Source organism: Callithrix jacchus, chromosome X (genome assembly GCF_049354715.1).
Source record: "Callithrix jacchus isolate 240 chromosome X, calJac240_pri, whole genome shotgun sequence".
NCBI lineage: Eukaryota > Metazoa > Chordata > Mammalia > Primates > Cebidae > Callithrix > Callithrix jacchus.
The window spans coordinates 127,581,705-127,725,883 of NC_133524.1; the positions used below are offsets into that span (position 1 = coordinate 127,581,705).

Sequence of the window (144,179 nt, forward strand, 5' to 3'; positions counted from 1 at the left end):
TCTATCAAAATTATACAACTTGCTCATAAGTAGTTGTGAAGTTAAAGTAGCCGGAAAGAATTTTGGAGACTAAATAATGAAAGATGTAACACACAATAAGGTGAACAATTTAAATATTCAGTAAGAGCAATGCCTAAGGGTTTAACCTGACATCGATAAAACATATAGTGTGCATATTACACACCTAGTAACCTCAGTGAAGAATTCAATAGAATTTTATTCATTCATTCAAGAATTACTTATTGAGGGCCTACTATTTGCGATGCACCTAGTCTCTGGGGATACAGCAATGAACAAAACATAAAAAAAGCTTGCCCTCAGAGTCCTGCCATTCTACCTGAATAATTCTCATGTAAGAGAAGCTGGATTTCTGGCCTCAAGGACCTAATATGGGCAGAAAAAGCAAATGAAATATATGAAATATGAAGAAAGGACTACAGCGTGAGCGCTGCTCACATTGGAGGGATTTAAGGGAGGGCTTGGAGCAACTAGGAAGAGTCAATGGAGGTGAGACTTGAGACAGGTTTTAAATGATGAAGTTTGATTCAGATCCTTGCAACTCAAAAGTGTGATGTAGGCATCATGACCATGTGAGAGCTTGTTAGCATTGCAGAATCTTGGGCCCACTCCAGACTTGCAAGATCAAAATCTGTGCTTTTGAGGGATCAAAAGAACCCTCGGATTTCTAGGGTTCTTAGAAGTTTAGGTGGCGCTGCAGGTTTCTGGTCAGGCTGGCAATGCTGTGAGCTGGGTTGGTGGGAAATCAAGACTAGATTGGAGCCTACCATTAGGTTAGAAATAGTGAAAGGCTGGACTGGGGGAACTAGGAGTGAGGAAAATGCAGTTGTACCCTTTATCATTAAAAACAAAGAGGAACCACAGAGAAAGTAGTAAATTTATCACCAGGCAGAGGCACCTGCGTCTGAATTCCCAGCTGCACCACTTCTTGTGTGACATTTGGGTCAAATTATTTAACCTGGTTGAGCCTTTTTCTTCATCTGTAAAGTAGGGGGAAATCAATAAGACCGCAGAAGGCCCTTGTAAAGGTTCAGTAAGGTATTAATAACACACAGAAAGCACTTAGCAGTCTCTGGCACAAAGAAGATGACATCCATTAATGATAACGATATTGATAAGAATCATATATTATTCTCTGAAAAAGATGTAAAAGGAAGAAGAGAAACTACTATTTACCACTAGAGGCCCCCCACCGTGTGGTGGTTAGAGACCCAAAACAAACTTCAAAGTAAAGAACTTCATTTTAAACTGGCATTCGACTATTACGTTTTTAAAAAGTAATTAACCCCTTATGTGTTCCCAAAGGTGCCTTCATAATGAAATTCCTGTTGCTATTATTACCAGTGTTACTGTCGCTGTTAGAGTACTCTCAAAAGAGCCTGTCTCCCTCCCGCAGTGGAACTTAAAATGCGGCGGAGGCAGGGAGTTACCAAAATCGCTGCTGTGTATGCCGAATTCAACAACCTGTACTGCTGACGATCCAATCTCATTTCCCAAGCCTCTACTATCCTCATTAACTTTTCTGCTGATATAACATCTGCTTTCCATTTTCCCTCTGCCTTTACACGTGCAGAACTTGTGGTAGAGAGAAGCCCCAGTTTGGCCGTCCTGCAAGTGATAGCCAAAGAGGTAGGGGGAACCTTAGGTTAGAAGTCATCTGAACCATGTCTGGGGTCGGGGAACTCGTAAAGCTTGAGTGTGGCTACTGGTCTGCCCAGAGGAGCAGCCCCCAGCTGAGGAGGCCAGATGGCGGGAAAAAGCGGGGGCCGCCGACTCCGCGGCTGTGATCCCGCCCTAGGCCAGGCCGGGGAGCCAAGAAAGACTTCCAACACTCCCAAGTTTCAACTCAAGTCGTCTCCGAGGGTGCGTGTGCCCCAGCCTCGCACGCCCGCCTGCAACAAGGTCGCATCTAGGACGCCCTCATACCCTCAGGGTTTCCCAAACTCTTCCATTCTCTTCCCAGGCCCAGCCGTGTTCCAGGTCTCCCGTTCGCCGGGTTCTCCTCACCCCATGCCGGGAGAGTCTCCAGCTTCTCAGACTCCAGCAACCCCAGCCAAACCCCTTCGCTGCCTGGAGCCTTGGCTCCCGCGACACCGCCCGGCTGCGGGGCGGGGGCAGGGCCAACGGCGGAACCGCCCCCAGCCGCCTCCCGGGCCAGGCAAGCAGGCGGGTGGCTGGGACGCCTCCACCTCCTCTTCCTAAAGCGGCGAGGCGCAGAGGAGCGGCATCACTCGAGCCCAGGTCCCAGCCACCACCACTCACAGCGCTCGGCGTTCAGGAAGAGGAGCAGCAGCGGAGGCGGCTGCTTCAGTGGCGGGCGGGCGCCAGAAAGGTAGACTGAGTCCCAGGGAGCCCCGCCGCGAACAACCCACCTCCCAGCCCGGGCTACGCGCCTCCAGCCCAGTAACCCCACTTCTGTGTGTCCTTCCAGGCCCCTAACGACAAGCCTGGGAGGGCCGCCGAACTACCCCTGGAGGAGGAGCCAGTCCGAACTCAAGGCGCTACCGCCGCAGAAGCGGAGCGAGGCTACAGTCGCCTCCATGGCCCACTCACCAGTGGCTGTCCAAGTGCCTGGGATGCAGGTGAGGAAGCGCAGGCCGCCCCCCGCCGCCCACGTGACTGCTTGGGAGCCCGGAGCGCTCTCGGTGCTGGGCACCGACGACAAGGGACGGCCCCGGGACTCCCCTGAGGGCTGGGCCGGTCACTCTGGCCAGGTGACCTGGGAGTAGGGCTTGAGGTGTTTCCTGGTGTGTAGGCTAGGTGGTGCTCTTCGCTGGGAAGGCGAGGCGGGACTGGAGCGCGCAACTAGGTGGGGATTGAGGGCGGCTGTGGGGTATAAAAATAGGCCAGAGCCACAGACACCTGCGCCTGTGGAGCTTGGCACGGTTGGGGATGGGAGGGGGGGAGAACTTAACCTGCGAGACATGAAAGTGCCTTGGAAGTTGTGGGGTAAAACGCGAGTAGTGAGTGCCCTACAACCCCCACCCCAAACACGCACTCAAGCTGGGGCGGGGCAAGACCAGGGGTGTCGGCGGCAGCTTGAATTGGGCTCTTCCTGTGTGCGTAGGGCTGAGAGAGAGAGGTGACCTCTTTCTCCCTTTCGGTACTGCTGCTTAAGGGCAAAGTTGTATCTGGCTCCCCGACCTGGCCCAGCCCATAGCGTGGAGCGAGAAATGTTGGTCCTGTTCAGAGTCGCTGAAGTGATGAGTTCCCAGCCCCCCTCCGTGCCTTTCCCACGAGATGACTTACATGTGGTTAAAGTAAGCATATTGTCCTGGACAAGGGACTACTGCATGGGACCCAACTTCTTACTCAAAGTCTACCCAGCCCAACCCCCTCCCATTATATTTTCATTTTATTAAAGGTAAGCCATGTTGGAAAACTTCTCATGCTGTTATGTTTTTAAATCGGTGCACTTTAGGCTATCTGCTAAATGTTATCCAAATCTACCAACTTTTTAAAGTATTCACTTTTTTTCCCTTTGCTAGATAGCCCAAACAACCCATTTATGAATAGTTTAGAGGCTAAAAACAAGAAAGCCTCAGTCTCTCATGATCTAAAAATGTGAAAACAAACTTTTTTCAAGTTCAGAAATAAAATGTTTAGAGTAGCAAATAGCTTATATTTACTGTAGACTTGGGCCTCAATTTACTTATTAGCAGTGTTCTCATTTTATGCATGCCCACAAAAGTGATTTTAAAATTATTTCCCAGAAAGGGATCATTTGTGCACCTAGAACTCCTGGTGTGTCCTAAACATCAGACATTTCAGCTGCATTTAGGGCAAGTCTGGGTTGAGTCTCAGGAAGTTAGTGTATATTAAAGAGAGAGAAAGGGAAATAGGAAATAGTAGGGCTTAAGAAAAAAAAAAGATTAATCCATTCAAGCCTTGCAAAATGTCTCAGACTTTCTTCCTCTCAGGCGGCCTCCCCTCTCTTCCCCCCCCTTTTCCCCACACACCCTGTCCCACACCCCATTCATTCAGTTCTGCCTTTGATTGTATCAAGGGAATTCATAGTTTGCAATACTAAGTACAGTTTTGCCGTCGGATCTGGGAAAAAGTGACATTTTCCCACCGTGCTCTTCTTTCCGTTCTATGGAGAGTGGAACGATGCACACGTGAAGTTTGTCTCTGAGGGTCTCCATGCTTCTCGCTCCATTGTGTGCGTGAGCCTGCGTGTGTGCGTCAGCAGAGTGAGTGCCTCCCGTTCTCAAGTTTGTGATTCTGGGGAACTCTGTGTGCTAAGGAGAAAATAGTTTCCGATCTTTACTTTATTTGTCTTGACCTTATTGAATTTATATGGTTTAGGAACTGCTTACTGTTCAGTATTTCTAAGTGCTGTTCCCTGCTTTGTTTAAAGATCTGAGTTGCCTATCTCTTGAATATTTACATCTTAATTAATGTGGATTCGAATGTGAATCACATACTTTAAATTACAAACTCTGCCTTTCACTGCTGTCTGAATTCTGATTACTTTGTCCCATCTAATCTGAGTAGGGCAAACATCTCAATGTTAGCAGAGAAGAGAGGAATTATTATTATTTTTATTTTTTGGTCATTCTCTTCATCTTAATGAAATGGTAAATTCTTCTTATTTCCATTTTCTTTCTAAATGTACTTCTTAAGCACTTTGTGCAACACATAGTTTTTTCCATAGTTGAAATTGTACAATACCCTAATAATAAATGTGAGAGCACGCAGTGTGACTCTTGAACCTAGACTATTTCTGTTATTGTTATATAGCAAAATATTGCGGATGAGATGCAGAAATTCGTTGCAAGCTTGTAAAATGCTCCTAGAGTTTTATGAAAGCCTTAGGAGCAACTTTTAGATTTTTAGAAAACTTGAGTTAGCCATGTGTTCTTGAAATTACTGTATGGTGTTTCCACAAATCAGGGTGAGGTGACCGGCCAGCCTATAACTTTTTAACAGTTTATTTTAGAGAATTATGAAGATTGATGGGAAAAACGATTTTTCCAGAAATAAAAACAAAATTATCCACAATTTTTTTCTCCCTCTGAGGAGAGACGTGAAGCTACCTGTTCTATCACTTAAGACTTCCAGCATTCCTGACTTTCAAACAAAGAAATTTCTGTTGCCACTAGTTTAAAATAGAAAAGAAACTTGGAGTGAAGAAAGAAAACCCAGGATTTGGTCCAGTTCAAACTCTTCCTTATGAATTAGGTATTCAAACTCATATTGTTGATATTTCTTAATATTGTGGTAATGAACATTTTTGCCATATTACACCAAATGTTGAGGGTACTTATTTTGTGCTTGCTTCTTTAGTGTGTAACTAAAGGAATTTTCCATACCAGTAGCTGAACCCTTGAAAATATTGAAAGTACAACTTAAAAAAAAATAAGCCAATAAACCTTTTCTTTCAACTTAAATATGTACTCTTTCATGATTTGAAGAGTTTTGAACCTGTTTTCTTTGAAGTTTTCAGTTATAAATTATACTTAGTTTTAAGATATTTCCCCTTAGAACCTACAATAGTATTTTTGAGGACAAATTTTCATTTAGAATATTGTTAATAAATCTTTCATAAGATGTAGGTGGAAGAATAAAGTTAAATGTTGAATTAGAGTATTGAATGTTATGCTTTATGCTATGTCTCTTGTTAAAGAAGTTTTAAAGCTTCTGCTAAAGAACTTTAAAATTAGCCTTCACATATCTTTAAATATGAGCAAGGTGGTATAGTTTAAATATAGTTGTTATTTGAGATGAGAAGTAGAAATGGAGTTTAGGGATTAATGAACAGTATTGAAGACTTTTACCGAAGTGGTGGAAAACATTGCCCAGCATTGGTGAATATAGTAACTGGATTCTGGGAAGCATACTGAAGTGTATTACATGTTTTACACTTAAATATCTTAAAATCTTGTTGAGTTGTTAAAGCTAGCATATGAAATATCAAATAATGCAAAATCTGTGAACTCATTGTAAGTATAATAGAAGTGTCTGACTGGAAGAATTGAAGGCTTCCAGAAAGTAAGTCTTGTTAGGATGCAGTCTGGGCAGGGCATTTCCAAGCAAGGAAAAATCCCAAGCAAAGGTTGACAGACTAGGAGTTTTCGAGTTTACGGTGGTAGTCACACAACCATTCTGTTTTTCACTTTCCATACAGTATTCGGTAGATGACATGAGATAGTCATCACTTTGTTATAAACAGGCTTTGTGTTAGATGATGTTGCTTAACTGTAGGCTACTGTAAATGTTGTGAACGCATTTAAAGTAGGCTAAGCCATGATGTTCGGTAGGTTGGGTGTACTGTATTAAATGCCTTTTCAACTGACAATAGTTTCAATTTATGATAGGTTTATGGGGACATAACCACATTTTAAGTCAAGGAGTGTATGTATACAATATGGATAAGGAAGGGTATGCTGCATTTGTGAGCGCGCGTGCACACACACACATACACACACACACACAATCTTTGAGAACAGGATAAAGTCATTTGGGCTGTCATAGAGAATTCCTCTAGAAAAATAATATGAGATAACATCGGAAAAACTGGATTTAGTACAGATCATGGCTGTCCTTAAATGTCAGGGAAGGATTTTGGCCTTTGAACTAGCCATTAAACATTTCTGAGTAAGGGAAACTCAATGTACCAAGTTACATATAGGAAGAGAAATCTCAAAATTGGATGAATGAATCCAACTGGAGGATTGAGAGAGGAGGGGTAGTTTAATCCACAGAAGCTATTTCTTATTTTCTAATTTTTTTTTTTTTTGAGATAGGGTCTCACTCTGTCACCCAGGTTGTAGTGCAGTGGCGCGATTATGGCTGACTGCAGCCGCAACCTCCTGGGTTCTAGCAGTCCACCCATCTCAGCCTCCAGAGTAGCTGGAACTACAGGTGCACGCCACCATGCTGGGGTAATTTTTATGTTTTTTTGTAGAGACAATATTTTACAGTTGCCCAGGCTGGGCTCCAACTCTTGGACTCAGTGATCTGTCCACATTGGCCTCGCAAAGTGCTGGAATGACAGGAGTGAGCTACTGCGCCTGGCTACAGAGGCTATTTCAATGGGACAATCATAGTTATACAGGCACAATGGGCCTTCCACGGGCAGGTTCCCTTCCATATGTTTAATACTATGAAGAAAAAAATTAATTACCAGGCTTAATAATTAGCTAGTTTCAGAAGGAAAAGTTAAAGACTTTGTGGTGTTGAATATGGGGGAACTGGGAGAATTAGGATCCATCTGAAAGAGATTGGAATGTAATGGAGAAGTGCCAGATCTGGTAGGAAGTTAATGATTTCTGTTCTAGACTTGTGAATTTTGTGGTAACAATGGGATGACAAAGTAAACATGTCCAACACGTAGTTGAAGATGGAGCTTTGGTTATTCATCAGATATTTACTGAGCATCTACTCTATGCTAGGTACTTCACTTGAAAATGAAGGACTAGAGACACCACGGAGGGAGACGTTCATAATGCCAGAAAGAATATGTGGAAGTGAGGGCCCTCATGAGACAGGACACATAGGTCGTAAGAAGAGGAAGGATGGCTTTAAGATGTATGGGAGGATGAGAAAATGTGCCAAGTTAGAGAGAGAGTTAACTGGGTTGGGGTGGGGGAATTCTTTATTTAAAGTCATCTGGAAACCTACATTGGAGAAAAAATTCAGGTTTGTACCAGAGTCCAGGATATGGAGTTATTACCTCCCTTACACCTCCATAAGAGGATAATCAGATTTGCAATTTGAGGTGGAAAGCATTGCTTTGCGTTGATGAACCCAAATTATTGTCCTTGTTGTTGAGTATTGATGCAGAGATGTTGAATATGCTAATGCTAATGGCAGAAGACCAGCTAGAGCAAAATAATCAAAGACTGTTAGCTGAGAGAAGGCGGGAGTAGTTAGAACTTTTGACACCAGGGGAGTAGGGACTGTAGGGAGAATAAACAGGCATTGGGTATGGTAGGACATGTGCCTTCAACAGTAATGAGAGCTTAGAAATGGCACTTGAGTACAAAGGTCCATCATCATGTAACTTCCCTTGCTTGAGTCACAGAAAATGAGAGAATATAATTTAGCTGGTACTTAGGAACCATTGAACATTGTGATACTGTATTTTTTATTCTGCTTTACATTTATTCAGTGACCTTGAGCAAATCATCTACAAAATGGGGAATAATAAAAGCTGCATTTCCTTTGCCTCAATGAGAGGTTATTAGGATGAATTAACTATCATCTGTGGAGTTGGCGCTCCTTTGTAAAAGGTGTTATGATGTGTGCGGCAGTTCATCCTGCAAAACAATGCTTGGCTAATCATATGAAAACACTGTCATTATCTCATCTCTCCCCGGCTTGATAACCCACATTTTTCTTTTGAAACCCAATCACCACCTCGCACCACCCTCCATGAGACCCAAATCCTCTGCTCAGCTTTCCATGCTTTCTGTTATATGTCTCCTCTCTGTAGATCTCGACTTAGTTCCCACTACTTCCCAACAAGAAATCCCTTTAATTCTACCATGCCAGTCACAGTTCAGTAATCAATGATTGGCCAAATTCTACCTGATTTTCATGGTCCTCCATCTTACCTTCTTAGTGAACTTTGTCTCAATGTCTCAGGCTATAGAAATCTCTTCCATTTCCAAGCATCTAATATGTCTATTGTCAGTAGTAGACAGTTTAGTCCATGATGACTATACTGCCTTAGATTTTCTCTAATTATATATACTTGTCTCCCAAACAAGGTTGCATATTTCTTGAAGACAGGGACCATGAATGTCTCTTTTCTTTATACCATTAGGTATGAATTATATGTGAAAGTCTTGGCTAATCACTATACTATAGAGTGGACTTTTCTAACTGTTTAAAATTCTGTTTCCTTAAAAATATTGTACAATGCTTGAACTCTGTAGACCACAAAGACTAATTTATGTGTATACAATGTAGACTTTCTATACTTATTTTAATGATTTTCATGTAATATGTGTAATATGTCTAGCAACATATACTTGTAACTAATCATCTGTCTGCACACACTGATGCTCTCGTTCCCTTGCCTTCCACAGACTTGGAGAGAAAAATGAGCTTCATTGCTTTCTTAGTTACCATGGATGATTTCAGGCAAATTTGTGTGTCTCCTCATCTCTTCTCCTTTTCTCCTTCCTTCTACTTGTGCTTTCCCATGGCTCTTCAGGGTCCTCTCACTGGTGATTTGGACGTATCTATTTCTTGTCTCTTCCCTCTGCCCTCCCACTCCCCCCCCAAAAAACATATAAACAAAAAACTGTTTTACTTTCCTGTCTGAACTGTCACATTAGAAAGAATCTGATAATTTCATTCATACTGAGATGCTTTTGATTAATGGCTCAGTGCATTACTTCTCCATGGCTATTCACATTTTATATTTCCTTAAGAAGTGGAAATCCCATAGTAGAATTTCAGATACCTTGATAGCAGTTTTTAACTGAGTTCTGTGTTCTAAAAGAGTGGTGGTTTTACTGGTTTTATTTGTTGCTAGAAAAATGGTGTTAGGTGAGCAAAAAATAACAGTATTATTAGATATAATATAACAAATTCCTTTCATTTCTCACAATTAAGACTCAGAGAATTTCCACCACAGGTACATGTAAAACAATGTCTCTGAAAGAATGACAGAATATAACTCATTTTTAAACGAACAAAAATCAATAAAATACAGCAAACTAAAATTTTGACCCCTTCTTTTTTTCCTTTTATTTTAGTTGATATGTAATAGTTATATATATTTATGGGATACAGAGTAATATTTCCTTTTTTTTTTTTTTGAAGGCTCAGGCTGGAGTGCGGTGGCACACTCACAGCTCACTGCAGCCTCAACCTCCCAGGCTCAAGTGACCCTCCCACCTCAGCCTCCTGAGTAGCTGGGACTATGGGCGGTCGCCACCATGCCTGACTAATTTTCGTATTTTTTTGTAAATATGGGGTTTCACCATGTTGCCTAGGTTGGTCTCAAACTCCTGGGGCCAAGTGATCCAGCCCACTTGGCCTCCCAAAGTGCTGGATTACAGGCATAAGCCATTGTACCCAATGGAGAGTAATATTTCAATACACATATATGATGTCTGATGATCAAATAAGGGTAATCAACATATCCATCACCTCAAATATTTATAATTTTTTGTGCTGCGAACATTCCAAATCCTCCCTTCTAGCTTTCCGAAAATATACAATAAATTGTGATTAACTGTCTTCACCCTACAGTACTACAAAACAGTACTGCATAACAGAATTTACTCCCATCAAGCTGTAATTTTGTGACAGTTCACCAATCTTTCTACATCTTCCCCTCCTGCTTCCCTTCCCAGGCTCTAATACTCACAATTCTAGCATCTATTTTCACAGATGAGTGAGAATCTTTCTGTACCTGGCTTAACATAATGTCCTCCAGTTCTGTTCATGTTGCTGTGAACAACAGGATCTCATCCTCTTTTTACAGTTGAATAGTACTCCATTATATATACATACCACATGTTCTCTATCCATTCTTGACCCTATCTTCTGTGCATTTCTCGCTTGGTCATCTGCTATTTTAAAGTGTTAGATGGCAGGAACCACATCTTTGAATTAATGTTTGTAGAAATAAAATATTCATTGAGGAGATTAATTTCTCTCAACACTCCTATGACATAGAGTGATTCTGTAGGAAAATGCCTTCAAATTTGGATTTAAAAATAAAACTAAGGGCACATTGATGTCCAACTCTACCCATGATCCTCTTTGTTGTCCCTCCCCAAAACCACGTATGACAGGCAAATAACCTGACATGAACATTCAAAGAAACCAGAAAACCTAAATATGGAACAGACCCCGTCCTCCATTCCTGCCTGCCTCTCCCTACCACCCATCACTAGTGTATACCTTACTGGGGATAGAGCTACAGGATGCATCTGAGAACTCCTCTTCAGGCTTTTCTAGACTTGTTCCAGCCTTTCTCTGACAGCAGCCTGCTGGCCTTTCCTTTCCTCCATTTATCATAGCATCACGGGTTAGAATGATTTGTGTCTTAAAAAATCAGATTAACCACTGGTATGTCATAGCTTTGGATAGTCTGGCAAAATTAGAACAAAACTGTGGTTCATACTTCCTGGGCCCCAGAGTAAACAAAACTGTAGACAGCTTAGATGAAAGAGATGAAAACAGTCTATCTTTTTCATGTTAACTTTCTCTCTCTCTCTTTTTCTTTTTTTTTTTGGTCAAGCATCTTAAAAAAATATGCCATTGAGAAAATCAAAGGCATTGTGTTTTTGCATTGTTTCTCATTAAAAATGTTTACAGAAAAAGTTTTCAACATTTCTTTGTGATCTCATTTCATTTTATTGTTATATAATTTTAGAATATTGTTTATTTTATTATATTTATTTGTTTATTATTTGGTCTGGATAAGCCCCTTAGATGACAAATTCTATGTGATCCTTGTAACAGAGATTTTGTATTGTTAGCAGTGTTTTAAAATTTTCCCTCTCCTCCTTATACCTCTCAAGGAAAAAATGGGGAAAAGAAATCTGTATAAGTACAAACCTATTAACTTAAAATACAAATGACTGAAACGTGTTGAATTCAAATCAACCATCAATTTTTTTTCAATTTGTTTATTACAGAACAATAGGGTGTCTAGCCAAAGAATTAACAGTTGCTTTGAATTATAGAAAAAGCTTCCCGGTATCAACCTAATGAAGTTTTACTGAATTCGAAATATGCACCACACTACATGTGTTAGGAAATGTTTAGGCATGCCAGTGAATTACTCTACCAGGTTTCAATAGTGCCTGGTAACACGATCCTAGAAGTGGATTTTTGGCAGGTGGAGGAACTACTTCAAGAACATCTAGAAGCATCCAGATTTTTCTTTGCAAATACATTTTTGAGTTGCTCTGTTAGTCTCTTTTTAACCCTTCTCCCCACCCCCAGCTTTCCACTAAACCATTGGCTTTGGGACATATCACTTTACGGTATGTTGTATTAAGCTAGGCTTGACTGCTTGATGCACTATAGTATAAATAACAGGGCAGTGGGTGGTGGGGGAGAGATGGGCAATATACATCATCAAGTGGAGCATAACTTGTTGTTAATGTAACACAGTTTGGGGGAGCTGAGCTAATAGAAACCATAAAGTCAGAATTTCTTCCCAAAGCCTCTGCCTCATTGTTATTGCTGCCCACTAGAGCTGGGAAAGTTTCTAAACTCCCTGATCTCAATTTCCTGCTGCCTGCCTTAACTTTAAGCAGAAGCACAAAAGAAACCAATCAGCAAAGCATGCGCACATGCTACTAAGTATGATGACAGAAAATAGAATTTTGACCTGTTGTGGTTAAAGAGACTAAAGTCAATGTATCTGACAGCCTCAGGAAAGAGGCGTATTTCAAATGTATGCTGTTTAAGTGCTACTGACCCCAAGGGAAGAACACTTAGCAAAGTCATTAATTAGGATCCTGTTTGTGTCTCTAGTTTTAATTCAAATCCTTTGTTTGAACTTAGCAGCGAACCTTCTTATGTGCTTGTCAGTAAATGGTAATATATTGGATTTTCCCAGCTTAGACAGTGGTGACCCAGGTTTAATGTTTTGACACACTGAATTTACGTGGTTTATGCCAGAAAATTATTAGCAGCAAAGTTTGGGAGGCCTACTTTGGGTAGTACAGAGTGCTTGCTGCCTATCTTTGAAATACAAAAAAATGTTAGAGAGTCCTTGAGCTCAAGAAATTTATACTCTAACCAGAGTGACTAGACACCTACACATTTAGAAATCTAACAATGCAGAGCAATAGGAATAAATCCCAAATAAGACAGAATCTGATGTAGAAGTGTCCATCCCAAGGAAGACTGGAGTAAGAAAGGAAACTATCATTGATAGAATACCTTTCTGCTAGGCATTCCTGTTTTGGTACTCCACTACCTTACTTCTCGGCAGGATGGCCTTCAACAGATCTATGAAGAGAGTAGAAGGTAAACAGGAGAAAAGGCACAAGGGGGCACACACAGGCTCCTTGTATAAGAGAGAATTGAGATAGGTACCTATCGGTATAAATTGTTAGGGCTAGATAGTAAAAGGCCTCGATTGAGACCTGTATTCTTTACTCAGTCCGTAACAAAGAGGATCCCCCCCGTCCCCCGCCAGAGATAGTAGAATGATGGAATAACCTTATTTATTTGTTTTGGAACAGTACATTCCGCTGTTGGAACCTAACAGGCTAGGTTGGCGATAAGGGAAGGCTGGAGGCTTAATTGATAAGGGTTTAATCTAGGAGAGTGATGGTTAAACTGGAGCATGCATGAGAAGCACCTAGAGGGCTTGCAAAAACACAGACTACTACACCCCAGCCCCAGAGCTTCTGATTGAATAGATCTGGGGTGAAGTCTGTGAATTTGCATTTCTCATGAGTTCTCAGCTGCTCTGCTGGTTCTGGGGAGAACTTTAAACACCACTCAAGGATGACTTCAACAGACATTGGCGACCCCTTAAATAAGAGAACAGAAAAAACATGATGAGAGAGTAGAGTCAGATATAAGGCTGAGTTTGGAAGAAAATGGGTACATTTTGGGGAATGTTGAATTTGAAGTGCTGGTCACACATTCAAGCAGAGGCAATCAGTAACACGTTCGTTGAAGAGAGGAGATGAAGATTGGCAAATCTTTTTTTAAAAAATTATACTTTAAGTTCTGGGGTACATGTGCAGAATGTGCAGGTTTGTTAATAGGTATACAAGTGCCATGGAGGTTTGCTGCATCCATCTTCCCCCTATCTATATTAGATATTTCTTCTAATGCTATCCCTCCCCAATCCCCCACCCCCTGCTGTCCCTCCACAGCCCCCCATCCCCTGATAGGCCTCAGTGGGTGATGTTCCCCTCCCTGTGTCCATGTGTTCTCATTGTTCAACATCTCCTTATGAGTGAGAACATGCGGTGTTTGGTTTTCTGTTCTTGTGTCAGTCTGCTGAGAAGGATGGTTTCCAGCTTCATCCATGTCCCTGCAAAGGACATGAACTCATCCTTTTTTATGCCTGCATAGTATTCCATGGTGTATATGTACCACATTTTCTTTATCAAGTCTATCATTGATGGGCATTTGAGTTGGTTCCAAGTCTTTGCTATTGTAAACAGTGCTGAAGTAAACATGTATGCATGTGTCTTTATAATAAAATGATTTATAATCCTTTAGGTACATACCCAGAAATGGGATTTCTGGGTCAAATGGTATTGGCAAATCTTATGTGAAGAGAGTAGATGAAATTGTGAGAGATGAAAACAACAAGACTTCCAGTTATCTTTCCAAGAAGCTGAACTCAATTTTGTGTTAAGTTCTACAGCTTCCAAAATCTCATGGTCACCCATGACTTACGTTTTCCTTGATCCAGTTAGGTTTGCGGCTTATCAAACACCCGTCCTCATCATTATGTAGTTACTACTGGCCCATGTGTGCTGTTAAGTAACCTACTTCAGTTTCTATTATTGATTTCATTTTACTGTTATATAATTTTAGAATAATTTATTGTTTATTTTGATATATTTATTTGTTTATTTGGTCTAGATAAGCCCCTTAGATGACAAATTCTAACAAATAGAACATTTCTGTGGAATTATGTTACCATGCTCAGTATGGTTAAGTGTTTACAGTAGTAAACAGCTATTAATGCTTTTATCTTCAAATGCAGACCCTTATTAAGAACATGAGATCTGTTTATGCTTATAGTTGCTAAAATGCAACTTGGCTAAAGTGATATAAATAGCAGTATCTTAAATGCCATTAAGTAGCAATATTTCCCCCACAGGTAGAGATTTTTGGACCTATTATTACCCCCCCAAAAAAACACAAACAAACCAGACTTAATGGCTTTGACTGCGCGCGTGTGCGCGCGCACACGCACACATACACACACACACACACACACACACACACACACACACACATACACACATACACCCTCATTCACAATCCTGACATTTCAAAGCCAATTTGTGTTTACATATGTAAATTCCTGGAAGAGAGAGGAAGTTACTTCTGAATCACTAAAGAACTATCAAACCACTTCCTAATGGTCTTTCTGCTCTCTGAAATATTCTCTATACCTGTCAGATTCATATATTATCGTTTGCCAACAGGTACCCAGTAGGAAAGCTCTGAGTTTAGTTCAAACAGAGGATTAGAACTGAAAATAAGAGAAGCAAGTAGGACAACACCAAACAATGTGAGCAAACTTGATTTACCCACCTAATTCACCAACTTTGGACTTAAATCACTTTTCAATTTCCAAAATGAACACACAACCAACAAAAACAACTCCATCCTTCAGAATCAAAGATTTGCCACCAATGAGGATGTGCAAAAGCATGTGATGAAATATCCTCTTAAAATTTTTTGACCAGGCTCCCTGGCTCACCTCTGTAATCCCAGCACTTTGGGAGGCCAAGGTGGGCAGATCACTTTAGGTTAGGAGTTCAAGACCAGCCTGCCAACATGGTCTCCACCTCTACTCAAAATACAAAAAGTAGCCGGGCGTGGTGGCTCACACCTATAATCCTAGCTATTCAAGAGGCTGAGGCAGTAGAATCATTTGAACCCTGGAGGCGGAGGTTGCAGTGAGCCGAGATCGCGCCACTGCACTCCAGACTGGGTGACAGGGTGAACTCTATCTCAAAATAATAATAGTAATTTAAGCCATATTTAATTATCACTAGAATCCCTAAGTGACTTTCTTCCTGTTCACGGAATTAAATTTACTTGGATGTAAAAATGCTGATATGTTTACCTTATAACTCACACTTTATTACAAAGTTTTTGTTGGGGAAAATGATAGATAAATGGGTAGATGAATGAATGTATATATGCACTCTAGATGTGTATTGCCCATGAAGTATATTTTACGTTTGAAAATACTTTTAATCTATTTTTTTAAAAAATAAGGCTCAACATTTGCCTATAGAGTTTTTAATAAACTATGCTAATAGTAGATATAACTTTTTTAAAAGCAGAAAAATGCATTGTCAAAATAAAAATGAGTAACAGAATGATCAATAAGTTCAAGGCATGGAAAAATATCATTTGAAAGTGTCATTTAAGAAGGTCTGCAAACTAAAGGAAATCAGTGTAATTTATGTAAAAAATATGTATTCAGTAAAAATTGTGGTGTCCATGGACTTGCTAAGTATTTTTATTATATGGAAAATATATAAAATTCTTTACCTCATTTAAAACCTCATATACTGGAAGGTAAAAACGTGAATATGTATCGATGTCTAAATATATAATAGCATCATCAGGATTTTACATATGACGCATTTTTATTGTAACACATGTTGCACGTTTATTGTGGCTAGTTCTTTCTACCTTTGCTATTTAAACTTAGTATTTCTGAAGAAATTGAACGTACAGCAGTCTATAATATACAGAGTACAGATAATGGGAAATAGCTTTTAATGAAATTCAATACCAATGTTAAGCAGTTTTAGCTAATTAGGACTGAATTGAACATTATCTAGTAGTATATGAAGATTTTCAATTCTTTGCTGAATTTCTCCTGTACAATAGTCTTTCAGAGAATCACTGCATTAAAGGAACTGCTTTTGATAAATATTAATCTGTTTACGTGTTAGTAATATCAGAGATATGTGGGCAGTAAACAAATGACTGCTACTTCACAGAAACTTGTCATTATTGTCTAAGCTTTTATTTTGAAGCTCAAATTGTTGTAAGTACTTAACACTATAGATTCTAAAGGATAGAGAATGGAAGGGACCAGGCATTGAATTCTGTTTCTGTGACAAACAAAATCTTGTACCCGGAGAGCTGGTTTTTTTTTTTTTTAACTATTTATCTCTTCATGAAAAATGGTGACTGTCATTGAAAAATCTTTTTTATTCTGTCACAGGCTTCTTAAAGGGCACATAAAATGAAAACGTGGGATTCAACTAGTTAATGAATCAATTTTGAGGTTTTAGCATAGGTGACACCTCCATGGTCGTCTTTTTGGACTGTGATTTCTGGTAATAGCAAGTGAAAAAAAAAAAAAAAAAACTATTACCGCTGTTGCTATGGATCTTCTATCTGCTGAGGTTCAGGCATCGTTTTTTGGAGGCTGCGGTGTAAACCCTGCTTAGGGAAGGTAGAATTTCATAATAACAGAGGATTACTGCTGCCTCATGAGCAAACAGAAAATGTAGGTGAGGGAAAAGGTGGTGGACTCTGGAAGAACAGAAAAACAGTATTTCCAAGGAAGGGGAAAAGTAATTCTTTGCTTTAAAGATTCAGAATTCTTTCTGTATTTGTTTAGAATGGGAAATTTCTCTACTTTCTGCAGAGAGGAGAAAAAACTAACAGAAAAGGAAATTGGGGAGGTAATAGTAATTCATTTTTTCTTGTTGTGTGTGACTTTTGTGATAAAAGTGATGTTTATATAATTAATTTGTTACGGCAAGAAAATGTCTAAAGAGTCTTTTTGGTTGGCAGGAAGCTTGTAAATATCGGGGAAAATATCTGGCTTAATGGGAATGGTGATTTTAGCTGCTTTTCTATTTATGATGTGCAATTTTGTTAGAATCTGTATTGGGCCAAAAAATTGTTTCTAGACACTTAAAGTCATTTTAGGTGGCCTTTTTTTCCCCTTGGTAGCCAAAATGAATACCTTTCATTAATAAAGAAAGATGCCAGAATATCTGTCACTTGATTTTAGTTGGCTAATTTGAACTGCTATTTTGTGGGGAGCAGGGAGCTAAAGAGGAGACTTACTTTAAAATGACTAGACTTAATATCATTGTTATTATTTTTAGTAGGTTTTGGCATTAGAGGTCTCCTTTAGGGAATGATTAAAACAGTTATGTGGAACATTTCAAGGCTGTGTAGCATCTGATATATACTCTAAAATAAGTTTGCCTAATGACTTTTTAGCATTACTTGATTTATGTTTTGGCTGAGTTCTAAATAGTAGTAGTCCAATGACTTTTTTCTAGGAATATTTACAGGTACTAAATACTGCATTGTTTATATTATTCACTTTTAACTTTCCAGTGGTTTAAAAGATATATATGTTTTCATGCTTAAAAAAACTAAAACAACAACAGGAGCAACAAAACCACTCTTTTCTGCATCCTGTTCCAGGTTAGAGACAGTTCTCTCCTTTTGTCCACCTACATACCTGGGTTCTGGCTCAATCTTTATAACTAGAAGTATTTTATTTAATTTGATTACTCTGGTGTGTATTTTTGATAGTAATGCATCATGAAATTACTGTATAGGTATGATCTTGGTTGAAAGATAAAGCATATTTTAGATACTTTTTAAAAATTTCTTTAACTGAAAAGATTATCTGTTCATCGTAAAAGAATATTCTCATTTAATATGGCCAAGTGGTTCCCGTGCTTGATACTTCCAGAGCTTGATATTTTTTTTCCTGATAGCACACTAAATCATTTCCACCTAACTAGTAGAATGAATGAAGAATGTAGTGTGTGCTGTCCCACTATACTGTGAAATTCCCTATGTGCTTCTCTGCAAATGTAAAGGGATTGCATAGGTAATCCTTAAACTTTAAAACTGAGTTTTAGAGATTTTATTCAGGAATTGAGACTAAGTTATTATTTGTAAAAGACAGGGTACACACAACAATTTATATATCTAAGGGATCAGGTACTCATTCCAGGTAATTTTTTAATTTGATGTAAATAATTTTTAATTGAAGCATAAATGTGTAATTATGTTTTTACTGTGTGTAATTTGCTTTCTGCTAAGAGGTAGTAAGGCTATAATGTTTGGCTTATGCTTTGGACAAAAGGAAAGTTATTTGAAATTTTTGATTTTTAGGTTCTCCCTGGCAAATATTTTGATTGTCTGTATTTTTAGAAAATAATCAGCTACCATCTTCCAGTAGATGCTTTTGGAGCTTTGTTAATTGAATGCAGCCTTTCTCAACCAGAATTCTTCATCTGAACCATAAAACAGAAAATGATTTTGAGTTACTGTCTTCTCAATTCTCTCAAGAAGGACATATAAGGAAGCCCAATTCTAGATGTACCAGAGGGCAGTCAACTTTGTACATACAAGGACTCTTTAGGGTAGCAGCGGTCAAACTACAGCTAAGGGTCAAATACTGTCTGTAACCTAGTCATGTGAAGCCCGAAAGCTAAAGATATTTTTTACATTTTAAAAGAGTTGTTTAAAAAAGATGTGACAGAGACTTAGAGACTGCAAAGTGTACCTGACCCACAAAGCCTGAAATATTTAGTATCTGGCCCTTTACAGGAAAGGTTTGCCACCCCTGCCTTGGGGCATTGACGCCAACTGAGAATTGCTAATCTAAAGAAAGAAAGCATTTTGCAGTATTGTCACTGAGGTTGTGGATATAGTATGATAATAGAAAAGATTTTTGCTTTACTAAGGTAACTGACTTGTCTATTGGTTCCATTATTGTGATGCCTAATTCTAGGAAAGACCTCAGAGCAGAGTAAATAGACAGATATATTTTGTTTGCTTTTTAGAGATACATTTTAACCACAGAATTTCATAGAATGTTGTATTGGTACTGACAGTGAATGATAAATTACATTTATATGTTTGTGTGCAGATACATTTTAATATTTTTCTCAGTTTCTAGAGAAAGAAAATGAAAGTGAGTGAATTTTATAAAATAATATAAGGGAGGACAGGGGAGAGCCTTAATTGCTCTTATCAGTATTTAAAATTAGATGGCCACATCTATTAGAGAAGGAATGTGAATAAGGAGTGTTAAGTGTCAGATATAATCACATTTGTTTCCTCCTTGTACCGAGTAAGTGTCTTCACCCTACAATTAACATCTCAGGCACCTTGTCAGAAGTAAGGAGAATAATACTTAATCAAAAATGCATTGAAATTATTAGATCATAGCATATGAAATAATCAGCCTCTACCAATGCCACTTGACTACTTGATTTAGTAGGGGAGGTGCTATCCACCATAAAAATGTATTGTATGTTACAGAATTATCAAGGGAAAGAAAATGACCATCAGGCATTATTTGCAATTTGCTGCTGATTTCCTTCATCCCCATATTCAGTTAATCACGAAGTTCTATCAGTGTTTTTTTTTTTTTTTCTGGAAAATATCAGACATCATCCCTTCTCTTGTCACGCCATTCTTTTGTCATTAAGTAGACTCGAGGCTGTGTATAGACAGGATGCAGTTACCTAAAACATAACCTTTATTTTTTTACTCATCTGCTGAAAGCTTTCAGCGGCTCCCTACTAGCCTGACTAGAAATTCTGAGAAAAGATGAGTCAAGCCAGGCTTGCTGAGATGATCAGGAAAGGCAGTGCTTGATAGCTGAGCTGGCTTTCAGACTGGGGGTCAAGAAGAGAAAGAAAGGGGAGAAATTCAATTAGCCAAGGCAAGAAAGAACAAAGGGAATTCTAAGGTAGTGTTGTCCAAAATGTTTTATGAGTACTTTTGGGAAGAGCAGTGAGGATTTGTTTGATGAGTGGTACTTTTTCTCTGGTTGGGGTTGTCAGATGATAAGGTCCAAGCCACCTCAAGTTGCAGATCACTGGTCTTTTTGGGTAGGCACTGTTCAAAGCATTTTAATTACTTAGAATTGCTCATCACGCTGATTTTGGCTATGGCAATTTAGGATCTAATTAAAGAACTTTGTCATTTATCTCCATCCTGAGGTTACTTATTTGTCATTGCCTTCCCTACTCCACCCCCAGCTACAAATCACTCACTATAAAATAAAAATCCAAGTATTTTATAAGGGTGACTTCTGGTTCTAAAATCTGACTGCTTTTTAAAGTTCCTAAACAAATTACATAGCATTTTTTTTAAGGAAAATGATTAGCTTTTTACATGTATTCAGATTTAGTACTAGATGTTGATTATCCCAGTTGGAGAATTACAGTTTTGTTAAATTGATTGCTAAATAGACAAAGACTGTAAATTTCAGCTACTATGCTTTGTATTTGTATTAGCAAAATTATCTTAGTCATATTTTTGTGTGGAGAACATGGAAATTGCTTCATGTTTGAAATATTTGTTAAAATACTCAGCTCATTAGTAGATATCTCAATTTCAGTAGCATTTTCTTCTTTATTTGAACATTTAATTTGTCAAACATTTCATTTGTGCTTTAGTAATTTCAGCAGTGTCAGCACAGATCAATGAGTGTAAAAACAGGTGAATTTGTACCTCTGGAGATAGGAATTAGAATATTTACAATTGCTATGACAATGGGGACAACGGGATGAGATGGAGATAGGTTTCAGTAATTTTAGTTCAAAAAAATTAGGGAACCTTCAAGAGGAGATTAATCCACAAGTAGAAGAGTCTTCTAATCTGGAATTATTTGGGAAAGTGAAAATATGACAATATTTAGTGCCTTTTCCCCAAAATGAATGGTACTCCCTGTGCAATGGAAAGGGAATAGCAATAATAAAATTGTCAATGAGATTGCTGAAATCTCAGCCCTGTATGGTTAATGTAAGCCACTTTCTCATATATATTGACTGTATCGTGGTGCACAGTGCAGAGCTTTTATTCTCATTTGCAATAGTTCTTCTTAGGTTTTCAGGTACAACTATTTCACATACACACATGCACACTTACCATTTTAAATGTATTCTTATTTACTAATGCACTGTTCCAAATCTTTAAAGAATTAGATAGGGTAATAAAAACTAACAATAAGCGTTTGTTTAACCTTGTACACATATATACACACATAAACACACACTTTGATGATATTTTTCACTTTGGGGAAATTTAAAGGTGATTACTGAAAAATTAGAGACCATTCTTTTATTCAATAACTTCCTCTCTTTTTGCCAAGATTAAAATAATTTGCTATTGATGCCATCATGCCATCAGTATCATTTTCTTTTGATCATAAAATGTTAAAGCCAGCAGGACCCGAGAGATAATTTTCCCTAGATCTACAATTCCATTGGGTAACTCTTAATAAATACTGTTTGATTAAATTCGTTCAGAATATAGATTTGATTAAGAAGGAAAATGTTGGAGGGAAATTATTCTGCAGCCACTTTCTCATTAAGAATGAAAAGGTAAGTCTATGTAAAATTCCACTTTTTCAATCAGTGTTAATTTTCTAAAAGAACTCGTGGTGTTAATAATTTAGTGCTGTGCTTACAAGCTTCAAACCTATTGATTTTAATTGGAGTTCCGCATCTAGAAGAAAGATAGGCAGTGAACAAATCAATTTTGTTTTAATCCAATGCATTTTAATAAGTGTGCTAAAGATTCACCATAACATTACCCGTGATAGTTCGATATTTGCTATAAGGAACTGCTGCCTTAGATTCTAACCAAAGGCATTTATTTCTGAAAGTACTAGAATGACATCCTTTTATTTTGCCTCTAATATGGATAGCATAAAATGAGGCTCTCAGCGTCTATCACTTCAAAGTGCCCTATGTGGGTTTGATTAAATAATGGCCTGAATAAATTAGGATACCTGTTTTATCATTTATATATTAACAGAGTCTTTGTCTTTCTTTCATTGTATGGCCTTTTCCCCCTTTCCAAATGAATATTTTATAGTTAGAGCTTGTTATCAATCCCAGGCCATATTTATGTAACCTCCTGTCTAGTCAGTAATAATCCCTGTAATTTTAACATTAATGCTCATGGTTAAGCCTGATGCCTGGTTGAATTGTGTATTTCTATATGTATTTAGTGCAATGAAATTAAAAGAAATTCACAGCAGAGTGGTATGCAAACTGTGGCTCTTCAAGACCTCTAATCTTTGCATTAGAGTTTGAAATCATCCTGGATGCGCCAGGACACAGTAATCATGTGGTTCTGGTTAATGGTGATTGCAGATGTGCTTCTAGAATCAGATTTATATATACCACTGATATGCATCCTTGTGTGTGTGGCTAATACCAACTACTCTTTGAGTATAGCTACATATTCTTTCAAGAATTGCTGTTCTGCAACCCAGAGAGCTTTCTCCAGTTGAGAAAAGAAAATCTCCGTTATGTCTTTGGAAAGTTTTTATTATGTTACTCACATGAGAATAGGAATTGACTTAGAATTTCATACCTGTGTTAACGTTTGTCAGTTTATTGAATATAAGCTCCCTTTTGCCAAAAATCAGAAGTCAAATTGCAAATGAAAAGGTAATCACATGCCAAAGATTTCATTTTAGGAGTGCCCCCAGGTAAATACCCTGCAAACATCCAAGGGCCACAGTGTATAAAGGGCCGTATTGGATACTGTGAGCATCGCTGCCACTAAGTAAGGCAGAGCCCTATCCTTAATACGCCTACTGTTGAAAATAGAAAGTCATGGCAATGAAAGAGAATGCAAACATAGTAACACGTGTGCTCTAATGGAGACACAAGTAAAGGCCTGTGGGAGGGCAGAAGATGAAACAATGGATTGTTTGGTTAATCAGGTTCCCCTGGGGGATGGAAGGCTTGTTTTGTTTTGTTTCTAATTAAAGATGCTGCAATTTTCAGAGATGGAGAAGGAGAAGCAAGGTACTGTATACGCAGAAAACGGCATGAGTCAAAGGCTCAAAAATTTTAAAATAGAGTCATTTCCTAGTGGATCATTGTATTTAAGTTTGTATGTCTAAGATACTACCTGCTGAAGCATTGGGCTTGAATATGTTAAGATATCCCTGGAATTTTCCCTTTGGACACTTAGTTTCACTGGATGTTCAAGTTATCTCTCCATATATATATATATATATATATTTTTTTTTTTCAAATTCTCTCTCTCTCTCTCTATATATATATATATATATATACACACACACACACACACACATATAGATCTCTGTAACATCTAGAGAGAAATGTGTATACACACACACACGCACACGTATGTGTTACTTTCTGAGTACTAGTTTAAGTTCTGAGTGAATTTACTTCACAATTAAAGGAGAGAAAGGCAAATAGAACTTTAGGTCCTGTATGAGCTGAACGTATGGTTTCCCTTGACTTCCTCCAGGGCAGCCACTCGTATATAATGGGACATGGCCAGTGTGAAGGACGAGAAATCATTCTGGACAATGACTCATTCTGCTCTTTCTGTTCTTGGCGTTTAGGCCCACTTCATTACAGTATTATAGTGTTGGGCATGAATACAGTCTACTAGTGATTTTGAATTTCTTGCTGGAACAATGGAGTGGTATCAACTTTTCATTTGAGCTATTGTATGTTGCTACAGGGTTGGCCACATGGCCAGTACCAATGAATCCATTACCTTGTTTCAAAACTAGGGTTGGTGATTGCTAGTGATCAAGGAAGGGGAACAAAGGGACTTGGCTTCTAATGCTTCACAGATTCACACAGCTTCAGAACAGTAAGGGATTTAAAGATTGACTCTACCTCTCTCCCTCATTATATAGATGGTGAAACTGACATTTAATAATTGCTGATTTCTTGCAATTTTCAAGTTAAGTGAAATTAAGACAATTTTTCCTGACCTTTCCGCTCTCTTTACCTCTGTAGTACTTATGAGAAACCAGACCTCCTTTTTTCCTTTGGAATGGCTATCAGGTCAGAGAGGAATGAGCTAAATGATGCAATGGAATTTGCATCCAGCATTTGTTGTGATAATAGCTTTGACTTTTGGTTTATTGAGAGAAGAATGTGATTGTTTGCAGGATGTTTTCTTCCCTTTACCCATGAATATAATTAAGGGAACTTCAGATCCCAGAAAGTCAGTAAAAAAAAAAAAATAGTTACTACTTTTCGTTTAAAAGGGCTTATATCCAAAGATGATTTACCTGGCTGAACAAAATAATCAGACATTTCTACTTTTAATTAAAAAATAACAGGAATGTGAAGGCCTCCATATTTGGGAAATGGAGCTAATGAAAGTGCTGCCTATTATGACTTTGGTTCTTGCTCGAGTATTTTTAAGATAAGGGAATTTATTAAATTTATTCTCACTCTATATTTCATTTTTCTTTGGAAAAATGTGATATGTGGTTAAGTGACAATAGAATCAAGGAAATGTCTCATTCTCTTTTACCTCATTGTAAAATGAACTGTCTTACAAACATGTAAAGAACAGCATTCTTCACATCCCAGAATGTATCCTGCTTGCTTCCTTGTTCTTTTCCGCTGATATAAGCTGGTATAAAGAGGAATGCAAGTTAGGAGGCAGAGGAAGCTCTTCTCTTATCCTCTCATGAGTAGGAGGAATTAGAATGAAGGAATGTTATCAATTATTCTTTTGTTCTTAAAGACGAAGTAGACTCAAAATTATTAATTAGGAGAAACTCCTCAAACTGCTATGTTATTCATACCGTATGTCAAAATCTTTTGTAATAATTTTAATGAAGTTATCCTTTACTAAAATATCTCCATTCTAAGTATTTTTGCTAATGAGATACATTTAAAAGTAATGATAAAAGAGATGAAAAAGTACTTATACATTTAATTTTATTTCTGCCTTATGAACACATTTTTCTTGTTACTATGCACAAAATTGCTGAAAGTTTAAACAGTTGCCTTAATAGTATAAAATAATATTGTGTGAGACCTTTAGCGTTATGCTTCACCATTGAGACCAAGGTTGGAGTGCTGCTGCCTCATTAATCTCCAAACTGCCTTTTAAGTGGGTGGGTAAAGACAAGGAGTCAACTGTGAATTGATAAAATGCTGTCTGATGACCACAAGGAAGCCCAGGGTTGATGTAACGATATATCCTTCTACATTTGATGTATCTCATGTATCTGCATGTAAAATCTGGGAATTTCAGTGCTACTTTATGTTGCAAAGGCAAATTATAATAACCTTTGAGAAAGATGTAAAAATGTGAGTACACCATAAAAATATGTAAGAACATTTTCATTGTATAGTTAGTTAAAATGTTTTGAGCCCTTATAAATATGAAAATGCAAACTTAAATGACTGTCCACATAAGGAAATTTAACCTCAAGCCAAATTCTTCATGTTTAATTTGAAACATATACAGACATACTTAATTTTTATCTTAGTTCTTATTCTGTCATATGCAAAATAGAGTGAAGCTAAGTGTTTTACTTCAGAAATATAAATCACAGAGATCTCTTAAGAATTCCATAAAATTTTATCTGATAACTTGTAATATGAACCCAAAGTTGTGCAAAGTGAGGAATTACTCTGCTAACATCACATTCTTCAAAGGTTGAGAAAAGTTTGTAGGGAGTTTATTTTATCCTTCTAATTATTAAAGTAATCTGAGCATACATGGTCATTTAAACAATTCTAGGCCTGCATAAACCTAGCATAAAATTAACAATTGATGCTAAATATTATTTTTTATTCCTGGACAATTTCATCAATTTGTGGGTTTTTTCAATGACCAGAACTAGAAACCTTAATATTAAGGGTTACTGAAGTCTACAACAAATCACTGATAAAGGTGGAATTGGAGCTGTTGGCTTCTTGACATTGGATCCTATGGAAATCATGATATGGAATAGCACCACTGCTTTACCTCCGACACTCTAGAGGCGAGCCCATTCTAGTCTAGTTATTGACATGGAAAAAAATAGGCTGAGAAATGCCAGAAAGTCAAGATTACTTACAGATCATTTTTTAAAAAAACTAATATGAAATATTTGGTAGTTGTGTATACCTATAGGGGCCAATAAATTGCATAGTGGTTTAACAATTATAAAAAATTGTATCATTTCTACCAACATCTATCGCACCAACCCCCAACCACCACAGTCTGCCCCTGGTAGCCATTCTACTCTAGTTGTATGAGGTCAAGTTTTTTAGATTCCACATGTAAGCAAGATCATGCAGTACTTGTCTTTCTGTGCCTAGCTTGTTTTACTTAGCATACTGCCTTGCAGGCTTGTCCATGTTGTTGCAAATGATTGGGAAAAGGATACAAAATTTTAGATAGGAATAGGTTCAAAAGATTACTATATATACAACATGGTGATATAATTAATAATAATATATTGTATTCTTGAAAAATGCTAACAGAATGGATGTTAAGTGTTCTCACCACAAAGATAAATATAGCATGTAATGATATGTTAATTAGCTAGATTTAGTCATTCTACAATGTATATACTATTTCAAAACCTCTTGTTGTATATGAGAAATACATAAAATTTGGTCAATTTTAAAATATTAATAAAAAATTATATCAGTTGAAAAATAGAAAAGTCCTATTTTAAGTTCTTTCAATTCTTTTAAGTTTAAATTTTTTAAATTCTTTAAGCATTGGGATATTACAGAGTAGACACTGGACAATTGTGTGATCTCTTTACAATGGAAAATAATTTTGGTTTTATAGCAAAAGGGAGTATAGTTTAAATTATAAATAAATCCAAGATGTAGTGAAAGAACCTTAGACATAGCAGTCAGGAGATCTGGGATCAAATTTGGGCTTTGCCACTAGTTAACTGCCATATATCTTTGAAAAAAAATTTTTTTTGTATTTTTGATAGAGACGGGTTTCACTGTGTTATCCAAAATAGACTTGATCTCCTGACCTCATGGTCGGCCTGCCTCATTCTCCCAAAGGGCTGGGATTCCAAGTGTGAGCCACCGCACCCAGCCGTCTTTGAACCATTTGTAACCTCTCCAGGCTATAGTTTCCTCCCTGTAAAGATAGATTCTTGACAAGATGTTTGCTAAGTTCCTGTTCATCTCAAAGATTATCTAATTCTTTTATTTCAAGACTCTGTAACTCTTCTTAACTTCTCTAAGACTTACTGTCATTTTAACTTAAATGGCCTTAAATTACATAGCTGCTGGTTAGTGATCCTAGCCTAGGGCCCAATGAGTATACAATAAATGCTTGCTGTTGATGGTGATATTAAAGAGTTGAATTGAGTGACCGATATACATTTCCTTCCATTTCTAAAAGCCTGTGATTAAGAGAACAATCAATTGTATTTGGATTATATCTGGCACTTAAAAAAGATAGTGCCCTTTTTTCTTCAACTCAGCATTGGTAAGAGTTCTAAAACTGTTGACTTCAAAATTCTGTTTTCGTTTTTTGTTTTGAGAAAGGTTCTCACTGTGTTGCCCAGGCTGGAGTGCTGTGGTGCGAACATGGCTCACTGTAGCCTCAAGCTCCTGGGTTCAGGTGATCCTCCCACCTCAGCCTCTTGAGTATCTGGGACTACAGGCATGTGCCACCACGCACGACTAATTTTTTGTTTTTGTTTCTGTTTTTTTTAGTAGAGAGATGGTTTCACCAGGCTTGTCTCAGACTCAACTGGGATCAAACTATCCACCTGTCTCAGTCTCCCAAAGTCCTGGGATTATAGGCATTAGCCACCACACCTGGCCTAAATCTCCTTTTTTTTTTTTTTTTTTTGATGACACTTTGATTCGGAAACATTCAGCAAATATTTTAGGCAATGTTCATAAGGGCAAGTGAAAAATCTTAACGCAGGCTATCATAATAGAATAGTAATTTAATTTGAGGCTCAAAACCAACTAAAGAATGACTTTTATTTATGTGCATTCTGCTTGTTAGATGGCAGGAGACTATATAGACATGGTAATCCAGAAAAGCATTTCATCTCTACCCTGGGAGAACTGATTTGATCAATTTAATCAGGTAGCTAACTAAGTATATCTCTAGTTTAGTACATCGTTAGGCTGAGGTTTGTCGTTGCCCTCTCTGATCGTCAGAGTACTTTGTGTTTACTGCAAGTCACTCCTAGTTTTCCCACTTGAGGATTTCAAGGAAGTAAAAAATCTTCTTTAAAGCCTTGATACCATTAGCACATTCTTTGCTGATTATTTCCTGTAACATTCCTCCTCATCAGTGAGTCACCGATAGGCCTATACACAGGCCAATCTGTAAAGTGCAAAAAATTATTTTATAGCTGAGAGCATTCGTAGTATGGACTTTATTATGGTAGGAAGGCAAGTGCAAAACGCAATTTAACCTTAGCTTGGTTCTTAGTTCTGGAAGGTTCTTTTAGGATAGCCAAGTTGAACACTTCCTGGTCAAATCCTGTGAGATATCTGCCTCCTCTTCCTTACATCTGTTATGTTTTCACCATCAGTCTCAGAGTCTTACTGGGGGTCTTAGCGAGGTAGCTCAAATTCAAAGAACTAGATTCTTTACCTTAGTTCTTTACCACATTTTGCTCTCCAGGTCCCCATTCTGCAAGAACTCCAAGACTAATTCTAAGTCTGTCTTAAATTTTCTTGTTTCTCCTGGCCACCAATTCTTAATGTCCCCCTCCACAAGTTGACCCATTTTCTACTAACTAGATGTAAACATTTATCCTTCATCAGTGTTGGCTGTTATCCTCAAAACTCTGTCATCAATCACATCTTAACCCCTTATGCCCTATCAATGATACATAGACTATATTGGGTACAAAATATATTTAAGAATACGTGCATAAAGAGTATGGGATATGTTGCATGTGTTTCGGCAAACATTATGCTTCTAGTCTTGAGTCATCCCTCAAGGTTCCAGGATACCTTCTTCTCCTGTGTATACCAAAGTCTGTGCATACTCAAGTCATGCAGTCAGCCCTGCAGAACCCACATATGTAAAAAGCAGCCTTCATGTACCTGGGTTTCACATTCTGAAATACTGTATCTTTGATCTGTGCTTGGTTGAAAAAACTTTCATGTGTAAGTGAACCTGTACAGCTCAAATCTGTGTTGTTCAAGGGTCATCAGTGCTAATTTTAGAGACATGTCCTTAGAAGAAGCGTTGCAGACTTGATTTTTAAAATATAGGTATGCGTAGTAAATGCCGAAGTCCTCTTGGTTTTACTTTAATCTCCAAGTTGTTCACTTTTAGTGTACAGAATTAGATGAGACCCATATGCTTGCCTGTAAAAAATAAGGATAATGGGTTCCCTGTAATCAAGGATACAAATTTCACATCCATCTGCTTAGTGGTTCCCAAGTGCTGATGTGGAGACTTGTTTCCAAATGACTACACAGAAATCATTTGGGGTGCTTTTTCAGAAGTATTGGTTGCAAGGCCCCAATCTCAGATAAGCTGAATCAGTAGTTTTGGGGTAAGGCCTAGGTACCCACATTTTCAAAGTGATATAGGTAGTTTGAATGTATAGCCAGGCTTAGAGAGCACTTAGAGAACTTGTAAGAAGCATTCTTCCAGCTCTCTGTTTCTGTGGTTTAAGTATCCAAGAAGCCTTCTTCTATCTGCTCCTGACGTTCCACAGGAGACAAGCAAGATGTTCACCTAGCATTATTTCCTTTTGGACTTCTTCCAAGTATTTCCATACTAAATAGTTGTTGTTATTGTTGTTTTAGTGGTAATGATAACTTCTGAATTAGACTTAAGTTTGTAACAGTGTAGTTATAGCTGAAGAGTGCAAATTTAAGTTAAATAACAGCTAAAGCAGGGCCAAGGAAGAATCTGATTGTCTAGAGGAGGTGGATCTGTGAGGTTTTCATCTTTGCAGCCCTGTTTTGGTATGGCATGTGGAAATGGTCTACCATTAATAAGTCAATGTGAGTTTAATTTAGCAGTTCCTCCTATGTGATGCTACAGACGATAGAGCTCCTTTTGGGGGCAGCTTTGAGAAGGCAATACGAGTGCAGATAGAGTAACAAATTGGATTTTGCAGTATAAGCAAGGAGGATTTAGAAATTTCAGTATTCTTAAAAGAATATTTGATTTGGATGGAAAGGGAGCTGTCTTTTCTTAGAGGCTTCAAAGAATGATGGGAATGGTTAAGCAAACTAGATTCTTTATTTAGGTGGCTTTTAATTGTATTACTTGGGATGTTTGCTATTTATTTACTTGATCTTTGCCCTTGTGCTAAAAGCAGGAAGGAAACCTGTCTTAATAAAGACTTAGGATACTTTGGTTTAAAATGATGAAGGGGGATTAGAACTTTGGTATTATCTATCAGGGATTCAGGATTGGTAAATGGGGCAAGGGTCTCTATCCCTTAGATAAGTAAGTGCGGTTCTATTAGTGAAATCTTGTTTTCATGATTCCCTCCACTCTGAAAGTTGGTGTTTTGTAGGAGCAGTGTTAGACCCAAAATAAAAGAGTAGGAAGTGCAAACCTTGTGTAAATGGTGGATCTTTCTCATTTTCTGTGTCTAACTTGCTATCCCTCAATTTAAAATCTTAAACTGTATCCATAGATTAGGGTTTACTTCAGTGCTTCTTTAAAATGCAAAATGTGACCCGGTTTTAAAACTTGATTTACATATTTGCAAGAACCCATTTATTGTAGGAAGCAAAGAACAGCTGTATCCTCCCTGGGGTTGGTTGTTTCAATCAAATCCTTTTAAAACACTAATTAGGAAGATTAGGATTTCATTTTTTTCCTTAACAACAGAAGATTCTTGGTACAAAGTTAATAAATACATAAACTTCCCAGAGTGTCTTATCAGAAGATATATCCTATGTATCTTCAAATCAATGGTACATTTCCAAATTTTAGAATTGCTTTATAGCTGTATCAGGAAAAGGGAAAGACTGTTGTTCCAAAGGAAGTTATAAGGAGGAGAACCCATCACCAAGCTATATGGTGAGTATTTTTTTCCACAAGGTATTGTAAAGCCAAGAACCATCACCAAAAGTAGGAAGAGGTAACTGTGGGTTAGCCGCTCTGTATTAGTAGTCACCATGAAATGCAATGTCTTGGTAAAAGAGGACACCAAGGAAATCAATAATGATGGCACTCAAGTTTTTGAGAAGGTACTATAACAATATATGAGCATTAAAAATGCATTTGCATCCTACTGGAAGCCTAAATTATTTTAAAAAGCCCAGATGGAAAGCTCAAGGTGTGTTTGTTCCATGTGCGTACTGGAAGTGGGTGGGGATATACAAGTAGCTTGCAGTCTCAGAGACTTCTACATGGAAAGTACAACTTTTAGAAATGGGAAAAAATCCAATAAGAGAGAATGGGGAAGCTTATAAGGTAAACAGGTTATGTACAAACTGTTTTTTAGGCTGTGTAAAAAGAGAACTTGGTGAAATTCTTTAAAAGCAGTCATGAGTTTGTGAGTTACCTCAAAAGGAAGCGGTTTACTGGAGTAGTAGTGTGTCCATTTGGTGATCATGGTGCAAAGAACTTGGTAAGAGAAAAACAATATTTTCAATGGCCTCTTTGTCTAATAAAGGGAGATAAAAGGGACATACTATCTCCATAATTGTCTTCCGAAATTGATGATGAAGTGAAACTAGGTAAAACTGTAGTAAATGAACAGCTATTCAAGGTACAGTTGACAAATAGACATAGATAGCTCACCAAAACTAGATAAAATCCTCCTATATTTTGAAGGAACTCAAAGTTTTTGATTAATAAAGCACTTAATAATGTGCTTTTGGCAGGGTTGGCAATCTTGAGTTTCTACTTGATCAGCAGTATATTTTCAGCAATGTGATTTTAAGTAAGTATACAAAGTTTGTCTTGGGGTAAAATTTTAAATCAAAATTGTATAAGATACAGAATATTTCTGAATCAGGAAATGATAGTGAATTTATAAATCTAAGTCATGACTATACATTTGTTAACCTTAAAAGCCTATGCTTATTACAGATTTTATTGTAGTGAAGGTGTTAAATTATTCTGGATCTTCACTGTGAGATGAGTTGTGAAAGTTCAGTGTATTACTATGTTCTCATTAGTACTATCAATTATTACAAAGGTATAGAATCTTAGTTCAGCCATTGATTATAACATTACATATAGGTAGGATTCCAACTAAAGAAAAACAAAGACCTCTAAAGCCTGGAGTCTTCTGTGGTCTGTGTTATTTAGATGGTGATTTGGTAGTGTAGCTAAGATAATTGGGATATCTGAGTTGGAGAGAGAGGAGAGTCAAAAGGTAATATTGGCAGAATGTTAGAAACTTAAACAGTTCACCTTAGCTTAGGTTAGATGCTCTCCCACTATTGGTACATTTCCATTAATGTGTAAACTGTGTATAATCAGTGGCTTTATTCTAAAAAGTACCTGATCTTTTGACAGGCACCAGCTGTATTTGCTGTGTGAGACTGTGGTAGCAGGATCAGCTAAACTCAGTTAGTGTGTGTGACTCACTAGAATATGGACTAGCTGCCTGTTTGGGATTATAATTGTTCTAACAAAGCACATATGGAGAGTTAAAGGAGTTTGTATGCTTTTACAAAAATGTGTTATTGTCTTATGTGATTTATTTTCCTTCATTACAAAAATTTGATTCAAAACATTTGTATTCTTTCTCTCTCTCTCTCCCCACTCCCCTTAGAATAACATAGCTGATCCAGAAGAACTGTTCACAAAATTAGAGCGCATTGGGAAAGGCTCATTTGGAGAAGTTTTCAAAGGAATTGATAACCGTACCCAGCAAGTGGTTGCTATTAAAATCATAGACCTTGAGGAAGCCGAAGATGAAATAGAAGACATTCAGCAAGAAATAACTGTTTTGAGTCAGTGTGACAGCTCATATGTAACAAAATACTATGGGTCATATTTAAAGGTAATGTGTGTGTTGTAGTATTTAAGTCATAAGGTATTTTCATTTGAAGTTTTTTTTTTTTTTTTTCTGTTTTTTTGAAAGGCAATGTCTTAAATTAGGATTTGGCAATCTATGGCCTCTAGGCAGAGTCCAGCTCCATTTATACTGCCAAATAAACCATTGTTAGATTTAGCAGCTGTATCCTGAATGCATCCCAGTATTCACCTGCACTCCTTTTCCACACCTCAACTTTTGATTTGATGGAGGAACAGAAATGCATCTGGTTCTGGAGACATATCCTTTGTCAGGAAAGAGCTATCCCCCTGGGTTTCCAGACATTATTCTCAATGGTCTTGTCTGTCTCAACCTCAGAATTGATGGAATATGTAAGTATGTCACTTATTTCATTGAGTTATGGTGGTTATTTATGCATTTCTCTCTCCCATCGGGTTGTCAGCTCCTTCATGGCAGGGAGTTTAGCTTATCCAGTCCTGGTACTTACATCACATAGCACAGGGCTTGGCACATTTTAAGCACATGATAAATATTTGTTAAAATGGAATTAAGTGGAATAACATCTGCCTCCCCTTCTAAACAAAATTTGGATTTTCACTGGTTCCAGGATCATGGGATTAGCAGACACCTAATGTTCCAGCAGACGGAGATGCTACTATATAGCAGAAAGCTCGTTGATAAAACCCAATGTTCTTGAGTTCCAAAGTTAGAAGTCAGGATTCATGTCTGTTGAAATGTGAACAATAAATAGCTGAAAAAAAGGCCCCACAAACTCTAGCTTAGTTTAGAGTTAAAATCATTTTAAAATTAAAATTGTTTATCCTCGTATTTTTCAAATGAAGGCTATGCTACATCTTTGCCTTTCAGGGTTTAAAAGGAGGGAAGTGTTTGTTGATACTGGTTGATCCATAGGCCAAAAACAGTATATCTATAACTAATTAAGCTGTTGGCCTGCATAAAAATTAATGATAGTATTTTATGCTCTGCTGACCAAATAAAACTTTGGATATCCATCTATACCTTTTCCAAATAACCTGTCTTTGAGTTTACAGATTCTTTCTTCTGTTTGATCAGTTCTGCTATTGATACGTTACTGCGTTGTTTCATTTCATTCATTATATTTTTCAGCTCTAAAATTTCTGAGTTTTTAAAATGATTTAATCTCCTTGTTAAATTTATCATTTTGTTCATTTTTTGTTTTCCTGATTTCACTTGTTTCTTTGTATTTTCTTGAAGTTTTCTGAGCTTCCTTGATACAATTATTTTAAATTCTTTGTCAGGCAGTTTATGAATCTACATTTATTTGGAGTCAACTCCTGGGAAACTGTTGTGTTCTTTTGGTGGTGAGATGTCTCCTTGGTTTTTCGTTTTTATTATTGCCTTAGGTTGATGTCTCTGCAATTGATAGAGCAATTGCCTCTTCCAGACATTACAGGTTTCAATATGAAAAGACCTTCTTCCTCTGTAGGACAGTATGAGACCGATAGTTGGGTGGGTTGCAGTGGTTCTGGTCCCAATGAGGGCATAAGAGCATAGTCTGTGTGCAGCTCTGTCAATTGAGATTAGTGTTAATGAAGATTGCAGGGATCCTCAGTGGTCAATACCTTGGGTGTCTACAACAGTGGTGAGGGTTGCTTGAGGTCTTTGGTGGCGAGAGCTGCTAGGGTCCTCCCAATCTCTTTTTCTTCCACTAGAGAAATCATGGCTGACTAGATCCCTTTTGGCATTGGGTCTGGCTTGTGGGCCCACTTGAGGTGGTACTAGTGTCTAATGAGTGATGCCCATGGAGTGGCCAGAGCTAAGGCTTCAAGCATAAGCATGTCTGGAGGGACATGCTCTGAGGCTTAAGCCAGTAGTGGTACCAATTTCCTGGGTACAAATACCCTCTACCGCTGTACAGAGCTATAGTGGCAGTGAGGGTGGGGTGAGTCCTAGCTCTTTGTAGTACCTGAGTTGGTGTCTGGAGCAGAGGCATGCTCAGAGTGACCTTGGCTCCAGAGCCTGGGATGCGAGCTAGCTATGGCAGAATTGGTGTCATTGTCTGAGCTCAGTGCAACCACTTAGCTGGACTGGAGTCCAGAATACAGCCTAGCTTTCAGTGTTGGCTATGTGGGTGTCTTGAGCATAGGCACACTCAGAGAATCCTTGTTTCTGGGGCACTGGGGTATGAGCTAGCTCACTGTGGCAGTGACTGCAGTGTCTGAGATATGGTTGAGCTCAGCAAAGACACAGAATCTGGGTCTGGAGTGTGGGCACTCATGGAACAGCCATGACTCAGAGGTCAGGAGCCTGCACCAGTTTTGAGAGTGGTGGCTTCCTCCATGTGGCTCAGCAATGTCTTCTTGAGATGAGAGGGTTCTGTAGCCACGTCTCCCTCTCTGGGGTTCCTGAGAAGAAATGGCTGTTGGCTACCACAGTAGCAAGAGATGCTAGTGTCCTCTACAGAGCAGACCACTGGGGACCAAATGGCTTATACTGTATAGTGATACCAATAGCCTCCACCTTTCATCTTTTTGTTCCTAGACATCTCCTGGCCTCTCAGGTATGCTGATCTCATCAGTGAGAGATATTCTTTCTTTTTTGTTTCACTGTGTTGCTGCAGATTGTTAAATGGGTCCTTGAATCCTTCCAGGGTTACTTGGGTTTGTGGATAGCTGTCTGCATTTGGCTTTTTTTATGTGTATGTGGAGGGAGGGGGTGATGAAAACTGGTATCTCCTCTGCCATCTTGGTGACTTTCTCATCACTTTCTTGATCTATCTGTATCTATCTCTATCTGTATATTAGTTAATACTGATATAGAAATTCATCACAAATTTCACTGTTTACAAAACCTGACTTATTCTAATATTAGATGTATGTAGAATGAATCTATAATAGAATGAATCTTTAAGCAGCCAAACAGCCACTATACACTGTTTTAGGTGCTGAAGATATAAAAATGAACAGACTCACTACTGTTGTCAAGGCACTCACAGTCCAGTATTGCCTGGAAATGATGCAGATTTTATGATTAAAGTATGTCCCAGGTATAGATGATGCACAAATAAGTAGTCACTTCTGTCCTTTTCAGGAGTGGCATGAAAAGGCCTCCAAAAGGAGGTGGTAATGCTAGTAATTTCTATCCAGTTTCAGCATTTACTTCTAAGTATTAGCTGTTAGTGTATTTTACTACATACCTAATTATTTGGTCCTTTGTGTGATAATCTTGCTTTCATATTTGTTCCTAAAAAGCTAATTAAGCCCATCAGTTCCTTTTTAGCGATCTCATAAGTGATTACATAGTCTCAGTAGTTTTAGGTTCTCCTCCTAATTCCCATACAATTCCTTGGCATTAGACAGCCCCACAAATTTGTTGTTGAGTGAGAGTGTGTGTGTGTGAGCCCCGCGCGTATTATTTGCTCATTCTGGTTTACTCTTCCTGGATTGACTCCTGGTAATTCCAGACCCACTCTAGGGCAAACCTGAACCGTTGCTACTTTAGGCATCTGTGACAGTACACTAATTTTGGTTGCTGACTTAAAATATTAAATAATCCCTATTTAAAATGGCTATTCCATAATATATTGGAAATTGATACTAATATGCTTTGACCATTTTATTGGTTGCTTATAGCCCTTATTTATTCATATTCAATACTCTCATGGAAAATGATTTACAGCTCTATCTTATTTTCCTAAGAGTTCATATAGGGTGTTTTCTAAGTAGCACAGTAGTATACATGTATTAGTCACCCAGTGTTTACTTAATCTTTAAATAATTAAAACCTAATTTTTGTTTGTCCCAAATTTTTACTGTCAGATGTACTCAGACCAGCCAGTGCTATAAAACCATTGTCCAAGATAGCTTCTTAAAGATAAAATAGAATTATTTTTATCTCCTTCGCCCATCATTAATTAAACTCTATGATGTAAAACACTACTTTGAAGAATATGTTGCTTCGTGATAAAATTGTAGAAATGTGCAGCTGCCTTATGTTGATTCTTTGTGTTCTGAATCTATTTAAAGTAAATAAATGTGTGTGTATATATACATATGTCTCTCTACAAAACATGTATATATACACAGAAAAAATATTCTATAATCTTATAACATTTTCATACTATTTATTTAAATCGCTTTCTTAAATTGACCAACTCATTTATTTTCCATTTATATTACAACATAGTATGACTGTGTTGGTTTGTATCTTTTTTTCTAAACTAAAATCACATCAAATATAAGAGGATTCTGTTTCATGTAGTCGAAGTAAGTCGAGGCCACATCCTCTTAGTAGCATCAGGTACTAGGTCAACTTAGTATCAGTCAACTTACATACTTATTGTGGCCCATTGTTGCATTTCAGATGACATGGACGATTTTGTGAGTCAAATTAATTGAACAAGCTAGGAAATGGGTTGTTCTTACAGAGGATGTCATCCATAACTAAGACCTCGCTGTAAGCGGGAAGAAAAGGTTGTTACATTAGAGAGAAAATTACATGCTCTTGGAAACTGTATGCAGTTGTAGTGATTTCCGTGAGACATGCAAAAAATGTACTGCGTATTCATTTTGACTGAGCTCACTGTATAACTTCATTTTTAAAACCAGAAGTTAAAAACCAGACAAACACATCAGTATGACCACAGTGTTTTCCTTTAATTTCAGTTCACTGGGCAGATTTTCTTGACAAAGTTAGTCTTTATGAAGAGTGCTAAAATAAGCAAACCCTTCCCTTCTGATCTCATAATATTGGAATAATCTTTTATAATCTTTAAATATTTTTCTAGTTTAATGTAAATCTTAAAATGACACTCACTCAGGCATTGAATAGAATTTGAATCATGCCTTTATTTGCTGCTGAAAATTGCCTTTAGATTTCTGTGTATGTTAAGGAAATATTGCCTCTCATCTACCATCACCAATATTTATGGAAAAAAAATTGAGTGAAGTAAAATATTTCAGAATTGTCTGTACAGTTTTGTGGTCTTCTCATTATTTTTCACTGAAACTGTATGTGCTTACAGCCAGTGTATGTATGCTCAATGCCTCTGGAATATTCTTTTATCATTAACTTTTTTTTTTGTTTTGCGTTCTCTTACCAAACTTGAAGAAAATTGAGGATGGAAAGTTTGTTTCTTCTTAAAATGTTCTTTTCTCAAAATAGCATTAGCTTTAAACTTAATATAATGTACCTCTAAGAAGCCCCATACTAGATTCAAGGCAATAGACATTTATTTATTAAGTACCTACTATGTGTGTTGCTCTTCTTTGGCATATTGTGGTTAATCTCATCTATTTTGGTCTGACAGTTTCTAAATTGATGTCTCTCGTTTCATCCTCTCTGCTCAGCCCCAGATATGTGTTTATAACTTGCCTCATGTTAATAACCTGCTTATCTGTGAGTACATCAAGTCCAGTAACCCTCAAACTAGGGAGGTAGCGTTTCAACTAAGTCTTGAGTATGATTTTGGTAGGGGTTGAGAGGTGAGAGGAGGGTAGGGACACAGCATTCCAAGCTGGAAGAAAATGGCTCAGAGGTGGTAAATTTTCTAGCCATATTCTTGGCAAAATGATCTCTACTGTCACTTGCAGTTTTAGAAAATCTTACGTGCTGGTTTTTTTTCTAATTGGGTAAAATATACTTAACACTAAATTTGCCATTTTAAGTGTACGGCTCCGGGGTGATTTTTGGTTGGTTGGCTGGTTGGTTGATTGGTTCTTTTTTGCTCTTTTTGTGACAGGGTCTCACTCTGTCTCCCAAGCTGGAATACAATGGTGCAATCTCGGCTCACTGCAGCCTCCACCTCCCAGATTCAGTTGATCCTGCCACCTCAGCCTCCTGAGTAGCTGGGACTACAGGCATATGCCACCACATCCAGCTAATTATTTGTACTTTTTGTAGAGATGAGGTCTCACTATGTTACCCAGGCTGCTCTCAGACTCCTGGATTCAAATAATCCTCCCACCTCAGCCTTCTAAAATACTGTGAATACAGATGTGTTGTGCAACCCTCACCACCACTGATTTCCAGAACAAATAAGGATTCCTTATTTCAGATCTAGAAATTGATTAGTTATGATTTTAATGCTTAATGGTATGTACTACTTTGTAAAGACACATTTTAAGCTTTCTATGAACACTTCTTAGTGACAGACAGTTGGCAAGTTTCTGTTTTGAATTAGGACAAACAAAAAGGCGTGCATTGTTTTTAACTTGGAATACAGGTGCTTTCATTCATACACTACTGCAAAATAGGAAGGCATGTTTTATAAGATTTTTCTTTTAAATATCAGGTGAATGAGAAGCTCTCTGAATTAATATGATAGAGTATAGTACTTGTTAGAAGCAAACTGTGGCAAAAGAAACCATGTATAACCTATCCACCATTTTAAGAACCACTTTTTTCTTCTATTGAGAAAAGTATAAAGATACATCAGATTCCCAGTTCTCAGGATGCAAGTTTTATACACGAATACAAGTTATATGAACCTTTCCTGGAACTCCTCTTCCCTCACCGGTATTGTGGGAATTTATTTCCTCCATTTCCTAATGTATACTTCACTGCTAACCAAGACTCTCAGCTTTCTGCTTGCACTGCAAGCTGGCCATCTATGGCAGGACAGGATAGATGTCAAGATTAGTGGAGGAAGTGGTAGTGGAACACCGTTCCTCCTTCTCTTACAAATTCTACATGGTGTCAGCATCTGGAAAAAAGAATCATTTTGTTTTAATTAACTGAGCCCTCCCTTCGTGATCCCTAACCCTAGGCCACTTCCCATTCTCCACACTACACCATCAGTTCCACTCTGATTCTTCAACCTTCTCCCATCCCCTAAGCACTCATCATCATGTCACTGAAGTCCATTCTTTGCCTTGATAAAGTCACATCCTCATGGAGATGCTTGGAAATTTTAAATTGGACTCCTGATTACTTCCCAGGGATTTTTGAGTTTGAGGGCTACTGGCAGTAGCTTGAGAATCTTCACCCCGCAGCTGGGGCTGTAAAGGTGAGAAATGTGTTTCTGGCATCCCAAGTTGAAGCACAACACTGAATATATTTTTCCACTAGAAATATTGTTAAGATATAAATAGTAGTGAGTTTCTATGCTACTCTTCATTCTATACTACGAATGAATACATTTGTGTGAAATTATCTTTGGGGAGGACTACCCCAGGAACTTAGGCATTATTTTTATGGGAAAATGCTTGCTTTTAAAACTCCCAACATCTTACTTAAAAATCAACGTTTGAAGCACAGTCCAGTTACTACTTGGCTGCTGCCAGTATAGTAAAACCAACCATTCTACTTCCAGTCAGCTCTGTGGTCCCACAAAAATTCAGAGACTACCACTCATGAAATGGTGTGGAGAGAGAGGTGTCCCTTGTATTTCAAGCTATAGTTAAAAAGGGTTTAATGGTTTATTCCAGTGTTTAACTGATGGAACTGAATAATGTGTGTGTGTGTGTGTGTACATCTGTTTTAGAATTTGTGTACATATATTCCTCCCAGAAGCACCATTTCCTCTTGTTCAGCTCACAGAGAAGTTAATTCCACCTGGAGTAATCATATGTTTTTAAAGCTACACTCTCCCTTTTTCTTATCCATTTACATCAGAGGTATAATGAACGGTATTCTTTCTGAGTTCCATGTGTGTACCAAAAAAGCCCATTAACCATAGCTGATAAATGTTGTGAAGTACATTAAAACAAATGAAAGCCAACAACGCAAATAAGGGAAAATACCCGTTGTCCTTAAACTCAAACCTAAAATTTCTACAAGCCCTCATTTACCTCCTCATTCTTTAATGTAACTGTCTTTCCAATATCGTCATTCAAGATAATTATTTAAAGCTTGTTTTTTTCTGAGTTTTATAAAAATTACTAATAGTTCAACAATAACAAACAGTACTTTTATTTGTTTAGCTATATCACAGGCAAAAAGATATGGGGGTAGTCTAGGCTCAGAACTTTAATTTGGAATATTCTATGGAAAAAATATATTCTGGGTTCCCAAGCAACCAGTTTTAAATCTGCATTTTGGAATGTGTTCTTTATTTTTATTACTTTTTAAAATTTTTATTTTTTGTGGCTACAAAGAAGGTATACATATTTATGGGATACATGAGCTATTTTGATACAGGCATACAATGTTTAATGATCACACTGGGATACGTTTACTATTTGTGTTACAAACAGTCCAATAATACTTTTCTAGTTATTTTTAAAAGTGCAATTAAATTATTATTGACTATAGTCACCCTGTTGTGCTATCAAATACTGGATTATTTCTCTAACTGCTTTTTATACCCATTAACCGTCCCCAACTCACCCTCCCTACTGTCCTTCCCAGCCTCTGGTAACCATCCTTCTATTCTCTAGCTTGAAGGGTTCAATTGTTTTAATTTGTAGTTCCCACAAATAAGTGAGAACATGCAAATAAAATCTGTACTTTAGTAGGTGAGATTTAACATTTTTGCTAGTATGTTATTTTGGCTCAGGTTTGTAATTATTAAATTGTTTCATGGATTTACAGGAGTCTAAATTATGGATAATAATGGAATACCTGGGTGGAGGTTCAGCACTGGATCTTGTAAGTATTTTAAAATAATTACACACACATGCAAGTGTGTGCATATGCACATACCTTAATTTTTTTAATTGAAGAGCAATGGCTTTTGGGCATGTTAAGTGGTTGCTTTAGTTAATATGTTCAAATTAAATTCTTTTTTCATGACCACTACCTTATGTAGGTACAGATGTATTATAGGTTTGAGCATGTTGCTGGCATTCTAAGACTATATAAGAAATGCAAATAGCTTAATAAAATAAAGTCCCCCAAATTAGAAGTGGATGTGTGTGTCCATTGCTGTCAGTTTTAAGTTTGACTTTTGCAAGCTTATCCCTGAAAAAACTGTCTTTAGATTTTTAAAAAACAAATAGTTGAGATAACTGTCACTAAACGTGATTGTTATAAACTGAATGGTTGTGTCCCCCCAAAATTCATGTGTGGAAATCCTAACCCCCAATGTGATGGTATTAGGAGGTGGGGACTTTGGGATGTAATTAAGTCATGAAGGTGGAGTTCTCATGAATAAAATTAGTGCCCTTATAAAAGACACCCCAGAGAGCTCTCTGGCTTTCTTTCCACCATGGGAGGGTGCAGTGAGAAGAAGGCCTTCGGGAAACCAGGAAGAGTGCCTTTACCAGACACAAATCTGCCAGCACCTTGATCTTGGACTTATTTCCCAGTCTCCAGAACTATGAGAAATAAATACCATTTAAACCACTCAGTCTGTGGTTTTCTACTATAGCACCTGAATTGACTAAGATAGTGGTACTAGGGTTCTAACCAAGGTAGGCATGCAGATCCAGGTCTTTACAGAGTTCTCTCTGCCTCTCTATTGGTCATTTGGAAATGCAATGGCATGTTGGGTTGTTGCCATCACTTAAAAGTGCTCCTGTCATTTTAGTGGTCAAGGATCAGAATGTTAAAATCCTTCAGTGTGCAGGAAAATTCAACCCACTGAAGATGTGTTCACAGACAGAATGTCTTTGAGAAACAGTGGTTGTTCCCCAATTTAGTGTGATCCTATCAATGTTGAGTTTCTTTCCCTTCCTGAAAAATCTTTATTAATATGACACTATATTTAAAATTCAGTATGACTTATGAGAGGCAATTTAGTGTAGTAGAATGACCACTAAGCTGGCCTAGGGTGTTGGAGGTTATAGGTCTGGCTCTACGCACAACTAAATCTGTGCCTGTGAACCAGACGCAAACTTCCCGAACTTGGGTGTCTTATAAAACAAAGAAGTTGCACTAAGTTATTTCCAAGTCCCTTTCCTCTTTAATATTATGTGATTTTTTATTTGCACGCTTCTGCCTGTGAAATTATGTGTGCTGTTTCTAAGAAAGTGTTTTGATTAAAGTAATCAAGTAATGTTTTAATTCTTATTTTTTTAGGTGGAGATGAGTTTTCCTAACTGAAAGTGATTAAATGTTTTTAAATGACTTTAACCCTGACTGCCAGTGACTCAAAGTTTCAAATAATTTTGTGAACAGAAATGACCATAAGAGATTTTCTTTCCTTTAGTCAGAACCATATTTAAATGATTCTAAAGAAACGGTAATTAAACTTGATGGAGAGCCTCATCTAATTCTAGGAATTCATGTCAGTTTAATCAGTTCTGAATCTGGCAATCTTTTCCTTGTGTCTCATCTAATTGTTATATCTTAAAGCCTGAGTTCATTTTTTTCTCTCCTCTCTAGTGAGAGAACACCACTGATGTTTCTTTGTGTAATAATCCTTCATGCACGGAGTCAGGCTTCATTCTCCTCTTGAAGTTAAATGATCTCATTTCTATTTGTCTTGTCACAGAGCCATATTATTCAATAGTTTTTTCATGAACTCTACAAGAAGCCTCTCAATTGTTTCATGATCCTCTTTCCATTTTTTGAATATTAAGCTCCCTTTCCAAATGTATCAGTTGCCTTATCTGGTCCCTCAGGGTGCTCACAATGTCTCTTCCCTGTTTTGGAACTATTGGCAAAGCTAGGTCACTCTGTTCAGCAGTATCGCTGATAGCAATGTTAAGCAGTGAACACTGGCCTAACCCCAACTAACGACCCTAATCTGTGTCCCCTAGTAGCAGTTTAGTCAGTTTTATGAACTCTCCAAGTTAAATGATTATGATATCTTAATCTCATCCTGCTATTCTGATCTCTACTTAATAAAACGAATAGCCATTACTATCAATTTCAATGAATGAAAAATGTTGTTAGTACTGTATTGGCTAAGAATCAAAAGACCTAGGTCTTAAACCCAGCGCTAACACAGACTGCCTGGCAATTATTGGGCAACTCTTTAGCCTCTTTGTGTCTTAATTTCTTAGCATGTCAAATGAAGAAATTGAATCAGTAATCTCTAATTTTGTGTTTCTATCTCTAAAATTCAATATTACTGTGATTTAATTAGAAGTCTCATTTAATTAGACTTTATAGAGAGAGCAAATAATGAGAAAATGTGCTATTCCTTTTTAATGTATGTTCCTATACAAATAAATGCTATCATTTGGGGAAACTAAGGCAGGATTAGGTTTAGAGGAAGGCTCTGCTACTAAGAACAAGAGGAAATAAGAGGGATGTTTAGCGGAGAGTGTTTCTCACTTTAAACTGGTACCAGGTGCCTAACTAATGGAATAACATAAGATCACAACTTGTCATTTGTGTCAACCTTCTAGAGTGTCTACCTCAAGTCACTCCCATTTTGAAAAACGATTTATTGTATGTGAGCAGACTTTGAGTATATTGGGCATCATTTTATTGACTTTATTATGCTCCACTTCTTTCCAAAAAGAATTGTCGTGCCTTGCAACAAAAACGCATATAAGAAGATGACTAGAATTAAACATTAGCCCCCGGGAAAAGAAACAATATGCTAACCATAAGATAAGGCATAACATAGCAGACTGCATTAGGGACTGGCTGGAAGTCAAAGAAGCGTGGGGAAGATCCATGAGCCCACAAATGTACAGTCTTTGAAAGAGTCAAGGTCCCTTTTTGCATATTCTCACGTAACAACAGAGGCAAATCACACAAGGCAAGTACACTGCTCTGGGACAGAGGTATTATCTGCTAGCGACATGGCAAGGTCTTCAGTCATTGGAGAAAAGTTCAAATGGAGAAAAGTTTGCTTGCCACAGAGTCTTTCTTCCCATCTTCCTCCAACACCCAGTTAATTGAGATTTTACTTTTATTAAATTTTAACATGAACCTAAAATATAGCAGATAAACTCATGAATCTTTAGGATCCCCTTTTTGTTGTTTTTACTTAAATATTTTTTAAAAACTTCTGTAATAGATAATATGCTGGCTTATTTATGTTATGTTTAGATGTTCTTCAGGATGATAGCTAGTAGGCCATACATTAATCTTGCCCAATCACTTAAATAACCAAGGATATACCTCCTCTGGCCTTGCTAATGTCCTATGATCAGATGATACTAATTACCCATCTTAAGTGGTATGGTATTTGTCCTTCAGTTATTTTGTAGTACCTCAGAAGTTCACAGCCAGCCATCAATAAAATAGTACGCCATTTTCACCCTTTCTAGAAGACTTTAGAAACTAATCACTCCTGTTTAAATACAAACTTTGGGGTGGAAGTTGATAGATTTAAAAGTAAATAGATAATGTTACCTAGGAAAAGGACCTATTGAATTACAGACATCCGTGGAGTGTACTATATACCCAGACCACAGTTAATATTAGATGGTGAGACCAAAATATGAGTTCTATTTTTGGCTGTTAAATTTCAACATGAAAGTGCCCTTTATTCAGCATAAATATGGCATTCATGAAAGATGAAATACACAAGGTGCCAAAGAGCTGTGGATCCCTCCCAGTGTGAGGCAGAGTGGGCAATGTTTGATTTTCACCACCTCTTCCCTCGTTCCAGAAGCAAACAGAACTCTGCCTCGGCTCTGACTTTAGATTCCCACCCTTTCCTGTAATAATATTGTACAGTCCACTGTTTGTGCTTTATGAGGTACCAGAATTTTAAAATAACCATTTATTTTAAAGAGGGATTTTCAGATATTCCATTACAGGTTCTCCTGAAACCTAATCATTGCTTTCCTTGTATTCCAGTTGGAACTATTGGCTTTGGTACAAGGATGGGGAAATAAAGGGATATGTGTTACATTTATTTGAAAAACATTATCCCTCCATGATTTAAATTTTTTTACAATCTAAGTCTGAATAGTTTAATTATTATATTCTTGGCTAAATTTATAATTTGAGTCTCAAAAAGGCTCTGTTCCTTAAAATATTATTAAAATAAGTAAACACTGACTGATATGATCAAATAGTTGCTGTGGAAATCTTATAGATTGTCTGACCTAAAAATCAGTTTTGTGTCAATATGTAGTAACCTTTTCACAGCAAATGCCATAATTTAACTGATTTCTTTTTTTTCCACTTAAAGAAAAAATAAGTGGTTCTGTCATTGTGTAAGCAAATTTGTTTCATCTTTGATGTAAATATTCAGGAACCTCAGAATATGGAGCCTAGTATGTAGGTCAAAGGGCTTGTATTATCTTTCATTAAATCGAATCATCAAAAAACCTGTTCAGCCCATTGAACTCTTTTGCTTTCTTCTTTCACATTTTACATTTTTCCTCACTTGTTTAGATATTGATTTAATAAACAGAATGGCATCATGTGTCTAACTGATTCCTTCATTTCAAAGATACCAATTTTGAATTTTACATTTCCAAACTTTTATACATGTGTGTATGTGTGTGTGTGTGTTTTTCCCCTTAAGCTTCGAGCTGGTCCATTTGATGAGTTCCAGATTGCGACCATGCTAAAGGAAATTTTAAAAGGTCTGGACTATCTGCATTCAGAAAAGAAAATTCACCGAGACATAAAAGGTATACAAAAGTCTACTATGAACCTGAGAAAAATAGAAGCATTCTGAGCAAAGTGAGTTTTTTTCTTTTTTTTTTTTTCCTCCTAGCTGCCAATGTCTTGCTCTCAGAACAAGGAGATGTTAAACTTGCTGACTTTGGAGTTGCTGGCCAGCTGACAGATACACAGATTAAAAGAAATACCTTTGTCGGAACTCCATTTTGGATGGCTCCTGAAGTTATTCAACAGTCAGCTTATGACTCAAAAGTAAAGTATTACCTGCACAAACTGTTTTGGGTTTGTTAATACATTGTATATGGCACACAATCTTAGTTAATGCATTGCCTTATTTTTCCTTGTTTCGCAAGTGTTTCTTAGACTAGAATTACGTCTTATTTTGCTGCTTAATCATAAACTCCTTCACTGCTAACTAATATTTGGACCCTATTCACTTCAATGGCTTTTCATCCTATGTGGAATAAAATCCTAAGTCCTTTCTGTGACATGTAAAGCTGTACACAATCTGGCCATTATGTGCCCCTCCAATCTTATCTCCTACCACTCTCTTGTAGATTATTCTTCATCCACAGTGGCCTCATAGTTGTTCCTCAAACATAGCAAGTACACCTTGGCCTCAGGACTTTTGTACTTGCCCATCCCTCTGTCTGAAATAACCTTCCTCCCACAATCAGGTCTTTGCTTAAACATAACCTACACAGGGAAGTCTTCCCTAGCCATCCTATGTAAATTTCCAACACCCTTGGCCCCATGATTCAATATTCTCTTACTATGCTTTGTTATTTTCTTCACAGAACTTAGGACCATCTGGCACCATATTAACTGATTTGTCTCTGTTACTAGAATGTAATCCCATTAAGAGCAGGGATTTTTGTCTGGCTTATTCAACACTGAAATCCTCCATTCCTAGAATGGTACCTGGCATAAAGTATAGAATTCATTATTTTTAAAATATTAGCACCACATTTTCTTGAGAGAAAAATATTGTATGACCATTATGTTCCACAGGTTATTTTGTGGTAGTATATTGGAATGGAGTTTCAAGGTGAGACATACATATATATATATATATATCTCCACACACACACATATACACACTTTTTTTTTTCTCCTCCTACTTTAGGCTGACATTTGGTCATTGGGAATTACTGCTATTGAACTAGCCAAGGGAGAGCCACCTAACTCCGATATGCATCCAATGAGAGTTCTGTTTCTTATTCCCAAAAACAATCCTCCAACTCTTGTTGGAGACTTTACTAAGTCTTTTAAGGAGTTTGTTGATGCTTGCCTGAACAAAGATCCATCATTTGTGAGTATATATTGCTATTATTACTATTTGTTTTCTATTATTAGCTCTACCTATAGCAAAGGGAGCTTTTCCTGCAGTAGGGAATACAGTGCATATGAGAATTGGCTAAGATTCATCCAGGAACCTGGTTTGTCCCTCTGTATTGCTATTTCTATTCCATTCTTAATGAGATTCTTCATTCATTTTCTCCTTACCCGTCATTTTTTTCTTGGTCCTCAGCTTCCTCCATCTTCTATTGATAATTTTTTTATTTCAGGGGGAAATTTTTTTTTGAGACAAAGTCTTGCTCTGTTGTCCAGGTTGGAGTGCAGTGGTGCAATCTTGATTCTCCTGCCTCAGCCTCCTGAGAAGCTGGGATTACAGGCTCCTGCTACCACACCTAGGGCTAAGTTTTGTATTTTTGGTAGAGTTGGGGTTTACACCATGTTGGCCAGTCTGGTCTCGAACTCCTGACCTCTAATGATCTGCCCTCCTTGGCCTCCCAAAGTGCTGGGATTACAGGCATGAGCCACTGTGTCTGGCCAGGGTTAACTATTTTTATTTGGCATTTAGAAATTTCAGTGTGAAGTTGTATACTTTTCCTAGGCTAGTGAGCTCCATTCATTTACTTGGCGGATTTGATTACAGTTGTTTTACTGTTGTTGAAATAAAGCCGCCTTCTGACTTTTAGAGATGAGAAATACAAAAGAGCAGTCCAAACTTGATATAACTATTCTAAAGTTGATGTAAACATTCTGATATTAATAAAATGAAGGCGGGACATCCTCCACAGCACCTGTTGTTTGCATTTAGATGCAATAGAAATTGATGTCTGATGGAGAAGGGATTATAAGATATGTGTAGACAATAACAAAATTACAGCCTTGCAAGTTTTTATCAGTTTTTTTCAAATTTACAGTAAATGTGATTAAAGTATTTTCAAACACTATTTTGAAATGTTTTAAAATGTTCCTTTCTAAATACTGTCATGTGTGTCTCTGCTTTTGAGAAGGCCCTGCCTGACAGTTTGCTGGTGGGTAAGCCACCTGTTGCCCATTGGGCTTTAACAAATTGGGACACCAAAGTAGTAGATTCAATGTGGTTGCCTTGAGCCACTTCAATAATAGAATTACCTATTTTCCTACAGCATTTTAGTTGTCCTTATGTCTACAGACATACTTTTAGACCTTTCAGCTTAATAATTCAAATGATTTTATTTACCATTCCTTGTAATCATAAGAGTTCAGCAATTGTCACATGCATCCTTGATCTTTTTTCCTTAGCGTCCTACAGCAAAAGAACTTCTGAAACACAAATTCATTGTAAAAAATTCAAAGAAGACTTCTTATCTGACTGAACTGATAGATCGATTTAAGAGATGGAAGGCAGAAGGACACAGTGATGATGAATCTGATTCTGAGGGCTCTGATTCGTATGTACAAACTATTTAATTTTTATGTAGGTAGCCTATTTAAATATTGTATATCTTTTAGATATGATCCAGTGTGCTTGTTTTAGCATAAAATTTTGAAATTTCACCTTAGAAACTGTGAAAATATTTTTCAATCACAGTCTGTGGAATACAATGAAGTTGGAAACGTTTTTCTTGGAAATGAGTAGCTCTAGTTTTAAATGGTCTTGGTCTAACCCCTAGTGGATACTTGAGTATATTACAAAATTTTGGAACAAGATTCAATTAAAGGTGTTATATTAGTTTGCCTGAAGTAATAAGGAGCTGAGTTTTCTCATAGTTTGATGGCAACCTGCAAATCCCTCAAAAGAACTGACCTCCAGGCCTTTCCCACCTCTTGGCCATGTACTGAACCAACACATTTAAATGTTCATTTATGTATGATTTTTATTTCTCGAAAAAGTTGTAGTGTTTATAACAGCAGCATTTGCATTAAAAATTCAGCCTCATAGTCCTTAAATGAATTTAGACTAGGAAAGTGTATATGCTGTGCCAGAATTTAGTCCTCCACCAGCTGAACTGGCACAAAGGCAACTGCAAATTTCTTTAGGTACTACTCTGAGATTTTTTCATTTATGAGAAATTGCCCAACATTGGAAAGGGATAAAAAATATCAGGATAATCTATGCCCTATTCTAATGGGTGTTAGCCTTAGCTTCCCATAAGTCACCCATGGAACCTTAAAGCAATCACAAGTCATACTACTGGAGATCGTAATTCAATAGGTGGGGAGCAGTGAAGGATGGGTATTTATATATGGTAGGAGGTCTCAACAAAGCACATATGGAGTTGAGAATCACTCCACTACTACCATGTAGTAAAATGTAGCATTCACCTGAAGCTGAGATCAGATGCTTTTTTGTACCATGAGTTTTTAAACATTAGGACAATTATCCCTTTAAATTCTACCTGCATTTATTTGGTGTTTTTTTGCCAAGCTGAATCATTTGGGCACTTATAGAGGTATCTTTGGCAATCTCTTTAGGGAATCTACCAGCAGGGAAAACAATACTCATCCTGAATGGAGCTTTACCACCGTACGAAAGAAGCCTGATCCAAAGAAAGTACAGAACGGGGCAGTATGTATATGGAGACAATTACTTACTTTTGATGCAGTTTTTCAAACTATGTAGTTAGATTATAACAGCCAAAAATTGTTAGGATTGAATACCCTTAAATGCCTGTCTGCCTCACTGTGTATGTAGTATGCTTCATTTGTCACTAGTTTTGAACTAATTAAGAAAAGGTAATTGGAAGTTATTTGAGTATATTGGTTTTTTTTAAGTACATTTCACCTGGAGATACATAAGCCCAGGAATCATAGGTATCTATTGTAATCCCAGAAGTTAGAGGTCTTCTGGGACTTCCAGATGTTTAATGGGAATGAGTGATAGGAAGAAAGCTTAGAGACCTGCCTTACATAGAGTCTTTTGTTTTCAGTGGGGATTCAAATTGGTTCATATTTGTTAAAGAATAAGAAAATGAGGACAATTATTTTAAGTTCATGTGTATAATGTATATCATTTATTCAAAGGAGCAAGATCTTGTGCAAACCCTGAGCTGTTTGTCTATGATAATCACACCTGCATTTGCTGAAGTAAGTACAGATTAATTAGCCTTGGATATCTGTTTTAAGTAGTATAATATTTTAAACGTTTTAACTATTAATCATTCTCAGCTTAAACAGCAGGACGAGAATAATGCTAGCAGGAATCAGGCGATTGAAGAACTCGAGAAAAGTATTGCTGTGGCTGAAGCCGCCTGTCCCGGCATCACAGATAAAATGGTGAAGAAACTAATCGAAAAATTTCAAAAGTAAGTTGGAAATGTCATTTAGAAAGTTATTTTGCATTTTCTGTTGGGTGTTAATTTATGATGCAATGTAATTCCCTTGATTCAAACATTCCAATTAGTCATAACAAAGTCACCTTTTAATACACAGTCGTATTCTTAAAAACAGTTTTTGTTTGTTGCCTATATTAAACATTAGCTTTCAGAACTATTATCTTTAGGCATAACAAAATAGTTTTCCACTACATGAAATGGCCTGTTTTTCTTTCTTATCTAGTAGGAGTACAGACAAAAGGTCACTGAGCATATTCTCATTTGAGCTCTTATAAACGTTATTGGGGTATTATTTCGTTCTTGCCACGACCCTCAGAATTTAACAAAACACCACTAGTTGCATAGTTCCAGTGCTAAAGTTCCTGCATTTGACTACCATATGAAAAGTTAAGGAAAAGGTAGAGGGACTCAATCTAGACCAAGAAAAGGCTCTTATGTTCAACTTCAGATTCTGTGCTGTCTCTTGAAATACTTATTTGATTTTGTTCACACTGAACAAAAAGTTCTTACATTTAATTTTTTTTAAATTTTCCACCAGACTTTTGTATGCATGCATACACATACACACTCCTTAGCTCGAGCAAGCTATACGGTGATATTAATTTTAGCCTTAACCCTGTTATATCTCTTCTCAGTGCATCTTCATGTAGCTTTGTGTTTATGATGCCACTGGGATCGAGTTGGAACAAACTCTGTGACCTATGAAATGACACACTCTCAAAGATCTTTCTATCTGATAAGGCTCACTTGTACTTGCAAACCTAACCCCTTCTTAAAATCCCTTATATTTTAACGAAAACCTCTCATTTGTTTTCCAATTTGAAAACAAATCAATCGGAAGTTATGAAATCAGATGCAGAAGGGATTTTTGAATTTGTTTATATTTTAACATCTACATGATGAAATTCCATAGAAATAATATATCCCCTTTGTGGAATCAGTTTCTTCATTGCAGAGTTCACACAAAGGAGAAACATAAACATGCACAGTTGTACATTGGTTTACATTTTTTTTAATTTTACAGGTGTTCAGCAGACGAATCCCCCTAAGAAACTTATTATTGATGTCTGTTTCATACAGTACCAGAGAGACCCACCAAAACTACTTCAAGCTTAACAATGTTTAACTCGTGAGCTCCATGTGCCTTTTGGATCTTTGCAACACTGAAGATTTAGAAGAAGCTATTCAACTATTTTGCGATGGTGTTTATCATTTTATATTTTGAAAGGATTATTTTGTAAGGAATAACTTTTAATACTATAGTTTCACCTGTATTCTAGTAAATGTTGAGACACCGTTTGGCTTTGAGTATCACTATTTCTTAAGTTACTAGGATGAATACCTTTCACGTTTTGACCTTTAGTTAACTCTACACTCCTGAAACATACAGGTCTTTCAAAGTCATTCTAAATATTCAACTTTTGTAAATTATCAAGTTTCAGAAAGCTTATTTGAAAAAAAGCCTTGCATATTCTCAAAATGACTATTGGCGGGAGGTGTAAATAAGTCCTTCTTGAAACAAATGTTTAATAAAGTCTTAGAAATTCAACCTGTGAAATTATCTTCTTAAAACAAATTTTTAATAACGTCTTAGAAATGAAACCTGTAAAAGTATTGACTCTTCTACCAAGTTGGCATGATATTTCAAAGCTCAATGATAATCACATTTGAGACCCTGTGTTTGAAGCATTTACAGGCAACGTACAGCAACAGCGGTACCTCTTGGTGTGTAGTATTTACATTCTCTTTTAGGTAGAAGAGGCAATTTTAACCCTTATTTAACATGGTTAGAAATATAAAGCAAAATCATTTAGCCAAGGATAGGTGTTTGGTAATGTTGGAGGAGTTAGTCTGGCTTCATGTTTTACATCTTCAACTAAAATCCCGTACTATCTATTTGGATTTGGAGAGACTAAAAATAAAGCTGATTGTCATGTGATTAAATACCTGATCAACAGGTATGAATATAACTTATACCAGCATATTTTTGTCATGATAGTGAATTGTCCTATAAACTATTTATATATTTTTGTTCTTCATAATTATCAGTAATAAGCATAAGTTTTTTTTAAAAGGATATTTAAGTGAGCATTTTCTAGTTCATATGAAAATAACCGTATTACAGGATGATTTCTGTCCACACAAAGGCAAGTTAGATTGCACAGTTAATTTTCACTTGTATTTATGGTACTGTAAGTGGGTGATGACTTTTTCTTTTAAGCCCAGTACATATATTATGCCTGCCTAAGTTCTGAACTGGGGCTACATTTCAGTAGTTGTAGAATTATTGATATTAATTAGTTTTGATAGTTAATGTTTTGTTGTTTGGATCCGCACAATTTGGTTTTTGCACAAAAGTCATTTTTTTTAAATCTGAGTAATTGACAAATATTAGAAGAAAGCTATTCCTCCTGTAAGGTATAGTTTTTCGTCAAAGTGGCCATTGCATCCTCTTTTTACATAGCATAGATACTTGAGAAAGTTGTGGTGTTATGTGCCAAGGAAATTCTTTTCATTAGTACCTATACTGTAACAATTACTTTTAATGCATTGTATTTTGAAGTAATGGTTCAGTTAAAATTTTCACCTGCTGTGTAACTGAAACACAATTAGAGTTTATAATCTGTAGAAGTCTGGAAATCATTGTGCAAGTCATGTCATGGGTGAAATGAATATTTTTATAAAAGTAAAAGCAGCAAATCTATAAATTGATTATTTGAAACTTTACAACACAATTGCATCCCAAATACAAATTGTATTGCTTATTCATTATAGCTTTTAGTCCTGTAAACTGTTTCTAGGTGAAGCATACTCCAGTGTTTTGGGGGTTTGGAAAATAAATATTTAAATGTCACGGTCCTCCATATTTCTTTTCCTAGAGATGGGGGTGTGGTATGGGGCTTCAATGTTTCAAATTATTTCTCCTTTGTCCTTTATTGTGTGAACATTAAAATCGAAGTTTCTGTTGGAAACCAGAAGATACTCTTCACATTTCATTAAGCATTAATTATAGCTACAGTGAACATCTGTCCTGATTTCTGGGCCTCCTGTCTTGACCAAATTATTAATAAAGTACCCTTTCACTTGAAAGTGCCCTGGGTTGAACAATAAATTATATGGTCACCCTAATTATTATTTTATTAAGAGATCATATACAGATATAAACTTAGTGAAGATTTTTAGAAATTGATAAGAGAAATAGTATTAACGTAAAGGAGTTTGAGTTTTTCCTAGAGAAGAGGTTGAGAGTGTACTTAACATGGCATTAAGAATCTATGGTATTAATATGTCTTAATATATTAGTATATTATAATCTGATATTATACTATTAAGCCTAGGTGATTGGGTTTCAATATATTCTTATTATTAGATAGCTACTCTAGACTTGTGAGTTACTCAATATGAATCCAGAAGCGGACAAGAAAGTGCAAGGATGGAGGAAAGGGGTGGGATGAGGTAATATTAAGAGGGATTTTTCTGATGTAAAGACTAGGAGAGTAAGGAAACTATTCCATCAGTCTTTTCTCCATTAAGTTATGTATAAAAATAGCTTCCCTAGAGAATTGCATCCTTTCTTTGAAGTTAGTACTAATATTATCTTGTAAATATATTGGACTTAAAATCAAAAAACCAAAATGAACATATCAAATAGAATGCTATACCTTCCAGGAGGACCGTTAGAGAAATTCTGAATGGTTCAAAAATGGAATATTCGTTCATTAACTCACCCTGGTACTAGTACCATCCTTTTTCTCTTCAGCTACCCTTCAATTCTACTCTTCCTTTCCCTGGCCATACACTTTCACTTGCCTCCCTCCGTTTCCTGTTCTGTAACTGTCCCTTTTCTTAGTAATAGGCCAGAATGAATCACTTCTGAAATTGATTAAAACAAAAGGAAGAACATACTTATAATTTATTTTTTAATTACCTGAATTTTCCATCATGCTTTATTACAATAACATTTCTTGGTCTGCATACATGCAAGAAGCTATGACAAAAAATAAATTCTGGCAGAAAATATTAGATAAACAAACTGACCTGTTAATGTTTCTCTTTTACTAGCTACAGTACATAGTTTAGAGGTTACAACTAAAACATCATGATAGTCTTATCAGGTATATGTCTGGCTTTAGAAATTGATTTAATTCATGAATTTCCTAGGTTTAGAATTCAGCCAAGTCCTAGATTAATTCTAAATGTGTATTCTGTTGAGAGGATCTATGCAACCACCTTGTTCCTGAGGCTGTAGGAGGGCCATGCTCCCCTCATATATGTTATAAAAATGGAAGTCTTTAACATATAACAAGACCATTTCTACTGGGCCCTACGCAAATAGTAAAGACTGAAATATTCGTTCAGTGTTGTTTAAGAACATTAAGATCAATACAGTCATAACCTACTAAATCACTAAATGTCATTAGAAGCCAATTTCTTATGCCAAGCCATACTGTTACCATTCTTCAGCATTGAAGAGCCTGGCCTTCACTCACTATCTCTCTGAGGAAATGTGAAGTGGAAATGACAAATACCCACCTCACCTTGCCACAGTACTGGTGATGAGAGGGGATGTTCTAGAGACCCTTCAGAGGTAATAAAGAGTAAAACTCAAGGAATGAGGCAGCAGCTGGATCTTTCATAAAGTAGGTGTCCAAAATGAGATTTCCTTAATAACAATGAATATGTAGTAACCAAGGCAATGGTTTCTACAAGTTTCATTATTTTCTGCCTAAGTTGGTAACATGGAACTGGCTCAGAAATGTCCATAGGGTTCACACTTTTAAGCTAAAAAGTAATTACGTGCTTTTAGCAAGGTCCTGTCTTCAGGAGTTGGTGTGTTGAAAGAAGCATCTTCATCTTCATCTAACTGTAGACTACCAGAAGACAAGCGGATTCTGGCCATGGGTGACCTTATTCCTTTGCCATAGAAAGCATAGTAGTCTGGCTTAAGAATCTCTGATTCAGAATCACTGGATTCACTAGCTACATACCTTTCTGCTGTACTCTGATCCATTAGAACTGCTGGCAACTCCTGCTCTGCAAACATATAAGTAAACAAGTCTGCTTTACGACTGAGAGCAGGACAAGGCCCTAAAGGTCTAAATTCTGACCCAAAAGGAAAACGAATAGTTTTCATGTCTGATTGGCTCTGGGACCGTTTAGGGGTTTGCTCTTGAATGTTATATGCAAATACATCTTCCAAATTTGGGTCTTCCTCTTCTAGACCTACATTGATGTTGCTCCTACCACTGGTCCTGGCTATAGCTTCTTGGAGTCCTTGCAGGTCTTGCTGAAAGCTCTTCATTTTGATATTCCTTGGGCTTCTTTTGGCTGGCTTCATTGCAGTGGGCTCAAGATACCTATCTGGCCTTGTCCTTTCCTCTGCTATGATCGGGGACTGTCTGGGCACCTGGGGTGGTTTGTCCACATAAAAAAAGACCTGAGGAGGCATAATGCCAACCTGCTGACCTGTACAAGGAATATAGGGTACATCTGTGTAAGTTAGCCGCTGTGCTGCACTCACTTTGGTTGTGAGGCCGGAAGATGTGCTCATGTGATTATCAGCAAACTTACAGCTTGTTTGGAAGGAGGTTAGAGGACTCCTCTCTGAAAAGAAGTCTGTGGGATCAGGGTTAAGATCAGGCTCAGTGTTAAAGACAGGGTCTGTATAAATAAAAGGGAAAGAGGAACTGCTTTGGGACTGATGTAGCAATGTGGGATCCGCCTCTGGTCTGGAACGCTCCAGCTCAGCTGCAAATGTCACCTCCACTGCAGAGTTCCTCCTCTTACTGTCCAGCACTGGCTCAGATGCGTGCACTCCATTCACATTTTGATAGTACCCACCGCCATATGCTAGTCTCAAATCTTCCACCTTGAGAGAAAGGACACAATGGTGAAAGAAGAAGGCCATTTGGTTGGGGATGGGGGAGGGATCTAAATTAGCCTCAAAGTTTGAAAGGTCATTTGTGAATTTCATAAAGTAATTTAACAAGATCTATGTTCTATTCTAGGGCAGACAAATATATAAAGCAAGGGCAATAACTTGTACCACACCCCAGTGCATGTGTTAAAAAGCACATGTGACACTATTCTTTCTCAATGCCACCCTACCACCAGACTCTGAGTGTATACAGTACAAGCAATTTGGTTTAATAACTATATTAATGAACCAGGAATCCTGCCTGTTAGTACTGGCTCTGTCTCTGATTTGCTGTGTGACCTTAAACAAGTCTCCTAACCTTACTATTCCAGCCCCCTCCCTATTTTCTGTAAAATGGTGGGAGGAGGGCTATGACTGGCATAAGAGGTTCATATACTAAATGGCTCTTTTCATCATTATGCCTTTTGGGTAAACGATGGGTAACGATGCCTTTTGGATAAAAACTGCCAGTGACTTGAAGGCATGAGAGTTTATGAGACCTATAATTATTTTTTTGGGGAGAGTAAAAGAAAAATGCTTCACAATTTTCATACTAAAAATGTCAAAGGAAGCCATCGTCTCACAGTTCCAGGGAAACAACACTTCGTCCTTAAGTTACAAAATTACACAGCAAAAGTACTGTAAAACCTTAACTTGAGACCTTATACCTTCCTCTAAGCCTTAAGATGTTCATAGGTAAAAAGATGGAGCTTTCAGTTTTGAAAATTTAAAGCCATAAGATTCATTTGGATCTTAATTTTACAAGATGTTAGCAACACAGGTTGCAATTTGACGATGTGCCAGATCCCTGCAGTCTATAAGGTACACACCAGTGGTAGTTTACTAAATGGTCTATTGGCAGGAAAGACTGAGCTGACAGACCTGCCCAGGAAGCCAAACTACTTGAACAGAATAACCTTTTTACACACTGGGATTCTGGCAGAATCAATCCTTGGAAGCATTTGAAATTTGCACAAATTACATTTATCTAAAGAAGTAGAAATTTTCAGAAACCTTACTTGTTTTGAAACATCAGAGAGGAGGTCTGGTGAGGACCTGCACTGTCGTTCACGGTACTGAGATGGGTAACGTTTCCTGAAATCCCCAAGCAGAGAAGTCATTGAAATAGCCTTCATGTGAATACCAGGATACGTGGAAATCTCTAAATTTGACATAAAATCAACATGAACAAGAGAAACGAAAACATGTACCTTTCAAATGGCAAGCTCTTCAGCCTCCCTTTTTTCCCATATTCCAAAAGTTGCCTTTGGGTTCTTCCACTATCATAAGGGACAATAAAAATCCTTAGTTCTAGTCATAAACCAATAGGCTACTAAAACTTGAAAGCCTCATTTATTGTTGAAATCAAAAGACTTGGTATGAATGACATATGTCACGAATCTTTGACCATCACATTAATGATAATACCCACTTATTCAAGGACCAACCTCAACTACTCAGAACACAGATATTTTTTAAAGACCTCTGAACAGAGTTATATAACAGCTAAAAGTTCTGGGCTTTCAAAATAATATACTTGGTCTGGGCATGATGGCTCACACCTTTATCCCAGCACTTTGGGAGGCTGAGGAAGGAGGATGACTTGAGCCCAGGAGTTTGAGACCAGCCTGGGCAGGCAACAGGGAGACCTCATCTCTACAAAAATAACAAAAATTACCCAGGCATGGTAGTGCATGACTGTAGCCTCAACTTTCTGGGAGGCTGAGGTGGGAGGATTGCTTGAGCCCAGGAGGTCAAGGCTGCAGTGAGCTGAGATCATACTACTGCACTCCAGCCTGGGCAACACAGTGAGACCCTGTCTCAAATAATAATAATAACAACAATATATTTTCCTTTAAAGCTTTTTCCTCTACCTCTAAATCAGAGACAACTGACTGATATTCCATACGACTCTGAATGAGGTTACGATCTGATTTCTCAATCCACAGCAGAAGAAAAGCAGCTAACTAAACAGTTGAAGAGGGCTTTCTTTACACTAGCAAAGAAAGTCAGATCACGGCTGGGAGAAACATAAGAATCAAAAAAAATCACAAGAATAATAAGGACTAAAAAGTCTGGACCATTTATCACCTAAGTACAGGGCCTGACATGCCTCCCCTGCCCTGAGGCTATCATTGCACTACAGCTGCCTGCAAAAGATCATATGTGATGCTTATAATAAGTCAGGTCATTAAGAAAAGGGCAAAATATTTTCAGTATCATCTGTTTAAGAAGGCAGGGATTGGTAGAATCCAGACTGGAGAGATTCAATCAGAAATATGTAAGTTTTATAGATCTTAATTTTTACTGGGGTAGGATACCACTTTTTGAAAAAATCTTTTATGAGGAATCATTTAATCAGAATTGTGTCCCTTAGGTAAAAGTTTTGAAAACTTCCTCCAGTGGGTTCCTAGGCTGATGTGTTGAAGTAAAGACAAGATCTTAACCCAACATCGCTTCGACTCCTCCAAAGTATGACCCATAGTGAGGAACCTCCAGTGGCATATTGTTCAGTCTTCTAAATTTCTTATCCTCTCCAGTGCTTTCTCACTCTAGCTTTTATAACCCAAAGGATGTTGTTGAGCTTTTCTTTCCATGGTTTGCATATAAGTTAAATATAAGGGAAACAATGGGTTTACAGAACATGTATTCTCAAACTGCACACATCCTCCCATCCTTGCTGAGACTCTGATCCTACCCCTTTAGGTAGGGTGTCCCCCTCCTCCTGCCTCCTAGTTAGGAAATATTGACTTAATTTGTCACACAGAGAATGAGCAGGAAAGGGTATGATCTTTGATGTGACTGAAATGGAATCTTTGTTGCTTCTAGAATGTGAACTCCTCCTAAGCTTCCTGTGTTTTTAAAAAGAAACAGCGTGTGCAATTTGACTATGTGCAATGTTTAATTACCTATAGCGGAAACTGGAACCCTTGCTGCAGAGTAGGGTTTTGGGCTTTGATTTGGGCTCTTCCGAAAGCCTAAAGAAAGCATGGTACTCCACACAAGTCTTCCAGAAAGCCTTGCAGGCATCTCGGCTGGCCATGGTGAACTCCAAGGTATCCTTGCACAACACCTGTATAAAACAATTTCCATCCAGCAAAACATCCTTCACAAATATCAAAGACCTTCCAATCCCAATGCCTTCCAACCTATCCATCCATTGGCCCATGCAGCTTCTGATTTTCCACTTGGCTCTCTGTTGGTTTCACACCTACTGAAACCTAATGATTGGCAACCTTGCAAGGAAAAGACAGGGCCACCGCACACAAACAGAGCCTTCTCTAAGAAGTAAATCTTGCTTTGCATACTCCCCTCACCTTAAATACTTTTTAAACTCACTCTTCTCTGCCAGAAACATTTTTATGAAGTTGTAAATTAGATTAAAATGAGCATCAAATGGCATCTTTTCAAGGTGAGGAGAAGTTATAAATGACCAACAGGAAATGGGAGGGAGGAAGAGATTTCCTTATAGATGGAAGGATTTATAAGATGATTACATGTATGTAAGTCTTTTTATGTGTGTTCAGACAAGGTGTCACTCTGTTTCCAAGGCTGAAGTACAGTGGCATGATCATCACTCACTGTAACCTCGAACTCCTGGGCTCAAGCAATCCTCCTGACTCAGCCTCCTGAATAGCTAGAACTACAGGCATGTGCCATCACACCTGGATAATTTCTTTGTATTTTTTTAGTTGAGATGGGGTCTTGCTATGTTGCCCAGGCTTGTCTCAAACTCCTGAACTCAAGCAATCCTTCCACCTCAGCCTCTTAAAGCACTGGGGTTACGAATGCAAGCCACCACACCAAGCACATGAATCTTTTTAGTGTAACAGTTAGAAACACGTCTTCCTCTACAGGCTGTCTTGTTGTATAATGCTCTATATTGCTCATCCAGCATATTCTAACTTTGGTCTTCCAGACCTAAAGTTCAAGTTTTCCCCATGTCCTGACACTATATATCCCTCACATGGCATGCTTGCAGGCCTGTTTTCAGCAGCCCCATCAACCCACTGCACTGATCCCACTTCTCTCATTCCTTTTTAGGTTCCTGCATGCAGCCTCTGGTGCACTCCATGAACTTCACACTGAATCCAGTTTCTTGAACTGCTCAATGAACGCTTTTCTATAAGGTCAAGATACAGATAATCAAATCCAAACTGCTGGATCTTCAGTAGGCCAAAAATCAGTTGACGCATGTTTTTTATTTCCTTTATGGTCATAAAAGTTTCCTTTCTAGGCTCAGTGACTCATGCCTATAATGTCAGCACTTTGGGAGGCCAAGGTAGGAGATCACTTGAGGCTAGCAGTTTGACACTGGCCTGGGCAACATAGTGAGACCTTGTCTCTACAAAAAATGTTTTAAAACTTATTGAAGTGTGGCAGTGCACGCCTGTAGTCCTAGCGACTCAAAAGGCTGAGGCAGGAGAATCACTTGAGCCCAGGAGGTCGAGGCTGCTGTGAGCTATATGTCACCACTGCACTCCAGCCTGGGCAACAATGCGACCCCATTTCTAGAACAAAAACAGAAGAATATCTTTGTCTCACTCTTTGTTATGCAACCTGGCCCAGTAATTGTTTATTTTGCTTACAGGTGTATCTGACTCCCACATCCTGCTTGGTTTTGGCATATACTAGGTGTTCAATGATTTTTTGCTTAAGGAAAGTAAGCGAAGATACTTTATAAAATGGAACCAATAACATCAAATGAATATGTTCTTAGTCCTAGACCTGGTCACTCCCATGTGACTCATCAAATCTCTAAAAAACAATTTCCAGAGTGACTTGCCTTTCAGCCCAGTTGCCCCATTTTCCTATGACTTTGTTAATTCTGAACTGCCAATCAGATTTCTTAGTGTTTTACCTTTAGTGAAAAATGATTAAAACTCTGGTTGATTTCTTTAAAGGCGAAAGAGAAGATACATCACCACTCAGGGCCAACCGGCTTTCACCATTTACATCCAAACCATTTGCAGAAACAACCAAAAAAAAAAAAAAATTCCCAGTGAGCAGGAAGGAAAAGAATGTATTAGAAAGCTACTTACTAAGATATTGGCATGAAGTTTGATGAGAAAATGCTTTCTCTTAAAACTCAACTTGCGGATTTTAGCCCAGTTAAAAGTATTGATCTTTGTATTTCCCTACAATGAAAAATGTGGCAGATTTCAGAATGTATTAGCACGAGCTGGTTTGTAAGACAGTGCGAACCTGATAGAAAACGCACTTCATAAGAAGGACCACCCTTGACCCATCTCTTGCACAGATCGATCCTGTTACACTGGGTAGGAGCTGTGGCCAAAGAAGGCATTTCATGTGGGACACAAAGAAGCTCTGGAATGCAAGCAAGAAAGGGTTTGTAGCCAGCACAGGGAGATCACAAGACGAAAGGATTACTACAACGGCTGCTCTAATTTCACCACTTTCCCATGTTTCCAGATGCCTCTGCTAAAAACAATGTCCTCTTTCTCCTGATACCTCATTAGCTCAAACACCTTCAACAGCTCCTCACTGCCCACATCACATCTTGGCCGTATCTTGCCACCTCATCTATATTGAATACATAAACTTTGTTCCCACTAATTCCAAAACACCCTTTCATCCAACTCTACACCTCTCTCCTGCAGTCTCCTCATCCACAGTGCCTTCCACATAGTCAAGCCTTCTTGGCAGCTTTGATAGGCCCTTCTCTAGGCTATTCTGTTTAATTACTGCCTTCTCCACCCATTTCCAACTCCTCTAAATTCCCCTGACTTTCCTGGTCTGCCCAAACAGCTTTGCTTTTTTTTTTTTTTGCTAGTTTGTTGTTAGTTCAGCAGGTAATCTATTCACATGGTCTATAGAAAGAAGTTTCATTCCCACCGCTGTCACCCCTACTTCTGTCCCCATCTATCCATTCCCTACAGTTAATTATGTGTATTAGTTTGTCATGTATACTTTTCATGCAACTACAAGTAAACATGATTGACCATTTCCCTTTCTGGCTGGTGATAAGACTGTGGGGTGAGATCACCTTGGGAATGGACACCCAAGTTTGAGCCAAGATAACCATCCCCCTCCCCCACTAAATCTGAAGGGCTTGAAAGGAAAGAGATTTTACCCGTAACACCAGTACTCCCATGTGAGCAACAGCCAGGTGAATCTGCATCCCTTCACCATCACTGGCAGGGTGAGGCCTGATGCCATACATATCCAGTTTCCTTGCTATATCCAGTAGCAGAATGTCAGATTCAGCTGGGCTCCTGCCACTGAAAGGGGAAAGAATTTATGAGCCTACTAAATGCAGCAAGAATGAGATTTCTACCCTGGGACCTCCGTGGTGCAACTTCTCAGGTTTAAGGGCTTGTTGTTAAGAGTCTGTCCCCAGATTTAGTGTTTTCTACTGGGGGAAGCAGGTGCCAGTTGAAAGTACTTACATATGCTTCTGATGAAAGTGCATGATCTTGGTCTCTAAACAAGCTTGGTTTGGTAAGTACCGAGTTTGTGTCAGATGCTTCCTATCTGTTTCTTCATGAAAGTCTCCAAGTTCTGCTGCATGACAGAAAAAGTGACATTTTTCATATTACCTTTGAGGAGCTTAGCAATGGAGCATCCAGCATATTCTTGTCCTCCATCAAGGAGTCCTTTCCTTGCAGCCAATGCAGTCCCAAGCCTCCCACCCCATGCTTTATGTATGTTTATGTTTCTATAGGTGGCGGGGGGGGGGGTTGGGTGGCAACTGGCTCTTTTTCTATTTGGAAGCATTGAAGTCTTAGTATAAGAAGTCACAGACCCAGTATAGATCTTAAGGGCTCCAAGATCACAGTTGAACATTTTGAAAGTAGGAGAGATTATATACACAAATAACATGATATATGTATATATGTTATATGTATATATAATCTCTCCTACTTTCAATTAGCCACTGGTACAGGTGGAACTATGTCCCCACCCTCTGCAAAGTTCATATGTTGAAGTCCTAACTCCAGCAGCAGAGAATGTGACTATATTTGGAGACAGGGGTTTAAGGAGGAGATTGAAGTGAAATGATTCCATTAGGGAAGGCTGTAAATCAGTCCGCCTGGTATCCCTATAAGAAGAAGAAATTTGGTTACACAGAGAGACACTAGGGTTGTGAGCACACATAAAAAAGACAAAGTGATAACATAACAAGAAGGCAGCCATCTGCTAGCCAAGGAGAAAGGCCTCAGAAAAAAGCAAACCTGCTCACAGCTTGATCTTGGACATGAAACCTCCAGAACTGTGGGTCATACATTTTCGGTATTTAAGCCATCCAGTCTCTGGTATTTTGTTATGGCAGCCCTAGCAAACTAATATAGCCATCCAACCCCACTCCATCCTCATCATATATTATCAAGAAAGAGGAATATAAATGCCAACTACATTGCAAGCCAATTCATCACTCTGTACATTGGGAGTCTAGTCAATCCCCAGCTATCTGGAATCTCCAGTAGATGAATCATCCTAAAAGTCATTCTGGTTTTCCCAAATAGCTGGCAGTTTATCCATGATCATAACCTGCTGTTTCCTAGATGCCTCCAGTTTATTCTTATAAAACATCTATTATAGCACTATGTCTACAACGGTAATTAGGATTATCTGCCCTTAACCTAAATTGCCTCAGATTGTTTTGATTTGGGAATTTTTTTTTCTTTTTTATAATTTGTATGCCTTTTTCCTCTCTGTTGGATTTATATGAATCACTTCCTGGTCACTGACTTCCCCTGAAGTCAAACTTTAGAATACTTTGTTCTAAATGAGGCATCTAATCTAATATAAAATGAGAAGAGAAAGCAAATATTCAAACCTGTTAGCATTCTATGTACTGTAAATAGATGCTCCATAGAATCCTATGGTACTCTCCTAATGGATAAAATACATGAGCAATAGGATACCTATTTTAAGTACTGGAGGGCTGTTTTTTTTTCTCTTCTTTCTTGGTTTTCCATTTGTGTTTTAGACAGGTGGGTGTATGTCTGTATTTCAAAATCACAGTATAATGAAAATCTCTATATAATAAACATTTTTTAAAAAACCAAAGCAATGGCTCATTAATTCATTAATTTATTTTTACCAATACTGACAAATGTACAAATCTCATTAAATCTCAACAAGGCCCTGATGGTTTCACTGATTAATTCTACCAAATATTCAAAGAAAAAGTAAATACCAATTCTTCACAAACTCTTCCAGAAAATGGAGGAGGTGATATTTAGCAAGAAATTCTATGAGGTCAATATTACCCTGATACCAAAACAGGACAAAAACATCATAAGAAATGAAGGCTACAGGTCAACATTCCTCATGAATACAGAAGCAACAATCCTGAGCAAAACACTAGTAACCTGAATTCAGCACCATATGAAAAGGATTTTACACAATGAGTTGAATTTATCCCAGGATTGCAAGATCAGTTTGACATAGGAAAATCAATATACACCATGATAATAGAATAAAAGGCAAAAAAACCCACACACATTATCATCTCAAGAGTTGGAGAAGCATTGCACAAAGTCTAATACCCACTCACAGGAAATACAACACAACAAAACTAAACAAAATCCTTAACAAACAAGGAATGTACCAAACGGTGAACAACTAAATGCTTTCACTTAAGAACAGAAATAAGATAAAGGTATCAAGCTCCTGCCACATCTATTCAACATTGTATGGATGGTTCTAGTCAGTGCAATCAGGCAAGAAGAAGAAATATAAAGAATTGGCACTGAAGAGAAGGTGATAAAACTGTCTTTACTTGCAGCCAACATGATCCTGCATGTAGAAAATCCCGAGCCTAGGCATGATGGCCCATGCCTGTAATCCCAGTACTTTGGGAGGCCAAGGCAGAAGGATTGTTTGAGTCCAGGAGTTCACGACCAGCTTGGGCAACATGACAAGACCCCATCTCTACAAAAAAATGTAAAAATTTACTGGGTATGGTGGCAGGTGCCTGTGGTCCCAGGTCCCAGCTACTTGGGAGGCTGAGGTGGGAGCATTGTTTGAGCCCAGGAATTCGAGGCTACAGTAAGCCATGGTCATATCACTGCACTCCAGATTGGATGAATGAGGCCTTGTCTCAAAAAAGAAGGAAAGAAAGAAAGAGAAAATCCCAAGCAACCTATGAAAAACTAGTAGAACTAATAAATGAGTTCAGCAAGGTAGCATGATAAAAGATCAATATAGAAAAGTAATTGTATTTACATATACTAGCAATAAATAATCTAAAAATGATATTTAAAATGTTCAATTTGCAATAGCATCAAAAAATAAAATACTGAGGAATTAATTTAACAAAAGAAGTATAAGACTTATACACTGAAAACTACAAAATGCTGCCAAGAGAAATTTTTTAAAGATGTACATCAATGAAGAGATAGTTCATGTTCACAGACAAGAGGATTCAATATTATTATGCTGGCAACTTTTCCAAAAATCATCTATAAATTTGATGCAATCCCCATGAAAATCCCAGCAGGCTTTTAAAAATTGGCAAATGACCTTAAATTAGAAATTGGCAAATGACCTTAAAATTTACATGAAATTGGACAGATCTCAGAATAATCAAGCTATTTTGAAAAAGAACAAAGTTGGGCAACATATATACCTCCTTATTTCAAAGCTTACTACAAAGCGACAGTAATTAATACAGTATGGTAATGGCATAAGAATAGAAATATAGACCAATGGAACATAACTGAGAGTCCAGAAGTAACCCCTTACATTTATGGTCAATTCGTTTTTGACAAAGGTGCCAAGACAATTCAATGAAGAAAAATAATATTCTTTTCAACAAATGTTGCTGGGACAAATGGACATCCACATACAAAAATATGAAGTTGGACCCCTACCTCATACTATACTCCACACAAGCATACAAAAAAGTAACTCAAAATGGATCACAGATCTAACTATAAGAGGTAAATTTATAAAAGTTCTAGGAGGAAATCTTTTTGACCTTAAGTTAGGCAAAGAGCTTTTAGATATAACATCAAAAGAATGATCCACTAAAAACTATACAGAAAGTGAAATTCCATCAAATTTTAAAAGTGTCGTACTTCGAAAGATATTCTTATAAAATGAAAAGACAAGTCACAGATTAAAACAGAAACTTGCAAACTGTATATCTTACAAAGGACTTTTAGTCGGAATTTATAAAACCCTCTTAAAACTCAATAATAACATAAAAGCTCATTTTTAAAATGGGCAAAAGATTTGACTAGGCATTTTACCAAAGAAAACATTGGATTAAGCACATGAAATGGTACTCAACATCATTCATCATTAGGAAAATGCTAATTATAATTGCAGTGAGATACTTCATACTCATTAACATTGTCATAATCAAAAAGATATACAATACCAAGTGTTAGTGAAGGTGTGAAGAAATGAGAAACCTTGTACACTTCCAATGTTATTGTAGCAATTTGAAAAACAGTTTGGCAATTTCCTAAAACGTTCAGTATAAATATACCGTAAGACCCAGAAATTACACTCCTTGAAATGTACCCAAAAGAAATGAAGACTTGTAGCCACACGAACATTCGTGTGCCAATGCTTATAGTGTTATTCATAATAGCTAAACTGGAAAAAAAATCATTATTGTGAGTTTAAAAAGCTAGATGCAAAATACCTCATATTTTATCATTTCATTTCCATGATATGTCCAGGAAAGGCAAGTCTATAGAAACAGAAAGCAAATTAGTGATTGCTTGGGGCTGAGTGTGGGAACAGGGTGTGACTGCAAGTAGGCATGAGCGATCTCTTTTGGTGTGGTGGAAATGTTTTAAAACTGGATTGCGGTAATGGTTGCACAACTCTGTAAATTTGCTAAAAATCGTTGAGCTGTGCATTTAAAATGGGTGCATTTTATGATGGGTAAATTATAACCTCAATAGGTATAAAAAATAGGTTTTTAAAAAATAAATCACATACACCCCCATTTTCCAGTTTATTAACCACAAATCCCATGTTGGCCCTAAGAAAAACAAAAGCACATAAGACTGCACTTGTTTTTCTCTCCATACAAGACTATATCAATCTTAGAAGACAATTATGGCGTATGAATGAGATATCTCCAGTAACAGAAGGTGACAAATGTTTAAGTACCTTCACTGTTACCACACTCGTCTAAACTACCATTCATTCTCTCTCCCTCTCTCCTGTAATAGCCTCTTATCTAGTCTCCTCACTTCCACCATTTCCTCTTGAGGTCTATTGTCTCCACAGCAGCCAACATGATCCTGTCAAAACCTAATTCAGATTATTTCACTCCTCTGCTTAAATGGCTTCAATGGCTTATCAGCTCATTTCGAGTTATGCTATCAGTCTTGAATATGCTTTTTTTTTAAGAGACAGGGGTCTCACTATGTTGGCCAGTTGGACGTGAACTCCTGGCCTCAAGCTATCCTCCCACCACAGTCTCCCAAAGTGCTGGAATTACAGGCATGAGCCACCAGATCTGGCCCTTTAATATGCTTTCAAGGCCCTCTATCTTTATTCTCTCCCTCTCTTACTGAGCTTCAGCCAGCCACAAAAGCCTTTCTGATGTTTCTTGAACACTGCAGGCATGCTCTCACCTCAGGCCCTTTGCACTGGATGTTCTCTCTGCCAGGATTCTCTTTCACATGATTTTGCTGCATAGCATACCCTCCCACCTCCTTCAAGTCTTTGTCTAGCTGTCATCTTCCCAGTAAGCCTACCCGTCCACCTTATTTAAATATTTATGCTGGCCGGGCTTGGTGGCTTACGCCTGTAATTCCAGCACTTTGGGAGGCTGAGGTGGCGGGATCCCTTGAGGTCAGGAGCTCAAGACCAGCCTGGCCGACATGGTGAAACCCTTTCTCTACTAAAAATACAAAATTTAGCCAGGCATGGTGGCATGCGCCTGTAATCCCAGCTACTTGGAAGGTTGAGGCAGGAGAATCACTAGAATCTGGAAAGTGGAGGTCGCAGTGAGCCGAGATCACCCTACTGCACTCCAGCCTGGCTGACAGAGTGAAACTCTATCACAAAAAATAAATATTTATGCCAGTGTCAACTCTTGTCCATAAAAGAAGAAAAGAATCAAATTAAAAAATATAAATACTCAGTATCGACCCCCAGAATTCCACCATCTCCCTCCTATGCTTCATTTTTTTCCATTGCTCTTATCACCTGCTGCCATGCATTGTATAATTTATTTACTTACTTGGGTCATTGTCTGATTCTTCCCCGCTGCCAAAATGTGAGCTCCATGAGAGCAAGGATTTTTGTCTGTTTCATTTACTGCTGTGTTCCCAGTGCCTATGATAGTATCTGGCATGTGGTAGGTACATAATACATTTTTCTTGAATGAACGACCAAGAGTTACTCAGGGAGTTTATAAAAGAGGGAGGCTTCATTTGAAATGTACAACTTGTATTTGGGAGGGAGTATCTTGCTAGAATAGAGAAGTGTGTGAGACCACAGGAGACAAGAAGGTTGGAATGTGGAGGTTCTCGAACTCTTAAAATATAGCAGGTATCCAACAACTATTAGATGAATGTAAAATGAGACAAATAAATGAGCAATCTAGTTGTATTCTGCATAATATGTTAGAATTCATGAAACAGTCTCACTGGGATCAATTGTGAAGAGCTAACTAGTTGGAACTTAAGCTTTTTTCCATGGAAAGAGTTTCTTTTTTATTATTATACTTTAAGTTCTGGGGTACATGTGCAGGTTGTGTAGGATTGTTACATAGGTATATACATGTCATGATGGTTTGCTGCAGCCATCCCCCCCATCACCTATATTAGGTATTTCTCCTAATGTTATCCCTCCCCAGTCCCCCCACCCCTGCTTTCTTTCCCCTACCCCCTACTCCTCAACAAGCCCCAGTGTTTGATGATCCCCTCCCCGTGTCCACGTGTTCTCATTGTTCAACACCTACTCATGAGTGAGAATATGTGGTGTTTGGTTTTCTGTTCTACTGACAAACAACATCCTCTAGAAAAGTTCAAGTGCTCTGTGCTATGCCTCAAAACGCCACTAGGGAATGCTCAAATCCATAAGGTTGAACTGTTAAGAATGAAATTGGGTTCCCCCATCAGAGACTGCCTGGGAGCCCCAATCCTCTGACTGCTGCCTCAACAGGGAGCTAGCGGAGAAGGATGTCTTCCAGCACTGTTTTCTCTATCTGCTCTACCCTATGCGCCCACCCCAGTGCCAAAGTACAATACTGGACATGATGGTTAGTGTCCTTGGCATTCAATACCCTTCAAAATGGTGCATTTTCCATCACCTCTTCTAAACGGACCATACGTTTAGGCTATACTGGGTCAGTTTTCATCCTCTATAAATGCCGCTTCTTGTCCAACCACCATTTTTCTTCACGCTGTTTCTTCTTTTACTGACCAGTACTTATCTCCAATTCCTATGTGTCCCTTTAAGGCCCAGCACAAAAGTCACCTTCTCCAACAGCCTTCCATGTTTACCATTTCTCTTACTGCCCCCTGCCTTTCTGAGATTCTAGGGCTCCAATTGCTTGTCCCTGTCAGGAGTCGCTTGGTAAACACTTATTCAGACACTGTCCCTATCTAAGCACTGCATTCTGGGGGTCCTAGTGGAAACAGACATCTGCCATTTCTGGACTATCAGGAAGGCAAGATACAGAGGTCAAAAATGAACTTAAGATTCAAAAAATGAAGTTATGATCCCGTAGGACTAGTAAGGAACCGCCTATTCTTTGGAGGCCTCTCTAGAAGGGAGAAAAAGTTCAGCTGGCTTTAGAAGAAGAGATACTATTTCCAGCTGCCTACACCCTGCCCATGGAAGGCCCCTGCTATTCCCCAGACCACCTTCTACCTACCTTCGTTATTCAGCCTAGTCCAGCTACCTGTTGGCTGTTAGGATATAGGGAACTCTAATAGATGCCTGGGGCTTTTTTCCCTTTTAGCCTCTCTCCACCTGCTGTACTCTGTGCTTTGTTCTCTGAAACCATGATAAAGAGCAACACGGAAATCACAACGAACGTGACAATGTGCCACAGAGAGCATGTATCTGAGAAGTATCCTGGGGCAAACAGAGGGAGTGGGGACCTGTCTGGCAAAGCCCATGCCCAGATTAGCCAAAACCAGCTCCTGGACAGCAATCCCTGAGGCAGTAGGAGGGGAAGATTGGACTGGGATAGAAGAAAATCAGCATTTACTTTAAATCCACAGAAGCAAAGGTATTCTTGTCATTTTTTAAAGACAAGGAAACTCAGGCTCAGGCCGTGCTGTTTCGCTCCATCTTATCCAGGCTTTTTCTCCTCCTTAATCCTAACACAGTGATGGGCATGTTTGGGGAACTCAGCTACTTTGCTTGGTTCTCTAAACGGCTGATAGGTCCCAAAGCAGACAGACATTTGCTACTTACATTGTAAGATGTGAGATACCATCAGTGCTGTACAGTTGTCACTGCATGGAAGCCTTCCTAGAGCCAAATCCTTCTTTATTTGAAGAGTAAAAAGATACCTGTAAAGAAATTGGGAAGAATCTTTTGAGAAAGAAACAGGAATAAGAAAGAAATATTTCCCTTCTCCCAGATCCAAGATGATTCAAGAAAGGAATGGTGCCCCCAGTCAGTCAGATGCCTTTTTTCAGTTGGTGAGTAATGCATAGGCTTTGCTTCAGCCCCAAACCAGCCCTGGACCACAGCTCGGCTGATCGAACACTTTGGCAGGCTTCACAGTCATTAGGAATCACCCTGGCCAAATCCTCCCGCCAACTTGAGGGAGTTGGCCAATCATCCTCTCGTGGTTTCTGCCACGTAGCAAAGCCACATTCCCAGCTAGAAAGAATAGGAGATCCAGCAAGAGTAAATGCTGCACTCAGGAGGCCGGTAGTGTACTATTTACAAAATGCTATCAAGTACTCACTACCAGCTCAGTAGGTTGATGCAGCAAGAAATGGTCACCCCAGGTCACAATTATGGAAAGAAAGGGGCTAGGTGATTTTGACAAGGCTATATCACCCAAAGATAGTGAATCTGTGGCTAGAACTTAGGTCTGCCACTGAATTCAGGCTGCCTCCTATCCAAAAAGACTGTGTTTCATAAATTAAGAACTTGGGGCCACGCTTCTGCCTGCTATTCCCTTTGCCTGGACCATCTTCTCTGTATCACCCATGCCCAGCACATCATTTTACACAGTCAGTATAATTAATGTTTACTGAAAAGAACTAAACCAAACTGCCTTTTTGCCCACCAAAAGCTCATCAGGGACCTATAAAGTGCAGCTTGGCTCTGCTAAGCAGATAACATTTATCTCACACTTGTCAAAAAGTCCTTCTCAAAGGAGAATCAAATTTTGGAAAGTAATGTGTGTAATAAAGACTACCACTAATTACCTTCTTACACGGTTCAAACTTGGTTCCAATATTTTATTTATTTGCTTGTTTATTTATTTATTTATTTATTTTTTTTTTGAGATAGAGTCTCGCTCTGCTACCCAGGCTAGAGTGCAATGGTGCGATCTCAGCTCACTTCAGTCTCTGACTCTGGGGTTCAAGCGATCCTCCTGCCTCAGCCTCCCGAGTAGTTGGGACTATAGGATGCACCACCATGCCCAGCTCATTTTTGTATTTTTAGTAGAGACGCGGTTTCACCATATTGGCTAGGCTGGTCTCGAACTCCTGACCTCAGGTGATGCCTCCACCCTGACCTCCCAAAGTGCTGTGATTACAAGCATGAGCCACTGTGTCTGGCCCTAATATTTTGTTTTATAAAACACAGAGTTATCTACTGTGGCTATTTCCCTATAAAAGTGTGATTTTCTAAATAAAGTTCTATGTGGACTTCCTTTTTAACCAATTAAACCTTGAAGGCAATATGGTGAATCAAAATTAATTTCAAGTGATAGGTGAAAATCTAGATTGAAAAAGCAGGTAAATTAGTAGGTGATTATTCAGCTTACAAAAGTGTTCATCATTATAATCCTTCAAACTATGAGCTCCCCTGATGCATTAGAAATTGTTCAATTAGAAAAATTACATTTGCACACCACTCTCAGAAACCTACATATTAGCCTAGACAAGGCATTCTTGTAAACTCAACTCTAGTTAAGTATTATTTAAATGGACCAATGGAAAAAAAATAAAGGAAGCCTAACTTTGCCATTGCCTGTTTTCAAATATCATTGTAAATGTGAATAATCAGCTTTCGTTGCTAAAGCAAAGGTGAATTTCATTTTGCTACTAGCATGAAAGAAAGGAAACTTCTTGTCATTTGACATGGTCCTTGCCATTAAGAAGGCAGCTGCCAGCTACAAACACCAAATCCTTGCTCTGAACAGCTGATGAATCATTTATCATCACATTGATTTTCTCATTCGTTTTTTTGGGGGTGGGGCGGGAAGTTTATCTCCATAAATTTGAAATGCAACTGAAATGGGTTAGCAAATACAAATGCATATAGATACCAAGATATCAAGTTATTTGGGAAAGTGGCCTGCAGCTCACAAATGTGGAGAGAGAATTAGGAGAGAGAAAGAGGGAGAGAGAAGCTTGTAAAAAGTGACTTTTGCAAAGGGCCCTTAGAAAAGTCTTCCTTTATAAAAGGGGCAAAGATTGAATTGGCCATGAACTCTTTTGGGGGGAAGACACCAGGGAGAAAAACTGCCAGCTTCCTGTGATCTTGGACAAGTCATTTTAGCTCCTCTGACCGATCTTTTCATCTGTAAACTAAGAGGGCTCAATTAGATTCTCTCTCAGATTTCTTTCATGTATAAGAATCTAAATCTAAGCCAGGTGTGGTGGCTCACACCTGCAATCCCAGCACTTTGGGAGGCCAAGGGGACTGTTTGAGCTTAGGAGCTCAAGACCAGTCTGGGCAACATGACAAAGCTTTATCTCTACAAAAAAACCAAGAAACCCTAAAAATTAGGCTGGCATGGTGGCAAGTGCCTGTAGTCCTGACAGGAAGTAGGGCGTGGGGACTGAGGTGGGAGGATTGCTTGAACCAGGGAGGTTCCCACTGCACTCCAGCCTATCCAACTTAAGCCAGAGTGAGACCCTGTCTCAAAAAAAAAAAAAAAGTGTGACTCTAGAAGGCAGAGTAAGGTTTTGAGGAGTGTTTTGTTGACAATGTATTTTTGCAGAAGTAGGTTTACATTGTGATTCTGAAGGACACTTTTTCATAAGTATTTATCATCATTATGGAATATTTTGTCTTCTGTGAGATATTCACAACCTTCACATTTTCAGTTTCCATGGAAATTGGCTGGCATCATAACTGTGCTGTTAAGCTTCCCTATCTGACTGAAACTCCAATGCCATGAAGGAGCGCACACTCATTGTTGTAGCTAATGGCGTAACCGCAAAGTGGTCGCCCAGGCTTGAACTTCTAGAACAACCCTGTTTCTTCCTGTAGTCTCCACCCTTTGGAAGATTAACACCTGGGAACCAGCCAGGCCCACCCACTCCCCAGATCCTCACCTTCTCCCAGAGAGTGACTTAAAGCCAAGCTTTGTGAGATGGGCCAGAAGCACTTGTCCCCAATAAATGGAGAATAATGATTCTTAAGTAACATCATGCAGCAGACACAAAGGTAATCACTATACCTTGTAAGTTCTTCCCGCAGATGTCCAGGGTCCACTGGGAAAAATTTCACCATAAATTTGAAAACAATCTCCTTAGGACCTTAAAACACAATATCTCCATAAGTTTTATTTAAATGTCCATCACAACAGTTATAGGTCTAAACATACACACACACACACACACACACCCTCTCCTCTTCCCTCCCCTCCCCATCACGCCCTCCTACAGACTTCTAAGCTTCCATTTATCACATGTATAAAGGGTCACAATTTCTGGATTGTGTCTCTATGTGTACAGCGATTGGGAAAGTTCTCCCACCCCTCTTTCTACCCTCTCTCCCTTTGAGTTTACTTGTATAAATGTGCCCCTTTGGGGCTTACTGTGTCCTCTCCTAAGAAGTATCGCATTCAGAAAAATACAGCACTTGCTAGTTGGGATTCTGCATTCCTAACTGAGAGAAGGGCTCAACTTCAGCGGAGGCAGGTTTACATCACTGGGCCTAAGTATCTTATAAAGAGAATTCAAAGCACAATGGACTGATGCCTCTATCTATTTTATACATTAGGAAAACACATGTACTTATCTTCACATCTGCTTGCATTTGAAAGTTAACTTTTACACAAAACACAAATGCACACATGCAGCATTAACACCATTGATTCAGTAAATATTTGTTGGGTACCCATTATGTGCAAAGCAGTGTACTAGGCAAGTATTGGGAGTAAAAAGACAAGCAAGAGCTCACAATCTAGCAGAAGAGACAGACATCTAGACAATTACCACACCCTAGAATGCTTTAAGCACTGAGTACTGAGGAAGCACAGGAGGGAGAAAAGAGTTTAGAGGAGGTCAGAGATGTCCTCCTAGAGGACTTGAGACCTGAGTAGACCTGCCAGATTTAGCAAGTAAGAACTGCAGGACTCCCAGTTCAATTTGAATTTCAGATAAACAATTGCATGGGATGTGCTTATATAAGAAAATTATTATTTGTTTATCTAAAATTACAATTTAATAGGGCATTCTGTGTTTGATCTGCTAAGCCTCCACCTGAGATTAGTTTTGTCGAAGTCAGCAGAGGTAGGAATACAAAGTGGCTAGTGGCAGGGGCAAGGCTATGAAGAAAGCCCGAGTTCAGTGCTTTGTGTACCATCCTAAAGAGTTGGGGCGGGGCATGGTGGCTCAAGTCTGTAATCCCAGCACTCTGGGAGGCCGAGGCGGGTGGATCACGAGGTCAAGAGATCCAGACCATCCTGGTCAACATGGTGAAACACCGTCTCTATGAAAAATACAAAAAATTAGCTGGGCATAGTGGCGCGTGCCTGTAATCCCAGCTACTCAGGAGGCTGAGGCAGGAGAATTGCCCGAACCCAGGAGGCGGAGGTTACGGTGAGCCAATACTGCGCTATTGCACTCCAGCCTGGGTAACAAGAGCAAAACTCTGTCTCAAAAAAAAAAAAAAAAAAAAAAGAGTTGGGAGTTTATTGTTCCAAGGGTAGTCGGGAGCCATGGAAGCATTGTAAGAAGGAGAGTGACGTGATCAGGTTGATGTTTTCAATAGATTTCTTTGGGAGTAGTGTAGATGATGTATGGGGACAATCGGTCTAAAAGCTGCTGGAGTAATGTGACAGATGATCCTTATGCAGTGGGAAGACAACTGTGGGAAGCACTAACATGTAAAGAGCAGGCAGAGAAAGAGGAACCAGTAAAAGAGACACTAAAACCATGCATGCAAAGTGCTGATAGAAATCCGCCTGCCTCAGAAACATCTGTGGAATTTTGTAAACATGCAGGTTATTGGCAACCCAGGAATAAGGACCAGGAATTGGCATTTAACAAGAAACTCAAGTGATCCTAATGCACACTGAAATCTGAGAACCATCACACTAGATTGTAAAATATAGGGCAAAAATATTTCATACATAGTAGGCATTCAAATATGAACTGAAGCGAATGAATAATGCTTGTGACAGAATATAACTAAAGAATCTTCAGGCAGACGGTGAGTGGCATTGCACACTGACATCAAGGATGCTTGAAGATTTGCAGTGCCAGAAAATGAGATATTCCTCAAGCCAATCCACAGAGTACTGTAATTACCAGAGTTCTTCAGATTTACTCAAAGATCCAGCAGCATGATTTCTTTCATCTCAGGCAAAATTAAAACAATTTTCTAAATTGCTGAATTTACTGGATGTATGAAGGATTGAAATAATATCTAAAAGCCCTTTTCTCCCCTTATATTAAAATGAGAAATTGTGTGAAGTTGCTGAAACCTTTTTCGAGCTCTAACTGTGAACGCTATTCCTTAAATTATTTTCCATACTTACTTTTTACCTGCTTTGTTACAGGCTTCAAAAGTTCCAACCAAACCTGTAATAACATTAATGAAAAAATTGGTAGAGGATGGCACTAAGCAGAGCTTTTTTTTTCTTTTCAGTAAAAGATAAAGATTAACATGAAATAAACAAGTACCAGGACTATTTAGACTTCTAAAGGTAGAAATAAACAGCAATGTCAAGGAGATGGCATACTACATTTAATCTGCACCCTTATATTTTCCCAATGACAGTGAATATTGTTGATCTATAAACTTCCTTGTTGACATTTGAATCACTGCTCCACTGCCTTAGTAGGATGACAGAGGTGTCACATACATGGCTCATTAGTTGCTACAAAGACTAATGAAGGCATTTGGCTCGACATTTGAACCCTCCAGTCCCCAGATGTCAGTCTAGGAGACATAATGAGCCTTTCTGGGAAGGTGCCAGATCACAGATACGCCAAGGCAGGACACAACAGAAGAATATCATGAATGTTAGGATCTGAGAAAGGAGATTCCTCTGAATATTCATTGGTGAGGTTAAAACTCTTAGTACTGCAGGTTGAGGTCCAGGCTCTGGAAAGGCAAAATTGATAAAGCATGCATAGCTGTTCACAGAGTGACAAAACAGGAACGTGGGGTAAAAGAGTTTGTGTCTGGCAAACTGAGGTGACTTTGTTGTTGTTTTGAGACAGAGTCTCACTCTGTTGCCCAGGCTGGGATGCAGTGGCAAGATACTGATTCACAGCAATCTCTGCCTCCTGGGTTCAAGCAATTCTCTTGACTCGGCCTCCCAAGAAGCTGGGATTACAGGCATGCACCACCACACCCAGCTAATTTTTGTATTTTTAGAGATGGGGTTTCCCCATGTTGGCCAGGCTGGTCTTGAACTCCTGACCTCACGTAATCCACCTGTCTCAGCTTCCCAAAGTGTTGGGATTACAAGCGTGAGCCACCACACCTGGCCAAGGTGACTGCTAATAAACAAAGAGGGAGGAGAAAACTACTTATTAAATCTAATCATGTTGCAAGGGTTTTTTATTTTTCAGTCAGGGATCTGAACCCTACACACCTAGCGCAAACTGCATTTAGAAACAATGCTAGACACAAAGAACCCTATAATGAAACCAACTTACATTATTTCCAGAATGGCTGCAGAATTCTAATCCAAAATATTCCTTTTCGGCAAGATTTAGATGGCTGCAACTCAGGTTAAACAATGCCTTCCCGGATGACTTTTGCTAAACAAAACAAAAAGATGATAGCACAATTTGCGTTCCTAACCTGATACAGTTACTGCAGCACTGAATAAAGGGCAGAAGCCACACGACTCTCTGCAAGCCCTGTTCCCTTTAAGCACTGTTTAGAGGACTTGCATCCTTTTCAGAGATGTTGAGCTTTACAGACAGATCCACGTATCTATCTGTAGACACATATGTCATTTCAGCGGCATCCCTTAAAACGCCTCATGACAAACCATCTTGGAAAAAGAGAGCCTTGCACTTAACTATGGCTAGATCTGCAAATCTACCCTTTCAATGGAATTCTTTAATGAGTTCATCCCGTGGGCAATTTGAATTATTTTTTGCAAACTGACAGATAGTTTAGTCAAGATGTAAATCTGACCCTATTACTCCCCTGCTTGAAATCCTTCAGTGGCTCCCCTTCAGGATAAAGCCTGTATTCCTTAGCACAGGAGACCCAGTCTCTCTCCCTCCTGTGGCCATGCCTGACCATCCAGCCTCTTGCCCACCTCCTGCTGACACTGTCCTCTCTAATAAGTGCAGCCTGCTCACAGTTCCCCATACCTGTCCAGTCATTGTGTGCCTACATGCCTCTGCTCATTTCATCCTTCTCCACCTACCGCTCTTTCCACATTTCTTTGGTTTGGCTTACTCCTACTCAGCTCAGATGTCATCTCCCCAGGGAAGCTTTCTTTGATCTCTATCAGCCACAGGATGAGCCAAGGGCAAGCCCCCCTATACCTCCAAACACTCTCGCTTACCTCAAGCATAGCATTTCTTGCCCTGGATGTCTATCTTCCCCGTTAGACTGAATTCCTCCATAGCAGGGACTTTGCTTTATTTTTCTTGTTACTCACTAGTTCTAATTCAGAGCCTGGCACATAGTACTGGGCTCCTGAATGTTTGTTGATCCAACATGAAATTGACCATATGATTATATGAGCCCCTTGAGTAGATTTCATTTTGCAACTTTCCCCACCAAATCTGCATACAGCATACTCTGTTCACATAAGGCCACACATTTTTTTTTTCTTCGTAAAGCCCCCACACACTGTGAGCACAAAACAGTCCCTTTCTTCCGCTTCTCTGACAACAGGAGCTTTGAAGAGTTCACTGCGAAAAATCCCTTTGAGCTGAGTGTGGCTGGGGCTGATTTTTAGCTTCCACCATTGCTGAACCCAGGGGTTGCTGTTGCGAGGAGGACCGTGATGGGAAAATTGAGCCCTGGCTGATAGGCACAAAGACACGCTGCTGAAAACCTCTAGTTAAAGCCGAGTCACGCGGTGCCTACAGTACTGCAAAGGAAGCCAGGCGCTGGGAAGTGTAGTTGGAAATCACCGACCCATAGAATTAACAGCAACCTTGAGAGGTCAGAGAGTCCATCCACCATCGCCCACTCCCTCTCCCTCAAGGCAGCACCACACTGAACAGATCCCACATCTGGGATTTAATAGCTTTCAGAAAGGCGGCCTACTTCACCCCCTCCCCCCACCGACCAAAAATACGCCCCTCGCCCCATGGACGTCTCTCCACTTGGTTGTACTGCCCAGAGCTCCGCTGACTCAAGATTCGTTTGGGTTAACCTGGGTCCTAATTTTAAATGAAAATAGGCCGCAAAGGGTGAAACCTATTTCATCCCTTGCACCTGGAGACAGAGCTGCTCTACTGAGGGGAAGGGGGTTTGATTTGATGTGGGAGATTACAATGGAGCTATAGTCCAAGAAAAGGGGGTCAGTACCTCTGGGGGGGCACTAAGGGAATGGGGGTGCCAGGGAGGGCCTGTTTATCGAGGAGGGGGGTACATTTTTGCCTGTGTGGCAACCTTGCCTAGGGCAAGTGCTGACACAGACCATTGCAGACAGATGAAATCGCTCCTATTTTTAAAATCCTTCACAGACAAGGAGCTGCCACGGGATTTTTATTATGAAAAAAAAAAGAATTTCTAAAGAGAGAGAGATGACAGCAATACTTTTTCCAACACCAAAGAAGTATTTCAGTCACGAGGACCAAATTCCGTCATAAACTCCAGTTTTTTTTGCAAGCAATTTAAGACGCTCAAGATTTTCTTTCTCCTCTTCATATTTTATTCTTATTTTCCATCAGGGCACTTAGTCCTCCCTATCAAAACTGCCATGTCCCATGTGTTTGTATATTTACATATTTCTACAATCACAAAGAATCTGTAGCCATTCTTTTAAGGTTCCTAATTAAGGCTTTCTTTTTGCTTCCTTCTGTAAGATCCCATACTATGTTTATAAGAATAATTCCCTGATTCTTCCATCCCTGTAAGTGTTGCCAACTGGCTTTAAAAGCCTTTGGCATTTATACATTTGGAGGTCAGACACCCACGTGGCTAGGCTTTCCACCCCCATCTCTGCGAGAGGCATTTTCCTTCAGTACTCCATAGTGTACATTGAAATTGGCCAGCTTTGTGGAATGTGTTACGTAATAGGTAAGGTCTTGGTTCTGTCTCAACATGCAGCCTTTAATTTTTTCTATCATTATAATCCAATTTCTCAATTTTTATGTTATGATTATCTTTCTCATAATATTGCCTTACATTCAACTTTCCTGTTTTCTCTGGACTTCTGATTCTCTGTACAATTGCTTGCTCTTTTTTAAGCTGGTACTTTTCAACATTCTAATCAAGCTCCTTAGCAGATCTAAATTCTTTACCATCCGTCAGTCCTTCCACTCAAGGAATTGAAACTCCAATCCGGAGTCCTGTTTCATCCTAATATCTGCCTTTAAATATCTATCTATCTATCATTTCAAACAAATCTTTCATAACTCAGATTTATAATCTTTAATTTACTGGTTCATAACAATTAGACACTGATTTCTGAGGGCTCCAAACTCATCTTCTCATGGAAACAATAATATTCAAAGTGGCTAGCTCTATAAACAAATCTATTAAATTTTCTGTGCACCTAGAGCTGTTATATACCAATTTGTTAAAAATAAATCAGGATTGTAATCTTGCTCTATTCACTTATTATCTGGACGAATTGGGCCAAATCATTTAGCTAACAGATTGATCTACTGCTTCTAGATACCTGAAGATAGAAACCATGTCTGAATTCTTGGAATTAAGAACAGTGCTTGGCAGAGTGGACATTCAATAAATGGATAAACGAACCCAAACATTTAACTTGATTCATGTACATTAGTACATAAACTGTTTTAAAATTCCTATGTAACAAAAAAGAACCCGAATAGCCAAGGCGTTCCAAAGTAAAAATACCGTTAGTATGATAGTTCTCTTAAGAGGGAAACAAGTTAGTCATTATGTGACCTTAGGCAAATTACTGAACTCTTCTGAGCCTCAGTTTTCTCATCTGAGAAAATGAAGATAGTAATGATATTATTTCATAGAGTTGTTGTGTGGATTAATTCACATCAAGGTCTCAGTACAGTGCCTGGCACATCATATGCACATGCACATATGTATATGCACTTCAGCAATGCACATGTATAGATATATGCATAGTAATAAATCTGGAATATATACACCAAATTGTTACCAGCAATATTCCCAGAGAGGGGATAGAATAAGGCGGACTTTAACTTTTTACCCTGTACTCGTCTGAATTTGTTTTTAATAAGCAAGGATGGTAGAAACTTTCTTAACCAACTTCCACTTAATAATGCTCATATAATCCTTTCCATTCCCTCTTTAAAATATTGGCAGAGCCCACACTGTAATGAAAGCTTATGGCCAGTAGGGTACTCAAATATAATTGTACACTTTGACAGTGACCAGTTGAGTCCTGTGCTTACTAATATTTATGTTCTTGAAAATATTTTTGACAAGTTCTACTTGGTATTATAATTACACCATTTAATTAAATGGTATGTGTATCCAAAATTATTATGAGTGCTAATAGCAAGAGTTGTTTCTATGAAACTTCAATTGATATTTTTGTAAAAACTCAATCGGGAGAGTCCCCAAATATGTGCTGTCAAATTAGTTTTGGATATGACAGGAATAAAAGATTGAGGGGGGAAAGACATCAAAATCTGGAAAGATTCTGTACTCACTGCTTTGCAAGCATTTACATTCTTGTTCCACATTAAATAAACCAAGACTGGAAATCATTGATGATAGATTATGGATGTGGTTTATGGAAGAAAGCCAAAAGGGATAGCCAAGTCAATTCTAAGCAAAAAGAACACAGCGGGGGGCATCACACTACCGGATTTCAAACTATACTACAAGGCTACAGTAATCAAAACAGCATGGTACTGGTACCAAAACAGAGATATAGACCAATGGAACAAAACAGAGGCACCGGAGGCAACACAACATACATACAACTATACAATCTTTGATAAACCTGACAAAAACAAGCAATGGGGCAAGGATTCCATGTTTAACAAATGGTGTTGGGAAAACTGGCTAGCCATGTGCAGAAAGCAGAAACTGGACCCCTTCCTGACACCTTACACTAAAATTAACTCCAGATGGATTAAAGACTTAAACATAAGACCTGGCACCATAAAAACCCTAGAAGGAAATCTAGGCAAAACTATCCAGGACATAGGAGTAGGCAAGGACTTCATGAACAAAACACCAAAAGCATTGGCAACAAAAGCCAAAATAGACAAATGGGACCTAATGAAACTCCACAGCTTCTGCACGGCAAAAGAAACAGTCACTAGAGTGGATCGGCAACCAACAGAATGGGAAAAAATTTTCGCAGTCTACCCATCTGACAAAGGGCTGATATCCAGAATTTACAAACAACTCAAGCAGATTTACAGGAAAAAAACAAGCCCATTCAAAAGTGGGCAAAGGATATGAACAGATACTTTACGAAAGAAGACATATATGAGGCCAACAATCATATGAAAAAATGCTCATCGTCACTGGTCATCAGAGAGATGCAAATCAAAACCACATTGAGATACCATCTCACGCCAGTTAGAATGGCGATCATTAAAAAATCTGGAGACAACAGATGCTGGAGAGGATGTGGAGAAAAAGGAACACTTTTACACTGTTGGTGGGAGTGTAAATTAGTTCAACCATTGTGGAAGACAGTGTGGCGATTCCTCAAGGCCTTAGAAATAGAAATTCCATTCGACCCAGCAATCCCATTACTGGGTATATATCCAAAAGACTATAAATCGTTCTACTATAAGGACACATGTACACGAATGTTCATTGCAGCACTGTTTCCAATAGCAAAGACCTGGAATCAACCCAAATGCCCATTGATAATAGACTGGATTGGAAAAATGTGGCACATATACACCATGGAATATTATGCAGCAATCAGAAACGATGAGTTCGTGTCGTTTGTAGGGACATGGATGAATCTGGAAAACATCATCCTCAGCAAACTGACACAAGAACAGAAAATGAAACACCGCATATTCTCACTCATAGGTGGGTGATGAAAAATGAGAACACATGGACACAGAAAGGGGAGTACTAAACACTGGGGTCTATTGGGGGGAAAAGGGGAGGGCCAGTGGGAGGGGGAGGTGGGGAGGGATAGCCTGGGGAGAAATGCCAAATGTGGGTGAAGGGGAGAAGAAAAGCAAAGCACACTGCCATGTGTGTACCTACGCAACTGTCTTGCATGCTCTGCTCATGTACCCCAAAACCTATAATCCAATAAAAAATTAAAAAAAAAAAAAAAAAAAGAAAAGTCCTTGGCCCTATATCAAAAGATTGGGATATGAATATAAATATATACATTTTATGTTAAAATTAAAAATTGAGATGTCTGTATGTATATGTATATGATTTGTTATGAGCTTTTGCTTTAGCAAATTTTGTCAATTAACTGATCAACAACCACCTTTGACAACATTTGACAAAAAATATTCTCAGTATCACTAAAATGACCATACTGCCCAAAGCAATTTACAGATTCAGTGCAACTCCCATCAAACTACCAATGACATTCTTCACAGAACTAGAAAAAAACTGTTTAAAATTCATACAGAACAAAAAGGAGCCCGAATAGCCATGGCAATCCAAAGCAAAAAGAACAAACTGGAGGCATCATGTTACCTGACTTCAAACTATACTACAGGGTTACGGTAACCAAAACAGCAGGGTACTGGTACAAAAGCAGGCACATATGCCAATGGAACAGAATAGAGAGTCCAGAAATAAGGCTGCACACCTACAACCATCTAATCTTCAAAAAAGCTGATAAAAACAAGCAATAGGGAATATACTCCACATTCAATAAATGGTCCCTGGATAACTGGCTAGCCATTAGCAGAAGATTGAAGCTGGACCCCTTCCTTACATAAAATACAAGAATTAACTGAAAATGGATTAAAGACCTAAATGTAAAACCCAGAACTATAAAAACTCTGGAAGACAACCTAGGTAATATCATCCTGGACATAGGAACGGGCAAAGATTTCATGACAGAGATACCAAAAACAATCGCAACAAATGAGATGTAATTTAACTTAGGAGCTTCTGCATAACAAAAGAAACTGTCAACAGAGTAAACAGACAACCTACAGAATGGGAGATAATATTTGCAAGCTATGCATCTGACAAAAATTGTATCCAGAATCTATAAGGAACTTACACAAATTTACAAGAGAAAAAGAAAGAACTCCATTAAAAAGTGGTCAAAGAATATGAACAGACACTTTTTAAAAGAAGACATACATGCAGCCAACAAGCATATAAAAAAGCTCACTTATCACTAGAGAAATGCAAATCAAAACCACAATAAGATACCGTCTCACACCAGTCAGAATGGCTATTATTTTAAAGTAAAAAAATAATAGATGCCGGCGAGGTTGCAGAGAAAAGGGAACACTTATACACTGTTGGTGGGAGTGTAAATTAGTTCAACCATTATGGAAAGCAGTATGGCAATTCCTCAAAGAGTTAAAAGCAGAGCTACCATTGGACCCAGCAATCCCATTACTAGGTATCTACTCAGAGGAATATAAATTATTCTGCCATAAAGACACATGCATGCAAATGTTCATTGCAGCACTATTCACAATAGCAAAGACATGGAATCAACCTAAATGCTCATCAACAACAGATTGGATAAAGAAAATGTGGTACATATACATCATGAAATACTGTGCAGCCATAAAAAAGAATAGGAGCATGTGTTTTGCAGGAACATGGATGGAGCCGGAGGCCATTATCCTTAGCAAGCTTATGTAGGAACAAAAAACCAAATAATGCATGTTCTCACTTATAAGTGGGAGCTAAATGATGAGAAATTATGAACACAAAGAAGAAAACAACAGACACTGGGTTCTCCTTGAGTGTGGAAGGCAGGAGGAGGAAGGGAAGCAGAAAAGATAACTATTAGGTACTGGGCTTAGTACCTGTGTGATGAAATAATCTGTACAACAAACCCCTGTGATACAAATTTACCTATGTAACAAACCTTCACATGTACTCCCAAACCTAAAATTAAAAGATTCTTTAAAAGAGAAATTTTAATGTGTCTTACATATTAACTGTGTGCTTTGGAAAATTAGAGACTATACAATTAAGGTTTCAGGAAAAGATAGATTGCAAGGAAATAGAGCATATCATTAATAGTAGCATAATGGGTTATTTTTACTTTTTTCTCATACTTGTTGTATTTTCCAGAGAAATACAATAGATATTCTAAAAGTTAAAAGCATAGTGTCATACAAAATGTCTTATAGATGCTTCCCCTGTTTCTAATGCTAACTCTGGCATTCAAAATATTTCTTATGCCCCCTTCAGGAAATTATTCTCAAAGTCACAGATGATAATCACTCATTCTCCTGACTTTATGGCTATACCTCATTTTTTTTCTCTGCAAATATGACTGTCTTAGCCAGTTCAGGCTACCATAACAAAATACCATAGAATGGGTGGCTCAAACAATAGAAATTTATTTGCCGACATTCCTAGACTCTGGAGACCTGGGATGAGGGTGCCAGTATGAATGGGCTGTGGTAAGGGCTCTGTTCTTGGTTTGTAAATGGCTGCCTTCTTGTTACATTTTTACATGGTGGGGAGAGAGAAAGAGAGAGAGATCTTCCTCTTCTTATAAAGCTACCAATCTTACTGGATAAGGACCCATGCTTATGATCTTATTTAACCTTAATTACATCCTCAATGTCCTATCTAAATAAAGTCAGACTGAGCCTTAGAGCTTCAACATATAAATTTTGGGACGATACAAGTCAGTCTATAGCAATGACCCAGCTTGATGGTCTACTTTAGTTACCATATTTGCTCTTTATGACTTTTGGCTCTTCCCAAACACTAAATTCACTCTCAAATAATGAAGATTTGTGAGGCATTTTGGAAAGAATGTGCCCAGTTACAGAGGACCAAAGAGGAGTTCCAAGAATGTGCTGAGCCCTTGCAATAAATATGAGGTGACAGCACAGCATGGTGGCTAAGAATGTTTGCTTTGGAGCCAGACACACCTGGGTTTAGTTCTGTCTCCTCTACTCACTAGAAGGGTGATCGTAGACAAGCTACTTAATCTATCTGAGCCTCAGTTTCCTCAGTTGTAAAATAGGATTGTCAGAAGTCATAAAGTAAAGGTTACATATTGTATGACTCAATTTCTATGAAATATCCAGAATAGGCAAATCCCGAGAGACTGAAAATAAATTAGTGGTTTCCAGCAGCTGGGTAGGAGTGAGTAACAATGAGCATAGAGTTTCTTTTGGAGGTGATGAAAATATTCTGGGATTACATGGTTGTGACAGTTGCACAACATAATGAATATACAAAGAAAACCTCTGAATTATATACTTTAAAACAATGAATTTGATTAATTTAATGTTGTGTGAATTGTATGTCTATTTCAAAAGGGATCATAGTGAGCTTCTAGTGGGAATATTCGTGTAAAGTTCTTTACACAGTGTCTGACACATAGGAAGGACTCAATAAGTGTTGAGTACTAACAGGGGACACCATAATAAGGATACTGTCACAATAGGTATAAACCAGGCCTGTCTTGGACAAATCCTGGTGTGTGTTCACCTAGTGATATAGTTTGTCTCTGTGTCCCCACCCAAATCTCATCTTAAATTATAATAATCCCCATGTGTCAAGGGCGGGACCAGGTGAAGGTAATTGTATCATGGGTGAGGTTTCCCCCATACTGTTCTCATGGTAGTGAGTGAGTCTCACAAGATCTGATGGTTTTGTAAGTGTCCAACATTTCCTCTGCTTGCATTCATTCTCTCTCCTGCACCCCTGTGAAGAGGTGCCTTCCACCATGATTGTAAGTTTCCTGAAGCCTTTCCAGCCATGCAGAACTGTGAATCAATTAAAGCTTTTTATAAAAAAATATAAAATAAATCACCTGGTTTCAGGTATTTCTTCATAGCAATGTAAGAACGGACTAATACACATAGCTATTAGCATCTGCACCATCTGAGGGGTCTATTTTGACAAGGGAAACATTTATTTGAATATTCAAAATCTGAAATATTTACAATCACATACATAACTACTGGTTTTCTCTCAGAGAAACCATTATCAGCTGATCATCTCTCCCGGTGGCAAATGAATGAACTACCTTCCAGTCCTTTTAACCCTCTGATTCCACCTTTTCACGGGTTAGTCTCAGCCATAACAACCACACACAAAAACAGAGACAGAAAACCATTTTATCAGTCTTAACCTTCTCCTTAATCAACCTTTAAAAGCCACTGCCTCATCTCTCCTTTAGCATACTTTCTACTCTATTGTTTGTCTTTTTCAAACTCTTTTTGTTTTCCTGTTTGTAATTTTCATCTGCCCAAACTCTGGGCTTAATTTTTGTGTGCCTGCCCTTGCCTTTTTGTGTATGCCATTACCCTTTTGCGATCCTTTCCACTGTCCCTTCAATTCAACACAGATTATTGAGCACCTGCTCTGTGCCATATACTTTCCGAGGCTCCAGGGACACTGAGATGAGTAAGACACAGGCATTATCACCAAGGAATACATAGGCTGGCAGACAAGACGGGTACATCCATGGTTAATCACAGCAGTTTGAGCTAAGTGATTTTGTGGAGGGATGTATGCAGGGGGTAATGTGAGATCACCTAACCCATAAAGGTGGGTGAGGGTGTAGTATAAAGGATTCCTAACAGAGGGGCACCTAAGCTGAGGCGTGAAGCAAGAATTGGAGTTAGCCAGGGGAAAGAAGTAGAATGTCGAAACAGAAGAGATTAGAAAATCTGGTGTGAGCAATGAACCTCAAGCAGTTTGGTGTTGCTGAAGGAGACAGTGAGACCCTGGGGCTGGAAAAGTAGGCAGGAGTCATATCAAGGAGAGCTGTTTGTGACTTGTGAAGCCATGTGCCTTGAAGGTGAGGTACAGGGTTGAGTTAGGAGTAACTGGATGATATTCAGCAGGGACTTGACGTGGTCAGAGTTGTGTTAGAGACACCAGCCTAAAAGTAGTTAGAGCACTGCTGCCCAAGCTGTAAAGTGCATATGAATCACCTGGGGATCTTGTTAAACTGCAGGTTCAGATTCTCTAGATGTGTGGTGAGGCCTGTGAATCTACTTTTCTAACAAGCTCCCAGGTGAGACTGATGCTGCTGGTCTGTGGACTACACTTTGAGGAATGATGGTTTAAGGGACAGGTGGAGGAGGGGGTAAAATAACTGACAGGTAATCAAGTTGGGGCTGCTATAGTTCAGGTGAGAGAACATGGTAGCCTGAATTAAGGCGGCGGTAGTGAGACTAGAGAAAGATTGGAGAGATGGCTCTATAGTAGGTGCAGTTGGACTTGGGGAGGTTAAGAGAGAGGGAGTGTCCTAGAGATTCCTGGTATTCTCGTTGCAGGTCTTACAGGCTTGCTCCTTTTTTGCTGTCTGCCAGGGTAAGGGTTTGTGTGCATCATGGCTGAGTTTAGGCTTTATTTTTTCATCTTTCATTCACCTTTATGCATCACTTGGCTCATCCTTGATGTTTGTGTTTTACCAGTTGGCCCACAGACCACATGCACAAGGGGCTACGCAAGCAGCTTGCCTCACATACTCCCCATCTCTTGTTACTGAATTCTCCCCGCACCAACCTATTTGAGAGTGGGGATGCTCAGAACATTTCTCACCAATGTGTGTACATATGTGAACCACTCCTTCAACACTCCCTAGCCTTTGCACAGGTCTGGAAAGGAAATCATGGCTTCTCATTTCAAAAGCTTTCTGCTGGCATTAACTTATAAAATCTCCCGACAACCAATTGTGTTCACCATTTCCTTTTAAAATCACCCACCTATCCCAGGCACAGTGGCTCATGCCTGTGATCTGAGAGCTTTGGAAGACCAAGGCAAGAGAATTTCTTGAGGCCAGGACTTCAAGACCAGCCTGGGAAACATAGTGAAACCTCATCTCTATAAAAATTAAACAATTAGCTGTGTGTGGTGGTACATGCCTGTAGTCCCGCGATTCAGGAGGCTGAGGTGGGAGCCCAGGAGTTCAACTGCAGTGAGGTATGATCACATCACTGCACTCCAGCCTGGCTGACAGAGCAAGACTGTCTCAAAAAGAAAAATAAATACAAAATATTAAGTCCACCACCTGGCATTTTCTTTTCTTAATCTTTTTTATTTTGTTTTAAAATGCTTATTTATTTATTAATTTATTTAGAGACTGGGTTATAAGACTGCCTAATTTTTGTATTTTTAGTAGAAATGGGGTTTCACCATGTTGCCCAGGCTGGTCTTGAACTCCTGAGTTCAAGCGATCCACCCGCCACAGCCTCCCAAAGTGCTGGGACTATAGGCGTGAACCAGTGTGTCTGGCCAACCACTTGGCATTTTCCTTCTGGTTTTCGTGAACCTCAGAGCTTCCCCATGTATTATCCCTTTTGTAACTTACCCCAATCACCCACTCTGGCACTGGCCCAGAACCAGTTCCATCTATAATAGTATAAGCACATTGTCATTCAGCATATTTGTGAGGACCACTGCGAATGAGCTCCTTTTGGTTAATTTCCATCCATCCTTTACTCTTCAAATCCTAAACTCCGAATAGCATTTTGGAAGCCAGAACCAAGCAGAACACTGCAGTGAGAGGATTGGACTTCGTTAATTAGAACAGGAAGTCTGGAGATAGTTCTGAATTTTGGTACCATTTAGTGTAATTCTAGGCTAAGCAAGTTTTCAGTGATGCTGATTTAATTTCAGCCATCTGGTGAAATCTTGGTCTGCACTTCATCACCTCAATTGAGCTCTGTTTGTAAACTTCAATAAGGTGCAGACCTTATTTACAGAGAGTTTAGACCCCTCTGAAGGTAAGCTTTTTCTGCAGGCTGCATCCAAGAATCTCAGAACTTCTTGAGGAATAAACCCTAGGAGGGATTCTTTTTAAAGACTGTTTTACTTTTCAGTAAAAATGCAAATATAGTGACATTTTTTAAAAAAATACTCATATTTTACACATTTACCAATATAGTCAGCTGCAACAAGTTTTCTAGGAAATAAGCTGAATATAATTTGAAATTTTGCACTCAGTCACCCAGGGAACTAGAAAAGGGAGCTCCTTCAGGGCAGAGGCGGAAGAAATTCATTGACCAAGCTGTAACCCTTCCTGGGGTTTTAACTCCTGGTAAAAGGAGAACTGCTAAGAGTGGTGAAAGGCTAATTACCAGGTAGCAGCAGTTCCTTCTAAAATGGAGCTCTCTCTGCAGGCAGTCTAATCTTTGAGCATCTGTTGGAGAGCAAGGTGCAGTTAGACACATCAAAGAACAAAGAATAAGTAGGAAGTGAACCGAGGCCCTTTCCCCACAGCCCACAGGACTCAGCAATAAACCCTGGAGGGAAGCACAGTTTGACTGGGTACTTAAGGTTTCCTGATGGGGGTAAGTAGAGAGAACAAGCCTTTTAGTTGCTTGTGCACGTGTGAAATTCACACCAAATTACAACTGGTTTTTATTTTATTTCTGAAAACATAAAGCAGTTCAAAGTGCTGCATGTGTGAAAGATGGAAGGCTTAACGTTGCTTAGGATTAACTGCCCAGAAAGATTTCCGGCCCACGTGACTATCCTGGGGGGTCCTGGAGAATCAAGATGAACAGCTGCCTGACCACCACCCCCTATACCCACAGCCATATTGACGACAACCAAACCAATTTACGAAGAGAACTCTGGAATCAGATAGCTAGTCCAGTACCTGATAGACGATACTTTCTGTCAGACACCTTTTCAAAGTTACAAGGAAGTGATTATGTATAATTGTCTGCGGCCTTATGCAGGCCTGACAATGACCTGGACAGGTTGCATCTGATTCACATTCTTTGCTGGAGTAACTTGATGGAGTCTAGAGACTCCCACTGTTCAGAGTTAAGCTTCATATTAAGGGGGGTGGGGGGAGAGAAAGATTACCAGCAAGATTACCAGCCTAATACCAATCTTGTCCCCACTCCTGGGACATTGAAATTATCATGCCTAAATTGGAAAGACCGTTGAAAAGTGACAGTGTAATAATAGTGTTTTTAAGATAGTGCTCCCAAGTCTTATAGAAATTACTAGCTACTCTGGGTAATTAAAACAATTATAATTGTTTGTTTCCACATAACGCTTCAGCATTAAATCCATGTGGTGGGCATGATGCACAACCAAATTCTAAATGTTACTTGCAATTATATTTTAAAGTTGAAATTGATTCTGTATATATCTAGCAATATGAGACATCCAGGACAAAACAGACCATTAGATATCATTTACTCCAAGCCCGTCATTTTATAAGTGGGGAGATTTTCACCCAAAGCACATAAAAGACTTGCCTAAGATCTTTCAGCAGGTTAATGGCAGACCTGGGAGTGGAACCCAAGACTTCTGGCCTCCAGTAATGGGCTCATTTCATTGTATCAGGCTCTCCTTCAGTGTAAAGAGAAAACTAATATCTAGGTGTATGAAGGATAAGAAAGAGATAGACAGCTAGAATTTGTTTTTCTAAAAAATGCATTTCTTCCTTTCATAATCACTCTGTTTACCTGACTTCACATTTTTAATTTTTGTGGGTACACAGTAGGTATATATATTTATGGGGTACATGAGATGTTTTGATACAGGCGTGCGATGTAGAGTAAGCACATCATGGACAACGGGGTATTCATCCCCTTAAGCATTTATCCTTTGAGTTACAAACAATTCAGTTACACTCTTTATTTTAAAATGTACAATTAAGTTATTATTGACCACAGCCACCTTGTTGTACTATCAAACAGCAGGTCTTATTCATTCTATTTTTTTTCTACTGATTAAAAGTCCCCACCTCCCCTAAGTCTCCAACCCCCCACTACTCTTCCCAGTCGCCGGTAACCATGTTACCTGACTTTATTATCTTTTCTCACCTTTGGACTGTATCGTTGGCTCACTTTTCCCACTTTCTGCTTATGACTTCAATATTTCATCTTCTCTTTTAGCCTCCCTTTCCTCACTTGCTCCCCGAGTCTGTCTCTTTTTTCCTAGAATCAGCTTTACTCCATTTAGAAAGAGGGCTCTCTATGTTGCTGGGCAACATCTACTTACTAAGAGGCCACAAAATCCAGCATATTAGGGATACTGTGGAGAATCTGTGTTGACCGAACAGAAAATCTTTTTGAATATATTCAGGAAACTATTCCAAACTAAATGAAATGGGGAGGCACGTGTGGAATTTAGGAGTCCATTCAAAAAGCAGGATTTCAATGTATAAAATGCACACCAAAATGTTAAAATCTTGGTGGTAGGATTATACTTGAAACTTATTTTCTTCATTTGCTTACCAGAATTTTCTCATCTATTTATAATGAACTTAGGTTCTATTGTTTTTGAAGCTGGATATAAAATTTTAAATTAAAAATATACAACCTCTACAGGATGCAAACTGTTTAGCAAAAATGAGAGGTCATGCGAGCTATCACTCAAGCTAATATCCCTGTCCAGAAGTGACTCATTCCCCACCCTTTCCACATCTCCACGTTAGCCAGATGTGCTTGTTTGTTGACACCTGTGGACTATACTAAACCAGTTCCGCCCTGGAGCGGGAAACCTAAAAGAGGCCCCTGCCTCGGTCTTGACTTGGCTTCTTTCCAAGCTCCACCCTTGTAGCAGTCACTTAGGATCTGTTGTTTCACTCTTCTACCTGAGTTTCTAACCCTGATGTTCACCTAGTCTCTTCACTTAGGGTCCTACTGCTTGGTAGTGACTTGGACCTACAATAGCAGCCAGCTAGATTCCACTTATGTCTACTCTCCTCTTGACTGATCGCCATATATGTTGTGCACACAGTAGGTGATTCACAAAGATTTGTCGAACTTAACTCCTGGGGCTGCTTACAGCTCAGCAGTGTAACTTAAATCTGGGGCCTGCTTACAGCTCTCTGCCCCTTTTGTTTTAGCCTACACCAGCCTGTAGTCATCCCAGTCCTAAGTGCTAACTCACACTTGTGAGCTTTGGAGTGACTTGAACTTGCAAGTCAAGTGATTACAGATTCTTCTCAGTCTGGATTAGTCTGGGGCTATCCCCATATTTAAGGACCTCTGCCATCCTTTCTCCTCAAGGCTACTTAAATATGGTGGCTCTATTTTTAGGGTATGCAGCATAACTCAAAACAGTTGCGTGGAATTCTCTAATTGTACCCAGGTACAAGTACAGCCAAATCCAGAACATTCTTAATTCGTGTGTTTCTTTTAAATACTACACATCTAAAAGACTAATGTACAAGAGAGAAAGGGAAAGCACAGTTTAACTTTCTGAATGTAGAATTGTGGGAAACCTGAGAAGAGAGTAGTGGTAGGATTTGTAACTTATTAGCAACCTTTAATGGGAAACTACATCCCAAGGGATACTAACCTTTGTGTCTTAAAATTAGTTGTACACTCCCAATGCAAGCTCTTCCAATACTTTTCTCCATTAATTGCTTAGGTGGAATTATTTGTACAGAAGGATCTGGTTAAGCTGACTCATTGCTATTTAAAAATCAAAACCAAGGATATTCTTCCCTTCTGAATGTTGAATTTGACATTTGCTTTTCTCAGCTTAGGAGAATCTAGTCCACATTTTTCCAAATGCAGAAATGAACAAACAGGTTCACAGTAGCTTCCACAGAGAGACCTTAGGAGTCTTTGTAGATTCTTAGGAGTAGAGATGGCTCCTTGTTTGTTATACTTTGGGGAAATCTGAGGCAGGGCGTTTCTCATTTCTTCTGGCAACCCCATTTTGAATAGTCAGTGAGGGCGTACTGTGACCACACAGTTTCACATATGTGCAGCACTGGTACAGGAAAAAAATTATTACTGTAATACATGAAATGTTTGTACTACACCTCTTCTGACTTAACACTTAACTTCCTAGAAAGTTTCATCAATGAACTGACATCCTATCAGCTAACTCACTAGAGCAAGGATTAGCTGTCTGGCAGCTGAGAGCAAGAACAGAATCCACTCTTACATTGACTTCACAGATATTTACTAAGCATCTATTATGCTTCAGAGCAAGCAGTAGCTATTCAACAGCCATTGCTTGCCTTCTCAAAATTGAAGAAATTTACTGCATCCTTTTGGCCTCATAACCCCACCTACTGAGTTCCAAAGAATGACCTTTCTTTCTGGCCTCATATGATTCTCAGATGCCACGTTATTTTTCTAACCTTGTCCATTTCTCTGAACCGTTTCCATTTTCCATCTGCCCCATGAAAGCTCTCTCAGAGCTCTTGCAGGGCCTACTTTGCCAGCAACTGCTGACCCTGTTTTCTACTCCTAACACCCAACGCAAATAAGAGTCGTTTAAGATATAACATACTGAAATACAGCAAACTAACACAGGAACAGAAAACCAAACACTGCATGTTCTTGTTCATAAGTGGGAGCTGAACAATGAGAACACATGGACACAGGGAGAAGAAAAACACACACCAGGGCCCATTGGGGTCGGGGCAGGGGGAGGGAGAGCATCAGGATCAATAGCTAATGCATGTGGGGCTTAATGCCCAGGTGATGGGTTGATAGGTGCAGCAAAACACCATGCCACACGTTTACCTATGTAACAAACCTGCATGTTCTGCACGTGTCTCCCGGAGCTTAAAATAAAATAAAATTTAAAAATAAAATAAAATAAATAAAATGCTGAGATAACTCCAATATGGTGGTTCTTGAAGGGCTACCTTCAAAGAGTGGATAGAATCATCAAATGCATGGGCTGTTAATCCAGCTTGCCCCTTGTTCAAATCCTGTTTGCACCACTTACTATTCTGTGACTGGGAAAGTTACTTCACCCCTTTCCAGTTAGCTCATCTGTCAACTTGGAATATTGGTAGCACCTACTTCATTGAGGATTTCAATGAGCTGATACTTGTAAAATACTTAGACCAGTGTCCAGCACATAATAAACATTCTCTTGATATATGTTAGCTATTACCATTACTATTTAGTTTGGAAAAGAGTAATCATTGTAGGCTAGTGGGGAATGGGGTTGATATTTTGGGGCAAGTGCCTAGAACCTATACATATCACATAATGAGGCTAGAAGCAGCTGGGAAACTCTGGCCCTTCTATTATGAGAGGAACCCCCTCTTTTGACTGCTTATGCAGGAAGTGGACCTAATATAGCAACTGTTTTTATTTTTATTTATGATTTTAATGAAGAAAATTATATGTATTTATTGTGTACAACATGATGTTTGAAAATATGTAGAATGCGGAAGGGCTAAATAGAGCTAATTAACGTATGCTTTACCTCACATACTCATCACTGGAAGATTCTTTTATTGTTTTCTCTTTTTTTGTTTTTGGCCTCATTCCAAAAGCAGTATATGCTTATTTAAAAAACAGGGAACAAAAGAAACAGAAAAGCAAAAGAAATGAAGTATTCCTAATTCTACCTATCAAAAGACAGGTCATCTAAGGATCATAGAGTAAAGCTCAATGCTTGCGATATAATAATACCTTTTGCTGACCAACTTCTTGAAAAACTTTAGTGTTATATTATGAATATCATCATTAGTTACTGTTATAAGGAACTACCTTGCTGAATATGTAAGTTGTTTTCTCCCTTGAGCTATTGCAAACAACCCTTAGGTAAACATCTTAGTACACAAAGATGTACATGCGTCTTTACATACAACCTTATTTCCTTAGGATACATTTTTTTCAGATACTGAATTTTCCCAGCTTATTAGGGGTGCATTTTTGGTTGTCTTGGTTTTGCTTGAGACTTTGAATTAAATACTAAAATGTCTAATTAATTTTTTGTGTAAAATTTGAATTAAACACCTAAATGTGAATACAAATTATGGGAAGGTATCATGGCAGTGGTAGTTCTTGCTCAGTAAAGCATCAAAAGAATTATATGAACACAAGTTCTGTATTAGAATTCTGGAGGCAGCAGCAAATCATAGGGGAAAGAGTTAGGAATTGGAATTAACGCATCTACTTTTAATTCCTGACTCAAGTTCTTACTTGCAGTTGTATGACCTTGAGCTCATATTTAACCTTGCTGAACCTTGATTTCTTTATATGAAAAATCTTTTTTATGCCTTGTGTTGTAGAATTTTGCTCCTTACTTCAGCTAAAACTGGGTTCTTGTCACACGATCAGGAGAATTTAGGCATGAGGACACACTGAAAGGTGAGTAGGGCAGGATTTTATTGGGTGAAAAGGGAGAAAAAGAAAAAGAACTCAGCAAAGTGAGATGGAGCTCCTGCTGATAGATCCCTTACCTCACAGACTGAATCCCAGGCCACCACACAGAAACTTAAGAGGCCAGGCTCCTCCCCTTGCCCGTGGCTCCGCCCTGTTCCCCCAGTGCGCATGTGGGCATGCTCAGACAAGGCCCTGGCCAGGTTCCCTCATCAGCACAAAAGCATCTGATGTAAATATTTGTGAGTCAGTGGGCAGAGATTCTCTGGGGACCCCTTTTTATCTGCCTAGGCATTTAGCTGTCTCATCAGTTCTGGCTTGTCTTTCCTGTCTCAGCTCTCAGTCTCTCACCACTCTCAGCTCCCTCTGCCCTCAAGTTTAAGATTCAATCAGATTAATCTACTCCACAGGCCTTTTCTTGCTTCTCCCTTTGTCTGGACCAACCTTCATCTCTGCTCCCCCACAGCACCCCAACTCCCCAACACATACCTAAATAACTAGTACTGGCCAATTGGGGCTCAGGTTAGACATCACCTTCCTTAGAAAACCCTGCCTGTCTGTCCCCTCCACATACACACTTCAGTGTAGGTTAGATGCCCCTCTTCTTCTGTGCTAGAAAAGAAATATACTCCCACTGTCATTTGTACACATCACGCCATAATATACATACCTGCTTATATCTCTGATTCTTCTTCTAGCCCATGAGCTCCTTGAGATTAGGTGCTATTTCTTATTCAGCTCTGCATCCTCAATAGCCAACACAGTGCATGGATTCAGTGACGGCTCATTAGAACTTGTTAAATGATTGAGGAATGAATGAAGGAGCATAATCACACCTATTTCACAGACATATTAAGTAATGATTGTATGAAATAATGTAAGTGGAAATTCCTGGCATGCAGCTAGGTGAGGAAATGATATCTCATAGAATTAAAGGCAATTCACAGTAACTTTGTGACAGATCTCTTACAATCACTTAAAATGTTCTGAGTGTGAAGTTCTGGAGAATCTTTGTCTATTTAAAAGTTTGTTGAAAGGTGAATTTCGTCATCATAGCAAGAGCCTCAGAGGACAAAGGACCTCTTGTTTAAAACAACTAAGCCCAGTGATTAGTGGTGAGGCGCCATGCCTAAGTGCTTCTAGGGCTTGGGGTCAGCTCACCCAGACAAACCGCCCCTTTCTGGCCCTACACCTTGGACCCAGAAGGAAAGGAAGTGGGTAAAGGGGATGAGAGTGAATAAAGAAAAAGGGGCTGGAATTAGATGATGTGGGGGTAATAATTGTAGCTTTTGCACAGCAACTGTGTTTAGAACCCGACAAGCTATACATCAGAGAGTTCCACAGCCCCCGGAGAAATGTTCCGTGGAACGCCTGTCACCTTTCATTCTTCTTGAGCTTTGCAGCCTTCAGCAGGTCTTCTCAGTGGTGCCTTGCCCTGGCACCTCATTGGCCAGCTTGGCACTACTTCCTGGGGTACAAATGAACTGTTAAGGGTGGTTCTCTCAGCAGTAGAACTGGTCTCACGGAATGTTTTTCCAGTTCTGACAGTCTGGCACAGATCTGCTAAGAGACACCTAGTATCACAAAAGCTAGGCGCTGCTCCGTGCTGCTGGGCTGGCAATCTCCAGGCTCTTTTAGGAAATGACTGGGCCAGTCCAGCCACCTCCCAGATGATTTTCCCCCTCAGGCCATGCCCTTTTGACCCCAAGACAATTTGGACTCAGCTCAGTCAGTTTGAAGAATTTCTCCTTCTGGAAGTTGCAACTGACAGCTTCATTGTCTTAAGGTACAAATTAAAGTTAAGGCTTTATTAGAGTAAAACGTTAGTGTTCGTGACAGGTCAAAACAATGATGCAAATGCAGGGTATTTGAGAGAGAGAGAGAGAGAGAAAAAGAAACTATAGAATTCAGAGGAATCTTCTCCTCTGGCAAGTCTAATTCAGAAGAAAGATCTACAGAGTGTTCTGGCTGCAGGGCAGTGAACCAAACTCTCCTCCTCTTCCCCAGCACCAGGGAGCAGGCGGGCCTGCCCTACGAAGAAAGGTGAAGGGGCGGCAAGGTCCCGAATAACTGATATTTTTCACAGAGATTCCCACAAGTGCAGACTTGAAGAGACACCCAACGGCCACCCACCTATAGCTCCTAAGTCAGTTCCCCAATCTCCTCCGCCCAGGCCTCAAATGTTCTTGCATTCGGGTTCCCTCCTCCTTTCAGTTGTGGGGATGGGAAGCCAAGGGGCAGGTAGGAGTGGGAGTGGGAAGGCTGGAGGCCCTGAGTTTTCTCTGAACTGGAGCAGGAAAGCAGCCTGGAATCCACATGACAGCAGATGTGGGGCTCCCAGAGGGTGGAGCAGGCGGCACCCAAACCATGCTTGGCCCACTCCTCAGCCCGGCCTAGGGCCAGAGGAAGCACAAGCACTCTTTTCTTTTTCAGTCAATTTATTCTCCAAATCAACAAACCTCAGGATATGAATGACAGAGGAAGCTCAGTTTAAACAAAGGCATTCATCAGGCAGTATGGGTCCCCGTCAATGACAAATGAATCCCTGCAAAGAGACAGCCAACATTGGGTAGGTTGGAACGTTATGATTCTAGGATAATCTTTCTGACCTGGATTTAGAAGCTCCTTCATTTGGCTTCCTTTGTACAGGCACAGGGTGGTACTGAGCTGATCTGGTCAGTCTCTTGGTCAGTCTATTAACAAACATCTATTGATCCCCCCTAACATGGGGCAGACTGCTTAGGACTAGAGGATACATCACAAAGTCCTAGAAAACTAGGAAGTTTCACTGCACATTACAGCAATACGCTGGAGTCAGAAGCCTGCCATCTAACCAATGTCCAGACAGGATTTTGAAGCTAGACAAACTGGGGTTTGAATCCCAGCTTGAATCTCCTGCTAACTTTAATAGTCATATGACTTTGGGTAAGCCAATCTCTGTGTACCTCAGTTCCCATTCCTGTAAAATAGAGATGAACATAATATTTTAGGCCTAGTCAGCTCGGCATATTACTGCTTGGACATAAGAAGCAGGATGTGTGTTCACCATCTACAGTTGGAGCCAATTCCATGAGGCATGAGTGTAGCAAACACTTATATAGCACTTACTAGTACTGGTCTGAGTGTTTTACATATATTAATTCATTTAAGATTTGTTAGGATGCTATAGAGCACATATTAATATTATCCCTATTTTACAGATGAAAAAAAAACCCAAGGCACAGAGAAGTTATGTAACAACCATAGACAGTGACACTTATTTGATGTGCATCAGACTTATGTAAGGTAGTGCATGGGAAATACATCTAGAAAATTGTTGACAAATGCTATTTGTGATTATTATTCAGTAATATTGTTGTTAACATTATTATTAACTGTGTTTCCCTTACTATGAGTATTGACCATGGAGCAGTTTAGAATGTAGTCAAATGCAAAGATTTTGGCTATTTCCATCTGCTTCCTTAAAGGAAGCCCTAGATTATTTTAGGTAATCCTAGGCAGTTCTTATGGATTCTTCCAGGATTAATGACTCCAAGGGGAAGAGCAAATCCTCTGGGGCTGCTGACTAAACAGAGGCCAAAGCATGCAAAAAGGCAGGATAAATTAACCCTACAGGAAGCGCAGAAATAGGGGAGCACAGCTCTATTGCCTGGAGGTGGGTTGCAAAATCAAGCATTAACAAAATAAACTCCAAGTTGAAATTGAAAGACTGTTCTGTGTTGGTTTGCAAAGTGTAGAAATAAAGAGGTCTGTAAGCAGGGAGAGGGGAATGAACAAGTTTGAACACCACTTTGTGTCAGGAACCTTATCCCTGCTGTCTCATTTATCATGACAATGACCTCACGAGGCAGGTGCCAGGATTATCTCCACTTTAGTGATAAGGGCACTTGCTCAGAAAGCTGAAGTGACCCACTTGATGTCTCACACCTTGAAATTGTTGGGGTTAGGTTTAGAATCCAGGTCTGCCCTACTCCAGATGTGTTTTTCCTTCCATAATGCCATCTATAAATCTCAAGGAAACCAATCATTATCCCGTCTAAACTTGCTCCTCCTAGTCTGTTCTCCATCTTGGTGAATGAGGCCATCATCCCTCCAGCCACTTAAGCCAGAAACTTGAAGATCATTTAAATCCTTTCTCACATATCTCCCATATCCAAAAGGGTGGCATCAAATGGTTCTAGAAATTTTACCTCATTCGCATGTCTTTTATTCATCTTTCCTGTCTGGCTTCACCATTGACTAAGTTCAGATCCGTAGTAGGCTGCAGTGTTGATGTTTGGGCATATGTGTTTGCATATAGTTTGACCATTTAAAATTGGATCCACTAAACTTGGTGGTAACATTCAGATTCTACCTGTCATCTCTTAACACTTAGAACATATATTTCATTAAATATAAGCTGAATGAATAAATGCAGAAATTAATAAATGATGAGCAAATGCTAACATGCCCACTTTTAAACCATTTAGTTGTCTATACCACCTTCAGGATAAAGACCACACTTCTTCATATGTAGAATACATTGCCTGAATGGTCTAGATGCCAACTTCCTCAACCTTAACTTCCAGCCACTCCCATCTTCCTTTCAATACTCCATTCTTCACTCAGATTGACCCTTTTTGTCCTGTGAAAGGACCATGTTCTCTTTTGCATATTGGCCTTTGCTCTTTCCTTTGCGTAGATCACCATACTTCCCCCCGCATCCCAGCTCTCAATCTTCACCTTCTTAACTCCTACTCAGCAACTTAAATGGTTTGTTCTTCTGGAAGCTTTTCCTGATACCCCCAGTCTGCGATTTAGAGTTGTGGCCTTTATCTATGGACTCGCAAGGGAACCAGGTGAGCTAACTTACTATACTCTTTTACTGGGTACCCACTGAGTGGCCAGTACTTAACAATCACTTAACAATCGGGTAAATGTGAAAGTAGAGATGTTTTAACATCTTGTTTTGACTTTAGGCTCCAGAAACCATCAAAGTTAAACATCATTTTGGAAATTCAGAAATAACAGCTTTTACAAAGACAGAAATGCAGCAGGCAAAAAGGGATATCAGATAGAACTGTGTCAAATACGGTGAAGAGATGACCATTTTGTACAACTCTCTATGTAACCTGAGATGAGCAAACCGGAGGTTGCTCTCCAAAGGCACTCATCACTACTACTAAATGTGTGTGTATGCGTGCATGTGCACGTGTGTATATTGAAGAGATTCATAGTCAAGCTAGAAACTTGATCCTCTATTGTTTCTAATATCTCACAAAGTTTTAACTTTGGTCGTGTCTTCCTTTTTTCCATGAAGAAAAGTTCTAGTCTCCACGTTGAAGAAGCAAAAGTAAATATACGATAAAACCTGCAATTAATTTGTAAATCACGACCTTCTTCAATTTTTTCTTTAGTTCACCCACTCCCATCAGCATTCTAGAGAGCCTTCCTTGACCGTCTAAAGATAAGCTGTTCATGGTAAGAGCAGCCCTACGAATAATGCTAATATTTGACAATGATCAGTTTTATGAAATAAATATGAAGGCTTGAAAAGTAATATGAGATTTTCACTAAATCTTCATCGGATTGTAATTCAGTAGGCACATTCTAGCAATTCTGAAGTCCCATAACCTATCCTGCACCCCTAAACACTATTGGAAGTTCATGAAAGAAAAGGTTGACTAATATTTTCAGAGAATTCATCTATAAAATCAGCACAGAGTGATTAGAGCACAAATATGCAAACAAACCTCAGGAAAACAAGATGTCTTTGGGAGCAGCCGCTCTTTCTAATAAAATAATTGAACAAATTAACAAGTTAAAAACAGTAGAATGATCAGAAAGTGGAGTTGTCAATCATGCAATGAGAGAAAAAGGAATAACCAAGGCCAAAGTTGGTAGCGTCCAGGCAGTATTGCTCAGACCAGAGTGTGTTCTTGCTTACGAACTTTACCTACCAATACAGCAGAGTCTACTGTTCCCAGGACAGGGCCTGGGATATATTAGGTCCTCAATAATAATTTTTTTTGAGACACAATATTGCTTTGTTGCTGGAGTGCAGGGGTGCGATCTCGGCTCAGTGCAACCTCTGACTTCCTAGTTAGAGTGGTTCTCTTGCCTTAGCCTTTCGAGCAGCTGGGATTACAGGCACGTACCACCATGCCCGGCTAATATTTGTATTTTTAGTAGAGACAGGGTTTCACCACATTGGCCGGGCTGGTCTCGATCTCTTAACCTTGTACCCAGCCACCTCAGCCTCCACAAAGTGCTGGGATTACAGGCATGAGCCACCGCATCCGGCTGGCCTCAGTAATAATTTTTTAAGTAAATGGCTTAATTAATGAATACGTGGCTAAAAGGTCTCAATGCCATGCCACGGCCTCTGTGGTTATGGATGCATTACCATGCCATCGAGTATTAGGATCATATATCTAATTCCTCCAGATCTGGCTCTTCTGACATAATTTAGCATATAAATGACGAGAGGACCCCAGTGTCCCCAATACTGCTGTAAATGGTGACACCGGCTGTCTAATTTTAAATGTCAGTCTCTGACTCCAGTTCTTGTGGAGTAATGACAAAACATGCTTCTTAATCTGTAGTCCTGAGTTAGATCTCAGACACTGGCAAATTCAGCGAGATAATACTACTGGGGGTGGAGGAAGAGTTCTGGATGTCAATGAGCTTTCTCCAGGTGACATTCTTTTATCTGATCGTGTGTCCTTTTTATGTTTCTACCACTGCACTTTCTGTAAAATCAGCACCAGTGCCCAAGAGTCCACTATTTTCCCTTATGCAACCAATTATTTTCTTGAATCTTATCTTGAAGAACAATTTTCCCTGGGTATGATCCATGCCACTTGACACTTCAGTTTAGTATCAAAAGGACCTCCATGTAGCCTTCCTCAGTTATTAATGGGTTCTCTTCATTATGGTTCTGAGGATTTTTAAAATCCAATTTGGAATGTTAGTATTAATAAAATAGAGCATTCTTTAGGTTGCTTTTTAAGTGTTTTAATAGATGAAAAAATTCACACCATTGTCTCCCTGACCTTGAGGGAGCACTGTCCCACATAATTCTTCAACCATGGTTAAGAAAAGAAGGATCTAATAACTGGTTCACAATAGTCATCAAAAGTTCACTGTGTGCCAAGTTCTATGACTTTTGAGGGGATCAGAAAATAAATAATGTGCATGGGCAATACTGAAGGCTACTGACAGATGAGTCTTCTGGTTACAATTGTAACCGGGAGAGTTCTGGATTGGAAGGCCCAGCTCTGCAATTATATGCTGTGTGATCATGCACACGTCACTTAAGTTCCTTGAGCCCCCATCTTTTAACTTACTAAATGGGAAAAGATCTTTTTTTCTATCTTCACTCACAAGGTGGAATGGAGGATCAAATGAGCTAATGGATGTGAAAGAGCTTTGTAAATTTCAAAGTGCTATCCACAGATGATTCATTACTGCTATCATCATCATCATCACTATCATCATCATCGTCATCAATCTACTATTGTTAAGCAGAGAAGGTACCATTAGATGACTGAATGCTAACTTAAGCTTCTAACTCCTCAGGACAAAGCCACTCACAGTACTGCAGCCAGTCCTATTGCCACTCTGGGTAACACCACAATTGCTACTTGCAAAACAGTCTTCCACAGAGCAAAACGGATCAGATGCTTTGACACCCGAATTGCTGGGTATCAAATCTCTCCCATTATCTTTGCAAGGAACACAATGTGTTGCAGCTGGAAAAAGACAATTTGACTTGAAGCCAAATCATGCTGGTTTCAAGTTGCCGGAGCTAGCTCTTCCATAGGTGAATTTTGTGAAGATATGGTACTGTGCTCTGCATACATCCCCCACCCCATTTAACTGGATCTAAATTAGACTACACATTCAAAAAACTCTTCTGTCACTTTTTGTCAAAGATTTCTCTTTGAGTTCCTTGAAATATCTATTAAAAACTTAGCCTAAAGCAATATCTTTTGAATACCCAGCTCACTAATACACCACCAGCCTGCAAATGGATAAACTACTCAGAAGATATTTTCCACCCCTTAAATGTAGTTCCAAGAAAGAATAGGAAATGCCTCATACTTCTAATGGAAGCTATTTGCTACAAAAACAAATCATTCAGGTCCGTGGACCTAGAAATGCCTTTTGCACATAAAACTGAAAGGAAGAGACAGCAAAACAGCCAAAGACATGAAGTCATCACTCCCAAGCACATGATTCAAATAAAATTAAAATACTCATTGGAAAAATTGGCTACCCACACACCCAACATCATGGCTGAGCTACTGCAGTTGTCAGTTTACGTATAAAAGAAAACAACCAACATTTTGTATGAATTTCAAAGATAATGAACTATTTGTCTCTTGTTGGTAGCTAATGTAAATATCAGAGCAAATAGCATTTTGGTTCCAATAAAAACATAGAACTTTTCAAAATGCTCATACATAAATCCTGACATCAAAATGTACGTATCTTAAGATGTTGGAGCATGAGCACCAAATGATGTGCTTAATACATTTGTTCTTTCTTAAAGAGATGAGACATAATCGTATGCAATCATCTCGTAGCTAGGAATTATATTAAGAACTCTGAACTATAAGTACTAAATCAAACTAAATAGTCTCTTATCCTATTTTTCTCTCTCATACATGTCATTACTTCCTGAAGTTCTCATTATAACTACATAATTCTACCCCTCATAACCCATAGGTTTTCTTCAGAAAAGGAAGATAGCTTCCCCCACTCCTTTTTCCCTCAGAACAACAGTTTTCTCCCCACAAATGCTCATGGGGTAAGACCCACAGACATAATTTCAATGAACAATAATACCTTACTGGGTAAAAGAACTAGCTTTATTGCTGCCTTACTTTTTGCAAATAGTTATTCTGTCTTTAAAATTTGCTATTGTTATCCCTTGAGAAAAGACAACTTGTTCTAAGAGAAATGTTAATGGGAAAATATGAGCTACATTGTGATGTTAAATACTATTTTTCCAAAGCTAAAAAACCACAGTTCTTCTTCATTCGGTCCTAAAGAAGACATAACATCGCTGGCTAATGGGCTGTCACCAAATGACCGTTATTGAATGAATAATAAAGGAATAATAGCAATGTGATTTCCACTTACATCAACCACAAAAATCTTCTGGGAATCATCCAAAAACTGCACTTTTAAATGTAGCATTCTCAGCGAGGCTGTTGGGCTGCAAGCAGGCTCAGAGTGCTGTGGGTGCTTTCTCCAGGAATTTCACTCGCAGCTGGATGTGGTGCACTCGAGTCCCCCCACCCCCAGCCAGGCATCCCCACTCTCAGCGGGGCACACTTCCGTTTGCTTGAAGTAATGCGCACCCAAGGGCGTTTGTGCTGCCGAGTGCAGGGGATCAATAACATCTGGGCAGACTCCTGTTTGGTCAATATCAAATCCACCTGGACTTCCTCTAGCCCTCTTAAACTCAGTTCCTTTCTTCGAAGAAAAATATTTAAAAAGCAAGCATTTGCAGTCCCTGGGGATTTTCTTTATTTCACAAGGGCACAATTTGAAAACCCTAGATGAAGCTTTAACACACTGAGAAGAGCCATTCCCAAAAGTAAAAGGATTAGAGTTAATTTCAAATTGTACTAGAAATTTCATGGCTGAATTAGGAAGCATATATACATATATATATAATTATATATGTAATATATAATTGCATATTATAAACATATGTAATATAAAATTATATATATATAATTTTAGTTATCTGAATTTACGTGATTTAGAAATAAAAACTATATAAAAATGTATATGGAAAACTTCACTTCCACTCCTGTTCCCTCTTTTCTGTGTCCCCAGTACATCCCTATTGGTAACCAATTTTTTTTTCTTTCTATTCCCATAGAATTTATGTGCTTATATCTATAAAGAAATGAAACAAGGAATACAACTGAGGTTGAACCCCATCTCAGCTGAACAAGAATAACATTCATGTATTCTTGGATAAATGAACTAATTAAGATAAAGAACATTCTAATAAAACAATTTTTAATCATCAAAGAATTATATTAATATCATTTTCATTGTATACCAATAACTATGATATCATTTGTTCTGGACTGAGAAAACACTTAAAGCAAGAACTAAAAAACTTACTTCCATGTATATTTTTTTGTTGACTAGAAGATAATGGGGTGAGTGATTAAAAGATGTCAGGCACAATAGATTACATTAGATTATATCATGGTAGGATTCTTGGCTGAAAGTGGTGTGAAAATACAGAAGGAGAAAAGCCAATTTAAAATGTTCAACTCCTAAAGAACTAGCTTGTTTATTTTTATAAATGAATAAAGGGTATGCAATTGTTATGATATTTAAATTGTGCTGGATATGTTTAACATAGTGATGTAACAGTTTTTATTTTAAAATACCAGTATTTACATGACACCAGCAAATACATACTTTGTCAACTATTTAACTTCTCATGAAAAATTTTAGACGTCAACTTAGATGGCTGAGGGGATACATGATTTTTCAAAATACTTGTAGGGAGCGCATAAGCAGAATATTTTGTGGACTACTGCTTAAAAACACTATTTCTCCAAGTACAGTTGAGGGACAACTTACAGAATCAGCTGGGAAGGGTGGCCAACATTTTAAAAATGCAGATTCCTGGGCCCCATCCCCAAATCGGGTTATAAGGTTTGGAGTGGACCCCAAATAAATCAGTTTTCAACATGCACCCCAGTTGACTCTCATGCAATCCATTTAGGAAGCACAACTTAAAAAAATAAAAACTAGCATTTTATAGCATTGTAGCCATGGCTGAAGAGGGAAAAAAAACCTCACACACATTTCTGAACTGAGGATAGAACTGAAATAAAAGCTAATCAGGAGCCAGAGCTCACAAAATAGCAGCACCCTTGGAGGAGCCTAGAAATAGGAAAAGGTCACCGGGGAAGGAAGGCACTTTCCTCAGAATTCCTAGCACGGTCAAAGAACAGAACGGAAATGGAAGGGCTTAGGCAGGCTAAGCCCACTGCGGGCTCTCCACTGTGGTTGCACTTTTGGAGAAAACAGAAGAAAGCCCTTTTCCATCTTGAACCAGCCTGAGGAAAGCTCCTGTTTAGGAGGGTCGACCGTCACACCAAAATAAAACATGCGCTAACAGAAGCTGATTGCAAAGCAGGTGACAGAGCACATTTTGGGAAGCACTACTGGAGGGGGGCAGAGACATACTTGCCATGAAAATGCCCTTGGGACCCTCTGTCAACACTGTTGGGATGGTTGAGGCATCTGTTCTGTTATGGTCCCACCAGTAGCCTTAAATGTGGTCTCGGAGCACTTGCCTTCTGCCTGCTCACTGGGTGGGGCGTGCCAGCATCTGCTCTCATTTACTAGGATCACAGAAGAACTGCAACTTCCTGGGGAGCAGTTTCACTCCATAGGCATCGCTTCATACTCCTCACTGTCAATGCTAAAAAAGCCCCGCTCCCTCTGGGACAAGCAAAGTGCCGTGGTTGGCTTGGAGACACCCTGTGCCCTTGGCGTGCAGCTTGGGGTTTCGCTGATGGTGTCAGGTTCAATGCAGATATTCATAAAATCCTCTTTGTTTGTTGTGTCAAGTTGATTGTTCCGTGTTGTGATGAACAGTTCAACAATGGACAGCTGCACATCTTTCCAGACCTCTGGGCTCACCTCTTGGGAAAGGGCATCCTGTGGTTGTGCCCAGTAGGATGCAAGCATTTGTAATATTCTCCTCTATAAAGAAGGTCTTTGGACAGGGGTGTCCTCTGTTTCACGGGGAGATCTCTCTGTAGATCCCGTGTATGAGATAGAGGCTTAATGAGTCTGAGGCCACTCCATAAGACTGCTGAAAAAGTGGGCTACTTTGATTTTTAGAGGCCCAAAATACGAATATTTGCTAGCTTTGATGCTAGTATCTCTGAAGGATTCCCGTTGAAGGCTGATCGTTGCAAACCCAGGCTGTTCCTTTTCACCCTTGAGCTGCAAGACATCAAGTGGAACTGTCCTTTCACAATGGCAAGTGTAGCATCAGTAATATGTTGGACTTTGTTTCCACTTTTGGCAAAGAGGGTATGACTCAAACTACTGGTCTCTCCCAGTGGGATAAATCCAACGGGAATCTTACTGAAGGCAGCTTCATCTATGCATCCAAGAACTCCAGTAACAACCTCCTGCAGTGTCCCATCTCCTCCTGCAGCAATGATCACATCTGTGTTTTCCATCAGTTCCAGGAGTTTCTTGGCTTGTCCGTCACAATCTATCTTAACAATAGTCACATCCATGCCAGATAAATATAAAATTAGGGCAGCATTTTTTTTTTTTTTCAAATAGAGTCCTGGCTTTGCCTTTGCAAGCTGCGGGATTGAAAAAAACAGTTGCCTTCTTCACTTGTGCATTGGGAAGAATGTGTTGATTGCCAAACACCTGAGCTTCTTGACCAGCTGCTCTCCTTAGTAGGTTTTCACAGTGTTTTCCATAGAGCCAATGGTCTCTCCAGGTCAACAGGCAGAGCCCAGGTACAGTTTTCTTCCAATGATTTTGCAGTGTTTTGAAGAACACTGTCATCTTCCAGAGTTTTGCACAGCTGATCCCGCTTGGTAACTTAACTTTATTCGCGTTTTGTTGTAGTTGTTCAGCCTTCAGTGTTTTCTTATGCAAATTTTATAGAAGCAAATACAAATGTTTATATCCTATGTAACTAGCACACTATTATTACACTGTTTTGTGCATTCTTTTTCCTCATATATCATGGAGATCCCCCTTTACCTGTGCATGGAGAACTTCCTCATTTCTTTTCACAGATGCATAATTTTGTACTGTGTAGATGAACCAAAGTTCACTCAACCAGTCTGAAATTAATATTTCAGCCTCAAAAAGACTGAAATGAGTATCTTCATACATATGTCAATTTATATGTGCGCAGGTATATCTGTAGGACAGATTTCCAAAAGTACAGTTGCTGGGCAAAGATAATGAATTGGTCGTCATGATAGCTATGTCTAGGTTTCCTTCCATAAGGGTTATTATGGGTTGAATTGTGACCCATAAAATTCTTATGCTGAAGTCCTAAGCCCTAGTAACTCAGAACGTGGCTGCATTTGGAGATAGGGTCTTTAAAGAAGTAATTAAGTTGAAATAAGGTCATTAGGGTAGGTCGTAATCCAATTTAACTGTTGTCCTTGTAAAAAGAGATTAGGACGCAGACACGTAAACAGGGAAGACTACGTGAAGACACATAGAGGAGACGTCCATCTATAAGCCACGGAGAAAGGCATCAGAAGAAACCAGTCTTGCCAACACCTTGATCTCAGACGTCTAGCCGGCAGAATGGTGAGAAAATAACTTTCTGTTGTTTAAGCTGCTCCGTCTGTGATATTTTGTTGTGGCAGCCCCTACCAAACTAATAAGGGTTGTACCAATTTGCAGTTCCATTAGTAATGTATGAGAGTGACTCTTTTCTCTACAGGCTTGACAATGGAGTGTGGTATTAAACTTCCAGATATTTGCCAAACTGATAGGTGGGAAAAAAATCCTGGTGTAGTTTTAAGTTCAAACTTTTCATATTATGAGAGAAGTCAAGTGGTGTCTTTTCATATGTTTAAAGGCCATTGCATTTTTTTTTTCTTTTGAGACGGAGTCTTGCTCTCTCTCCCAGACTGGAGTGCAAGGGCATGATCTTGGCTCACTGCAACCTCCACCTCCTGGGTTCAAGTGATTCTCCTGCCTCCACCTCCTGAGTAGCCGGGAATACACGTGTATGCCACAGCACCCGGCTAATGTTTTTCTATTTTTAGTAGAGACAGGGTTTCACCATTTTGGCCAGGCTGGTCTGGAACACCTGACCTCAGGTGATCCACCGTCCTCAGCCTCCCAAAGTTCTGAGATTACAGGCATGAGCCACCACACCTCGCCCCAGTGCCATTATATTTCTATTAATTTCTTTTTTGTGGATTTCTTTTCTTGTGAAAGATGTGTTCATTTACTTCAACATCCCCATTTTATTTTTCTTATTTAAAACATTTGTATAAAGTTTAAGGAGTAAAAGTGCAATTTTGTTATCTAGATATATATTGAATACTGGAGAAGTCTATGCTTTTATTGTGTCCATCACCCAAATAATGTACTGGTTAAGTAATTATAGTGGTTAAGTGACTTGTCACTATCCATCCCCTTCCCATCCTCTCACCTTTCTGACTGTCTAGTGTCTATCATTCCACCCTCTGTGTCTGTATGCACACATTATTGAGTTTATAAGTGAGAACATGTGGCATTTGACTTTCTGTTTCTGGGTTGTTTCACTTAAGATAGTGGCTTCCATTTCCATCCATGTTGCCGCAAGAGTCACATTTCATTCTATTTTGTGGCTGAATAGTACTCCACCGTGTATACATACCACATTTTCTTTATCCAATCATCTGTTGATGAACATTTAGGTTGATTCCATATCTTTGCTTTGTGAATAGTGCTGCCATAAACAGATGAGTGCAGGTATCTTTTTAAAATATAATGATTTCAATTCCTTGGGATAGATACTCAGTAGTGGGATTGCTGGATTGAAGGGTAGTTCTTTTTTTAGTTTTTTGAAAAATGTTCATACTGTTTTCCATAGTGGTTGTACTAGTTTACATTCCCTCCAACAGTGGACAAGCACTCCCTTTTCTCTGCATCCTCACTGACAACTATGTTTTTTGACTTTTTAATGATAGTTATTCTGATTACTGTAAGATGATATCTCACTGTGGTTTTAACGTGCATTTCTCTGATGATTAGTGTTGCTGAGCATTTTTTCATATGCTAGTTGGCCATTTATGTTTTCTTTTAGAAAATGTCTATTCACATCCTTTCCCCACTTTTTAATGTTTTTTTGGTGTGTGGAATTGTTTGAGTTCCTTGCAAATTCTAAATATTAATCCCCTGTTGGATGCATAGTTTGCAAATATTTTCTCCCATTCTGTAGGTTGTCTGTTCATGCTGACAATTGTTTCTTTTTAGGTCTCTCTTCAAAAATATTGGTTTATTGTCTTTTCTCAAGGATTTCTAGAAACTCTTTAAAAATTAGGGAAATTAGTATAGTCCTTTGGCTGTGATATGAGTTACAAATACTTTCCCTTTTTGTCCTTTGTCTTTGGACATTGCTTATGGTCTTATGAGGTGTGTGTGTGTGTGTGTGTGTGTGTGTGTGTGTGTTTGCCATGAGTTTTTCTTCTTTGTGTAGCACAATTTGTCAATCATTTTCTAAAATGGTCTCTGGATTTTGAGTCATAATTAGGAAGGCATTCACTTCAAAGCTTTTCTTAGTGCTTTTTTAAAAATTTAAATCTTTTATCTATTTGGATTTTATTCTGATGTGTGGTGTGAGGTATAGATTCCATTTAATCTTTTTTGAAATGGTTTCCCACTTGTCCTAATATTGATCAGAAAGTTTATTTCTACCTCCATTGATTTGAGAAGTTGCTTTTATCATATATTAAATTGTCTTATGCACTTGGGTCTATTTTGGGATTTTTATTCTCTTCCAGTTATGCACAAATATCACATTGTTTTAATTTGTGAGGCTCTAGAGTATGTTTTAATATCCAGTAAGACTGCTCCACATCCCGTTACTCTTTTTTTTACAGAATTTTCCTGACTACTCTTGTTTACTTATTTTTCTATATATGCTTATTCAGTTCCAGGAAATAAATGTTGGCATATTTGTTGAGATATGTTAAAATTATAAATTTGCTTAGTGATAACTGATATCTCCCTGATGGTGCCTATTTATGGGACATGCTGTGTATGTTTATCTGTTCAGGTGCACTTTTATGTCCTCCTCTGAAATGTTGCTGTATTTAATACACATTTTTATACATTCACAAAATCAAAGGGTATAGATAGTACAATAAACTCACATACACTCATTATTCAAAATTTTTATGTCAAAGCCCTAACACCCAGTACATCAAAACATGACTGTATTTGGAGGTAGGCTTTTTAAAAAGGCAATTATGTTAAAATGAGGCAATTAGGATGGGCTTTAATCTAATCTGGCTTGTCTTCTTGTAAGAAGAGGCTAGTAGGACAGAGAAACCTGTGCACAGAGGGAAGACCACTGAGGACTCAGCAAGAAGGCGGCCTTCCATAAACCAAAGAGAGAGTCTTCAGGAGAAACCAAACTTGCTGACATCTTGATCTCAGATTTCCAGCCTCCAAGACTGTGAGAAATAGATTTCTGTTGTTTAAGCCACCCAGGCTGTGATATTTTGTTACAGCACCTGGCTATAATTTAGATATGGTTTGTTTGCCCCTATGCAAACTGATGTTGAAATTTGATCCCCAACCTGGCAATATTGAGAGGTGGGGCCTACTGGGTTGTGTTTGGGTTTGGGGGGCAGATCCTTCATGAATGGGTTGGTGCTGTATTCGGAGTAATGGGTGCCTGTTGTCATGATACTGGATTAGTTCTTGTGGGAATGTGTTATTTCCAGAGAGAGCGGGTTGTTATAAAGCCAGGATGCCCTTCAGGATTTCCCCTCTCTTTGTATGTGCCCACTCCCCCTTTGACCTTCTCTGCCACATTGTAACATACATGAAAGACCTTGGCAGAAGCCAGAGTCATGCCCTTGAACTTCTCAGCCTGCAGAACATGAGCTAAGTGTATCTCTTTTCTTTATAAATTGCCCAGAGATATTATTTTATAGCAACACAAAATGAACTAATACACACCCCTAGCAAGCTAATACAAATAATATTAAGATTTTTCTATTTCATTCTCTATCGTTTCCTCTCTCTCTACCTCCCGCAAATGATTTTAAAGCAACTTCCAAGCATTATTTCATTTCACTCCCTAAATATCTTTAGTATGTGTTTCATTAAAATGTGGAAATTTTCTTGTATAACTCCAAAGCCATTATCCCATATAACAAAATTATTAAACACTCTTATTGTAATATACAGTTGACCCTTAAACAACATGGGTTTGAACTGCATGAGTTCAGTTACACATGATTGTTACACATGGGTGCCTTTGCCACCCCTGAGACAGCAAGACTGCTTCTCCCTCCTTCTCAGCCTATTCAACCTCAAGACAATGAGGATAAAGACCTTTATGATGATCCACTTCCACTTAATGAATAGTAAATATACTTTCTTTCTTATGATTTTCTTATAACATTTTTCTCTAGCTTACTTAATTGTGAGAATATAATACATATAACATACAAAATATGTGTTAATCGACCATTTATGTTATTGCTAAAGCTTCCAGTCAACAGTAGGCTATTAGAAGTTAAGTTTTGGAGGAGTTAATGTTATATGCTAGTTTTCAACTGTGCGAGGGTCGGCACCCCTAACCCTTGCATTGCTCAGGAGTCAAGTGTAATACATACTCAAAATTTCCCAAGTGTCTCAAAATTTTTTTTTCTTAACTGTTAATTAGTTTGAATCAGGATCCAAACAAGGTCCACACATTACATTTGGTTGTTACATCCATTGATTCTTTTTGAATCTATAGCAATATCACTTCCCCCCTTTTTATGCCCTAAGTAAATCAATTGAAGAAACTGGGTCAATTGTTCTCTGGAATGTTTCATGTTCTACATTTGTCTGCTTGCTTCATTGTGTCATTTAATTTGTTCTTCTATTCCTCATATTTCTTGATAAGATTCACTTATTTGTTAAAGGTATGTCATGGTTGATGCTGGGTACTTCATATTGAATCAGAGGCACATGTCTGGTTCTTTCATTTTTTTGTGATTCTAAGATTGATCAGTGTGTTTAGGTGAGGAATATCAAAGTGTTTGAAATTATTCCTCATAAAAGTTTGTAAATTTCTTATATATTCGCTCCTATGTATGTAATCTTTTTGGTTGCTTTTTAAAGTGAGATCTTCCCTGCCATTGTATCTTCTAATTGACAGTTGTTTGCATATGTGAAAGGAATTTATTTTTAGACATTAATTTTATATTTTACTAACCATACTAAATTTTGTTAAATGTTTGCAGTAGTTCTTTACTTGATTCTTTGGTTTTCAGGTAGAAGACAATTCTATTATATGTGAGTAAAAATGTTTTTATTGCTTCCTTTCCAATTCTAATAATAATAATTTTTTTCCTATTGTCTAGTTGGGGTAGCTAATACCTTCCATGCAATGTTACATCATAGTGGCAAGAATGAGCATCCTTTTTTCCCTCTTGACTATAGTGGGAAAACTCCCAGTACTTCCACATTAAGTAAAACAGTGGCTTTTGAAGAAAACCTTTAAAAAACCACATTTAAACTTGATTAGGCAAAAAGCCCAAACACCACCATTTGTCTATATTGAGCCAACTTATTCTATATCACTAAATAAACAGGCTGGTAAAATTAGACTTATGAAATGTTGTCAACTGAGGGACAAAGGCGCATACCTTTGCTAATGTTTTGACTGCTTACATTACAGTTTCTACAACTTCAACTGGAGAGGCAACTGCAAGGCTGGTAGAAAAAGCAGTAGCTCTGGGGACCAAAGAGTCTATTTGGAATCTAACCAGCATCGTGACCTGGGGCGGGTCCCTTCAGCTCTCTGTGCTTCAGTTCTTGACCTGTAAAGTAAGGTGACAATTCTTTTTTGTTTTTTTTTTTGAGCTTGGGTTGCTCAGTCACCTCTGTCACCCACACTAGAGGTCAGTGGCAAAGTCATAGCTCACTGCAACCTCAAACTCCTAAGTGCAAGTGATCCTCCTGCCTTGACCTCCCAAAGTGCTTGGAGTACAGGCAGAATCCACCACATCTGGCCGACGATTCTACTTACTAGGGTTGTTGTGAGAAGCAAGAGGTACATTGGTGAAATCATATATTTCAGTGCCTGGCACACAGTAGACACTCAACAAATGTTTGCTGAATAAGTGAATATTAAGAAAATACACACATATAAATCATATTTTTGTAAAAGTTTAAAATAGTAAATAAGTAAATGAAGAATGGATTATCTCTTTCCTCTCTCTTTTTCCATCTAGACTTTATTCCTTCAGATTTACTGGCCAAATTTTTACTAAATGGACTGTGATCCAAAACAGGAAACTGTCCTAAAGGGAATTTTTATATTCTACTTTAAAGTAAAAATCCAAAGTGGAGCTAACCCTTGGAAAAATTAGCCTGGCCAGTCTGTCTTCAGTTAGTCTCTCCACATACAGGGAAGTAGAGTGGGAGAGATGGGCAGGAGGCCAGAATAGCGGCACACAGAGATTGGGAAACGGATTCCAGGGTTTGTGAGCTGGATACAAATAGAAGAGGGAGGCTACAGAGATTTTACCATTATCCTTTAAAAATAAATAAAGTTAACAAAAACTAAAAAGCACCACACAACTGGTTTTACCTAAGATTCAAAGAGTGGTCTGTGGTGCAACTTGAAAGATGTAAGTTAAAAATCTTGAGAGAAATTGTGGCCCAAGTTCCTGGCATCTCTTCATTAGTGTCTTACTCCTTTCAGGGTTAGTCTGTTCATTTATAGGCTCCCTTATTAAACTGCCAACACTCTTGGATGTTAGTCAACCTTATTATTTAACAGTGAATTTAATATAATGTCAGAGCTTAAAGGGCCTTTCTTATGTGTATTGTTTTTTCATTTCCTGTACCCCCATGAAAATAAATTTTTTACTGATTATGTGCAAAATAGGCCAGATGCAGTGGCTCACACCTATAATCCCTTTGGAAGACTGAAGCAGGAGGATCGCTTAAGCCCAGGAGTTTGAGACAGTCTGGGAAACATAGTGAGATCCCATCTCTACAAAGAATGAAAAAACTTAGCTATGTGTGGTGGCACATGCATGTGACCGACCCTAGCTACTTGGTAGGCTGAGGTAATAAGGATCCCTTGAGCTGGGAAGTCAAGGTTGCAGAGTGCTGTGATTGCACCACTGTACCCCAGCGGCGTGGGTGACGCAGCAAGACCCTGTCTCAAAAAAAGAAAAAGAAAATAAAGTCAATTTTTAAAAACTTTCATAACCGCAAAACACAAAGAAGAAATTAAGGTCACCTGAAATTAATTACACCACCTAATATAACCACCGTTAACATCGTGGTAACATATATATATATATTTTACTAATGTACTAAATTTCGTTAAATGTTTATATTTAACACACACACACACACACACACATATATATATAACCATTATACACAGTCATGCACCACATAATGATGTCTCAATGACAGACCACATATACAACAATGGTCCCATAAGATTATGATATGGTATTTTTACTGTGCCGATGTTTTGATATGTTTAGATGCACAAATATTTACCATTGTGTTACAGTTACCTACAGGATTCAGTACAGTAACATGCTGTACAGGTTTGTCGCCTAGGAAAACTAAGCTATACTGTATAGCCTGCGTGTGTAGTAGGTTATATCATCTAGGTTTGTGTAAGTATATTCTATGATATTTGCACAATGGCAAAATTGCCTAACTTCACATTTCTCAGAATGTATCCCCATTGTTAACTGACACTTGACTATATGTGTATATTTATTACATGTATACTGTTGTATACATGTAACTATTGGTAACCATCATACATATGTATGTGTGTAATATTATATTTATATAATGGTAACCATTATATATATATATTATGTATTATATGCTGTTTTATTAAGAATGCCTCCTATGCCCCTTACACATCTATAAGTCATGTTAATAATGTTACGTGTCTCCTTTCAAGCTCCATTTCATTCACAGGACCCTATGGCTTCTGTGGCAGTGCCACCCATTATAAAGGGACAGACAGAGAGCATGAGTAACTTGGGATCCAGTACTACCACCCCTACTTCTACTGGACCAGATTAGATTTTATTTAGTTCTTTTTAAATATTAGAAATTCATGGAAAATACTTTTAAGAAAGGAATTTATTTTTTTAAAGTTTGAAAACCACTGATCACCTGTGGTCAGTTCAACCTTCTGCATTTTAGAGATGAAGAAGCTGAGGGGGAGAGACTTGCTCAAGATCATTTAGCTAGATAATAGAAGATTTTGTCTTTTTGCCGCAGTTTACTATCTTCTTAAAATTCATCATCTTTTTTTACTTATCCAAGGATTATGTGTGTTTCTCAAAACATTGCTGGTCTGTACAAAATGTAAAGATAACATAATAATTAATGGTAAAAGACTGATTATTTCTCTGTGAGATCAGCAAAAAAGACAGGTTGTTTGATCTCACCCCTCCTATGCAATTTATATCGGAGGTCCCAGCTCGTGCAGTAAGGCAAGAAAAAAAATGAAAGCATACAGATCGGAAAGGAGTAAGTAAAATTACCCAATTTGCCAATGGCACGATTGTATACATAAACATGCTAAGGAATATTTTGAAAAAGCTGTGAAAAGTAATAATTGAGTTTAGCAAAGCCAAAAGATGAAAGTCCTTATAAAATATTTATTATAGGACAGGACTTCTGGCATGACAGGAGGTTGAGAAATTCTCTCCTCAAAAAGCAACTATAAAGCTATACAAGATAGTGAAAAACAACCATTTCAACATTCTGGAATTCAAACAAAGGTACAAAAAAAAAATCCTGAGAAGTATTTATTTGTGAAAACGACTGAACTTTGCACAAGAGCAGCATGCTTCTGGTATTTTTGCCTGGGGATAGTTCTAGATACCATCTCCCAGCTCTGTATGTGGTGTAATGAAACCAAGGTGAGGAAGGCTATGCAAACCAGCAGTTTGGATGCCTCAGTGGGAGGGGCTCACTTGATTGGCAGCATTCATACTGAAAGTGGCAAACTAGGTGACAAGTGAATGGGAAGAGCTAAGGGCTCCATTAGCCTGAGGTTGTGTGCCTATTTTGGGCAAGTAAAAGACCAGTGGACTAGCTAGGAATGTAACAAGGTGTTTGGGGAGGTGACAAACATAGGGTGCTGATATGTTTTTCACAGATCTTGGCTTAGTAAGATGTGCACATGTGCAGCGGAGATTGGATTAGAATTAAGCCACCCACACATACCTGGTTGATGGAGACAGCAAACACTCCCAGAGGAGTGATGAAAAAGCCTGGCAAAAAGCAAAAACTTTGGAAGACTTCAAAACAGTCTGAAGTTTAAATGTTTTCCCAGCACACACACAGATCCATCAGCAAAGAGAGAAAGTCTTTCTTGCATAAGATGTTTGAACGCAGCTACTGACTAATATTAGGCCTATCAGAAGCTATGAAGGTCCAGTGATCATCCTTAAAAATCCAGATTTTAAAATAAAAACAAGGGGGAAAAGCTAAATAAAGACATCAGTGGCTGCACATCACTGAGGCAACAGATGGTACAGATTTAGCCCGGTCAACAAAGAAACAAAACAGAACAACAATAACCTGGGGCTGGTCAGAATTCAGAAGTGCTAGATTACATTGCCCAAAATATCCAATATTCAACAACAGAATTATAAGACATGCATAAAAAGAAAAAACCGTGACCTATACTTGATGAGGGAGGAATCCATTAATAGAAACTGTTTATGAATATTCCCAGGTATTAAATTTAGCAGAGAAGACTTAGGCGGTCATCATGAATATGTTTAAAGAACTAAAGCAAATAACTTAAGTTTAAAAAATTAAAGGAAAATATAATGGTGATGACACATAGAATAGAGATAATTTATACAAAGGAACCACATGCAAAATTTGGGAAAATGAAAAGTAAAATAACTGCAATGAAAAGTTTACGTTACAGGTTCAATAGTAGATTTGAGCTGGCAGAAGAAAGAATCAGAAGACGGAACAATAGAGAAGATACAATCTGAAGAACAGAAATAAAAAGAATAAAGAAAAATGAACAGAGCCTCAGAGGCTTGTGAAAAACCATAAACTCTACTAACATATGTGTAATGGAAGTCCTAGAGGAGAGGATAAAGGAACATAAAACATATTTTAAGAAATAATGGCTGAAATTTTCCCAAATTTGATTTAAAAATTAATCTATACATCCAAGAAACTCAGTGAATACCTCCAACCACCAGCAAAATAAACACAGAAATCCATACCTAAAAATATCCTGAGCAAACTATCAAAAACCATAAAAATATAAAATTTTGAAATAAAAGTAGCAAGAAAAACATCAGGTGCATAAGAGCAGTATGATCAATGGTTGACTTCATATCAGAAATGATATAGACAAGGAGGTAATGAGATGACATATTCAAAATGAGTGAACATGGGGGGAAGAGAGAGAGAGAGAGAGAGAGAGAGAGAGAGAGAGAGAGAGAGAGAGAGAGAGAGAGAGAGAGAGAGACTCTTAACCAACTATTCTACATCCAAGAAAACTATCCTTAGAAAATGAAGGTAGCAAGGGCATTCTCAAATAAACAAAGACTGGGAGAATTTGTTGATCACTAGCCTACCTAAAAAGAAATTCTAAAGGAAATCTTCAGGCTGAAAGAAAATGACAGCAGATGAGAACTTGAATTTCCAGGGAAAAATAAAGAGTTATGGAAATGGTATACCTGTAGGTAAATACCAAAGTTTCTGTAAATATATTACTTCTGATTTCCTCTCAACTTTTTAAAAAGACATGCAATTGTATAAACTAATAAATGCAACACTATATCATTGGGCTTATAACATATGTTGATATACTATATAACAGTAGTAGTAAAAGGTAGGAGGAAGAAAAAGAGACATATTTGAGTAAAATTTTATACTTTACTAAAATTAAGTTAGCATTATTCTGAAGTCAACTGTAATAAGCTAAGATGTATATTGTAAATTCAAGAGCATTAAACGAAAATAATTAAAAATAATATGATAACGAAGCAATATATAAATTAAAATTATACACTAAAATATTTATTTCACCTAGAAAAGGCAAATGAAGGGCAGCATATGCATAAATAAAATGAAACAGATGAAAAACATATGACATAATTGCAGACATAAGTCCAACCATATCAATGTTTATTAAATGTGCATGAAATAAACATCCCTTTCAAAAGTCAGAGATTATCAGCCAAGATAAACAAAAGCAAGCTCCAATTATATCCTGTCTAGAAGAGACACAACTTAGAGCCAAATAAATACATAGGTTGAAAGTTTGTAAAATGATGGAAAAAAATTATCCCACATAAATAGAAGCCATAAAAATGAAATTGGCTTTATTAATGTCATAAAAAGACTTTAAGACAAGAAATGTTACTAGAAACAAAGAGAGATCATTAATATGATTAAAAGGCAGATCCATTTGGAAGATGCTATGAGTATAAACATATATGCACTTAGCAACAGGACCTCAAAATATATGAGGCAAAATCTGACAGAATTAAAAGCAGGAACAGGCAAACAGCAATCACAGGTATTTCAATATCCCACTGCCCATAACTTATAGAAAATAAGCAAAGATACACAGACATGTACATGTACTGTTGTTTTTTTTTTTTTGAGACAGAGTCTTGCTTTGTCGCCAGGCACCAGGCTGGAATGCAGTGGCGCAATCCCGGCTCACTGCAACCTCCACCTCCTGGGTTCAAGCAATTCTCCTCCCAGCCTCCTGAGTAGCTGGGACTACAAGCGAGCGCCACTATGCCCAGCTAATTTTTGTATTTTTTTTAGTAGAGACAGGGTTTCACCATGCTGGCCAGGATGCTCTCGATCTCTTGACATTGTGATCCGCCCACCTTGACCTCAACCAACTTGCCCTAATTACCATTTTTGGAATGTTCCACCCAATGACTATTGAATACACATTCTTTTAAGTGCATATAGAACATATTCTAGGATATAGCATGCACTGGGTCAGAAAAAAAGTCTCAGTAAGGTGGAAAATATTGCAATTATTTAAATATGTTCTATGAGTGCAAAAGAATTAATTTAGAGATCCACATCAGAAAGGAACCTGGGAAAATCCCATATATTTGAAAATTAGATAAAACACTTCGATGAATCAAAGGGAAAAATTAAGTCTCAATAAAATTGGAAAGATTGTAATTATTTAAATATGTTATATTAGCACAGTATAATTATTCTAGAGATCCACATCAGAAAGTAACCTGGGAAAAGCCCAAATATTTGACTATTAATAAAACACTTCAATGGATCAAAGGGAGAAATCAAAAGAGCAATTAAAAATATTTTGATTTTAGAGACAACACCAGGAGTTGATTGAAGCGAGAAGACTGACAAAGCAGGACTAGAAAAGAGGACCACTGAGAGGAGGGGGTCAGAGGACCTGACCACTGATTGCTAATCCAAGGCTACATGCCCAGGAAAGAGGAAGGGTGTGGAAGAGGCTCCTTCGAAGACTTTTTCTAATTTGTCCGAGCTCTATTTGTTTAATGGAGTAAATCCCTATGACAAACATAGGAGATACAGAAGGTTTTTGAGAATTTTATACAAGCAAAACGGCTGCCAGCTTGTACTGAAAAGATCAAAGAATGTATTAAGTGAAAAAAACAGCTGACAGAGCCCCCAAATTCTACATGCAAGAAACAGGCTAACAAAAGTACCAACCTGCAAACGTGCTGCACTTCATGAAAATGAAAGGATGATTCAGAATGTGGAAGCATGAACCCAGACTGCAGAACTGCTTGCCCACTGGGTGAAACCACTGGCTACAGAGAATTATTTTCAGGTCTTGAAAATAAATCAAGTTTGCCTTCATTGATTTTGAAATGCTTGAGACAAGTGACTCCTTTTTAACTTTATTTTTCTCTTTTTGAACAGGAATGTATATGACGACTATCCCATACCATCATAATATTTTGGCAGCCAGTATTTTTACAGGTCCACAGATTGAAGAGGAATTGTGTCCTAGGATGGATTATACCCAGAGCCTCATCTATACTTGATGTACATTGTTAAGGTGATGAGATTTGGGACTTTTGAGCTGATAAAATTTAGATGTTCTTTAACTCTGAGTTAATAGTGCAATGGAATAAGACATTTGAAGACTTTGGTATGGAGTGAATGTATTTTACATGTAAGATAAACATTTACCTTTCAGGGGGTCAGATGGCATGTTGTGGTAGGCAGAATAACGGTTCCCCCCAAAATCCATATTTTAATTTCCAAAACCTGTGATTATGTTACATCACATGTCAAAGCGAAATTGAGGTTGCAGATATAATTAAGGTTACTACTCAAGTCAGAATAAAATCAAAGGATTTTGCCGGATTATCCAGGAAGGTCCAATATAATCAAAAACATCCTTAAAAATGGAAGAGGAAGACAAAAGAGAGAGGAATCAGAATGATGCCATATGAGATGGATTGGGCCTGCCTTTGCTGGCTTTGAAAGATGGAGGATGAAGAACTTGGACAGGAAATGCAGGCAGCCTCTGGAAGGCATGAAAGGCAAGGAAATAGATTCTCCCATAAAGCCTTGAGAAAGGAATCCAGCTTTACTAACATCTTAATTTTCGTCCATTGAAACCTATGTTGGACTTCTAATATATAGAACTGTAAAATAATAGATTTGTGCTGTTTCAAGCCACACGTTTGTAGTTAGTTGTTACAGAAGCAATATAAAATTTATATGCCATAAGAATAGGATAATAGAGTAGTAAAACACGTAATTATCCCAATAGATGCAGAGAAATCCAATGCCCATTCATGATTAAAACTTAAAAATACTAAGAATAAAAGGAAAGCTGGTTTCTCCATCTGATAAGAGGTGTTTATGAAACACCTACAACTAATAACGTTCTTAATTGTAAAATAGTGAATGCTTTCCTCCCTAAAGTCAAGAAGAAGGCAAGAATGTCTACTCTCACCATTTCTATTCAACATTGTATTTCGGGTTCCAGCCAGCACTATAAGGCAAAAAGAAAATGTAAATAATAAATGAAGGGAATTAAAGGAATCTAGATAGGAGAGAAAAAAGTAAAATTGTCTTTGTGCATAGATGACATAATTATGTAGAAAATCCTTAGGAATTCACAATAAAAGTACTAGAGCCATCCATGTAAGTTTATCAAGTTTGTAGGATGTAAGAACATTATACAAAATAAATTTGGTTTCTATATACTAACAGTGAAAAATACAAAAGGGAAATTAAAAACAATTTTATTTAAAATAGCAATGGAGCATGGAGTGTCATGCCTGTAACCCCAGAGCTTTGGGAAGCTGAGGCAAGAGGATCGCTTGAGGCCAGGACTTCAAGACCCAGATCAGTCTGGGAAATGTAGCAAGACTCTGTCTCTACAGAACGTAAAATATTAGCTGGGCATGGCAGTGTATACCTGTAGTCCTAGCTATTTGGAAGGCTAAGGTGGGAGGATCACTTGAACCTAGGAGGTTGAAGTTCCAGTAGCTATGACAGCACCATTGTACTCCAGCCTGGGTGACCGAGCAAGACTCTTCCTCAAGAAAAAAGAAGCATCAAAACTTAGGAATCATTTTTTTAAGACAGAGTCTTGCTCTATTGTCCAGGCTGGAGTGCAGTGGCATGACGTCAGCTCACTGCAACCTCTGCCTCCTGGGTTCCAGCAATTCTTCTACCTCAATCTCCAGAGAAGCTGGGATTACAGGCGTGAACCACCATGCCTGGTTAATTCTTGTATTTTCAGTAGAGGCAGGGTTCACCATGCTGGCCAGGCTGGTCTCAAACTCCTGACCTCAAGTGATCTACCCATCTTGGCCTCCCAAAGTGCTGGGATTACAGGCATGAGGCACCATGCCTGGTCAATTTAGGAATAAATTTAACAAATAAAGTATTTTATTTCTACAGTTACAACTATAGGATTATACAGAAGGAATTGAAATAAGATATACATAAATGGATAGACATTCTATGTTCATGGTTTGGAAGACTCAGAATTGCCAGATGGCAATTCTCCATAAATGGATCTATAGATCAGTGTCTATGTTCAGTGCAATCCCAGCAGAACTTTCCTAAAAATTGACAAGTTGATCTGCACATTTTTTTGGAAATGTGAAAAATGTAGAATAGGAAAAATAATTTTGAAAAAGAAGAACAAAATTTGCAGGACTTAACATTACCTGATTTCAAAATTTACTATAATGATACAGTAATCAAGACAGTATAGTACAGTATTCATCTATGGGTAGACATAGATTAAGAGAACAGAGTGGATAATTCCAAAATAAATCCTTAAAAATGTGGTCAATTGATATATTTTTGGCAAGGTACCAAAAGAATTCACTGGGGAAAGGATAATCTTTTCGACAAATAGTGCTGAAATAACTGACTAACCATATAGAAAGCAAATGAATGTTGAACCTACCTTACCCCACACTGTATGTAAAATGTAATAAACACTAATACCATAAAACTTACGCATGCAAAAATTCATAAATACTAATATAATGAAGAGAATCTCCTGAATTTTTTTCAGTTAAAAATTGTTAGGTAGGTCTGATATGGTTTGGCTCTTTGTCCCCACCCAAATCTCATCTTGAATTGTACTTCCATAATTCCCAAGTGTTGTCAGAGGGAACTGGTGGGAGATAACTGAATCATGGGGATGGTTCCCTCATACTGTTCTCATGGTAATGAATAAGTCTTATGAGATCTGAGGGTTTTATCAGGGGTTTCTGCTTTTGCATCTTTCTGATTCTCTCTTTGCCTGCTGACATCCATGTAATATGTGACTTTCTCCTCCTTACCTTCCACCATGATTGTGAGGCCTCCCCAGCCACATGGAATTTTAAGTCCAGCTAAACCTCTTTCTTTTTAAATTTCCCAGTCTCAGGTTTCTCTTTATCAGCAGCATGAAAGCAGACTAATATAAGGTCACAAAAGCATAAATTATTAAAGGAAAACTATGAATAATTTATGACAACTGTAAAGCTTTTTCAAAAAATACCATTTAAAAAGTAAAAGGCAAGCATCAGACTGGGAGAAAATATTTGCAACACATATCTCACAAAGGGCCTGTATCCAAAATATATGAAAAACGCTTACAATGGAATGACAGGAAGACAAATCAATAAAATATAGGCAAAATATTTGAACATGGAATTTACAACAAATATACAAATGATCATAAGCACATTAAAAGATGTTGAACATTATCTAATCATCAGGAAAATGCAAATGAAAACATACAATATGGTATTGGCTAGAAAATGGATGTCTACTTTTTCATATGTTTTCCATAAGCGTCTGACTTGATGTGATTACCTACAATATGGTGTTTTAGATCCACTAGAATGAGTAAAACCATAAACACTGGCCCTACTAAGTACCATCAAGGATGTAGAGCAGCTGGAATCTCACACATTTCTCATACAATTCATGCATTGGGAATATTAAGTGAAACAACCACTTCCAAAAATTCAGCAGCTTTTGTAAAGTTAAACATATATGCAACCCAGAAATTCTAATTCTAGGAATTTACACAAGATAATTTCCACACAGAGAGCATATATGGAAGTATATAGTATCTTTAGTGAGAATAGCTACAAACTGGGGAAAAAAAATCCCCAAATGTTCATTAACTGATGAATGGATAAAGCAATTGTGGTATGTCCATACAAGAGAATACTACTCAGCAGGGTAAAGAAATCAACTACTGATATAAGCAATAGTATGGATGAATCTTGAAAATGTTATTCTGATTTTAAAAAGCTAAAAAAAAGAGTACATATTGTATGATTTCATTTACAACAAAATTTCTACAACATTAATTTAGTCTTTAGTAACAGAAAACAAAATAGTCATTGCCTGGGGCTAGCATTAAGGAGTACTAAACACAGAGAGGGAGGCACAAGGGAACCACTTGAGGTGATGAAAATGCTCCGTGTATTAATTGTGCTAGTGGCTATATATTTGTCAAAAGACATAAAACTACACTCTTAGAACTAGTCTATTTTTCTACATGTATATTATACCTCAATAAAGGTTTTTTTTTAAAAAAATCGCTGGAATAAAAGAAGCCAAATGTTTCCATTGCTCAACACTCTTTTTACCATTCTACTTTCATCTCTCTTATTTGCCTCTATTTGAAAGCAGTAGTCAAGAGATTTTGAATTTTAGCTAAAATTACATTGAGTCAGAGCCTTATGAAAAACATATGAAAAAGTAGAAATCCATTTTCTAGCCAAAGTCATTATGGTAATGTACTAGCCCAGGAATCAAGAAATGTGATGAATCAGTTAATATGTCTTTGGTTGCAAGCAACAAGGGGTATTTATTAGTTCCCCTATTATATTCCTAAGGTGGCTGCCAGCAGCCCCTGGAGATACAGGCTTTGTCATTCACACCCAAGAGGGAAGAGTTTGTTTCCTCTAATATTTTAAACGAAATTTTGTGTCTTTAGCCCTTATTGTTAAGAATTGGGTCGTGTTCATCTCTGAACCAATTACTGAAGTTACAGGGATGGAATATATTGATTAATTTGAGCCTATCCATGGCGACCCCAAGTATATAAGTAGGTCCTATTTGGTAGAGGGTAGGGAGTAATAGATGCTATCGAGGCAACAAATGAATATCCACAGCATCTGATTTCTAGTCCTGATAATGTTGCTTATCAAGTGGGTGGCTTTTGATGAATTGCTCTCTTAGCTTGTTCTCTTACCTGTAAAATAGGAACAATGAGGTCTGAGTAGAAAACATTGTCAGTTCTCTACCTATATCTCCTCAGATACCAATTACTGCTTTATGCACCCACCTTCCCAGCTTCTGTTTGTTTTGCTTTTTTTTTTTTAAAAAAAAAAAGACGGGTGAAGGGGAGAAGGAAAGCAAAGCACACTGCCATGTGTGTACCTACGCAACTGTGTTGCATGCTCTGCTCATGTACCCCAAAACCTAAAATCCAATAAAAAATAAAAAAAAAAGACTTTATTTTTTTTAGAGCAACAACAAAATTGATGGGAAGATACAGAGATTTCCTGTGTATACTCTACCTCAGTGGTCCTCAGCAACCCAGGCTGTGAACCAGTACAGTCCTGGTTCCTACTGTGGCTTGTTAGGAACCAGGTCACACAGCAGGAGGTGAGAGCAGCAGAAGGAGTGAGCATTACCACCTGAGCTCCGCCTCCTGTCAGATCAGCAACAGCATTAGATTCTCATGGGAGTGCAAACCTTATTGTGAATTGTACATGCTAGAGATTTAGATTGTGTGCTCCTTATGAGAATCTAATGCCTGATGATCTGAGATGGAAGAGTTTCATTCTGAAACTATCCCCAACCTGATCCCCTCCACGAAAAAATTGTCTTCCATGAAACCAGTCCCTGATGCCAAAGAGGTTGAGGACTGTTGCTCTACCCTCCACACACATTGCTTTCCCCATTATCAACATCTCCCATTATCAACATCCCAAATGTACACCTGAGTGGTGCATTTATTGTAAGTAATGAACCTGCATTTTAATTACCCAAGGTCCATAGTTTGCACAGGGTTCATACTTTGACTTGTATCCATTTTTGTAGTATCATACAAAATCCTCTGTGATTCACCTATTCATCCCCCACCAACACCGGGCAACCAATGATGTTTTTACTGTCTCCATAATTTTGCCTTTCACAGAATGTCATAAAAATGGAAGGGGGACTGTTGGGAAGGCAAGATTGGTTTTGAAATGTGAGGACATGAGATTTTTCAGGGGCCAGGGGCAGAATGATATGGTTTGGCTCTGTGTCCCCACCTAAATCTCATCTTCAATTGTACTCCCATAATTTCCACATGTTGTGAGAGGGACCTGTGTGAAGAATTTTTAGCATTTTCTTCTGAAACTTTCAATTTCAGAAGAATTTGACTTTTTTCACTTAGTAATTTATGAATTTAAAGTTCTTTCATGTGTACTCATGGCTTGATAGCTCATTTCTTTATAGTGCTGTATAATATTCTATTATCTACATGTACATTTATTTATTCATTTATCTATTGCAGGACATTTTGCTTGTTTCCAGGTTTTAGCAATTATTCATAAAGCTGTTGCAAACATTCCTGTGTAGGTTTTTATGTGAACATACATTCTCAACTTATTTGGGTGGGTAGATACCAAAGAGTGACTGGGCGTGTGGTTCATACATGTAATCCCAACACTTTGGGAGTCTGAGGTAAGAGGATTACTTGAGCCTAGGAGTTTGAGATCAACCTGGACAGCATAGTGAGACTCCATCTCGACAACAATTAAAAATTAGCCAGTCACAGTAATTCATGCCTGTGGACCTAGTTACTTGGGAGGCTGAGGTGGGAGGATCACTTGAGCTCAGGAGTTTGAGGCTGCAGTGAGCCCTGACTGCATGCACCACTGCCCTCCATCCTGAGTGTCAGAGTGAGACTCTGTTTCCAAAACAAACACAAAAACCAGGAAACAAAAAACAAAGAGAATAATTGCTCGATCATATGGTGAGAATATGTTTAGTTTTGTAAGAAACTGCCAAACTGTCTTCTAATGTGTTTTGTTTTGTTTTTTGTGGCCAACACTTGCAACCCTTTTAAAAGGACTGCCCTTGAGTGTTTGGAGCCAGTTTTCCCAAAAGCCCTGGAAACCAGAAGAACCACGGAGTTTACATCCTTGCAGGACAGCCTTCAGCCAATTACTGAGAGGTGCAGGAGTATAAAAGTTAAGCTGTGATGTATAATTTTACATACCAGAACTCCCCTGAAAGATAAGGGTAAGGCTGGGACTTAGTCTGAAATTACACCTTTCTTTCTTCCTTTTTGTATCCTACTTTCTCCACTCCCTTACTCAGTTCTTCCAGGAGCAATTGCTTTTAATAAACCGAGTACATGCCACTCTTCATCTCAGGGTCTGCTAGTAGGGAATTCACCACAAAATACCCTGGTTGCTTACCTCACAGGTAGTTATCAATGTAAGTCAAGAAAGGGAAGGTGGCATTTTGGTAGGTTATGGGTCCTCCCGTGATCATCCTTTCTGTTTCCTTCTTCAAGGATGAATTCCACATAGGACTGAGTTTCGAGATCCATATGGAATCACCTGGCTAGAAATGAATCTCTCCCCTGTTTAGAGTGGGAGAAACCCCCACTCCTTTTTGTTTTTTGAGATGGAGTTTCACTCTGTTGCCCAGGCTGGAGTGCAATGGCGCTCTTGGCTCACTTCAACCTCCGCCTCCAGGGTTCAAGCAATTCTCCTGCCTCAGCCTCCCAAGTAGCTGGGATTACAGGTGCCTGCCACCACGCCTGGCTATTTTTTTTTTTTGTATTTTCAATAGAGTTGTGATTTCTCCATCGTGGCCAGGCCAATTTGGAACTCCTGACCTCAAGTAATCTGCCTGCCTTGGCCTCCCAAAGTGCTACGATTACAGGCATGAGCCAGCACATCCAGCCTGCCACTCTTTTTAATCCACTATTTCTTTCCAGTCATCATCACCCCATGAATGCCAATACTTATAACCGCTATGTATTGAACTCCTACCATATCAGAAGTTTTGAATACGTTATTACATTTAGTCTTCACGACAGTTTCCTGATGTAGGAATTCATATTATCATCTCCATTTTACAAATGAGGAAATGGAGGTCCAGAAAAAAATTAAGTGTTGGCAAATGACAGGGCTGGGATTCTAGTCTGGGTCACACATGCATGATTCCAGAGCCCAGCTCTTGATCACTAAATTATATTGACTCTCATTTTTTAGCTGTCTCTCAGGGAACCCAGCAATCCTGATTTCCCCCACTCTTCTTTGTGTGCACCAGAATTTCATCACTTGAAATATGTCTCCATTAGATCCCAACATTTGCCCCTGAACTAATATTTCTGAATTTCTGTGTATTCATCTTTGAGCCTTCCATATAGAACAGTTTATCTTTAAATAATTGTCTGGGACTTCCAGAGAAAGAAAAGAGAGAAGATGAGCTTTTGTTGAGCCTTCTCTATGTGCTAGCTATTTTGTTAATCAGTTAATCAGTTCATTTAATTTCCACACAAACCAACGATAGGCGTACTATTTTTATCAGATAATGACTAATGATTGTTTTGCAGATGGCAAAACTGAAGTTTAGGGAGGTCTTACTCAACAGGTCACTCAATCAATAACTGGCCAACCTTGAATTTGGGGCCTGTAGGCTCCAAAGTTTGTGTTTGTTCTTTTCCATCAAGCTGCCAGTTAGTTTTAATCATCCAAGTCTCAAATTTGACTTGCTGGCTACAGAGCTAAATATTTTGCTTCTGTTCTTGCTGACACACTATTATTGAAGAGGATGTTTGCTCAATCATGGCACATATTTGTTTTGCACCAAGTGCTCAGTCTGATTTTTGCAAGCTGTCTTATTTGCCCAGAGGTGTTTGAGAAGGTGGGAAAGGAGCTATAAAACCAAAGTCACTCTGCCTGGTGTCTCTGCTCCCTGCACAGCCCATCCCTCATTACATATCTGACCTTCTTAGGAAGGATCTTAGGAGGCAAGAGAAATGGCAAGATAGGTGAGTGATCAGAGAAGGCATAATCCTTTTCCCAGGCTGAAGTTTTCATTCTCACAGCAACACCATGTCTCTCAACTTTCTGTGGGGTTTTCAGATAGGTAAAAGGCACTAAGATTTTCTTAGGTGCTTATTATGTGCTAGCCTTTCTTTTTATTTCATTTTACTTCTGTTTTAGAGTAGATGTGCAGGTTTGTTACATAGGCAAACATGTGCCATGGTGGTTTGCTGCACAAATAAACCCATCACCTAGGTATTAAGCTCAGCAGAGCCTTTCTTATATGCTGTTTATCCATCATTTGCTCAAAATCATCTGTTGAGTCCTGTTAATCAGGGCATTGTTGTAGACACTGGGAATGCAGCAGTGAACAAAACAGGCAATATACCTACTATCTGAGAGCTTACATTCTAGTAGAAACCAAACAGAATCTTCCTCCTCTTCCTCCAGCTCCAGTCCCAGCTTCAACCTCTGCATCTTTTACTTATTTACTATATTGGGGTTCCAAGTGAAACTTCATTTGAAAAAAAAATTCTGCTCCCTAGAAAATAATGAAATCTGAGAAAATCACTCAAAAGAAATGAGATAAATAGATCTAGACTAGATCCATAATTCAAATAATCCTTTGGATCGTTTCCTCTTTTGTTGCATATTAAATAAATGCTTTTTGTCGGGGAGAACATCTGAGTAAGGGCTTTGGGCTTAGACAGCAAGAGACTTGAACTCCTTTATTGTCAGGACTGCAATAAAGCCCCAAATAAATAAATTAATTAAGTTCTATATTAAAGTTACTAAGTGAGAGTTATTTGCAGCAAGATTACTTTCTCATTTAATTTTTATTGCAACTGCATAAAGTAGGTACTATGATTATCTGATCCTGCAGATAAAGAAACTAAAAGTCAGGAGCAGAAGTAGCAGAGCTTGGGTCTACACAGCCAGTATTTGGAAAAATTGGGCTTTGAATCTTAATTCATTTAATTCTAAAGCCCAGGTATTTTTTTTACTTCAGCAGATACTCTCTTTTAAGTCTGAACATGTCTGTGTTTTTGCTCCCTATACTGCTACTAATTAAAGGCCATATTTAATATACTTCACTAATACTTTAGCTAAAGAGCAAGAGCAGTGTGGATTCACTGCATGTGTCTGGGCTGGGCTGCCCATGGAGTCATTTGACTTGAGGCCCCAGGGATTGACCATGCCAGGGAGCGCCTATATTTGAAGGAAGTCAGTCCTGCCTCCCGTCAGATTCCAGAGATTTAATTTCAAAAAGCTGCGAAGGAAGGGACAGCAATTTATTAGTTCCTTTTCACTGCTTGAAAATGATCCGTGGTCCCTCTACAAGCAATCCAGGTTCACAGAGGTACAATGACACTTTGTAGGAGAAGGGGTGATGGGGGGCACATTGCACTGCTGAGAAAAGCCAACCAAACAGTATATATCCAATTGACTGTGTACCAAGATTTCAATTTTGAAGCGTGAAGCATAGTACATTCTCTCTTATTTGCCCTCCAACTCTGGCTTCCTCAAACCCCAATCGCAAAGTCAATATGCAGCTGCAATATTCTGCAAGTCATGGATGCCCTCAATTGGTAAAACACAGCTAGGTCTTTGAGAGCAGATACAGTGGAATCCACCAGATGGTGATATTTCCAAACAAGGTGATGTAGAGCATGACTTTGAACTGTCTGGGAGGTCTGAAGCGTTAACTGATGCCAAACTAAAAGAACGTTTCAGGTGTTGGTTCAGCAGTCAAAGGGCACCTGTAAAACCTATGTAGATGATGGGTCTATGCAGATGAAAAGAACAATCTGGTACAGGCTGTTTAATAACAGAAATCAATCACTAATTCTCAAGGCAAAGAACCCTTTAGTTGGCCAAGGACTAAACCCACACTCCCTGAGGGCCCCCAATACTTTATGCCTTAGAGAAAGAGATACATGACTAAAAACTAGGGCTGATGTCAGAGATTGCAGAAAGAAAGCAAGTTCCAGCGTCTATTAAGATCAGCCCAGATGAGGCCCCATGTCCCGCATGATCTATATCAGTGGTTGGCAAACTTTCAGAAAAGGCAAGCCACAGCTTTATTTAGCCCCTCTAATTTAAGGTTGTGCATGCCAGGAATAATTTGAGCATTTGAGGTCTCTCAACTCAACCCTTCACATATGTATAGGAAATATGATTTCTTAAGTATTCAAGAACTTTCTTTTAAAATTCAACTGCAAAGGTGGGTCTGGTCAATTTTGTGTGATCTCTGCCTTGACTTTTCTTTGCAGAATATCCTCGTGGATGCCTTCACCTGCCTCAACAAAATGTATCCCCAGCAGTCACCTTCCCCCTGGTTTATGCCACTCTGCCCTGCAATTTCCCAGGGATTAGAGGATTTATGTTCAAAGGCGAATCCCCTGCTATTCTCTTTTCCATGGCCTCCAAGGCCCTTGTCTATCAATTGTAGAGCACACGCAGTTCCTTCCCTGCAAGCAGCCTCAATTCCTGCTAGGAATGTTGTACAGCAGGCTGAGCACCTCAGCCCGAGCAGAGACCACTGAAGCACCTGGGCTCTCTCACCCTCCTCCTTGTTGTTTTAGCCCTCTTCCCCAGGCTAATTTACTCAATCTCCATGCCACTGCTTAAATGCCACTGCTTCATAAATGTCTTTTCTGATTTGCTGAACTAGATTTCCCTTTTATCCAGACTCGTAATCCCCTTTGTAGCACTAATCACAATTCTAAATTTAAAATTGTTTAAATACGGTTTCATGTCCTCTGTACAGGACTTTAAGATCCATGATGACAGGGAAAATGTTTATTTTATTCACCATTGCATCCTCAGTAGGTAATAAAATTAATAATTATAATATTTACTGAAAACAAGCACTTATATGTGCCAGGCATTGTTCTATGTGTTTGTCTGTATTAATTTAACTCTCACAATGAGCCTATGAGGTGTGCAGTATTACTATCACTTCTTGAAAGGCAAGGAAATTAAAACATGGAGAGGTTAAATAGCTTGCTTAAGGTCACATAACTAGGAGGTGATAGAACTGGGATTTGTACTAAAGTAATAGGTCTTCAGAATCCATATCTAGTCACTATACTCTAGTGCTTCTCCCTGAGATTAATACATGAATGTAAATGAGTGAAATAAAATTACCACCTCTAACATATTCCCCAGCTATGATCAGAAGTACTGCTCTTCTTGGACCTCAGAATGGCCTTTGGTGTTAGAACCTGGAAGTCATACCAAGGAAGTACATATTGATTGACAATCTCAGTTCAGAGGGATCCACCAAGTAGAATTGCTTTCTGACAAGCTAGTGACAGAATACCTTGGCTCATCTTTCTTTATTTCACACATTGAAAACCACATCCTTAAACGTCAAACAGGGGTTAAGGCCAGACCTGATCTATAAGACAACACAGAAAAGGCTGAACTATATTGGATTAGTTGGGATTAAGCTCAGTTATGAGCAACAGAAAATCTACAAATAACGAAAGTTTATATCTTTTTCATGTTCTCTAATTTCCAAGGCCATAAGTCCAGGACTGAATCTCAGGCAGAGGTCTGGACTAGTTCTACAGAATGAAAGGTCAGTAACAGAGATAGCAACCAAAATGCTGGGAGTTGGAGATCAATTCCCTTCCCTCTTGTTGCTCTGTCATATATAGCTTTCATTCCCAACGTCATCTTGTGGTCCAAGATGACATTTAGAGCTCCAGCCATTTTTTCTTCTATTCTGGCCAGCAGGAATGAGGAAGGAAAGAAGAATGACATGCCTTTCATCTTTAAAGACACTTTCGAAAAGCTGTGTACAACTGTTTTACGTATAGCCCATTTGTCAGAACTTAATCACAGGGCCAAATGTACTTTCAAGGAAAGCTGTAAAATGTAGTTTGTATTCAAAATGGCCATGTCCCTCGCTTAAAATGGAAATTTTAATATTAAGGAATAAGGGGAAATCTCATATTGCACAACAACTAGTGGTCTTATCCATAAATATAATAGATTCTGTACAAGAAAATCTCCAAGGAACACAAAGGGGCAAATTACGTATTTGGTTAACGGATCAAGGAGAAACTTTATAGAGGAGTGTATGATGAAAATGGGCTTTGAAGCATTTGAAGGATTTTGCTAGGGCAGATGAGTTGTAAGAAGGGCATTTTAGATAGACAGAAGAGCAAGAACAAACATATGGAGATTGAAATGAACAGAACGAGTTGTCTTATTTGACTGGAGAGCTTAAGATCCAAGCTCTCCAGCAGTGGAAGGCAAGGCTGTAGTGGAAGGATGGAGTCACTTGGGGAAGGGTTTGAATGTCAGAGCAAAAAGTTTGTGTTTAATATTCTGGTCAAGGAGGAGTAACTAAAGGCTTTTGTGCAAAGTAGTCATGTACTTTGAAATCTACTGTAGCAACAGTGTTACAACTTTTGAGTAGAGGAGGAATGAGATCTGAAAACTATTATACAGCGAAAATATGTAGTTTTCAGTAGAGGGCGCAGAGAGACACAGTGAGGCTATTGTAATAGCCAAATGATAACTCGGCCTGAATCAAGCAGTGACAGTGAGGGTGAAGAGAAAGAGACAAGTACAAGACACACTGGAGAGACAGGCTCTACTGAAATTCACTATTGATTGTGGAGTGGAGACTGAGTCAGATAAATCTGAGTTTTCTAATCTAAATGGCAGGAAGGAAAATGGACTATTCGTCAAAACAGGGAATACAAGAAACGAAAAGTTAGGAGTGGGCATAGAAGGGAGATGGAGAGCTCTGACGTCTGAGTTTGAAACGCCTTTGGGATATATAAATGGAGATGTACATCAGAAAGTAGGATATGAAGCTCTGGAATACACAACAGAAAGTTGGACTACAGATACACTGAGCATAGAAGTAATAGTAGAAGCCCTTGGACAGATGAGATTTCAGAATTTGAAAGTACAAAGAAAGAAGAAAATAGGCCAATATCATGAGGTTTTCAAAGAAAGAGAGTTTCAAGGAGGGGAAGAATGTTCAATAATATCAACTGCTACAGGAAACTCAAGAGAGATGAAAACTGAAAAAGAAACATCAGAGGTAACTAGTGAAACTGAACTGAGCTATCTTGGTGGTAAGGCATTCTGGGAAGTGTTGGGGAGGTATGGGTGGCTAGCAAAGCCAGGCAAGGAAAAAGCAGCAAGACCCAGATTGAAAGGTACCAAGTGATGGTGAATGATAAGTAAGCTGAGGTGCTGGTTGTAGACCACTCTTTGAATGTTTGGTGCATGAGCAGGGGTGGGCAACAGAGATGCTCACATTCAAGACAGCATAGGATGTCACTACTAGAAGGGCCCTTAGAAATTTCATCTAATTGCCAACTGAACAGTATTAAGGACAAAATCTATGTCCACAGAGAGAAACCTAAGTACTTTGGCCCTTGGCTGTTACTAACCAAGGACAATCCTTTCTTTCGCCCCATAGGAACTCATGTGAACAGAACTTTCAAACACTCTTCAATCTCATGTACCAATACAGGAAGTATTTCCAAAGATTCAAAGTTTTTCACCAGGGAAAAATCATTAGTCTTCACTGAGAAGATACAATATCCCCTCTGGGAACACTGATAAAAAGACATGTTCCAACTACAGAAAACAGTATCCAGAATCCCAAGACAGATGGAATTGTTGGTGCCTACTAGGCCTTGCAAACTGTAAAGTTGAGTCTAGTCCACTGGCTTCTTTAACTTACCAGGAGGTTCTCTGAGATCAGACCTCAGATATCTGTAGTTAAGGATGGAGACCTGTGGACTTCCAGAAAGCACTTTCAGTTAGTTCATGGCAGAGGACCTAGAGACCAGGCAAGAGCTTTGTTTTTTATACGTGTTCCTTTCTGACCACCTCCAAAGGAAAAGATCAGGCTCCAAGGCCCTGCAGATCATGGTAGAAGGCCATATATTATAGGAGGAAATAAAGACCACACATAAGAAAAGAGCAATGTAATTTTAAAAAAATTAAAAATTGTTCCACATACCTGATTTTTTAAAAGTTAGAAGTGGAAACCACTGTATGTTCTCACTCATAGATGGGTGTTGAACAATGAGAACATGTGGACTCAAGGAGAAGAGCATCACACACTGGGGGCAGTTGGGGGGTAGGGGAGAGACAGTGGGGGGTGGGGAGGGAGGGAAGCATGGGGAGGGATAACATGGGGAGAAATGCCAGATATAGTATGCACCTAAAGTAAAATAAATAAATTTTTAAAAACAGAAGTGGAAACATAAAACCACTATTAATCAATAAATCCAACAAACCCAAACATACCTTATGTCACCTCAAGCAGAAACTCAGTAACCAATAAGCAATCATTCCTCATTTCCCCCTCACTTCAGCTCCTGGTAACCGCTAATCTACTTTCTATTTCTATGAATTGGCTTATGCTACATATTTCATGCACATTGTATTATATAATATGTAGCATTTTGTACCTGGCTCCTTTCACTTAGCATAATATTTTCAAGGTTCAGCTAAGGGGAAGAAGGTGAAATGGGGCATGGGATTTGGGGATCACAGAGTGAGGAAGAGGATTAGCCAGACCCTAGGGAAGATGGAAACAGATTGATGAAGACAGAGATTTTTAAATTATGAGCAGTGACAGGGAAAGAGGAGACTGAAGGAAATTCCATCTAGGAGTTGTGAGAGGGTGTAGGTCTATGGAGAGGGTGGCCAAAGAGAAAGTGCCAGTCCCAGACTTAGCGTAGATGTATCACAGTCATCACTTTGCCTCTGAAATGCTCATTAGCTCTGCAGCAAACCAGGAACCATCATTTTCCCCACTGGAACATACTTGTGTATTTATTTTCAAACTGAAAGTTCATTTTTGAAATAAAAGTTTATTTACCCACAAAATTCTGAAGGCTTTACATATTTATGAAGGAATGTCTTGGTTTGTAGAGATATCCCTTAAAATCTTAGAGGTACCAGTTTTTTAGTTTTAAGTTTAAGCTGTTTATGACTGAAAAGTTTATTTCTTAAAACAACAATGAGTTACCACTACCCATTTGTTAGAATGGCTAAAACCCAAAACATTGATAACACCAAATGCTGATTAAAATGTGGAGCAACAGGGACCCTCACTCATTCCTGGTAGGAATGCAAAATGCTATAGCCACTTTAGAAGGCAGTTTTGCAATTTTTTACAAAGCTAAACACATTCTTACCGCACAATCCAGCAATCACAATTTTTGGTATTTACCCCAATTAGGTAAAAAAATATGTCCACACAAAAACCTACACACAAATATTTACAGAAGCTTTATTCATAATTGCCGAAACTTGGAAACAACCAAGATATCCTTCAATAGGTAAATGGACAAACAAGTTGTGGTGCATTGATACAATGGAATATTGTTAAATGATATAAATAAATGAATTATCAAGTCACAAAAGACATGGAGGAAACTTAAATGTATATTGCTAAGCCAAAGAAGCCAGTCTGAAAAGGCTATATACTGTATGATTCCAACTTCATGACATTCTGGAAAAGGCAAAACTGTGGAGACAGTAAAAAGATCAGTGGTTCCCAGGGGTCCTGGGAAAGGGAAGGAAGAGTGAGCAGGTGAAGCACAGGAGACATTTAGGGCAGTGAAACTATTCCATATGATACTGTACATGACATTATGCATATGTTATAACTGGTAGAACTGCACAACACAAAGAGTGAACCATAAAGTGAACTATGGATTCTGGTTAATAATAATGTTTTAATATTGGTTCATCAATTGTCACAAAGTTACCACAATAATACAAGATGTTAATAAAAGGGGAAACTGTGTGCCAGGTCAGAAGGTGGAGGGGTAGGAAAAGGGAACATATGGGAACTCTTTGTACTTTCTGCTTATTTTTTCTGTAAACCCAACTACTCTAAAAATAAAGTCTATTAATTAAAAGAGAAGGGCAGATAAAAAGGCAATAAAAAGGCCATGTACCCCCTAAAAGTTTATTTCCTTTTTAATTATCTTCTGGTTGTTGCTATTTATTGTCCCTATAAGGATGCAACCTGGACTAAAAATCTGGATTTGATTTGTAATAAGAAAAACACACTCAAAACAAAGACATAAATTTTTATTTCCTATTTAAATTTTAGGAATTATGAACCCAGGTAGCTTAAATCTCTCCAAAAACAGATCATCTCCAATCTTTGGAATGTCACTAAGCCTTGTACCACTTAGCTTGTCAATTCTTCTATCAGGTAGCCAGATGTTTCAGTTTGAACGGAATCTTTGCAATAACCCCTCTTTGTGGGGATTTATTCTATCGACTGGAAGACTGTTCCTAGAGCAATGACACTTTTATATTTCCTACCTCTATTAGTTTCCAAAACAAATAGACGTTTAGGGGTGCCAAAACAAATGACCACAAACTGATTGACTTAAAAAAAAAGAAATTTATTGTCTCATAGTTCTGGTCTCTAGATATCTAAAAACAAGATACCATCAGCAGGGCAATGCTCCCTTTGGATTCTGGGTAGAATATTTCCTTGTTTCTTTCCAGCAACTCGTGGTGGCCATCAATCCTCGACATTTCTTGGCTTGGGCTGCATCACCTAAATCTCAGCCTGTGCCATGGCATTTTCCCTGTGTCTCACTTTGTCTCTTCTCCTCTTATAAGGAAATCAGTCATATTGGATTAAGGGCCTACTCTACCCTGTTATGACCTCATTTTAATATGATTATATCTGCAACAAACATGTTTCCAAATAAGGTCACATTCTGAGGTACTGGCCGTTAGGACTTCGGTATATTTTTTAGGGGGACACAATTTAACTAATCACACTAACAGAACAATGAGGTCCAGTTGCAAGCATGCTTTAGCCTTGGTTCTGAAGTAAGGCCTTCTCAGAAAATGACAGCTTTTACTTAATATAGCCATGGGACTCAAGAAAGACCAAAAGTCCAACTCTTTCTACCATGCCTAATCATGTTTCCTCAGTTACCAGGCTGAACAATTACCACAGTGTTCTTTACCTAGGCCGGGAGCTCTGAAAAGGCTCTTATTACCAGCCTCGCTGGGCAGGAGTGTGTGGTTCCTTGAAGTCATCAAGCCTGCCGGTTCATACCACATTCCGAGCACCACCAAAAGTAGGCCTCTAACCCTCTAACTGTTTCACAGCTTGGTTCTGAACTTCTTACTCTAACTGTTCTGCCCCACTTACTTCTGACTCCTTCTGCTTCTGATCTCATGATTCCTTTTTCTGATTGTGGATTTACTGTCCTTTGGGCCAGATGCTCAGCATCATTTCTCCAGCTTTCACCAATGTGTTTCTTCCTGGGCTCCAACTTGAACTCTGCCGAAGACCTTTTCGTAGTCATGCGTTGCAGGTAAATACTCACATGTTCATCTGTATGCAAGCACAGCTATCCACAGAGAGCACTCCCAGAAGGCTGTACTACTCTTGTGAACCACAGCCAAATATCAAGTCATGATCTCTAAGATTCTAGGCCATCCCTAATGCTATCAGGAAAATACTGACCTTTCACACTGGGAACGTACTTCTGCATTTATTTTTAAACCTTAAAGTGTATTGTTGAGATAAAGTTTTATCATGTTACCCAGCAATCCCGTTTTTAGGTATATACTCAAGTGAATATAAATCGTTCTATCATAAAGACAAAACTATGTTAACTGCAGTACTATCCACAATAGCAAAGACATGGACTCAACCCAAATGTCCATCAATAATACACTGAATTAAAAAAATGTGGTACATCCCACCATGGCACATGGATACCTATGCAACAAACCTGCACAATCTACACAGAACTTAAAGTATAATATAATAAATAAAATAAAATGTGGTACATATACACCATGGAATACTATGCAGCCATAAAAAGGAAAAAGATCATGTCCTTTGCAGGGACATGGATGGAGCTGGAAGCCACTATCCTTAGCAAACTAACGCAGGAACAGAAAACCAAATATCACGTTTTCACTTATAAGTGGGAGCTGAACAATGAGAACACATGGACACAGGGAGGGGAAAAACACACACTGGAGCCTGTCTGGAAATGGGGTGGGGGTAGGGAGAGCATTAGGAAAAATAGCTAATGCATGCGGGGCTTAATATCTAGGTGATAGACTCTTAGGTACAGCAAACCACCGTGGCACACATTTACCTACGTAACAAACCTACACATCCTGCACATGTATCCCAGAAGTTAAAAATAAAAATTAATTTAAAAAGAAAGGCTGGTTTATTTCCCATTTACATACTTATGGAGGAATATCTTCATTGTAGGATCTTAGCAGAGTCAAGCTTCTGCTTTCACAGCTTCCCTGGAACAACCCTAGGAAAGACCCCCAGTAACCCCCTAATTACTGTGTTCAATCAGGTTTTTTTCAGGCCTCATCCTGCTTGACTTCTCAGTGCCATTCAATACTATTGACCACACTTCATTTTTCAAAAATCTGCCCTGTCTATTGACCACACTTCATTTTTCAAAAATCTGCCCTGTCTTGACTTTGAGAAATAACATCTGCTACCTCCTCCAACTTCAATGAACCATTTCTTCACAGTCTCCTCTGACCTCTCCTCTGGCCATCGTTTAAGCATTAGGAATTTCTCAGGCTCTCTCCTTGGCTTTTGGTTCTCATGCTACACACTCTCCATGGGTGATCCCATTTACTCCCATGGCTTCAGTTATATGTTAGTGATTTCCAAATCTGCATCTCCAGCCTTGGCTTCTTTTCTGAGCTCCAGACCTGTGTATCCAGTTACTGACTGGACACCCCTGCCGGGGTAATCTCTGATTTCCTCAAACCCAACATATCCAAACAAATCTCACTGATTGCCTCTATTGCTTGTGTCAGTGAAAACATCATCAGTCTAGATTTCTCCTCCTTTGTTTCCCCTCACATTTAGTTTACAAGTTCTGCCTCTCTTAACTGACCATTTCTCTCTGTATTCACCACCTTTACCCTTGCCTGAGCCTTCGTTATACTTTGTCTGGAACATTTTAATAGCCCCCCCGTGTGATTGGCCTCCCACACCAAGCAATTCTCCACGCGGCACCCAGAGTGAAAATGTCACAGCACGAAACTGGTTGTTTCACCGGCTCTCCACTGCCTACAGGGTAAAGTTCAGTTTCCTTAGCAAAGCATTCAAGAGATGGCCTTTTGCACTTTGAACCTCGTCTTTTGGCTTGTTCCACCACTTCCCCAGAGCTTCAGTCATAACAGACTCCTTATAGAACCCCAATGTGCACTGTGGTTGCACACCTTTACTTAAACGTTTCTCTCTGCCTGGAATGTCCCCCTTCTCAAATCACAACTACTTAGAAAAAGGCTCAGGGCCAGATCTTCTGTTTGAAGATGAGATAAGAGAGGCGGACCTATGCGAGAGCTTACTTACTCTTGGGGGAACTTCCAGCAGACATGCTGTTGGTAAATTGCACCTTTTACATCTGGGCTCTGGAGCCCTATGGCTTGGTGACCCTGGATCTCTTCCAGGAGCTGCAGGGCAAAGACAACTTCTGTGGTGAACTCTTCTGGATGTGTGTCAGTTCCGGGTGAGGCTGCAAGGCTGCCAAGTTCTCAGGCTGGATCTCCTGCTGGCAGGCTGACAGTTTCTCCACGCCTTGGGTGCCAGCATTGTGAAGGCTTCTGCTGGGGGATTCCAGTTCCCCACAGTTCCACAGACAGCTGGACCTTCCCTTGTCTTAGGGCCTGATTCAAAACAGATGGGTGGACCGGACCATTCTCATCCCCATTGGCTCCTAGGCACAGTACTCCACCTGCAAAAGAGCTGTTTCTCTAAATAACTTACAGGATAACTTCTCTCTCTCCCTATCTCTCAGCATGTATTCAATCTACCAGTATTTATTGACTAAGACTTATACAGCAGGCATTCTACTAAATACTGAGGACATAGCAATGTACAAAACAAGCAAAAAAAAAAAAAAAAAAAAAAAAGCACTACCTTCTTCCAGCCTACAGTCCAGTATGGGAGACAGACTTTAAATAGAAAGACCTACAAATTTTTAATTAATGACGACTAAGAAGGAAAAAAGTGCAATGAAGGAAAAGGGCAGGGCTCTATGAAAGAACTGGGTCTTTACAGCCTGATTTGTGGAAGAAATAAAATTCCTCAAATGAGCATAGAGTAATGGCTTTTCTTGACTTTCTAAGTTTTTCTTTTCTATTTTTGTGAGTTTTAAAAAATACATTGAAGCTTTTTTTTTTTTTTTCAGATGGAGTTTTGCTCTTGTTGCCCAGGCTGAAGTTCAGTGGCGTGATCTCAGCTCACTGCAACCTCCACCTCCCGGATTCAAGTGATTCTCCTGCCTCAGCCTCCTGAGTAGCTGAGATTAAAGGCACCTTCCCCCATGCCAAGCTAATTTTTTGTATTTTTAGTAAAGTCGGTGTTTCACTATGTTGGTCAGGTTGGTCTTGAACTCCTGACCTCAAGTGATTGACCTTCCTTGGCTTCCCAAAGTGCTGGGATTACAGGCCTGAGCCACCATGCCTGGCCTACATTAAAGCTATTAACACCTTATTTACCATATGTGTTACAATGATTTTCCAAGGTTAAACATCTAGTTAAATCTAAAAATCAGATATATTTGAAGATTACAGGACTGTTATGTAGAACACCCCTCATCCGAGTCTGTCTAATATTTCCTTGTGATTATGTTGGGACTATTCATTTTTCTCATGATTATTATAGACATGATGCTTTAGTCTGTTCATTGCATCCCATCAGGGACACATGATTTCCATGTATTTTATTACTGGTGATGTTGTCTTTGATCACTTGGGTAAAGGTATATCTGCCAGCCTTCTCCACTACTCTTTTTCCCTTTATATTATTAAGTATTTGAAGGACTCCTTCATCCTCCTTAGACTCCCACACTCCACACTAAGCTGCCCCTCCATGGACACCATTCTCAC

The 144,179-nt window shown here is 38.7% G+C and overlaps 2 protein-coding genes and 1 pseudogene across 3 annotated transcripts; 1 reads left to right on the forward strand and 2 right to left on the reverse strand.

Annotated features, from left to right (window-relative positions):
- Positions 1-2,244: 2,244 nt before the first annotated feature.
- Positions 2,245-54,259, forward strand: STK26 (serine/threonine kinase 26). Of its 2 annotated transcripts, none has more exons than XM_002763266.8 (12): positions 2,245-2,350; positions 2,450-2,600; positions 33,170-33,400; positions 41,909-41,965; positions 46,698-46,806; positions 46,893-47,050; positions 47,925-48,110; positions 49,373-49,521; positions 50,546-50,639; positions 51,095-51,157; positions 51,239-51,375; positions 52,430-54,259. In XM_002763266.8, exons 2-12 carry the CDS (start codon positions 2,559-2,561, stop codon positions 52,452-52,454), a joined length of 1,251 nt encoding a protein of 416 aa, XP_002763312.2. In that variant the 5' UTR covers positions 2,245-2,350; positions 2,450-2,558; the 3' UTR covers positions 52,455-54,259. The 2 variants fall into 2 exon arrangements, with proteins under 2 accessions (XP_002763312.2, XP_054106793.1); XM_054250818.2 differs by having other exon boundaries at positions 52,486-54,259.
- Positions 54,260-55,314: 1,055 nt separating this feature from the next.
- FRMD7 (FERM domain containing 7) lies at positions 55,315-106,216 on the reverse strand. Its single transcript, XM_002763268.6, has 12 exons — positions 106,105-106,216; positions 78,310-78,414; positions 77,181-77,223; positions 74,874-74,952; positions 71,693-71,790; positions 63,733-63,847; positions 63,417-63,564; positions 62,365-62,460; positions 60,232-60,395; positions 58,534-58,602; positions 58,342-58,417; positions 55,315-57,274 (listed from the first exon to the last, which is right to left on the reverse strand). Exons 1-12 carry the CDS (start codon positions 106,159-106,161, stop codon positions 56,183-56,185), a joined length of 2,142 nt encoding a protein of 713 aa, XP_002763314.1. The 5' UTR covers positions 106,162-106,216; the 3' UTR covers positions 55,315-56,182.
- Positions 106,217-108,310: 2,094 nt separating this feature from the next.
- Positions 108,311-109,542, reverse strand: LOC100394955 (acylglycerol kinase, mitochondrial pseudogene; annotated as a pseudogene).
- Between the last annotated feature and the right edge of the window lie 34,637 nt (positions 109,543-144,179).

Bases quoted from the DNA above. Each gene is read 5' to 3' on its own strand.
- STK26 (XM_054250818.2), top strand. From the start codon at position 2,559: ATGGCCCACTCACCAGTGGCTGTCCAAGTGCCTGGGATGCAG. The intron at 46,807-46,892 runs GTATACAAAAGT...TTTTCCTCCTAG, and splicing joins AATTCACCGAGACATAAAAG to CTGCCAATGTCTTGCTCTCA. The intron at 51,376-52,485 runs GTAAGTTGGAAA...TGTTTCATACAG, and splicing joins CTAATCGAAAAATTTCAAAA to TACCAGAGAGACCCACCAAA.
- FRMD7 (XM_002763268.6), bottom strand. From the start codon at position 106,161: ATGCTACATTTAAAAGTGCAGTTTTTGGATGATTCCCAGAAGATTTTT. The intron at 71,791-74,873 runs GTATAGTGATTA...ATTTCTTTACAG, and splicing joins CTGCGGGAAGAACTTACAAG to GTATCTTTTTACTCTTCAAA. The intron at 60,396-62,364 runs GTAAGTAGCTTT...TGTTTTATACAG, and splicing joins AACTTCATGCCAATATCTTA to GTGTTGTGCAAGGATACCTT.